The 144,179-nt window shown below is 35.8% G+C and overlaps 2 protein-coding genes across 2 annotated transcripts; both read left to right on the plus strand.

Annotated features, from left to right (window-relative positions):
- The first annotated feature begins 13,093 nt into the window (after positions 1-13,093).
- On the plus strand, positions 13,094-100,460 carry LOC112917499 (NKG2-A/NKG2-B type II integral membrane protein-like). Its single transcript, XM_072718798.1, has 5 exons — positions 13,094-13,280; positions 13,665-13,751; positions 14,275-14,319; positions 33,102-33,253; positions 100,323-100,460. Exons 1-5 carry the CDS (start codon positions 13,094-13,096, stop codon positions 100,458-100,460), a joined length of 609 nt encoding a protein of 202 aa, XP_072574899.1.
- A 15,453-nt stretch (positions 100,461-115,913) lies between these two features.
- Positions 115,914-132,281, plus strand: LOC112917500 (NKG2-A/NKG2-B type II integral membrane protein-like). The gene is made up of 5 exons (XM_025995553.2): positions 115,914-116,100; positions 116,484-116,579; positions 117,649-117,800; positions 129,058-129,157; positions 132,136-132,281. Exons 1-5 carry the CDS (start codon positions 115,914-115,916, stop codon positions 132,279-132,281), a joined length of 681 nt encoding a protein of 226 aa, XP_025851338.2.
- The last annotated feature ends 11,898 nt before the right edge of the window (positions 132,282-144,179 follow it).

Raw genomic sequence — 144,179 nt, forward strand, 5'->3', positions numbered from 1 at the left:
CTGCTGTAAATATTACGGTGCATGTGCCGCTTCAGAGAATATTCTTGTATCCTCTGGGTAAATACTTAATAGTGCCGTTGCTAGATCACACATAGGGTAGTTTTATTTTTAACTTCTTGAGGAACCTCTATACTGTTTTCAAGAGTGGCTGCACCAGTTTGATTTCCCCAAAAGTATAAGAGGGTTCCCCTTCCTCTGTAACCTTGCCAACATCTATTTTCTGTGTTGTTAATTTTAGACATTCTGACAGGTGTGAGAAGGGATTTCATCATGATTTTGGTTGTATTTCCCTGATGATGAGTGATGTTGAGGATCTTCCCATGTGCCTGTTGGCCATTTGTAGGTCTTCTTGGAGAGAATGTCTATTCTGTCATTGGCCCATTTGGATTTGGGTGTTGAGTTTGAGAAATTCTTGTAGATTTTGGATAAAAGCCCTTTATCTGATAGGTCATTTGGAAACGTCTTCTCCCATTCCATAGGTTGCTTTTTAGTTTTCTTGATTGTTTCCTTTGCTGTGCAGAGGCATTTCATCTTGATTAAGTCCCTGTAGTTCATTTGTACTTTTTGTTTCCCTTGCCTTCATGGGTGTATCTTGCAAGAAGTAGCTGTGTCCAAGTTCAAAAAGTTTGTTGCCTGTGTTCTCCTCTAGGATTTTGATGGAATCTTGTCTCACATTTAGATCTTTCATCCATTTTCAGTTTACCTTTGTGTATGGTATAAGAGAATAGTCCAGTTTCATTCTGCTGCATGTGAATGTCCAATTTTCCCAGCACCATTTATTGAAGAGGCTGTCTTGTTCCCAGTGGATAGTCTGTCCAGCTTTGTCGAATATTAGTTGACCATAAAGTTGAGGGTCCACTTCTGGATTCTCTATTCTGTTCCATTGATCTATGTGTCTGTTTTTGTGCCATTACCACCCTGTCTTGATGACCACAGCTTTGTAGTACACCCTGAAATCTGGCATTTTGATGCCCCCAGCTATGGTTTTCTTTTTTAAAATTCCCTTCGCTGTTTGGGGTCTTTTCTGATTTCACACAAATCTTAAGATGATCTGTTCCAACTCTCTGAAGAATGTCCATGATATTTTGATAGGGATTGCATTAAACATGTAAATTGCCCTGGGTGACATTGACATTTTCATAATGTTAATTCTTCCAATCCATGAGCAGGGAATATTTTTCCATCTCTTTGTGTCTTCCTCAATTTCTTTCAGAAGTGCTCTGTAGTTTTCAGGGTATAGATCTTTTACCTCTTTGGTGAGGTTTATTCCTAGGTATCTTATGCTTTTGGGTGCAATTGTAAATGGGATTGACTCCTTCATGTCTCTTTCTTCAGTCTCATTTTTAGTGTATAGAAATGCCATTGATTTCTAGGCATTGATTTTGTATCCTGCCACACTGCCAAATTGCTGTATGTTCTAGCAATCTTGGGGTGGAGTCTTTTGGGTTTTCTATGTAGAATATCATGTCATCTGCCAAGAGGGAGAGTGTGACTTCTTCTTTGCCAATATGAATGCCTTTTATTTCTTGTTGTTGCCTGATTGCTGAGGCTAAGACTTCCAGTACTATGTTGAATAGCAGTGGTGAGAGTGGACATCCCGGTCTTGTTCCTGATCTTAGGGGAAAGTCTCCCAGTGTTTCCCCATTGAGAATGATGTTTGCTGTGGGCTTTTCATAGATGGCTTTTAAGGTGCTGAGCAATGTTCCCTCTATCCCTACACTCTGAAGAGTTTTGATCAGGAATGGATCCTGTATTTTGTTAAATGCTTTCTCTGCATCTCTTGAGAGGATCATATGGTTCTTGTTTTTCCTTTTGCTGATATGATCAATCACATTGATTCCTTTTTGAGTGTTGAACCAGCCTTGTATCCCAGGGATAAATCCCACTTGGTCATGGTGATTAATCTTCTTAATGTATTGTAGGATCCTCTTGACTAGTATCTTTTTGAGAATTTTTTATCCATTTTCATCAATGATATTCATCTATAATTATCCTTTTGGGGGCGGTCTTTGTCTGGTTTTGGAATTAAGGTGATGCTGGCCAAATAGACTGAGTTTGGAAGTACTCCTTCTCTTTCTATATTTCTGAACAGATTTAGTAGAATAGGTATGGTTTCTTCATTAAACGTTTGATAGAATTCCCCTGGGAAGTCATCTGGCCCTGGACTTTTGTGTCTTGGGAGGTTTTTGATGATTGCTTCAATATCCTCCCTGGTTATTGGCCTGTTCAGGTTTTCTATTTTCTCCTGTTCCAGTTTTGGTAGTTTGTGGTTTTCCAAAGATGTGTCCATTTCTTCTAGATTGCCTAATTTATTGGTGTATAGCTGCTCATACTGTGTTTTTAAAATCGTTTGCATTTCCTTGGTGTTGGTGGTGATCTCTCCTTTCTCTTTCATTTTATTAATTTGTGTCTTTTCTCTCTTCTTTTTAATAAGGCTGGCTACTGGTTTGTCTATCTTCTTAATTCTTTCAAGAACAACTCCTGGTTTTGTTAATCTGTTCCACAGTTCTTCTGGTCTCTATTTCATTGAGTTCTGCTCAAATCTTTATTAACTCTCTTCTTCTGCTGGGTGTAGGATCCATTTGCTGTTTTTTCTCTAGCTCCTTTAGGTGCAAGGTTAGCTTTTGTATTTTAGTTTTTTCCAGTTTTTGGATGGATGCATGTATTGCGATGTATTTCCCCCTCAGGACTGCTTTTGCTGCATCCCAAAGATTTTGAACAGTTGTATCTTCATTCTCATTAGTTTCCATGAATCTTTTTAATTCTTCTCTAATTTCCTGGTTGACCCTTTCATCTTTTAGGAGGATCATCCTTAACCTACACGTGTTTGAAATCCTTCCAAGCTTCTTCTTGTGATTTAGTTTTAATTTCAAAGCATTATGGTCTGAAAATATGCAGCGGATGATCCCAATGTTTTGGTATTGGTTAAGACCTGATTTGTGACCCAGTATGTGGTCTATTCTGGAGAAAGTCTATGTGGACTTGAGAAGAATATGTATTCAGTTGCGTTTGGATGTAAAGTTCTGTAGATATCTGTGAAATCCATCTGGTCCAGTGTATCATTTAAAGCTCTCGTTTCTTTGGAGATGTTGTGCTTAGAATACCTGTTGATTGCAGAAAGCGCTGCATTCAGGTCACCAAGTATAGGTGTATTATCCAAATATGTCTTACCTTTGGTTATTAATTGATTGATATACTTGGCAGCTCCCACATTCGGGGCATAAATATTGATGATTGTTAGGTCCTCTTGTTGGATAGATCCTTTAAGTATGATATAGTGTCCCTCTTCACCTCTTACTACAGTGTTTGGGATAAACTTTAGTTTATCTGATATAAGGATGGCTACCCCTGTTTTCTTTTGAGGACCATTTGAATGGTAAATGGTTCTCCAACCTTTTATTTTCAGGCTGTGGGTGTCCTTAGGTCTAAAATGAGTCTCTTTTAGACAGCAAATAGCTGGGTCTTGCTTTTTTATCCAGCCTGAAACCCTGTGCCTTTTGATAGGGTCACTAAGCCCATTCACCTTCATAGTTACTATTAAAAGATATGAATTTAGTGTCATTATGATACCTATTCAGTCCCTGTTTTTGTGGATTGTTTCCTTGGACTCCCTCTTTCTTTTACAGGGTCCCCCTTCATATTTCTGGCAGCCAGCTTTGTAGTCACATATTCTTTCAGTTTCTGCCTATCTTGGAAGCTCTTTATCTCTCCTTCCATTGTGAATGAGAACCTTGTTGGATAGAGTTTCCTTGGCTGCATGTTCTTCTCATTTAGGGCCCTGAGTATATCCTGTCAGCCCTTTCTGGCCTGCCAGGTCTCTGTGGAGAGGTCTGCTGTTAACCAAATACTTCTCACACAGGTTAGTGATTTCTTGTCTCTTGCTGCTTTAAGGATCTTCTCTTTATCTTTGGAATTTGCAAGTTTCACTATTAAACTTTGGGGTTTTGAACAGTTTTTAATAATTTTATCGGGGGATCTCACTATCTCTTGGATCTGAATGCCTGTTTCCCTCCCCAAGTTAGGGAAGTTCTCAGCTACGATTTGTTCAAATACACTTTCTGGTTCTCTGTCTCTTTTGGTGTCCGCTGGAACCCCAATTAAATGTAGATTGTTCCTTCTGAGACTGTCATTTATTTACCTTAACCTTTCCTCATGATCCTTTGTTTTTCTCTTTTTTCCTCATTTCCTTCGTTTCCATCAACTTGTCTTCTATGTCACTCACTTGTTCTTCTACCTCATTAGCCCTCATCATTAGGACCTCCAGTTTGGATTGCATCTCATTTAATTGATTTTTAATTTTGGCCTGATTTGATCCAAATTCTGCAGTCATGAAGTCTCTTTAATCTTTTATGCTTTTTCCAGAGCCACCAATAGTTTTATAATTGTGCTTCTGAATTGGCATTCCGACATCAAACTGTAATACAAATTCTGTAGCTCTGTGAGAGAGTACTATTTCTGATTCTTCTTTGGGGTCATTTCTTCTTTGTAGTCATTTTACTCAGTGCAGAGTGGTTTAAAATAACTTGTAGCAGAAAAGGGATGGAAAAAAAAAGGAAAAAGGGGAAAACAAACAAATAAAACAGAACCAAAACCAAAACCAAAAACCAAAACAAAACAAAAAACCAAAATAAAAAACAGGGAGCGGTATCCTCTGAGCCTATATATTGTAAGTCCCTGGACTTCCCCTGGACTCCCCCTGAGTGCTGCATGGTCAGGAACTTGCTCTTCCCCTGTACTTGCAGCTGGTCTTCTGGGGGAGGGGCCTGCTGTGCTGATTCTCAGGTGTATGTACCTGGGAGCTCTTTATACGTGAGACCCCTGTTACCTGGTGGCCCCGCTCCATCCCAGGCACAAGGTGAAACAGGGAGGAACAACAAGACTGGTGGCGGCCAGTCTAGCCCTAGAGGCTGCTCCTGCAGTAACTACCACAGTCCGCATGGGCCTGGATGCTCCAGGGGCAGGGGCACTGATCTGCACAGCTCAGGGGCGCCCAACGGCTGGAGCGTCCTCGCTGTCCTGTGCCCTCCCCAACTCTGCCTGTCCCGAGGAGAGTGCAGGATCCTGGGCTGTGTCCCCTGGCGCCACTAGAATCGTGCTCCCAGGACCGCCTGGCCCCCTCTGTGTGGAGCCCCCACCTTAGCTGCTCCCGATGCCCTGCTGGCCTGGGCTCCAGCCCCTTAGGGAGCTCGGCCAGCGGTGTGTGGCAGGCACTCCCCAAGGGCCACCTCCTCTGTTAGTGACCCCAGGGAGCCTGGGGGCTCCACTGCCCCTCCTGGGGTCCTGCCCAACATACCTACCAGCGCCTTTCCATCTGGGAAGATTGGAAATTTTCCTGCTTCTCCAGGACTGGGCTTTCTTGTCCTTGAGGCTCTCTCCACCCGGCCTTAGCCCGGCTTCTCACGGTCCCCTCCCCCACTGGATTCTTTTTTATGTATTCTTTTTCCATCTTCCTACCTTGATAGAAGCACGAACTTTTCTCACTGTAGCATTCCAGCCATTCTCTCTTTAAATCTCAGGCCGAATTCGCAGATTTTCAGGATGATTGGAAAGTTATCTAGGTAAGTTGGTGGGGACAGGTGGCTTGGGGACCCTACTCCCCTGCCATCTTGCCCTGCCCAAGAAGCTCTATAGCAGTTTTTTGATGGAGTCTTCTGGGTTTTCTACGGAGCATGTCAAGTCATCTACAAATAGTCAAAGTGACCTCTTCCTTACTGACTTGGATACCTTTGATTTCTATGTATTGTTTGATTGCTGAGAGTAGGACTTCTGGTATTGTGTTAAATAATAGGGATAGGAGTGGACATTCCTGTCTTTTCTTAACCATAGAGGAAAAGTTCTCAGTTTTTCCCCATGGAGATTGATATTTGAGTTTTTCATATACGGCCCTTATAAAATTGAAGTATGTTCTCTATAAACCTACTCTGTTGAGAGTTTTTATCATGAGTGGATAGTATACTTTGTCAGATGCTTTGCCAGCATCTATCGAAAGGATCATATGATTTTTATCCTTTCTTTTATTTAATGTGGTGTATCATGTTGATTGATTTGGAAATATTGAACCATTCTTGCAGTCCATGAATAAATCCCACTAGATCATGATGAATGATTTTTTTAATGTATTGTTAGATTTATTTGCTCGACTTTTATTGAGAATCTTTGTGTCCATATTCCATCAGAGATATTGCCTGTAGTTCTCTCTTCCATAGAGTCTTTATCTGGTTTTGGTATCAGGGTAATGCTGTCCTCATAGAATGAATTTGGAGGTTTTCTTTTTGACCTTTTTGGAATGATTTGAGAAGAATAGGTATTATCTCTTGTTCAAATGTTTGGTAGAATTCACCTATGAAGCCATTTGTCCCTGGAGTTTGTATTTTGGCTGGTTTTTTTCTTTATTACTGATTCAATTTCTTTGCCGGTTATGAGTTTGGCCAAATTTTCTGTTTCTTGCTGCTTCAGTTTTGGTAGTTTATGTGTGTCTCAGAATTTGTCCATATCTCCCAAGTTGTCCAATTTGTTGGCATATAGTTAGTTGTTCATAATATTCTCTTATAATTTTATTTCTGTAAGGCTGGTTGTTGTTCTCTTCTCTCACTTGTGATTTTGTGTCCTTTTACTTTTCTTTTTGATAAGTCTGGCTAAAAGATTACCAATTTTATCAGTTGTTTCAAAGAACCAGCTCTCGTTTCATTGATCTGTTCTATCGTTTTTAGTTTCTATATCATTTATTTCTGTTCTATTGCTTATTATTTTCTACTTTCTGTTGGCTTTGGGCTTCCTTCATTGATCTTTAGAGATAATATTAGGTTCTTTACTTGAGATTTTTCTTGCTTCTTCAAGTAGGCCTGTATTGGTATATTCTTCCCTCTTAGAATCACTTTTGCTGCATTTCAAAGGTTTTCTACAGTGGTGTTCTCATTTTCATTTGTTTCCATGTATTTTTCATTTCTTCTTTGATTTCTTGGTTGACCCATTCAGTATGTAATAGCATTTTATTTGGCCTCCACATATTTGCTTTTTCCATTTTTTGCTCCTGGCTGACTGCAAATTTAATAGCACTGTTGTAAAAAAAGGTGCATGGTATGAGTTCAATCTTTTTGCATTTCTGGTTGCCTGTTTTGTGACTTGGTACGTGATCTATTCTGGAGAATGTTCATGTGCACTTGGAAAGAATGTATAATCTGCTGTTTTAGGACAAAATTTTCTGATGTATCTGTTCAGTCCATCTGATCCAGATTGTCATTTGAAGCCATTGTTTCCTTGTTTATTTTACATTTAGATGATCTGTCCATTGATGTCAGTGGACATCAAAAGTTCCCTACTATAATTGTGTTACTATCAATGAGGTTCTTCATATTTGTTACAAATTGATTTTAATATTTAAATGCTGCCATGTTGGGTGCTATAAATTTACAATGGTTAGATCTTCTTGTTGGATTGTCTTTATAATTATATAATGCCCTTCTTTGTGTCTTTTTACAGTCCAGATCCACGAGGCACAGAGAATTCCTATCAAAATCAATAAAACAAGCCAACACAAAGACATATTATAAATAGTTTTGCAAAATATGATTTTAATTCTTAAAATTAAAAAATAGAAGAATTCCTTAACTTAAACAAGAAGACCTATAAGGCTAGCAGGAGATTTCTCAACACAAACTTGGCAAGGCATAAGGGAGTGGTATGATATATTCAAATTGGTGAATTTGAAAAATCTGCAATGAAGAATACTCTATCCACAGAGGCTACCACTCAAAATGGAAGATGACATAAATAATTTTTCACATCCAAAAATTAAAGGTGTTTGTGACACCCAAAACAGCTTACAGGAAATATTAAAGGGCACAAGTGCAAAGCAGAGACCAAAAGTGACCAAGATAAGAATGGATGAGAGAAAATTTCCAGAAACAATGACAAAACAAGTAATAAAATGGTAATAAATACATATCTATCAATAATAACTTTGAATATTAATGGACTAAATGCTCCAGTCAAAAGACATAGAGTGTCAGAATGGATAAAAAAAGACAAGACCCATGTATGTGCTGTAAACAAGAGACCGGAGATTAAAGTTGAGAGGGTGGAGAAAAAAATTACCATGCAAATGGACATCGAAAGAAAACCAGAGTAAGAATACTTAGAGAAACTATACTTTAAAACCAAAGCAAACTTTAGAAAGAAGAATAAAACAGGAAATGCTCTTAGATTTCAAACTATACTACATAGTTGTAGCAATCTAAGCAGTATGGCACCACAATAGACACAGAGATCAAATGAATGGAATAGAAACCCCAGAAACAAATTTCTGTTTATATGGTCAATTCATAGATGATGAAGAAGGCAAGAACAGAAGATGGGGAAATGAGAGTCTTCACTAAATGTTGTTTAAAAAAACAAAACAAAAAATATGTGCTAAAAAATAAAACTAGACTACTTTTGCACACCATACACAAAAATAAACCTAAAATGAGTTAAAAAACCAGATGGAAGGCCAGAAATCATAAAATTCCCAAAGAATCCATTGGCATTAAGTTCTTGGAGAGAGGGCTTAACTTTATTCTTTGGATGTGTCTCCTTAAAGAAGGGCAATGAAATGAAAAAAAAATGATACGTCAAACTCAAAAAGCTTTGTGCAGCCAAAGAAACACCAACAAAATAAAAAGGCAGCCTACTGAATGTAAGATGATATTTGCAAATTATATATCCGACAAGAGGTTAGTATTCAAAATATACAAAGAACTCCTCAGCTCAACACCCAAATTAATATGAAAAAAGGATTAAAAAATGGGTCATGGACCTGAATAGATATTCTTTGAAAGGAGACATACAGATGGCCAACACATGATAAGGTATTCAACATCACTAATCATCAGGAAAATGTTAATCAAAGCCCTAATGAGATCTCACTTCACACCTGTCAGAATGGAAGACAAAAATAACAAATATTGGCATAGATATGGATTAAAGGGCATCTTGTGCACTGTTAGTGGGAACTAAAGTTGATATTGTCATGATGGGTAACTGTATGTAGGTTTTCAAAACATTATAAATGGAAATAGTGGAACATCCAGAAAATTCACCTCAGGGTATCAATTTGAAGAAAATGAAAACATTAACTTGAGGAGATGTATGCACCCTCTATTTATTGCAGTATTACTTACAATAGTCAGGATATGGAAGCAACCCATTTGTCATCAAATCTATACATGAATGAATAAGTGGATATATATATATATATATATGATGGTATATATATATGTCTATATATATATACTATATATATTATGGGATATTAATCAGATATAAATAATGAAATTTTTGTCATATTTGACACCATTGATGAACCTGCAAGTTTTATGTAAATAAAATTAGACAGAGAAAAGCAAAATCTCTATGATTAAACTGGTGATGTAGAATCTAAAAACACACAAAACAGAAGCAGACTTTATATATAAAGAGTGGTTGATTGCTATAGGGCTGAGAGGATGAGGAAGGGCTGAAATATGTGAAAGGAAATCAGTGGTACAAGCTCTCAGTTATAAAATACATAAGTCACAGTGATGTACATTACAGCATAGGGAATATTCAATAACACTATTGATTCTGTATGGAGACATATGGCAATGAGTTTTGTCATGATAATATCATAATGTGTATTAATATTTAATCACTATGTCTACACCTAAAACTACTATAGTATTGTATGTCAACTGTACATCATTAAAAATAAATACATAAAAATAAAAATAAAATTGTCACCTAATTTTGCAATAAATCCCAGAACTTTATAGACCAATAGAAATATACATGCAACTATCCTCCAAAATTATTCCCAAGTTAAATCCAACAATGTAAAAAATGGAAGAGAATTTTATTGATGCAAACTATGTAATTTAGACTTAATGCTTTATTTCTGTGGATGTTCATGTATCACCTAATTGTGTTTTAAAAGTACTTTTGCTGCCCTCACTCAATTTTTTCAGTTAAGTAAAAATTTCAAAAATTACATTAATTTTCCCAGTACTTCATTAGACCTAGGCTTATCTCATTGAAAACAAATATTACTATTATAATAGAGCCAACTTGTTGTCATTGGAAGATGACTCCATAAGTAGTAGGAGTAATTATTCAGAATTCAAACCTCCTTCATGGTGCTATTGGTCTGTATTATTCAATGTTGTGTCCTTCCCACAGGCATTTTGTTCTTTTCAGCAGAAATATAAATAACTTTTTTTTACAAGTAATGAGATTGATTACAGGTCTATTAAAAACTAAGGCCGGGGGCAGCCCCAGTGACACAGCAGTTTAACGCCACCTGCAGCCTGGGGTGTGATCCTGGGGTCCGAGATCGAGTCCCACATCAGGCTCCCTATATGGAGCCTGCTTCTCCCTCTGCAAATGACATAGCAAGCACATAAGAACAAGAACATTGCATGTAATGGAAAATTCAGCAACTTTATCTAAAAGTAAAACTTAAACATGTAAGATATTTTTCAGAAGGCCTAATTCTCATTGTTTCTGATCAGATGGAAGTCATTTAACAGCCTGAGTCGCCAAGGCTCTGATCCCAATACCTTCTGGAACACAAAAGCTTCTCAGAGATACTTGCTAATGGACAAAATAAATGACACAATACAAACTGAAAGTGTGTACATTCTGGAGGTGTGTGATGAGATAAAGTGTCTTCAAAATAGCCCAAGTGTAAGAATTTCCTGTTCAAATTTTAAGTGACACAGTGATGAGAAATCTACTTTTTCCACTATTGTGTCACTCTGAGCTCTCACAGGGCCTGCAGTCTGTAAAGACCAAAGTTAGTGTCTATTTATAAGAGTACCTGGTCTCCTACTAGAAGATGCCTTACCCTCTGGCCAACAGAAGGTATGTGTCTGCACTGCCCTGTCTCTCTTCCTAACCACCTATTTTAGTAAGAGATACAAATTCTGGATGGGATGCAACTGAGGTGCAATTAATACATAATCAAATGGCAGAGAACATTGGCATTTTTATTCCAAAACTTCAGGGTAACAGACAGGAATGAATAGGAAATACGTTGGAGAATTTCTTAAAATATTCAATTTTTTGCCCGTGGAGAAGTAATTAGGTGCATTTACACATGCATAATTATGTTTGCAAATCAATAGAATTTCAAGTGAAATCCCATAAGCATCATGACAAGGAACAGTTAATTTTGGATTTGTCATCAATATAGATAGAATTACATATATTATTTGATATTTAGCTCATATTTAAAATAGATTCTTAAAACAGATGAACATAGGTGAAGAGAAAAAAAAGAGAAGTAAGCAAACCATGAGATGTTCTTCAGTATAGAGAACAAACTGGAGGTTGATGGAGGGGAGGTGGACAGGGGTGGGCTAAAAGCATGATGAGTATTAAGAAAGACACTTGTATTGCTGAGCACTGAGCATTATGTGTAAAGGATGAATCACTAAATTCTACTCCTGAAACCAGTATTATACTATATGTTAACCAACTAAAATTTAAATAAATACTTAAGAAAAATAGATTCTTAAGATGAATCCATCAGGGACACGGGGTGGCTCAATGGTTGAGTATCTGTCTTCAGCTCAGCATGTGATTCTGGAGTCCTGGGAATAAGTCCTACTCCCCACAGGGAGCCTGATTCTCCCTCTGTATATGTCTCTGCCTCTCTGTCTCTCTCTGTCTCTCATGAATAAATAAAATCTTAAAGAAAGTGAATCACCAAATCCTAAAGGTAAAACTTAATTTCTCATACATTTGCTTTGATAAATAAAAGAAGTTTGATTTTTTCATGAAAAGCAAGATGAGGGATCTTCTGAAAATGCTAACTTAAACTAAAGTATGCAACAACCAAAAGACTTTTTAAAAAAATGATCAAAATTGGCAAAGAAAGATATTTAATACTGAAAGACATTCTTATCTAATGACTTATGTTACATGTCCAAAGCATATGAATCAGTAATGGTGATGTGAATATTGTGTTAAAAGTACTTAAAATAACTAATACAGTATTAAGAGCTTAGAAAATCCAGATGGAATAGTGTTGTATATGCATTATATTTTGTATATTTTAATTCCGATTTAGGATTAGTATAAACAAGACAGGAAGGAATATTTTAAAAGTCATACTTTGTAAATCGGAGAGTCAGGAGTAATTCCAAATTTCACTGACTGCAGAATGCATGGACTGAATTATGAAATGACATTAACTTCATTTATTAGAATTCCTTATACAACTAAAGCTACCCTTATGCTTTTGACATTGAAAGATCTTTCTGGAAGTTTGTACCAACAGTGTTCTACCCTAAATGATCTACAATTTTATTTATCATTTTATGGTTTCAGATGTTTACCATCAAATCAGCTATCAATTTCTGGTGTTAAATACTTTTAAAAAATATTGTTTGGTTTTTGTTTTCAGTATTGTTCAGATTTGAGATAAATTTATTGTGTCATAACATTTTTCAACATCCAAAATATTTCTTTTAAAATATTACGGTTTCTCAGAATTCCACAATTATTCAAAATAAATGGTCACATGATGGCACAACATTACCTTTTAGGAAAGAAATCAAAGTCCTCAACTAAAAGTCATTTACTACAGGTATTTCCTTATATGCCAAAACTAGTATTCCTAAATTTAGGGCACTCAATTTTTTAACCAATAATGCTTTTAAAAATTGTCAGAAATACTGGTGCAACATTTTCTTTCTAATACAGCATTTTAATATTAACCCAGTTATTCTAATAATGTTGACGTGTTTCTGTGGAATCTGACCTTGTCTTAAGAAGGATAATATTATTCCTGAATTCCTTTCTTCACTAATTTTCACTTTACATTACTCCAACCAATACTATTGTGTCAAACATAGAATAACATTGTAGAAACCACTTATACTATCATGAAACACTTCTTTAAAGCTCTAAGGAAATTAGCACCAGATTTTGCATTGCTCAATTGCAAATGAAATCACTCACCCCACACTCCACCCAGTGTCACTGTCCTAGCAGTCTTGTCATTACATACACTCTTCATCAAGTCCTTCAGTACAGTTCCGCTCAGGACTGCGCCTGCCACTATGCAGTTGCAGACATGCATAGCCAAGGAGGTACCTATGCAGAGCTCAATCAGGCTAAGGACTCAAAAAGACAGCAAATGAAAGCTAAGGGCACTAAGTGTTCCACTTCAGTAACTGAGCAGGAAATAACCTATGCAGAATTAAATCTTCAAAATGCTTCTCAGGATCTTCAAGGGGATGGCAAGAACTACCACTGCAAAGGTAAAACATTCACTACACACAGTGTAATTTTCTAGGATGTGTTCTTTGGGTGCTGGAGTGGAGGGTATGAATAGGAAATGATCTCCCATATTTTTCTTTTGTGAGGATCAGAGCTTGGAGCAAGAATATAATATTGTACTTGAAATTTGAGGATGAGCCTTGTTCAAGTGTTGTAATTCATGGTCTTTATCATGTCTCATGGGGTAATATATTTACTGCAAATGCAACGGTATATTCTGAGAGAAGATTACAAGAGTAGATGCAGGTTTGGGGGCCATGCATTTATATATGACTCCTTGTGCATCATTGGTTCTCTTGTACGTAAATTTCCTAAATGATTATTCCCATCCATCTTTTGTCAGTGTTTTCAATTCTCTTCCTACTATTTAGTATCATGTCCAGGGAAGCTCATTGCTGGAATCCTGGGAATCATCTGCCTTGTCTTGATGTCCACTGTGATTACAATAGCTGGTATTCTCTGTGAGTATTTGAATGACCACAAGGGATTTTTTCTCTTTGATGATCATCAGTGTCTTAAAAGATTACAGAACTTTATGGAATTGTATTAGCTCATTTTAATGCATATATGCCCTACGTGTGGAATGGTTATTCTGAATTCGAATTTGTCAAAAGTAGAAGTAAGGGAATCGCTGTAGAGAGTATCAGACATATATTCAGACTTCATAACTCAAATGCAAGTTATAGGAGAGACCTTATTGAGAAATATAAATAAATTGAGATTGGCTAAATGAAGTACTCTAAGAAATGGTGATGTTTGGTTCTTAGAGTTTTGGATTATTTCCCCATATGTTTATCATTTTCTCCCATGTGTTCATTATTTTATTAATCTTTTACTGGTAAATCAATTTTATTCCAGATTTTCTAATTTTAAACAATACACCAAATTTAAACTGAGAAACTCAAATCATTATGATTTATTTAGTTTAATATTAAGTTTGTATGAGCGTTGCTTTAATATTTCTAGCTGCTGAAGGACCAGTGCGGAATAACACTTCCCTGGAAATAACGATCCAGAAAGGTACACTATCACTTTCAAACTTCATATACTAGTAGAATTTGTATTTTATCTCCGTCTTAAGCTAGGCAAAGATTCTTTTGGGGTAAATTAAGTAGAAGATCACATAATAAATTTTCAGAAATCATGAGTATAGAACAATATTATTTCTCATGCTATAATAGGAGGAAATACTCATTTACAATGATCACACCTGGGGTTCCTGGATGGCTCTTTTAAGTGTCCAACTCTTGGTTTTGATTCAAGTCATAATCCCAGGGTCCTGAGTTTGAGCCCCATGTGGGCTCCAGGCTGAGAGCAGAGTCTGCTTGAGATTCTCTATACCTCTCCCTCTGTCCCTCCTGTTTATGCTCTCTGTCTCTCATAAATAAATGAATAAATATTAAAATAAAATAATAATCTCCATACCCACTGTTTCCAATGGCCTCAAATTTACTCCTGTTATAATACGATAAAAGATGTGTCATTAAACAATTCCAAAAAAGTGGTTTTATTCAGTGACTCAAGGGACATGTAGAGATGGACATTTTTGTGGGTTTACTTTATATGGGCATATAAATTTGGGGATGAAAGCCCAACTCTTTTGAGAGTATATATGTGCGTGTTTCATTTTATTTTTACAAGCTTATAAAGGTGCATGGATGTGTTATATACATCTGTGTATACACATACAGGTTGTACCTTTGCATGTTTTAATATTCAAAACTTTTTGGATAATATGTCATAATCTTTTTCCAGGACATTACTGTGGCCAATGTCCAAAAGGATGGTTTACTTATTTCAACAATTGCTATTACATTAGCATTGAAAGAAAACCATTGAACGAGAGTTTGACATGTTGTACTTCAAGAACTCTACCCTGGTCAACATTGATGATAAAGAGGAAATGATAATATTTCAAATGTTTTTAGGTTTAATAAAAGCTTATCAGTTGATATTATATTTGTAGAGTTCATCCATATTTTTGTACATATTTTTAGTTTATTTTAAAATCTGTTCCTATTCCACAGTTTGAGTCTACGATATTTTATTTACATTTTCATACCTTTAATGTACACTTAATAATTTCCAATTCGTGCTCTTCATAGAAAACATGCTTTCATAAAAGCTCTTTTGTCTGAAATGACTTTACTATTTAATTTACAACACATCAAGAAACTTAAAATATGATTGTGCAACTTGTTCACAAAGTAGTGGGAATCACATAATTAAAATCTGAGCAAAAAAAAGAAGTTTAAAGCCTCCATTACCCCTGCCAATTTTAATAATGTGGGACACCTTTGTTTATTTTTGTAGTGTATATCAATGGAATCATGCAGCATGCATTTTTATGTGTGTCTCCTTTCACTCTCATATGATATTTGTAATCCTTCTATGTATAGCATCTGTCTATACTTTGTGAATTTTCAACTGTGTTTTTTGAATAGGACCTTTCAAAATCTATCCTCAGAAATTTAGTTCCTTTTTAGTATGTGGGAATTACAAATAATTATTTTATGGAAGGCCTTTTCTACGTCCTTTTCCACAAATCATATTGATAATAATTTATTATATATAGCTACATAGTATATGGTTATTTATGTAATGTACATATGCATTTGTCATAATAAAACAATAATGTATTAATATAACATTGTAACTGTGTTTATAAATGATTACAAGACATTTTCCTCTAACATTAGCATGAAATTGCACAACCTTGGATATGTATATTTTTCAATATAATAAATTATCCCTATAATTATCTAGTTTTTGTGTAAACACACATTGTACAAATAGTCCCTTGAGGATAAACTCAGCAGTCTGAGAAAAATTACTACAATAAGTTCTGATGGTTCTACAGCTGTACCATTTTTCTAGGTTGTGAACCATTGGGATATTCTCTTGTGAGAATAAGTGCTCGAGTGTTTCTCTTGCTCATTTCTCCAAGATAGTGTCTTCTTTTCGCATCTTAGAAGTCCTTGTCTTATATTTTTCAAAGATTTTATTTATTTATTTGCCAGAAAAACACAGAGAGAGCTTGAACACGAACAGGGGGAGCAGCAGCAGCAGGAGTGATTAGTGCAGGCTCCTGGCTGAGCAGGGAGCCTGAGAGCTCCAGGCAGAGCTCCGTCCCAGGACCCTGCCATCATGACCTGAGCCTAAGGCAGGCCATTTAACCAAGTGAGCCACCCACACATCCCAAGCCCTTGTCATATTTTAGATATGAGTGCTTTTCCATTTACTAGTTGGAAATGGCTGTGGCTTGCATTTTATTCCCCGACTGGAGTCTTTTAATGATCAGGATTTGAATGTTGCCATGGTCCAATTAATCCCATTTGTGTGTTGGTGATTATTTTGGGCCCGTTTCAGAGGTTCACCAAAATTCATGAATATAATTTCCTGTATTACCTTCCTGGAGTCATCTTTTCATTTCTCTCTTTATTTTTTAACTTTTAATTAGGTTTTATGATCAAACTGGAATTTATTTTTTGATACTGTTTATGATGCTGTGGGATAAAAATGAAGGTTATAATATCCTACATCATGACCTAATTGATGGATTATAATTTATAGTAAAATAGATCTTTTCTTCATAAAACCTTTATACATATAAAGTTATGTATATGGTCATATATGTTCTAATTTTCTTCATATAAATAATATAGATATCAGATATCTTTATATAGATAAATATATATGCATATATCACAGTCTACACAGTCTAACACAATCCGTAGCACTTTCATTAAGATGTAGAAGGTTACCTTCATGTTCCTTTATTGTGTCCCATTTATATGTCTTAAATATTTCTCTACATACATTGAGAATCATTGAATGTCATAATTTTGCTTCAACTGAGAGTGGGTCTGGTGGTGACACATTTCTTAGTTTTCTTTTATCAGAGAATGTCTTGATTTCACCTGACATTCTAGAGTTTGATATTTTTGTTGGATTGTTGGGGCATCTCTGTTCCAAAACCTGCATAGGTGAAGCTTGCTGGGTTCTCCTGCTTCCCTTTTCTCCATGTCTTGACTCACTCTGAGGAGATTTCTCTAACTGCCAAGTGGCTCTCAACTGGAGGGTTCGGTGATGCAGACAAAATACTTACATTCCTTTTATCCTGAACTTCTGAGCTCCACAAGGTTTTTTACTGATTTTTTGTTGTCTAGAGATTTCCCTGACCCGTTCTTACTTTGAATGTTTAGTGACTCTTCTTATTGTTTTTTTTGTGGGGCCAGTGAGCATGGGACCTCCTAGCCCTCCATCTTGCCGATGCCACTCTTTACACATATATCGTTAATTGATTGCCCTCTACTTCAAATTATTTTGATTAAATTCTTATAAAATATATGAAAATAGCACTAAGGTACCTCCTTTTCTCCCCTTAACTATTATAGTTATTCCTCAACTTTTCAAACATTTTCATTCTGTCATGTCACTTTTAGAAAGACCCACGTTAGTACCTGTTTTTGCTGAATGACAGAAATCTGAAGGGGATTTTTGCTTTTAGGACAAAAAGCAGAAGCAAAAGATTGTGTTCAGTGGTAGTTTGGCTGTTACAGAGGCAGCACACACCCTAAGCCCTGAGAGTGCCCCATCAAATTCCTTCCTCAGAACCTGTACTGGGCATCTCAGTATTAAGCATAGCTTTGAATTCTCTTTTTGAGCATCTGTACTTATCTCAATTTATTTCTGTGCATCCATTAGCAAGATGAGTTACAGTCTCAGAAAAGCCCAAGAAGATAATTTTTGGGCCAACAAATTTTTCATATAAATTAATGGTTATTGTTTCTTCAATTTAACCATTTCATCTTAGGAAGGCCTTCATAGAACACTCTACTTTCTTATAGAACAGGGAACCTGTACTTCTAAGAATGTCAAACTGAAGTCGGCTAACACTGCTTTCTGAACACCAATTATGCATGTCTTTTCCTAGACTGTATTCATGAGTTCACATTGGTGACCTGAAATGCAGCATTCATGGTGATAGCATATCACAAAAATTAACAAATGCTAACAAAACCATCCAGTGTTATAATGATGGCTTTTTAAAAATGATTTTTATTCATTTGATGAGAGGGAGAACATAAGCAGAGGGGAAGACAGAGGGAGAGAGAGAAGCAGACTCACCACTGAGCAGGGTGTTTGTCAGGGGGAGAAGGATAGGTTAATCCCAGGATCCAGAGATCATGACCTGAGCCCAAGGCAGATGTTTAACCATTTGAGTCACTGAGGTGCCCCATAAAGATGGTTTTAAATAATCTTATCAGCTGTTTTGCTGAATTTATAATTCTTGTTTGACAGTCTTTTTGAATTATTTTATTTTGTTCTGTTTTTTTTTTTTTTTTTTTTTTTTTGTCGCAGAAGAGTTGGTTTCTTTCTCATTTTTTTAGTACATTCAGCTCTGAATTTGACCTTCCTTTTTTTTTTTTCTTTTTTGCTTCTGGCAAGAAGCATATAATTATTTTCCTAAATGTAATGAGTAGTTTTTTCTTGCTGTTTTCAATATCAAATCTTCTTTTTGTTTGTTTGCCTTTTATTTTTAAGTTTTGGCAAATGAATAACAAAATATAAGGCATTTGCCTTGTGAAAAAGAAGTTTTAATTTCTTAAAGCAGTTTTAGGTTCATAGAAAAACTCAAAGCACAGAAATTTCCTGTATTCCCCTATTGTTTATGTATTTATGTAGGAGTAGCACACAAACTCCTTTTCAGTATCCCTCAGTGAAGTGACTCACATGCTATAATTAATAAACCTATATTAACATGACTTTATCACCTAAAGACTATTGTTTATAGTAAGGTTTCCTCTTGAAGTTGTGCATTTTGTGAGCTTGGAGAATTCTGTAATGACATGTGTCAATCATCATGGAGTTATACGGAAAGGTTTCACTGCTGAAAAAATCATCTATGCTCTTCCTAATCATCTTTTCTTCCCCACCAAACCCTGTCAACCACTGATCTTTTCACTGTCTTCAGAATTTTGTTTTTTCCAGCCTGCTATATAGTGGGAATCATACACTATCTCATATCTTACATTAATTTTAACTGTATCATACATCCTTCCCCCCCCCCCCCCCAGTTTTTATTTAAACTCTAGTTGTTTAACATATAGTGTAACATTGGTTTTAGGAGTAAAACTTAGTGGTTCACCACTTACATATAACACCCAGTGCTCAACACAACAGGTCCCTTCCTTTATACTCATCACCCTTTTACTCCACCCCCCACCCACATCCCGCCATCAACCCCCAGTTTGTTCTCTAAACTTAAGAATCTCTCATGGTTCATTTCTCTCTCTTTTTTTCCCATCCCGTATGTTCATCAGTTTTGTTTCTTAAATTCCACATATGAGTGAAAACATATGATATTTGTCTTTCACTGACTGACTTTTTTCACTTAGCAAAAGATACTCTTGCTCCATCCATGTTGTTACAAATGGCAAGATTTCATTCTTTTTGATGGGTGAGTGATATTCCATTGTGCATGTATATCACATCTTCGTCCCTTCATCATTTGATGGATATTTTGTTTTTTTCCATAATTTGGTTTTCATTAACTATATCATACATCTTAACCAATTTCAAGCATCAGTTATGGAGTGCTAAATACATTCACATTGTTGCCCAAAAGATCACTATAACTTTCATCTTATAAACTCAAATCCCATACTCATTGAAGAATTACTCCATTTATCTACTATCCTCTCAACCTTTAACAATCACCATTCTACTTTCTGTTTCTATCCATTTGACTACATTAGATGCTTTACTTAAGTGGCATCATAAACAGTTTTCTTCCCCATGTGTATGTGACTGGCTGATTTCAAGAAGTATAATAACCTGTGTTTTCATCCATGTTGTAGCATGAGATAGGAGTTCCTTTTTAAAGATGAATAATATATTGTCATGTATATTCTATGCTTTCTTGATCCATTCATCCATCAATGGATAGTTGAATTGCTTCTACCACCTGACTGTTGTAAATAATTCTACAGTGAGCACACAAATAATGATATCTCTTTGAGCTCTTTTTTTCAGTTCTTTTAGATATTTTCCTACCTGTGAGATTGCTGATTCATAAGGTAATTCTATTTTTATTTCCATTTTGTATAATGCCTGACCAATTTACATTCCCAACACAGTGTACAAGAATCCTCTTTTTTCCATCTCCTCACCAACACTTTTTGTTTAACTAGTGTCATTCTTAATTTTATGAAGTCATATCTCATTGAGGTTTTGATTTGCATTTCTCTGATAATTGCTGATATAGAGCATCTTTTCATATGCTTTTTGATCATTTAAATATTTTCTTTGGAAAAATGGCTATCCAATTCCTTTGCCCATTTTTAAATTGGGTTGTTTGGGTTTGTTTTTGTTGCTGACTTATAGGAATCTTCATATATTTAAGATAAGAATTCCTTTTCTGAAATATGATTTGCAATTGTTTTCCCACTCTATCTTTTCATTCTGTTGATCACATCATTTAATGCACAGATGTTTTGTTTGGTGTAGCCTCCTTGTCTACAATGGATTTTTCCTTTGTGGTCTGTGCTTTCGGTGGCTTTCCCAAGGAATCATTGCCACACATAATGTTGTCTACACTTCCCTCATATTCTCTTCAAGGAATGTTATAGTTTTACACCTTGTGTTTAGGTCTTTGGTCCATTTTGAGTTAGCTTGAGTATATTGTTTAAATGTTCACATCCAGCTTCATTCTTTTGCACGTGGATAGTCTGTTTCCCAACACTGTTTGTGGAAGATACTATCCTTTCCCTATTGAATGATCTTGACATCTTCATCAAGAGGGATTAGACTGACTATACTTCTGTTTATGTTTGGATACATTTTTAAGTTATTTTTTCCCTGGAGGATTTAGGACCAGGGACTTCCTATTCCTTCGTCTTGCTGTCTGTGCCCTTCAATGTGAACTACTTTCCCGTGGGCAGATATGAATTCTGTTATAGGCATGTGGTCTAAGGCTACTGGAGGTGGAAGATTTATCACCCATCCCATGATTTTCACACTGACTTCATTCACCTTATAACCTACCTGGTTCCATCAGGAGTGTTATTTTGCTTTTGCATGTGTTCTTCAGTCATTTCATCATTTTGACTTGTGTATTTCTATTTCTATGTGTTCTATTTTTAGTTTCCTGAGCCTGTAAAGTCTATAAATATTTTAATATATTTAAGAAGTTGTTTATTAACTGTGACTTATGATTGTTTTTCTGGTTTTTGTTTTTGTTTTTAATTCCTGCTTCTCCTTTCCTTCACAGATTATATTTAAAGTATGCTGGTTCCTCTTTGGAAGATTTCAGAACTCTCTTAATTTTTCTCTCCTTTTTCTCTCACATTCTATGGGATGAATAAATGTTGTTACCCCTTCCTCAATTTCATATATTTTTTCTATTGCTTCTCAAATATTCTAGAGAGCTTATTTAATACATTTTCAGTTAGCTTTGTATTTATAATGCAGAATTTCCCTATAGCTTATTCATATAGCTTATTTCTCAATTGATATTTCCTACTCACTATATTGCTGCCATCATATGTTCATTAAATTATCTGAACTAAGTTTGCTTAGAATTTACATATATTTGTAAATATTATCTTAAAATACATTTCTAATAAATGTAACATTTATACCAGTAGAAGTTTATATTGACCTATGGTTCCCCTTAAGTTAGAAGACATTTTTCAGTTTCCATGTTTTATAAAAAAAATTTAGTTAGACACTTTTGAAACTATAGTTTAGTAGTTATGCATTCTATTTCATATTCTTAGATTTATTATTTTTGGTAGGTTTATATAAACTTTACTGTACTATTGCTTTTTTCTGAAGCTGATCTATATTTTTAAACATTTAGTTTCCTTATTTTACTGAGAGTGCACAAGGTGGAGAAGAGGAGAAGCAGACTCCCCACTGAGCACAGATCCCAACACGGAACTCCAGCCAGGACCCTGAAATCATGACCTGGGCCTAAGGCAGACATTTAACCAACTTAGCCACCCAGTTGTCCCAGCCTACTGATATTTTTGTTCATTTTCCCAAATTCTCATTGTTTACCTTAATTTTTTAGCATACATACTGGGGGTTGCCCTTGTGATTTTGTAGCTTAGATGTCACTCACAATTATTTAAGAAGACTGTGGCCAAACACTACAAATCAGCTGGGTTTCCACCTTCTGCCATATGTGTGTATGTTAGTGTGAATATGGAAGAGGAATGCTCACAACTTTAATATCAGTTCTCAAGGCTCCTTTGGCTTATTGTCTATTGGGTTCATTTTGAGTTCCTCTCCTTGTGCCCATATTTTTTCCATCAGCCAAAAGTGTATAGAGATCTCATATCAACCCTCCCAGTATACTCTTGCTTACAGTATCTTACCATTATATTTATACGAACCATAGTGCTTGACACAAAGATCACAATCTCTGACTAGTAAATATAGGGGTTTTCCTCATTCATTACCAAGCAAAATCAGCACTTTGAGCTGAAAAATCAATGGGCTATTTCACCCCTTCCACACTGCTAATCAGCTCTCCCTTGTGGTACCAGCACCATTGCTTTTGGCAGGTTCCCCAATTTGTGGAACTACATAATTTCCGATCCCTGAGCTAGGGGTGGGCAGGTAGGATGCATGGAAGCAAAGCTAGTCAAGAAGATAACAGATGTTCTTACTTGAGTTTCTAGGAGTTTTTCAAAGTTAGATGTTTCACAGATTATTATTAACCTTTGATCAATTATCAGAACCCTAAAAGTGTTACCTTTGTCACGTTTATTTTCTTCACTTACTCCTACTAAGATATTTTATAACATTTCCAGTGTATAACATTATATTAAAATTTGAAAGATTCTGTAAAGTAAGAAATAATTAACTTTGTATGTTACTACAAAATTCAAATGAGTATATGAGCTTTTATTTGACTTCTAAAAAATGTTTTTTCTCATAGTGTTTGTTCTGCCACCTTATTGGTTCTTCTTGGATGAGATCCTACAAAGGAATCAGTTTAAGATCATCTGTGTGCCCAAAAGTCTTGACTTTCTCTTCGAAAGCATAAGTTACTTAGACCACTTCCGTATTTTATGCCTTACAAGGATTAATCTTACAAAGAATAAGTACAATATGTGAACAATTACATAAACATAATTGTTGAAGTGTTTCCATTGGAAAATGATATGGAAAATATTCAGATTTATATATTTAACTATTAGAATGAATTATTTAGTCTTAAAAATAGTCTTAAAATAGTCTAAAAAATATTGTGTTATATATTTTTAAGAGTTATGAGATATAATTCTCTGTATTGCAGGTTGTCAATATCTTCAGAGAATGACAGGAATTGTCCCTATTTCAACTTTGACTCAAAGACCAGTTATTCTGAATCCTGCTTAGATCTAAAAACATATGTTTGTAAACACCAGGCAATATAGTTCCCTAATTTTGGTATAATGCTATCTCACCATAAAGAACATATTTCTCATGTCTTCAAAAGCCATACAGTTATTCTCCCAGAATATTTTTCAGATACTATTTTTTGGAATGATTTTAGAATCACAATAATATTTAAGAGGAAGGTACAGACTATCCTACCTTGTCCTTGTAAACATACATGTATGGCCTGTCCCATTATCAGCATCATTCACTAGAATGATTCATTTGTTACCAAGGATGTCCCATTATCAGCATCATTCACTAGAATGATTCATTTGTTACCAAGGATGAACCCAGTGATGCATCATAATCTCTCAAGGTCCAAAGTATTCTTGAGGTTTCACTATGGTGTTGTAGAACTTTTTTTTTTTCTGAAGAACTTTTTAAAAAGATTTTATTATATTAATGAAAACTATGTGTACTCACATGCTATGCACTTGTTAAGCTTAACTATTTAAATTATATATAAATCATACATCATACAAGCACTGTTAGTTTAAAGTCATCAATAAGGCAATCAACCCATGCCTATATCTAAATTACTTGATTTGTCTTAGCCCTTAAAGGGGCTGTGGATAAGAGTTGAACAACACAGGATGGTAATGTGATCAGTCAGCATGATAACCAGTCAGGAGACAGAAACCAGGGGAAGTTTGATGTAAACAAGTGTCTATTTATAAGGGAAAACAGACTGAGAGGAAAGGCTGCTAAAATAAAGAACATCATAAAGAATTTCTTAGGTTGAAGGAGAGTACCCAAAGGAGAAATCATCAGGAAGCCAGGTTTACTTTCTGAAGGTAGGATTTAGATGTCATTGAAGACAATGTGCCTACACAGCTTCATGGCAGACAAGCTCACAGGATTGGCCTGGGACAGAGAAGCTCCACAGTCCACAGGCTGCAGTTGGTGAAAGAAAATGGATCTCAGGCTATGACTAAGAAGCAGGAAGAACTCCTGCCAGACTGTTAGGGGTGTACAGAACAGAGGGCAGGAAGCTTTCACTGGGACTGGCCACCAAAACTTTCTGGAGACTGAATACACAGGACTTCCTGCTTGCATGCAGCTGGCAACCAAGCTATATTAGCCAAACACCCTGAAAACACCATGAAATCAGAAAGAAGTCCTTCCCCTGCAGTGTCTCTCTATTGCCTTTTATTAACACAACTCAACCACATGGGAGCTGACAAGGGAGAGTAGTTTATCTCACCTAGCTCCATTATCAGAGAACAGGGCCCTGAGGGATCAGTTTGGAGCTGAGAGCACTCAATTGTTAACAGGCATTCAGGGTAACCAGGCATCCACCACAGGGTTCGAATTTGAGCCATTTACATCTGCACCACTTCCTCAGAGAAGGGAACAAACAGGTATTTTCTGAATCACTTTTAGTAAACCTGTATCAAAATTAGGTTTGTTTTATGGTACAGATTGGTTTTTCCTCAATCAATAATAATCAATGTCCATTGATGCTTTTACTTGTGTGTTGTTTTCCTTACCTGGATTTCAGATATTTTAAAAGACATCTGGTTTTATTAAATTCTCTAGGGCCCCCCCCTTCTGTGATTCATTACTCATGCTAGAAAATACTTTGTTGTAAAAAATAAAATGCTAAATAAGAAAATAAGAATGATGTATAAAGATTTTGTGTGGGTCAAACAGCTAGTTATTGCCAGAAAATTATTTTAGCACAAAATAACTCTGTTGTGCCCAAGATTGGGAATCTGAGAAACCACTGTGGAGCCGACGTCAATGCAAGTACATGAGGGTTTATTTACAAGCTCGAGCTTGGGTCCAAGTATACCCGACACAGCGGAGCAGGGACTTGGACCCCGAGGTGGGTTTCAGCTTAGTTTTAAGGGCTGGTCTAGGGGACCTCCAGAAGGGGTGGAGGAATTTCTCAAGTTCTGTTTACATTCTGATATGGGGTTTTCAAGGGCATTGAGTTCTGTTCTTATTCTAATAGAGGCTTCTTGCCCTTGGCTTGGGCTCTGTTCTTATTCTAATATGGTGCTTTCTAGGACATTAAGTTGTAAGCTGTTTAATTCCTGTAACTGAAGTAAGGTAAAGTTCAGCTCTTATTCACAGGGGCCTGGGATCGCTGTACTTGTGCTAACGCTGAACTTAAAGTGGAATGGCCTTAATTTTCTCGGCCTCTACACTCAAGATTGTATTGACATTGAAAAAATAAGCATTTCTTTCTCATTCACCATTTTGTGATTTGATTGGGCTTTAGTTGATCAAGCTTCGCATGTATGGGCTTGGCTCAAGACTACAGAATCAGCTGTGACTTTATTTATTTATTTTATTCTTAGAAGAGTGGGCAACATGGTATATGACACTTTATAGTAGAAATTAGGCCTTAGAGTAATATGATTCTTATTGCTTAGACTAACTCATAAGCTATCACATTCCCACTCACGTTATATTGTAAAAACAAGTCACATGGCTGAACTTAGCATTGATTTTCTGCAATGTGTACTCCTTTCAAAGTGGTCAGATGTGAAAATGTAGTTTTATCGAACAATAATCTAATCTATCACAATAGCCTTAGGGATATGGTTCTCAGATTTCATGAAATAGAGATGTTTGCAAAAGACAAATATTGGGAAATAGATGGACAATTTAGTACTTTCTTCACTTCTCATCTAGTTTTTGCCCCTTCTGTGCAAAATTATTGTAGTTTCAGATTGTAATAAACATCCTCATGTAGATGCTCACACCAGAGTCATTGATCAATTTACAAATGGGAATAAGCAGTAAAGGATAAAATTTAAGGACATTGGAAGTGAAACTAGGCCTCTTCAATGTAATTTCTAAATGCACACTTTAGGCCTATGAGTCAGTTGCATAACTGTTCTGGCTCACTTTCCTATCCTGGGAAATATGATAGATATAGATCTTATTCATAGAGTTACTTGAAGATTATTTGAACACCACCTCTTGGCACACAAGTATTCTCTAGATCAGCCATTTTGACTTAGGGACTTGATGCTTCATTGCCATCTCTTGTGACATGATGACCATAATTGTAGCTACCCCATACGGCTGAACTGAGGAATCAATAGTATAATATCTAAAGATCCTGAATATACAGCCTAACTCGATGATATTCTTACTACATGTGATACCTTCCTATTTTGTTTTCCCAAATATTTAACAAAGACTGATTTCCAAGAGAACCCAAGCTCTGACACTGTCTTCTTCCCCTCATTCATCCAAATATTTATTGTTACAATATATTAGTTTCACTGGACATCAGATATATTATCTGACTTAACCACTTCCACCATACACAACAAAGATGTTTGCATTTTAAGACATGGCTTTAAAAATTCAATATATGTCACTTACGGACAGTAAACAAGAGTAAGTTTTTCTGGACATGCATTTTCATATTTGCAATTAAGTTGCAATTCCTGTTCTTTCACTCATTGGTGAAGAAGGCCAGTCTCCTCACCCAGTGAGTTACTTTTAACAGTTGTCTCTTTTGAAATGAAGAAATTTGAAAATAATTGGCAATATTTGGCAAGATAGCTTGTTTATTTCTTAGTTGAGGGACCTTCCAGGGCCTGGGAGAAGAAGACACGGAAATGTCCTTTTTCATCCAGTTGCAAGTATCCCATCCACACATATATATTTCTTACTACTGATAATGGAGAAAAGAGCAAATTTGCTTAATATTAACATTATGATGTAAAACACATCCCAATTTCTCCCAAAGTATTTTTTTTTATATTTTATTTATTTATTCATGACAGACAGACAGAGAGAGAGGCAGAGACACAGGCAGAGGGAGAGAGAGAGAAGCAGGCTCCGTGCAGGGGCCTGATGCAGGACTCAATCCTGGGTCTCCAGGATCACACCCCGGGCCAAAGGTGGCGCCGAACTGCTGGGCCAATGGGGCTGCCATTCCCAAAGTTTTTTAATGTATCTACATACTTCTGAAAAAGGTGCTTAATATCATACATGTACCCATAAGAAGCCATTGGAAACCTCTGGTAAAGTGAACTTAAGTCAGACAATCTACCAAAAGCACTGGAGATACATAAATATGAAACAATATTTTCAGAGGGTTAATCTAGTATGAAGTCAGAGTAAAAAGAGCCACGGAGGGGTGTCTGGATGTCACAGTCAGCTACGTGTCTGACTCTTGATTTTCACTCATGTCATGACCTCTGAGTCATGAGATTGAGCCCCCCACCTTGGGCTCTGAGATCGATGCAGAGTCAGCTGAAGATTCTTTCCCACCTCTCTGCCCCTCTGCACCCCTTCAAATAGATAAACAAATCTTAAAACAAAAGACCATACTATCTTGATGAATATAGCTTTGTAATATAGATTGAAGTCTTTTTTTTAAAGATTTTATTTATTCATTCATTAGAGACACAGAGAGAGAGAGAGAGGCAGACACACAGGCAAAGGGAGAAGCAGGCTTCATGCAGGGAGCCCAATGTGAGACTCACTCCCGGGACTTCAGGATCACTCCCTGTGCTGAAGGCGGCGCTAACCCACTGAGCCACTAGGGCTGCCCTATCCCTAGGTATCTTACGGTTATTAATAATTGTAAAGTTTTAGACAAAATATGACTTTAGGATTTAAAACGTGTTGCTCTGTCCTTAATTATAGCCAGTGTTTCTTTGTGGCTCCTCCTAAGGCAATATGGAAATATTTAGCTTTTGTCCCCCTCAGATGCTCTGGATTGGAGAAGAATAATAATGCAATCTGAGAGAAGGTCAAAAATAATTTTTACAAGAGAGATGAACGTGATAATATCAGAAGTTATGACACATATAATTAGTATCATACAAGGAGAAGGAAATGATTAGTACAAGATTATTTGAAGAAATAATGGCTGAAGCTATTTCAAATTTGTTGAAAAACACCAAGTTAATTTCAAGAATCCCAGCAAACCACTCCCCACCAAAGACAAAACAAAACACCTACATCACAAGTAGGCAGACTATAGTCATACTTTTGAAACAGATAAGCAAATATTGAAAGCAATGGGAGAATAACATTTTCTATGCCTAGACACTCATTACAAATAATGAAATTTAGGACACAATAGAATATCCATCTCACACAAAAAACCGTGCCAACTCAGAATTCCATGTCGTTAATAGTCTACCTGAATGACAGTAAATTGAGACATTTTCAAACAACTACTCAGAACACCCATCACCAGCAGGCCTGCAGTGCAAGAAGTGCTAAAGGAAGGAAATTTGTCAAGTTCACATGTAATAGTTTCATTAGAAAACTCGGTCTTTGGGAAGGCTTGAGGCCATGTAAAGTTATAAATATTGGGATAAATATGGAAGACAATCTTCTGTTAATTTTTTTGTAGTGTGCTTGACCACTCAAAGCAAAGTTTGCAAGTTTTCTCCAGTGTTTACCACGTATGTAAGATATAATACATATGACAACTATATACCATGATGAGTAGAAGAGGTGATCAATCAACTTGTTCTGTACAAGATTTCTTAAGCTGTGTAATTAATTCTATCTAGAATGTGAAAAGTTAAGAATATGTACTGGAATCTTAGAACAACCATAAAAATATAATGTAAACAGCGATAGTCAAGAAGCCAATATACTAATTGAAATGGAGTTCTTTTTTTTTTAAAAAAAAGAAGATTTTATTTGTTCATGAAAGACACACAGAGAGTGAGGCAAAGATATAGGCAGAAGGAGAAGCAGGGTTCCCACAAGGAGCCCAATGTGGAATTCCATCCTAAGACCCGAGGATCACAGCTTGAGCCAAAGATTGATACTCAGCCACTGAGCCATCCAGGCATATATGGAGTTCTAAATATATTCAAGTAATCCAAGAGAAAGCAGATGCAGAGTGCACAAGGACAAAATAAATTATAAATCCAGAGGATCTAATTTTGAAATTAACAATTCTATAATATGACTATTACCTATATGATGACATAAATAAGAATTATATCTCAACTTCTACTCTATTTATTCTTCACCATTAGTATGTGTTGTCTAGATTAAATTAGTATTGATTTGGCAGATTCAGTTTAGGCTTGTTTCCCTTAAAATGGATATAGTATTTTCCAGACTACAAAAAAAAAAAAAAAAAAAAAAAAAAAGAGTTTAAAATATCTTATGTTTCTCATTTTTAAATTTCCAAATATATACTAGCACATAAAAAATAAAGATCCAGTGTTTCATCCACAGTCATTGCCATTATCTTCTTCATAGGAAAAAAAATCCCTGTATGTACAGTTTATCATAGCCAAATTATTTCCCAGACTTTAGCAATCATTGTTGCGGAATAAAAACTTTTGCAGTTATTCTCAACCCAGGGCATATAGGATTTGGAAGCTATGATCAAGATTGAAAATCATGCCAAAAAAAAAAAAAAAAAAACAGAAAAGAAAAAGAAAAAAAAAAAAAACCCCAAATGATGGAATTCTTGAGTACAGATTATAAAGTACAAATATTTAGAATGAATATTTAGAATGAATCAAAATTTAAGGGATAAGATGGACCACCAAAAAAGAAGTTAGTGTCTGAGGGTTGGGTGATGGGGAAAAAAACAAAGAAATTTGAAAAGGTCAAAAAGAAGAATTCTAGAAATGAAAAGAAAAAACACATTTAAATGAATAATCAAGAGACTGATTTAAAAACAGGTTAGAAAGAATTAGAGTGAAAGTAAGTGAATTGAAAGAATAACTGAAGACAAGAGAAAAGGAGGTAGAAACCCTAAAAGCTACTCAAGTGTTAAGGAAAACATTTGCAGAGTGGATCAAAATGATAGGGAAAATTCATTGGAATTTTTAGAAGAGAGCAAAATTATAGTGATTGTAGTCAGGATTGGTAGAGTTAGTCCTATTCAAGAACCATAGTTCATCACTATTGGAAAAGATACCTTTAAAAAACCCCTGGCTGCATGTTAGTAAAACTAGTTCTAATTCCTATCCTTCCATTTTATTTTAAAGCTAGCACAAATTGGATTGTTGTCCCAACAGCCCACTGGAACCATTCCCTATTTCGTACATCCAATTATACAAGTTCAACTTATTTGATTAGCAGCAGAATTACACAGAGTGGATCATTCGTATCTCCTGGAAACACTTTTCTTCACTTGGCACCCAGGGCAATACACTTTCTTGCGTTTGATACCAATCCCATCATTATTCTTTCAGTTTTGTTTGCTAACTTCCCCTCTTCCCCTCTACCTCTTTACATTAGAGAGTCACAGAGTCCCATCCTAGGACTTCCTCTTGTTTATATCCACTTAAGTTTCTGAGTCATATTATCAGTTAGTTTTAATCACCGCATGTAAGCTGAAAAGTCCAATTGTATGCTTTCTTGACCAAATCTCATTATTTACTTCAGAACTTTGATATCTGAGTCCCTATTCATCTGCTCCACATATGTGTTTTATGAATAATTCACAGTTTATGCATCCAATCCCAATGCAGACCTCTGATTACTCTATCCCACACCTCCTTCATGTATAATTTTTACCAGTTCATTGAATGGAAATGCAATCAAACTGTTTTCAGAGATTCAAGGTAAAACACATGTTTTATCCTTGATTCCTTTCCTTCTTTCTCAGGTCACATTCTCACATTAGAGTCCTATTCACACTGACTTCAAAGTATTCCAGAGTCCAATCTCTTATCTCCATTGCCATTCTCTGCCTTGGTCCAAGCCACCACATCTCTTGCCTGAATTATTTTGAGTTTTACTCTTAATTTTTGTATTTCATTTTAGTGGCCCAAATCGAGACTAGTAAAATATAGTCAGAGCATGCTGCTCATCTGTTCATACTTCTTGAAAAGAAGGTACAGTCTTACTCACAAAAACCTGGGTGATCTGAGTCCTCTTCCATTGTGCATACAACCCTATAATACAGCATTTTTAAATCTTTTCTTACCTTCCCCAATCTCAATCCACCAAGGAGTCTTTACAGACACATTATCCCCATGGAAATTCAGGATCAAAAATATGTTATATCTCTCTTTTTGTACTGTGTGTGTATCTGTGCTTTTTACATATCTCTCTTTTTGTACTGTGTGTGTATCTGTGCTTTTTGATAAAAATCTGAGCGATTTTTTCACTACCAACACCACAGAAATGCAATTATAAGAGAATATTATTTAACACCATGGACCAATAAACAGAACAATCTGGAAAAAATGAACAAAATCCTACAAACACAAACTACCATAACCAAAAGAGGAAGAAATGGAAAACCCAAGCAGATGAATAACCAGCAAAGAAATTGAATCAGTCATCAAAAATCTCCCAACAAACAAAAGTGCAGGGCCAGATAGCTCCCAAAGAGACTTCTGCCAAACAATTAACGAAGAATTAAGGTATATTCTTCCCAAAAAAACTCCAAAAAGAATATATATGGAAGGAAAACTTCCAAATTCATTCTATTAGGCCAGCATTCCCCTGATAACAAAACAGACAAAAATTTCACTATAGAAGAGGACTATAGGCTAATAGTCCCCATGAACATGGTTGCAAATATTCTCAATAAAATGCTAGTAAATCAAATCCAACAATAATTAGAAGAATCATTCACCACAATAAGGTAGGATTTATTTCTAGGACCCAAGAGTGGTTCAATATTCACAATTAATCAATGTAATACAGTACAATTATTTTAAAAAAGATAAGAACTATATGATTCTTCCAATAGATGCAGAAAAAGTATTTGATAATATATAACACCCATTCATGATAAAAACTCTCAATAATCAGGGATGAGGAAAGATAACTCCACATAATAAGAACACATGGGAAACAAGCACAGCTAACATCATCCTCAATGGGGAAAAACTGAGAACTTTGATTTCCATAATTGTGATATTAACATAGTTTATATTTTGTCTCCTTCTAGGCTGTACAAAATCATAATAGAGTTTGAGGGGAGACATAAATTATAAAATACAGATAATGTATATTAATAAGTAATGATTATAAAGAGTATTCCTTCTTATGCAACAGTATGAAGAAATTCTATTTTAAAATCACCATTCTAAAAAAAAGAAAAAGAAAAAGAAAATCACCATCCCCATTGCTACCCATTGCCTCAAATTTCTTCCTGCTATAATATGATAAAAACTAACACACTGAACAATTCCAAAAACTTGGCGTTGTTCAGTGACTCAAAGGACGTGTAGAAATGGACAGTTTTGTGTGTTGCTTCATATGGACACATAAATTAGGGAATCAAAGCCTGACTCTTCTGGGAGTATGTTTGCATTTTGTTTTATTTTTACCAGCTTGTGAGGGTACATGAACATGTTATATACACATTTCTATACATATGCAAGTTGTAAATTTGCATGTTTTAATATTCAAAGCTTTTATGATAATATCTCATAATCTTTCTTTAGCTTATCACTGTGGTCATTGTCCAAAAGATTGTTTTACATACTCCAACAATTGCTATTACATTAGCACTGAAAGAAAACCATGGAATGAGAGTTTCTTGTCCTGTGCTTCTAAGAACTCTGCTCTGCTCTACATAGATGAGAAAGAGGAAATCGTAAGATTTCAAATGTTTCCTGCATTTTATAAAAGCTTATCAGTTAATATTATATTTGTAGAATATATCCATATTTTTGTACATATTTCTAGTTTATTATAGAATCTTTTAGTATTCCATAGTTTAATCCTATCATATTTTATTCATATTTTTGTACCTTTAATGTACATTTGATAATTTCTAGTTCTTCCTTTTCATAGAAAATCATACTTCAATAAATGCTCTTTTGAATGAAATACCTACATCTACTATTTAATTTTATCACACATCAAGGCAACCAAACATATGATTGTGTAGCTTGATTACAAAGTAGTGGGAACCACATAATTGTAAATCAGAGCATGAAAGAGAAGTTTGGAGCCTTCATCGGCCCTGCAAATTTTAATATTATGAAATATATTTGCTATTTTTGAAATTTATATCAATGGATTAATGCAGCATATATTTTTATGTGTATTTCCTTTCACTCATATAATATTTGTAATCCATCTATATTATCACATTTGTCTATATTTTGTGAATTTTCACTGCTATCTTATAAGAATATGACAGTTTTAAATATATTCCCAGAAATGTATTCCTTTTTCGTATATGGGTATTATGATAAATATTTTATGAAAAGCCTTTTCTATGTCTTTTTAAAAATATATTTGTTTATTTTACAGGGAGAGCACAGGGGGAGGGGCAGATGGAGAAGGAGAGATAGAGAATCTCAAGCTGACTCTGTGCTGAGCATGGAGCCAATGCAGGGGTGGATCTCATAACTCTGAGCTCATGACCTTTGCTGAAAACAAGCGTCAGGTGCTTAAACAACTGAGCCTACCCAGTGTCTTTATATGTCTTTTTCTGCAAGTCCTATTTATAATAATTTATTATACATAACCACATAGAATATAGTACAGTATATTTATGGAATATAATTATTGTATTTGTCATAATAAAATACTAAAATATAAATACAGTATAATTGCATTTATATATTATTATAATACATTTTCCTATAAGCATTAGTATGAAATTACATGGTCATAGATATGTGTCTATCTTTCAATATATTAAATTATCCCTATACTTTTCTAGATGATGTATACAGGTTTGGAAATTCCCCAAATTTCTTTCTGTCATTGCTTCTAATTTATTCCTTTGTCTTCAGAGACTATTGTACAAAATAATCTCTCTATCCAAAACTCAGTAGTCTCAGAAAAATTAATACAATAAGTTCTTGTGGTTAAATAGCAATATCATTGTTTTCTGGACTGTAAAACATTAAGATATTCTCCTCTGTGAGAATGAGAAGTGCTGGAGTGGGTCTTTTGTTCATTTCTCCTAGATGGTTTTGTCTTTTCTTAGTCTTTGTCATATTTTAGATATGAGAACTTTTTTGTTTATGAAATGGAGATAGTTATGACGTGCTTTTTTACTCCCCTACTGGAGTCTTTTAATGATCAGAATTTTATTTTCTTTATTTTAATTTTTTTAATGATCAGAATTTTAATGTTATCATGGTCCAGTTCCTCATTTTGGGTGTTACTGGTTATTTTGGACCTGTTTCAGAAGTTAGTGAAAGTTCATAAATATAATTTTCTGTATTACCTTCCTGGGTCTACATTTTTCTTCATTTCTTTATTTTTTAACTTTTAATTATGGTTTATGATCCAATTGGAATTTATTTTTTATAATGCCGCGTGTATGATGCTGTGAGGTAAAAGTGAAGGTCATACTTTTCTACATCATGGCCACATTAATGGAGCATAATTTACAGTCATGTAGGTCTTTTCTTCAGAAATAATTTTATAAATAGAAAGTTATATATATGTCCATATATGTTTTAATCTGCTTCATATAAGCAACATGGATATTTGATATCTTTATATATATAGTTATATATACAATATATAGTTATATATATATAGTTATATATATAGTTATATATACAATATATATACTATATATATATATATATATATCACAGTCTACACAGTCTATCACAACCCACAGCATTTTCAGTAAAATATAGAGCCTTACCTTATTATGTCTGCTTAATATGCTCCATTTATAGTGTAATTGTCTTAAATATATCTCTACATATGTTGAAAAGAACCACATGGATGTTATAGGTTTGCTTCAACTGATAATTTTGCTTCAAATATTAAACAATTTAGAAAACACAAGAGGTGAAGGAAAGAAAGTCCATTAGAACTAATGATAGTTCTATTCTTTCTTTTATTGTCTCTTTCTTTCTGATCATCCAAGAGTCCTTCTGTTATCATTTAATTCCTGTTTAGATCATTCCCTTTAGCAGTTCTTTCAGAGTGGGTCTGGGTGGTGACACATTTTCTTAGTTTTCCTTTAGTAGAGTATGTCTTGATTTCCCCCTGAATTTCTGAGTGATAGTTTTGCCAGACAGTCAATGGTTTTTAGTTGGAATAATGCATATAGTGTCTAAAAATTTTCTTTCCTTCTAGCATGACTATTCTCCATTATTTTGATTGGGATCAAAAAACATTTTTGGATCTCTTATCTGTTCCCATTGGTGTATATGCATTTCCAGGGTCTCTGGCACCAGTCTGGGATATGTAAAGTAAAGAGAAATTTCAGGGTGCTCACCCTCATGTCTTTCCTCAGGTCTAGAGTGCTCTGTCAGCTTTCTCTTCATCTGTCTGAATCTTCCTATGTTGTCTTGTATATACTGTCTTGCACAGCAAGATGCCCCCATTCCTGTTTTTATGTGCATTTTAAAAACACATAAATGGAATCAAACAGTATGTATTTTTTCTTTCTTGGCTCTTTCAGAGGAATCTAAACTTGTGGGATATATCCACAAAGTTACATAAAGTTATAAATTGTCCAAACTCATTTCTGTTCCATTGCCTGATTCTACTACAATGTATTCATTCATACTATTGCTGATGCTCTTGGATGTTTGGGCATTGATCCACTGGGGGCTTCCATGAGTTGTTCTATTATACATATTACACAATCAGCTCTCAGCTAAATATATGTTTATCATTTCTTCCTTCTTAACTTTAGGTGGCTCTTCTCCATACAGCTTCTTGAGAAGGCAGCTACACAGGTCTTAATTTATAACAGTATTCCTTTTTAAATTTTTTTATTTTTAAAAATATTTTATTTATTGATTCATGAGAGACACAGAGAGAAAGAGAGAGGCAGAGACACAGGCAGAGAGAGAAGCAGGCTCTGTGCAGGGAACCTGACGTGGGACTCGATCCTGGGTCTCCAGGATTACACCTTGGGGTGAAGGCAGCGCCAAAACGCTGAGCCACCCCAGCTGCCCACAGTCTTCCTTTTGAGTATGTGATGAAGCTATGAATTGTCTCTAAACACTACTTAGCTTCCTCCTAAAAGTTTTTATATATTCTCAGTTTATTATTATCCAGTACAAGGTAATTTCTTTTTTTTTTTTAATTTTATTTATTTATTTATTATTTTTTTTAATTAATTTTTATTGGTGTTCAATTTACCAACATACAGAAAAACACCCAGTGCTCATCCCGTCAAGTGTCCACCTCAGTGCCCGTCACCCATTCCCCTCCAACACCCGCCCTCCTCCCCTTCCACCACCCCTAGTTCGTTTCCCCGAGTTAGGAGTCTTTATGTTCTGTCTCCCTTCCTGATATTTCCCAACATTTCTTTTCCCTTCCTTTATATTCCCTTTCACTATTATTCATATTCCCCAAATGAATGAGAACATACATTGTTTGTCCTTCTCCGATTGACTTATTTCACTCAGCATAATACCCTCCAGTTCCATCCACGTTGAAGCAAATGGTGGGTATTTGTCGTTTCTAATTGCTGAGTAATATTCCATTGTATACATAAACCACATCTTCTTTATCCATTCATCTTTCGATGGACACCGAGGCTCCTTCCACAGTTTGGCTATTGTGGCCATTGCTGATAGAAACATCGGGGTGCAGGTGTCCCGACGTTTCATTGCATCTGAATCTTTGGGGTAAATCCCCAACAGTGCAATTGCTGGGTCGTAGGGCAGGTCTATTTTTAACTCTTTGAGGAACCTCCACACAGTTTTCCAGAGTGGCTGCACCAGTTCACATTCCCACCAACAGTGTAAGAGGGTTCCCTTTTCTCCGCATCCTCTCCAACATTTGTGGTTTCCTGCCTTGTTAATTTTCCCCATTCTCACTGGTGTGAGGTGGTATCTCATTGTGGTTTTGATTTGTATTTCCCTGATGGCAAGTGATGCAGAGCATTTTCTCATGTGCATGTTGGCCATGTCCATGTCTTCCTCTGTGAGATTTCTCTTCATGTCTTTTGCCCATTTCATGATTGGATTGTTTGTTTCTTTGGTGTTGAGTTTAATAAGTTCTTTATAGATTTTGGAAACTAGACCTTTATCTGATATGTCGTTTGCAAATATCTTCTCCCATTCTGTAGGTTGTCTTTTAGTTTTGTTGACTGTATCCTTTGCTGTGCAAAAGCTTCTTATCTTGATGAAGTCCCAATAGTTCATTTTTGCTTTTGTTTATTTTGCCTTTGTGGATGTATCTTGCAAGAAGTTACTGTGGCCAAGTTCAAAAAGGGTGTTGCCTCTGTTCTCCTCTAGGATTTTGATGGAATCTTGTCTCACATTTAGATCTCTCATCCATTTTGAGTTTATCTTTGTGTATGGTGAAAGAGAGTGGTCCAGTTTCATTCTTCTGCATGTGGATGTCCAATTTTCCCAGCACCATTTATTGAAGAGACTGTCTTTCTTCCAATGGATAGTCTTTCCTCCTTTATCGAATATTAGATGACCATACATTTCAGGGTCCACTTCTGGGTTCTCTATTCTGTTCCATTGATCTATGTGTCTGTTTTTGTGCCAGTACCACACTGTCTTGATGACCACAGCTTTGTAGTACAACCTGAAATCTGGCATTGTGATGCCCCCAGATATGGTTTTCTTTTTTAAGATTCCCCTGGCTATTCGGGGTCTTTTCTGATTCCACACAAATCTTAAAATAATTTGTTCTAACTCTCTGCAGAAAGTCCATGGTATTTTGATAGGGATTGCATTAAACGTATAAATTGCCCTGGGTAACATTGACATTTTCACAATATTAATTCTGCCAATCCATGAGTATGGAATATTTTTCCATCTCTTTGTGTCTTCCTCAATTTCTTTCAGAAGTGTTCTATAGTTTTTAGGGTATAGATCTTTTACTTCTTTGGTTAGGTTTATTCCTAGGTATCTTATGCTTTTGGGTGCAATTGTAAATGGGATTGACTCCTTAATTTCTCTTTCTTCAGTCTCATTGTTAGTGTATAGAAATGCCATTGATTTCTGGGCATTGATTTTGTATCCTGCCACGCTGCCAAATTGCTGTATGAGTTCTAGCAATCTTGGGGTGGACGCTTTTGGGTTTTCTATGTAGAGTATCATGTCATCAGCGAAGAGGGAGAGTTTGACTTCTTCTTTGCCAATTTGAATGCCTTTAATGTCTTTTTGTTGTCTGATTGCTGAGGCGAGGACTTCCAGAACGATGTTGAACAGCAGTGGTGAGAGTGGACATCCCTGTCTTGTTCCTGATCTTAGGGGAAAGGCTCCCAGTGCTTCCCCATTGAGAATGATATTTGCTGTGGGCTTTTCATAAATGGCTTTTAAGATGTCGAGGAAAGTTCCCTCTATCCCAACACTCTGAAGGGTTTTGATCAGGAATGGATGCTGTATTTTGTCAAATGCTTTCTCTGCATCTAATGAGAGTATCATATGGTTCTTGATTTTTCTCTTGCTGATATGATGAATCACATTGATGGTTTTACGAGTGTTGAACCAGCCTTGTGTCCCAGGGATAAATCCTACTTGGTCATGGTGAATAATTTTCTTAACGTGTTGTTGGATCCTATTGGCTAGTATATTGTTGAGAATTTTTGCATCCATGTTCATCAGGGATATTGGTCTGTAATTCTCCTTTTTGGTGGGGTCTTTGTCTGGTTTCGGAATTAAGGTGATGCTGGCCTCATAGAACGAATTTGGAAGTACTCCATCTCTTTCTATCTTTCCAAACAGCTTTAGTAGAATAGGTATGATTTCTTCTTTAAACGTTTGATAGAATTCCCCTGGGAAGCCATCTGGCCCTGGACTCTTGTGTCTTGGGAGGTTTTTGATGACTGCTTCAATTTCCTCCCTGGTTATTGGCCAGTTCAGGTTTTCTATTTCTTCCTGCTCCAGTTTTGGTAGTTTGTGGCTTTCCAGGAATGCGTCCATTTCTTCTAGATTGCCTAATTTATTGGCGTACAGCAGTTCATAATATGTTTTTAAAATCGTTTGTATTTCCTTGTTGTTGGTAGTGATCTCTCCTTTCTCATTCATGATTTTATTAATTTGAGTCTTCTCTCTCTTCTTTTTAATAAGGTTGGCTAATGGTTTATCTATCTTATTAATTCTTTCAAAGAACCAACTCCTGGTTCTGTTGATCTGTTCCACAGTTCTTTTGGTCTCGATATCATTGAGTTCTGCTCGAATTTTAATTAACTGTCTTCTTCTGCTGGGGGTGGGGTCTATTTGTTGCTTTTTCTCTAGTTCCTTTATGTGTAAGGTGAGCTTTTGAATTTGAGATCTTTCCAGTTTTTGAATGGATGCTTGTATTGCGATGTATTTCCCCCTCAGGACTGCTTTTGCTGCATCCCAAAGATTTTGAACGGTTGTATCTTCATTCTCATTAGTTTCCATGAATCTTTTTAATTCTTCCTTAATTTCCTCGTTGACCTTTTCATCTTTTAGCAGGATGGTCCTTAACCTCCACGTGTTTGTGGTCCTTCCATACTTCTTGTTGTGATTAAGTTCTAATTTCAAGGCATTATGGTCTGATAATATACAGGGGACTATCCCGATCTTTTGGTATCGGTTCAGACCCGATTTGTGACCCAGTATGTGGTCTATTCTGGAGAAAGTTCCATGTGCACTTGAGAAGAATGTGTATTCAGTTGAGTTTGGATGTAAAGTTCTGTAGATATCTGTGAAATCCATCTGGTCCAGTGTATCATTTAAAGCTCTCGTTTCTTTGGAGATGTTGTGCTTAGAAGACCTATCCAGGGTAGAAAGAGCTAGATTGAAGTCACCAAGTATAAGTGTATTATTATCAAGGTATTTCTTGAGTTTGGTTATTAATTGGTTTAAATATTTGGCAGCTCCCACATTCGGGGCATATATATTGAGGATTGCTAAGTCCTCTTGTTGGATAGATCCTCTGAGTATGAGATAGTGTCCCTCTTCATCTCTCACTATAGTCTTTGGGGTAAATTTTAATTTATCTGATATGAGGATGGCTACCCCTGCTTTCTTTTGAGGACCATTTGAATGGTAAATGGTTCTCCAACCTTTTATTTTCAGGTTGTAGGTGTCCTTCTGTCTAAAATGAGTCTCTTGTAGACAGCAAATAGATGGGTCCTGCTTTTTTATCCAGTCTGAAACACTGCGCCTTTTGATGGGGTCATTAAGCCCGTTCACGTTCAGAGTTACTATTGAGAGATATGAGTTTAGTGTCATCATATCTATTCAGTCCTTGTTTTTGTGGATTGTTCCACTGAACTTCTTCTTAAAGGGGAATTTTAAGAGTCCCCCTTAAAATTTCTTGCAGAGCTGGTTTGGAGGTTACATATTCTTTCAGTTCCTGCCTGTCTTGGAAGCTCTTTATCTCTCCTTCCATTTTGAATGAAAGCCTTGCTGGATAAAGTATTCTTGGTTGCATGTTCTTTTCATTTAGGACCCTGAATATATCCTGCCAGCCCTTTCTGGCCTGCCAGGTCTCTGTGGAGAGGTCTGCTGTTACCCTAATATTCCTCCCCATAAAAGTCAGGGACTTTTTTTCTCTTGCTGCTTTAAGGATCTTCTCCTTATCTTTGGAATTTGCAAGCTTCACTATTAAATGTCGAGGTGTTGAACGGTTTTTGTTGATTTAAGGGGGAATCTCTCTATTTCCTGGATCTGAATGCCTGTTTCCCTTCCCAGATTAGGAAAGTTTTCAGCTAGGATTGGTTCAAATATATATTCTGGCCCTCTGGCCCTTTCGGCGCCCTCAGGAACCCCAATTAAACGTAGGTTTTTCTTCCTCAGGCTGTCATTTATTTTCCTTAATCTATCCTCATGATCTTTTAATTGCTTGTCTCTTTTTTCCTCAGTTTCCCTCTTTGCCATCAACTTGTCTTCTATGTCACTCACTCGTTCTTCCACCTCGTTAACCCTCGTCGTTAGGACTTCTAGCTTGGATTGCATCTCATTTAATTGATTTTTAATTTCTGTCTGATTGGATCTAAATTCTGCAGTCATGAAGTCTCTTGAGTCCTTAATGGCTTTTTCTAGAGCCACCAGTAGCTGTAAAATAGTGCTTCTGAATTGGCTTTCTGACATTGAATTGTAATCCAGATTTTGTAACTCTGTGGGAGAGAGGGCTGTTTCTGATTCTTTTTTTTGAGGTGAGGTTTTCCTTCCAGTCATTTTGCTCAGTGCAGAGTGGCCAAAAACAAGTTGTATTGGGAAAAGGAGAAAAAGAGAGAGAAGGAAAAAAAAGAGAAAAATAAAAAAGAGAAAGAAGAAAAAAAGGGGGGAAAAGAGAAGAAAAAGAAAGAGAGGAGAAAAAAGAAAAAAAAGGGTGGGGTGGGGTGGGGGAAGCAATCAGAAATCAAGAAGAAAGAAAGAAAAAAAAAAAGCACAAAACAAAAGAAAAAAACAAAAAAAACAAAAACAAAAACAAAAAACACGGGGAGTATCTTCTGATTCTGTGTACTTTAAGTCCCTTGACTTCCCCTGGAACTGGTCCGTAGCTGGTCTTCTGGGGGAGGGGCCTGCTGTGCTGATTTTCAGGTGTTAGCACTTGGGGGAGCTGCTCTGCCCCTGCCTGGTGCAGGGCTCGGTGGGGGTTGTTCACCCCGTGAGGCCCCGGGAGGAAGCCCCAGTGGCGGGGGCAGCTCTGGGACCCTGGAGTCAGCTCCCGCAGTAGCTCCGGGGCTCTCCGTCTGCAGGGCCTGGGGGCTCCGGGGTGGGGCCGCTGATCTGCTCAGCTCCAGGCAGGAGCGTCCTCGCTGTCCTGGGCCCTCCCGGCCTCTGCCTGTCCCGGGGGAGGCCGGATCCTGGGCTGTGTCCCGCGCCCTGTGCTCCGGGGCCTGCGCTGTTGGATTCGCGCTCCCGGCGGTGCAGCCTCCTCCGCGGAGCCGCCGCCCGAGCCCCTCCGAGCTGCTCCGGGTCCCGCCGATCGCTGCAGCCCTTAGGGAGCTCGGCGCATCTCCCGGGGCGCGGTTCCTCTGTTACTGTCCCCGGGAGCCCGAGGGCGTCCCCGCCTTTCTGGGGATCCTGCTCCAATTCCCCGGGAGGCCTTTCCCCCGGGAAGGTTGGTGCAGCTCCTGCTCCTCCGGGACGGGGCTCTCCTGTCCTGGGGACACTCGCCCCGGCCTCAGCCCGGCTCCTCGCGGGGCCCCTCCCCCTTGGAGGCCTTTTGTTCCTTTATTTCTTTTTCTGCGTCTTCCTACCTTGATAGAAGCGCGAACTCTTCTCACTGCAGCGTTCCAGCTGGTCTCTCTTTAAATCTCAGGCTGAATTCGTAGATTTTCAGGATGATTGGATGGTTTTCTAGGTAATTTATTGAGGACAGGTGACCTGGGGACCCTACTCCTCCGCCATCTTGCCCCTCCCCCCCTACAAGGTAATTTCTATCATTTGGTACAATGTATTTTCAAAGCTTTTATCTTTGAACTGTAAATTTTTCAGAAATATGTCACTTTCCACATGTTTAGTAATTCCTTAAATTTCTTTCTGTTGTTGTTTCTAATTTATTCCCGTGTCTTCAGAGAATATACTTACAAAATTTCCATCCTTTGAATGTTAGATTCCTATTTATGACCTGGAGGAATACTTTTTACATATGTCAGTTGTGTCAAGCTGGTGCTTTGAGAGACTTCCATAGGCTTCCTGATTCTGTGACTAGTTGCTATCATTTACTGATGAAAAAACTTTTAAATCCCCAACTATACTCATTGAATTGTTTATTTAAACTTCTAAATATATCATTGCCTATTTCATGTATTTGAGGGTTCTGAATTAGGTGAATAATATATGTTTATAACTGCTTTATCTTTCTCTTATAGCTATATTCTTTTTTAAAAAATATTTTATTTATTTATTCATGAAAGACACAGGTAGAGAGAGAGGCAGAGACACAGGCAGAGTGAGAAGCAGGCTCCATATAGCTATATTCTTAAGTCATTTTCTTAGTAGGAGCTGTAAGTATTACAAATATATCCTTTGCTGTTTGTTATTGAGATATAATTGACATGTAACTTTATATAAATTTAAGGCATACTGTGTGTCATTTAATACATTTATGTCTCTTTTTCTGACCTGAAATAATTTTATTTAGCATTTTTATAGGGCATGTCTAAGTTAAAATTTCTTCTGACACATGGCCTATCAGACCACCAGTGGAGTCATTGGTGGTCTTTTCTCACTTCCATTTGGGGAAATACTTGGAACTCTGACACACCATCCCCTGGGATGCTGAGAAAGCCTCTCTCCTTCATTTCTGAATGACAACTTTGCTGAGTGAGATATTCTTGGTTGACAGGTCATTTTCCCTTTGATCACATTAAAAATATCATCCCACTCTCTTCTGTCTTGTCCATAAATTGGTATGCCACGCTGACCTTGGATCACCCTCAAAGCAGTATTGGAGCTGTCATTCAGGAGCTGTCATCCAGGATTAGGCATAGATGGACCCACACATAGTGTGTATTGGTGCACAGATTCACTTGTGTGGTTGTGGCACTGGTGTCTAGGGAAGAGACATGTGCACATATTCCCTAGAAATTGTATTTGGGTCTCAGGGGCTCACCATTGTGACTCTGGCTGGCTAGAGGAATGTAGCAGTAACACAGGCTCTGGGATGACAAAGTTCAGTGGGGGCTTAGGCCCCAGGTGGTAGGGTATAGTAGTGGCATCACCTGAGGCCTAAGTCAAAGTTTCAACTCTGTCCCAAGTAGCAGTCAAAAGATAGCAGCAGCATGATCCAATGGTGGCTTGTTCAAGGCATATGGCAGGACCCTGGGAGCTGGGCATAGAACTCTAGCCATTTAGCCCCCAATGACAGTTCAAGCTGTGACCTGGGAGCTGAAAGTGTATCTTGGGATATAGCAGTACAGTAACAGCAATGAGGACTCAATTCTGTTATGGAACATAGGAGGTGGGGCTCAAGGAGTGGGAGCTTGACCTTAGCAATGATGAGTCAGAGCCTTGAGCTTCCCTAGGTGGAGGAAGGGGTTCAGGCAGCAGCAGTTAGGTGTTAGCAATGGCAATTCAGAGTCCAAGCCCAGTATGGGGATTGTGATTCAGAGCAGCAGATGCACCCTTAGAAATGAAGACCCAGGGTCATGACCTGGATCCCACTCAGTGGGGCACAGGGAAATAGCGGCATGCACCACTAGAAACAACCAAAGCGTATCTTCTGACATGAGGGTGGGGTTCAGGGCAGCAGAGGTGACCCGGGTAATGATAAGACAGAGTCCCAACCTGGGAACAGGAGTGGGCAAAATAGAGGCAGCTCTAATCTTGTATATGGGGAGATGCATTGATACCTAATCCCTAAGAGCAGCAACTGGGGCCCCTGAAACTGGGGTCTCTCCATAGCAATAGCTCCAGCCTCTGGGAGTAGATGTGGGGGTAGGGGGGCACTCTGTGCTGCTCCATCACGTGGGATCACCATCAGTTGCAAAACCTGCAGATGTCCACAAAGGTGAAGCTAACCTGCTTCTCCTGTTCCTCTTCTCTCCATGTGGTGACTGCCCCTTTGGGTATTCCTCCAGATGTGAACCAGTTCTTAACTGGAGGGTTGGGTCATACCGGTAAAATATTCTCTTTACTTGCTTTGCAACAATCTTGGATTTTTGAGCTCCCCCCAGGTTTTTGATGATTCTTGGTTATCTAACACATTCCTTGAGACATTTTTAGTTTAAGATTGTTTAGTTTTATTATTGTTTTTTGTGGGGCTCATGACCATTGGAACTCCCTAGCCCTCCATCTTGCTGATGGAAATCTTCACACATATATGATTAGTAGTTCACCATCTACTTCAAATTAATTCTGACTAAATTCCGATGAAATATATTAAAATAGCACTAGTATAGCTCTTTTCCTCCCCTATTACAGGTATGCTTCAACTTTTCCAAAATTTGCATCATATCACTTTGCTTTGATGAAAGGCCTACGTTAGTACCAGTTTTTGCTGAACAACAGAAACTCGAAGGGGATTTTTGCTTTTTTGAAAAAAAGAAGAGTGAAAATTGTATTCACTGTTAGTTTTGCTGTTGTAGAGGCAGCACATGCCCCAAGCAGCGGGAGTGACCTTGTCAGATTCCTCCTCAGAAACTATACTCAGCATCTGAGTATCAGGCATAGCTTTCAACTATGTTTGAGGGTCTGTGCTTCATCTCAATTTATTTTGTGCATCCATTAGCATGATGTGTCTTAAGGGATCAGGAAAGCCCAGGAGAAGTTGTTTTTTGGATCAGGGAGTGTTCAACAACTTTTTCATATATATATTAATGGTAATTGCTTCTTCACTTTATACCTTTTCAGCTTAGGAAAAGTTTCATAGGAACATTCTACTTTCAGATAGAATGAATAATCTGTACTTCTAACGATGTTGTACTGAAGTCAGCTGGTACAGATTTCTGAAGACCAGTTATGCTTATATTTTCCTACACTGCATTCATGATTTCACTTTGGCAACATGAAATGAAGCATTCCTGGTGAATTTGCACCTGAAAAATTAACAAATACTAAAAAAATAAAATATTTTATTTCCCCTCCATGTGCCATATACCAGCACAAGTTTGCATCCACATATAGTATAAGTCCAACCATATAGCATCATATTGGTGGCTTTAAATAGTCTTATCTTTAAAAGCAATTCTGAGGGGAAAATGCACATAGATTTTAAGATTTACTGACATATTTACTATTTCTTCTATTCTTTATTCATTCTTGTAGATTTGTGTTACAGTCTAGCATCCTCTACTTTAGCTTAAAGAGTATTTTTGGAGGGGAGGTCTACTAAGGAGAAATTCTGTTAGGGTTTGTGTATGTCAAGGGGTTCTTATGCACCTTCTTTTTTGACAGACTGTTTTACCAAGTTTATAATTCTTGCTTGACAGGATATTTTGCTTGTTTTGTTTTGTTTTAGATTTGTTTTATGTGGGGAGTAGGTTTGGTTGCTTTCTTTTTCAGTACTTTCAGCTTTGAATTTGACCCTCCCAGGCTTTCATTCTTCATTGTTACTGGTGAAAATTCATCTATTACCAATATTGTTATTTTCCTAAATGTAATGATAAGTTTTTCTCTCACTGTTTTCAAGATCATCTCATTTTGTTTGTTTGCCTTTTTATTTTGTTATTTAAGTTCTGGGGACCAATCCACATAACATTACAGCAAGACTCAGACAAAGCACAGAGATTTCCTGTACTCTACTGTCTATATCTATGCATGTGTAGCACACAGATTCTCTTACTTTTAATATCCCTCAGTGGAATGTTTCATTTGATATAACTGATGTTTATTAATGTAGGTTTCTATCTTGACACATCTTTATCACACAAAGACAATAATGTACTTTAAGGTTCACTCTTGATATGTATATTTTATGAGTTTGGAGAAATATGTAGTGACATGTATCAACATTTATGGAGTTATACAGAATAGTTTCACTGCCTAAAAAATCCTCTCTGCTCCACCTATCCATCTTTCCTTCCCTACCAAACCTTGTCAACCACTGATCTTTTCACTGTCTCTATAGTTTTGTTTTCTACAGACTGTCATATGGTGGGGACCATACATTATCTCACATCTTACATTACATTTAACTATATTGTGTATATTCATAACTTCAAGAATGCAGTTTAGAGTACTAACTATATTCACATGGTTTCCCAACAGATCTCTAGAACATTTTCACTATATAAAACTGGAACTTGATGGTCATTGAACAGTAATTCCCCTACTTAACTTCCTCTCAACCTTTAGGAATCACCATTCTGCTTCTGGATCTATAAGTTTCACTATTTTAGATACTTCATACAAATGGGATCATACACTTTGTGTGTGTGTGATTGTGTGTCTTATTTCTATTAGCATAATGCCCTGGCGTTTCATCCATTTCGTAGCATGTGACAGGATTTCCTTCCTTTTCAAGGCTGAATAATATTGAATTGTTATGTATACTATGTTTTCTTGATCCATTCATCTATCAGGGGGCATTTGGGCTGCTTCTACCACTTGACTCTTGTGAATAATGCTGCAATGAGCATGAGTGTACAGTTATCTCTTTGAAATTTTGTTTTCAATTATTTTATGTATTTTCCTACATGTGGGATTGCTGATTCATAATGCTATTCTATTTTTAGTTTTTGAAGAAGCTCCATACTGTTTTTCATAATGGCAGCCAAATTTACATTTCCATTAGTAGTGTAAAGGATCCTCTTTTTCCACCTCTTCACTGACACTTTTTTTTTTCATAATATCCATCCTGAAGCATATGAAGAAATATTTCATTGAAGTTTGATTTGTATTTCTCTGATCATTGATCATAATGAGCATCTTTTCGTATGGTTTTCGATTATTTATAAATTCCCTTTGGAAAAAATGTCTAAGTCCCTTGCCCATTTTTTAAACAGGTTATTTGTTTTTTATTGTTGTTATTAACTAACTCATGGAATTCCTTATATATTTTGGATATGAATCCTTTGTCTGATATATGACTTGCAAATGTTTTTTTCCCACTTTGTCTTTTCATTCTATTGATCAATCCCTTTTATGCATAGAAATATTTTAATTTGATGTTAGCCCATTTGTCTAGAGTTGACTTTTTGTTTGTGATCTGTACTTTTGGTGTCATATCCAAGAATTCATTGCCAAATATTTTGTTTTTTTTCCTCACGTTCTTTTCAAGGAATTTCAGGTTTTACATCTTATGTTTAGATTTTCAGTCCATGTGGATTTAATCTTAGTATACGGTGTAAATGTAAGCATCCAACTTCACTTTTTGCAAGTGAATGGTCAGTTTCCCATCAACATTTGTAAAAGATACCTCTCTTTTCTCTACTGAGTGGTCTTGGCAACCTTATAAAAAATGATTAAGTGGAATATACAGGGGTTTGGGTCTGGATGTATCTTTAAATTATTGTTTCTATGGGGATTTAGAGCTTGGGGTTTTCTATTGTTATGTCTTGCTGATGTCACCTCTTCTTCAGTCTGAAATAGTGTCTAGGGCAGATGCAGATTCTGTGGTACATAACGTGTTCTAAAGCTGATGGAAGTGGAAGATGTATCACCATTCCCTGATTTTCATACTGATTTAAGTCACCTCTTAATCTACCCTGTTCCCTCAAGAATATTTCTGTGAGGACAGCCCGGGTGGCTCAGCGGTTTAGCACCGCCTTCAGCTCAGGGCTTGATCCTGGAACCTGGGATTGAGTCCCGGGTTGGGCTCCCTGGTGGAGTCTGCTTTTCCCTCTGTCTGGGTCTCTGCCTCTCTCTCTTTCTCTCTCTCTTTCTCTGTCTCTCATGAATGAATAAATAAAATCTTTAAAAAAAAAGAATATTTCTTTGTGTTCTCAAGTGATGTTCAGTCATTTCAGTATGATATCCTGAGATGTGACTTTCTATGTGCACATTCTCTTAGTTTGCTAAACCGCTGCGGTCTATAAATATTTGTATTTATTTTTTTTTTAAAGATTTTATTTAGTTATCTATAAATATTTTTAAATGATATTTAGAAGTTGTCTTGCATTGTCACTTAAGATTGATTTCCTGTTTTTGTTTTTGTTTTTTTGTCTGCTTCTCTTGTCCTTCTCATGTTGTACTTAGAACTATGCTAGCTTTACTGATATTGTTTTGAAGGTTTCTGAACTCTGTTAATTTTTCTCCCTCATCCTATGGGATGAATAATACTCTTACTCCTTTTTTTATTTCATCAGTTTTTTTCCTCTGCATCTCAAATTTTCTGTAGGTACAATTTATTGGGTTTTTAATTTCAGGTATTTATTTTACAAAGCAAGAATTTTTTCTGTGGTCTATTCATATAGTTTTATTTGTCTATTGACAAATCCTACCTGCTATACTGCTGCCATCATATTTTCATTTATTTGAACTCAGATTTTTAAAGTTTACATATATATTTGATTTCTAATAAAATTTGTTTTCTCATAGTATTTGTTGAACTTCTTTATTCATTCTACATGGATTAGAGTCTCCCAGAGAATCAGTAGTAATTCATCTGTATTGTCAAAGAGCTTAACTTCCTTTTTCTGAGTGTTAAGTTTCTTGAGAACATTTATATTTTATAACTTAAAAAAATTAATCTTACTAGGAAAAACGTTAATATGTGAACAATTAAATAAACACAAATGCTACACTGTTTTCATAGAATAATGACACGGGAATTATTTAGATTTGGTATACAACTATTAGTCCAAATAAATTATTTATTCATTTATATTCATTTATATATTACTAAGATTAATGAGATGTAATTCTCTGTATTTCAGATCACCAATATCTTTAGAGAGTGAAGACAATTGTCCATATTTCAACCTTGACATTAACAAAGTTTCTTATGACCCCTGCTTAGAATTAAAATCATATGTTTGTAAGCACCAGGTATTAATTACCTAATTTTGGTATATTGCTATCTCATCATCTAAATAACATTATCTCTCATTTCTTCAAAAGCCACACAATTTAAAACAATTGTGTTTTAAATTTAAATCAGAATATTTTAAAGATATTATTTTTAGAGCAATTTTAGGTCACATCGAAATTAAGAGGAAGGTGCAGAGATTTCCTCTATTGCCCCTGTTCACACATGTGATGTGTTATTATCATGACTCACTCGAATGGACCATTTGTTACCAAGGATGAATATGCAGTGATACATCATAATTACCCAAAGTCCAAAGTGTACTTGAGGTTTCACCCTTGGTCTTGGCATCATATTAATGTAAGAATATATACACTCAAGTACATATTATACATTTCTTAAACTTAGAAAATTTTCTATTTATTAAAGTGAATGATATTTAAATTACAAAGCATAATATCAAGCATTGTTTTTGTAAATTCCTCAATAAGATGAACAATTCTACTAATATTTCCAAATTAATTGATTTTTCCTAGGCCTTAAAGGGGCTGTAAATGAGGATTAAACAGCCCCGGGTGGCAAGGTTATTGATCAGAATTGAATCAGGAGACAGAAACCAAGGAAAGTTTGAGGTAAACAATTATTATTTATTTGTAAGGGAAAGCACATTAAGAGGAAAGGTTACTAAAATAAAATTATAAAAATACTTTAGGATGAGGGCACCTGGTGGCTCAGTCATTTAAGTGTCTGCCTTTCTCTCAGGCCATGATCTTAGGGTCCTGAGGTCCAGCCTGGCATCAGCCTCCCTGCTTAAGGGAAAGCCTGCTTCTCCCTCTCAGTCTGCTTCTCCCCCAGCTTCTGCACTTTCTCTTTGTCAAATAAATAAACTCTAAAAAGAAAGAGGAAAGAAAGAAAACAAGAAAAAAGAAAAAAGAAAGAAGAAAGAAAGAAAGAAGAAAGAAAGAAAGAAAGAAAGAAAGAAAGAAAGAAAAGAAAGAAAGAAAGAGAAAGAAAGAAAGAAGAAAGAAAAGAAAGAAAGAGAAAAAGAAGAAAAAGAAAGAAGAAAGAAAGAAAGAAGAAAGAAAGAAAGAAAAAGAAAGAAAGAAAGAAAGAAAGAAAGAAAGAAGAAAGAAAGAAAGAAAGAAAGAAAGAAAGAAAGAAAGAAAAGAAAGAAAGAAAAAGAAAGAAAGAAAGAAAAAGAAAGAAAGAAAAATACCTTAGGGTGAAAGAGGAGTACCCAAAAGACTGATCCTGGGAAGCCAGTTCTACTCTCTGAAGATGGGATTTAGATGTCATTGAAGACAGTGTGGCTACATGGTAGACATGCTCACAAGATTGGCTTGGGACAGTGTAGCTTCACAGTCCACAGGCTAAACTTGGTGAGGATGAATCTGAGGCTCTGACTGGCAAGCAGGAAGAATTCCCTGTTAGAGTTGTAGGAGCCACAGATCAGGGGGCAGAAAACTATGACAGGTGCTGGCCACAGAAACTGGCTGGAGGCTGAATAAACTGGAATTCCTGCCTGCATGCAGCTGGCAACCAAGCCATAGTTGTCAAACGCCATGAAAACACCGGAAATGGGGAAGAAGAGACCTTTGTGCTGCAGTGTCTCTCCGTTGCCTTATACTGACAACACTCAACTTCATGTGAACTGACAAGGGAGAGAAGTTTGTCTCACCGAGCTCCATTATCTGAAAACGGCACAGAGGGATTGATTGGAGCTGAGAGTACTCAATTGTTAACAGGCACTCAGGGTGACCATGCAGTCATCACAAGCTTCCTATGTAAGTGCCATTCACATCTGTTCCACTTCCTCAGAGAATGAAACCATGGACCTTCAGAATCTGTTTTAGGGCAGCACTATGAAAGGTTAGGTTCATTATCTGGTAGAGACAGGTTTTCATTGAATAAGAACCAGTGCCCTTTGATACTCTTTCTTGTGTGTTGTTTCTCTCACCTGGATTTCATATATATTGGAAGAGATCTTGTTTTATTAAATTCTCCACATCACCACCTCTGTTGTTCTTTACTACTATGCTAAAAAATACTTTGAAGTGAAAATAAATGTTTAATAGTGAAGAAAACAAGAATTAAAAGTATAAGGATATTAAGTATAATTAAAAGTATAAGGTAGAGCACATAGCTCGTTAATGCCAGAATTCAGGACAAACTTTTGTACTTTCATAATGATTCAGATATATTTTTACCCTATTCAATTACAGCAGGGAAAGAGATTAAACTCAATAATTATTTGCAAAATAATTATACATTTATCACTTTGAAGATACATTCTTTACATTGTCTGTACTTATTCCTTATGATCATATAGGGAAAGTATTTGAATATTCAAAATCAATTTCACATAACAGTTAAATGGTAGCTGTAACTAACTGTTAAAGTTGTGTCATTAACAACCCAAGATTCCATTGGCATTTAAAAATAAGCATTTGGGGATCCCTGGGTTGCTCAGCAGTTTGGTGCCTGCCTTCAGCCCAGGGTGCGATCCTGGAGACCTGGGATCGAGTCCCACATCGGGCTCCCTGCATGGAGCCTGCTTCTCCCTCTGCCTGTGTCTCTGCCTCTCTCTCTCTCTCTCTCTCTCTCTCTCTCTCTCTCTCTCTCCCTTTCTGTGTCTCTCATGAATAAATAAATAAAATCTTTTAAAAAATTGAAAAATAAAAATAAGAATTTATCTCTCATTTGCCAATCTGTGGTTTGGCTATTTTTTAGTTGATAGAAGTTGGACATGTATAGGTTTGGCTTGAGACTACAGATTCAGCTTGGATCTTTTTTACATATTTCATTCTTAGAATACTGGGCAGCCTTGTATATTCACTAGATCTCAGTCATTTTGACTTAAGAACTTCATCTTTCTGTGTCATCACCTGTGTCATCACCTGTGACATGATGTCCCTAATTATAGCTACCTTATGGGGCTGATCTGAGGAATCAATAACATAATGCCTAAGGATCCTTAAAATACAGCCTAACCACATGACATTCTGGCTATATATGATCTCTTCATATTTTGCTTTACCAAGTATTCAATAAAGGCTGTTTCCCAAGAAAAGCCATGCCTTATAACTGTGTTTTTCCTTTCACCCAATGAAATAGCCAGGTATCAGAAATATAATTTGACTCAACCACTTTGATTATACACATCAAAGATATGTGCATTTTAAAACAAGTTTTTGAGGAAGTCAATACATGTCATGTATGGACAGTAAACATGAGTAATTTTTTTTCTGGGGATGCATTTCCATTTTGGAAATCATGTCGCAATTCCTTTTCTTTCTCTCTTTTTTTCAAGAACCCAGTCTTCACTCAATAACATATTTGAATGCATGCAAGCACTGTCTCTTTGAAATTGAAGACATTGTTTTAAAAGATTTTATTTGTTTATTCATGAGAGACACAGAGAGAGGCAGAGGCATAGACAGAAGGAGAGAAAGGTAGGCTTCTCGTAGGGAGCCCGATGTGGGACTCAGTCCCGGGCTGAGGATCACGCCGTGAGCCAAAGGCAGACGCTTAACAGCTGAGCCACCCAGGCATACCGAGATTGAAGAAATTTGAAAGGAATTGTCAAGGTTTGACAAGGTAGCCTATGTGGTTCTTAGATTTGGAGAACCTCCATGGCCCTAGGAGAAGAAAACACTGAAATGCCTCTTTCCTTCCAATTTCGGAGCATCCCATCCACACATATGTATCTCTTGATATGGAAAATGGAGAAAAATGAGAGGCTACTTGCTACATTCTAATGTGGGACACCTCCTAGTTTTCTTCCAAACTATTTTTTTTACATATATAAACACATTCATAACAGATGCCTAAAGTCTTCCATGTAGAGTTACTTGATAGAATGAGCTTGATTTAGGATATCCATCAAAAGCACTAGTGATATACAAATATGGAACAATATTAAGACAGTAATAAAACCAAGAGTGAATTCAGAATACAAAGAGCCATGCAGAAGTCAGGGATATAAATATCAAAATGGCATTTTTCTCTGTGTCTAACTTTCTGAGGTTATTATACATTAGGTGTTGAACATAAAGGGCTTGTTATTCTAGATCCCAAGTTAACAGTACTCATTTCAGTACTAAATTCAGAGGAAGATGGTGCCCTTTTAAAATTTACTGTTGTTAAAACTGACCAGAAGGTGTATTCTTTGCAGGCAGCCAGTTCCAAGGAGAATGAAGGAAGGACTGAGCTGTGTTGGTCCAATCTTTTTTTTTTTTAAGATTTTATTTCATTCAATCATGAGAGACAGAGAGAGAGAGAGACAGAGACAGAGACACAGGCAGAGGGAGAAGCAAGCTCCATGCGGGGAGCCCGATGTGGGACTCAATCCTGGGACTCCAGGATCACCCCTGGGCTGAAGGTAGGTGCTAAACCGCTGAGCCACCCAAGCGTCCCAATGTTTTGGTCCAGTCTTGTGTACCAAATATACTAATGTAAAAATTTTGTTTCCTGGTAATTAATGAGTATAAACGTATGGATAAAATAACTCATTAGCATTTAAAAAAGTGTTGCTCTGCCCCACATTTATGAGGTTCTTCCCTTAATACAACCATTATTACTTTGTGGTTCCTCCTAAGGCAACATGTAAAAATTTAGCTTGTGAACCCCTAAACACTCTGGATTGGAGAAGAATAATCATCCAATCTGAGAGAGGAGCAAAAATATTTTTTAAAAGAGATCAGTATGATGACCCACGTAATTGGGATCTTACAAGGAAAAAAGGACATTTGGCAGAAAAAATATTTGAAGAAATAATGGCTGAAAAAATTTCAAATTTGTTGAAAAATGCCAAGTTAAATTCAGGAAGCTCAGCAAAACCCAAATAAGATAAACAAAATCCAATAAGATAAACAAAAGCTAAATCATATTGTCATCATGCTTCTGAAACAGATAAAAAGAAAATCTTGACAGCTTTAACTTAAACACTTCATAGCCCAGAAATTCACTACAAACAATAAAATTTAGAAGATTAAAGAATATTCATTTCAAGAAAAGAAACCTGCCAACCCAAATTCTCTGTCATTAAAAGCCTTCCAGAATAAAAGTAAATTAATACATTTTCTTTTTTTTTTTTTTTTTTTTAAATTAATACATTTTCAAACAACTACTCAGGACATCCACCACCAGCAGGCCTGCATTGCAAAAGGTGCCACAGGAAGAGAATTTCAGGCTTTTTTTTTTTAAATTTTTTTTATTTTTTATTTATGATAGTCACAGAGAGAGAGAGAGAGAGAGAGGCAGAGACACAAGCAGAGGGAGAAGCAGGCTCCATGCACTGGAGCCCGACGTGGGATTCGATCCCGGGTCTCCAGGATCGTGCCCTGGGCCAAAGGCAAGCGCCAAACCGCTGCGCCACCCAGGGATCCCAAGAATTTCAGGCTTAAAGGTAATAGAACAAGATGGAAAACTGGGTATTTGGGAAGATGAAAAGAGCATGAAAAGTTATAAATATCTGGGTAAATATGAAAAACAATCTTTTGTTAATTTCTTTACAGTATGCATGACTACTCACAGCGAAGTTTGCAACATGTCTTCCGATGTTTACAATATGTATAGGATGTAATATATACAACAACTATACCATAATGGCTAGGGGAGGTGATCAATATTTTTTAAGTGTCATTATTCACTATTGTTGCCATCTGAGCTGAGTGGAATGTTTTTGTAAGAAGGTTTATATCATGAACTCAATTTCTTTAATATGTGGTAGGTTTGCAAAAGTTTCTTTTTGTTGTATTCCATTTTGGTAATTTGCATTCTAGGAATTTTCTATTACATATAGATTTTTAAATATATTTATAATCTACCTTTACTACTTTTTATTTTTTTTAAAGATTTATTTATTTATTTATTATTTATTTATTTATTTATGATAGACACACAGAGAGAGAGAGGCAGAGACACAGGATGAGGGAGAAGCAGGCTCCACACTGGGAGCCCGCCTCGGGACTCGATCCCGGGACCCCAGGACCACACCCTGGGCCAAAGGTAGGAGCCAAACCACTGAGCCACCCAGGGATCCCCTCTTTATTACCTTTTAATGTTGTTTTAATTTAAAACAATAATGTATTCCCAAATTTAATCTGGATATAAATGTTTTCTGTCTTTATTTTTTGATAGCCTTATCTATTTTATTATGTCTTTTCAAAGAGACTATATTTGATTTTCTTGATCCTCTGTATTGCAGTTTTGCTCTTTGTAATTATTTTGTACTATCATTTTCTCTTATCTTCTTTGTTTGGATTTAATTTTACCTAATTTTGTTCTCATATTTTTAATGTTTATTTTTAATTATCTAAAAGTTTTATTTTCTAAAAAGTATGACAGTGTGTAAACTGTGACAGCATCTTTGTATTCTACTGGTAACTTCTTTTTTTTTTTTTTTTTTTTTCAAATTTTTATTAAAATTCTAGTTAGGGGGCAGTCTGAGTGGCTCAGCGGTTTAGCACCACCTTCAGCCCAGAGTGTGATCCTGGAGACTCAGGATCGAGTTCCGCATCAGGCTCCCTGCATGGAGCCTGCTTCTCCCTCTGCTTGTGTGTCTGCCTCTCCCTCTCTGTGTGTCTCTATGAATAAATAAATAAAAATAAAGTAAAATAAAATAAAATAAAATAAAATAAAATAAAATAAAAAATAAAATAAAATATAAAATTCTAGTTAGGTAACATATAGTGTAATATTGGATTCAAGAGTAGAATTTAGTGATGTATCACTTACATACAACACCCGTGCTCAACACTACAAGTGCCCTCCTCAATATCCATCACATATTTGCCCATCCCCTGCCCAATTACCCATCAACCATCAGTTTGTTCTCTATACTTAAGGATCTTTTATGGTTCTCTTCCCTCCCTCTTTTTTCTTCCCTTCTCCTATGTTCATCTCTTCTGTTTCTTAAATTCCACATATGAGTGAAATCATATCATATTTGTCTTTCTCTGACTGATATATTTTGCTTAGCATAATACTCTCTAGCTCCATCCATGTTACTTCAAATGGCAAGATTTAAATTTTTTGAGGGATGAGTAATATTCCATTATGTAAATATCATCTTTCTTTATCCATTCATCAGTCATTGGACACTTGAGTTCTTTCCATAGTTTGGCTATTGTTGATAATGCTACTATAAACATTGGCATGCATGTGCCCCTTCAAATTCGTGTTTTTGTACCCTTTGGATAAAAACCTAGTAGTAGTGCAATTGATGGTCATAGGGTACTTCTCTTTTTAACTTTTTAAGGAACTTCAGTACTGTTTTCCACAGTGGTTGCACCAATTTGCATTCCTGCCAACAGTGTAAGAGGGTTCCCCTTTCTCCACATCCATGCCAACATCTATTGTTTCCAGGTTTGTTATTTTTAGCCTTTCTGACTGGTGTGAGAAAGTATCTCATTGTAGTCTTAATGTGTATTTCTCTGATGATGAGTGATGTTGAGCATCTTTTTTATTTGTCTTTTAACCATCTGTATGTTTTCTTTGGAAAAATGTCTATTCATGTCTTCTGCCCATTTCTTAATTGGATTATTTGTCTTTTGGGGTATTGGTTAGGTAAGTTCTTTATAGATTTTGAATACTAACCTTTTATTCAATACATCATTTGACCTTCTCCCATTCTGTAGGCTGCCTTCTAGTTTTTTGATTGTATCCTTTGCTGAGCACAAGCTTTTTATTGAAGTCCCAATAGCTCATTTTTACTTTTGTTTCCCTTGCCTCTAGGGATGTGTCTTGTAAGAAATTGCTATGGCCAAGGTCAAAGAGGTTACTGCCTGTGTTCTCCTCTAGGATTTTGATGGTTTCCTATCTCATATTTAGTTCTTTCATTCACTTTGAATTTATTTTGTGTATGGTATAAGAAAGGAAGAATATTCAATGCTTTCATGTTTTTAGTTTCATGTGTATGGTCAGATTCCTGCTCTCTGTTTTGTAATAGGTGTACTTAAGGTAATTATTATTTCATAGAACAAAATTTTGCTGTTATATTTCCCGTATAATTCATGTAAAAAATGTCAACATTCACTGTAATCATATGTTTGGCTCATATGTTAATTAGAAATATATTAGTGAGTTAAAACCATACAAGGGGACCACCTGGGTGGACTCAGTTGGTTAAGAGTCTGCCTTTGGCTAAGGTCATGATTCCAGGGTCCTGAAATCAAGCCCTACATTGGGCTCCATGCTCAGTGGAGAGCCTGCTTCTCCCCCTCCCTTTCCTTCTGCCTGTTGCTCTGCCTACTTGTGCTCTCTCTCTCTATCTCTCTGTCAAATAAATAAAATCTTAAAAAAAAAATAACACCATACAAGGATTTTAAAATTGATGTTTACTGACCTCTATTTTAGGTGAACTATATTTAGAGAATTTTCTATGAAGCTGGATGTGGCCTACATTTGTGTTAACATGGCTAGTATAACTATGGAATTAATATTAAGTTTTTATTTATTTTTAATTATGAAAAGTTAATTGCAAATATTCATATACATGTTTCCAATTGCCAACTTGGCTACTGGCTAATGCAGTGACATCACAGTTCTATATGTTTTATATTAATTAATATACTTGGAAATGTGAGTATATAGTGTATTTTTGGAAGTTTTGGAAAATTTTCATATGAATTTAAAAGTATGAGTGTTTTGTAAAATGCGAAGGATTTATGTGATCTGAAGAGAAACCAGAGCCTAAAAAAAATGAGTGTTTTTTATTACTTTATAGTGTGTGTATATATGTGCATATATATATTTGTGAATTGTCTAGTTTAAGACTTTCTAGCCTTACTTATATATATCTGCTTGTTTGATAAGCAGGGAGATAGAGCTGTTTGAATCTCCATTTATGATTGTTTCCTCCTTCCCTTTATTTCACATCTATGTTCAACTCATATTATTAAGTACGTGCAGATTTTATGAAACATTGCTAATGGTTTGGATAATCAATTCATTATTATGAAATGTAAAATGTGCTTCATGACGTCCAACAATGGTTCTTGCCTTATACTGTGACAGTGCTTTAGCAAAAGTTTTCTCCTGGCTTGTATTGCATATCTTTACATCTTTATACTTTGCTTTATACTTTTGCTTCTGTTTAAGGAGTATCTCATAAAGCAGCAAACAGTTATCTAAATATAAACACTATTGGAATTGAAATAAAAATGATCCTATTTCTATTAACATAATTTGTAAGTGTATTCTCACTGATATAATTTATCTCCATGTGTAAGTACATAGATATGATTAATTGCTAACGATAAAATATTTATCATTTAATTTGGGGTAAACACTACCATTTCTTTGAATTCTACTTTTTCTTTGTTTTCTTGTCCTTCACAATAAAATTTTTCAATTTGTTCTATAAGAATGTGTTAATTTAATATGCTTTAATATCCTTTGGCTAAGCACTACATTTTGTAGCATACATTCTTTACTCTTTACTGTTACAATATAACAAATTAGCACTTCTATCCCTTCTTAAATGGTGAAAAGACCTAACAACCCTCATTTCTATTTACTGAAAATACTGTATTTACTTGCATAAATACTAAAACAAACATGTATTTATTTATTTTTAAATTGTATATTTTATTGAAGTCTAGTTAGAATACAATATTATATTAGTTTAAATGTAAAACATAGTTATTTAACATGTGTATACATTACAAAGTGATCACCATGATAACTCTAGCTACTGTCACCATATAGTTGTTACTTATTATTAACTATATTCCTTATTCAGTACAAATATGTATTTATAATTTGAAACATTACCATCAGTATTTTATCCACTCAATAACCATTTAGATACATCCACATAACTTATTTTCCTCAGGTCTTCTTTCCTCCATTTCAGTTTTCATCTGAAATAAATCTTTCAACATGAGAATATCCTTAAGTATTTTCTTTTTCTTTTTTAAGTATTTTCTTTCATTAGAGTTATAACTAAATCTCTCTACTTAAAAATAATCCTTGAAAAAAAATTCACTTTACCTTCATATTATAAATATATTTTTACCTTCTATTGACTTCCAATTTATCCATCTCTCTTAGGTCACTAGGTATCACCATTGTTAGAAATAGTTAAATATATACATACATTTATATCATAAAAAGTAAATTCAAACTATCCTTACTATTCTAGTAATTTTTACTGTGACTTTATGCTGCCTGGCATAGATTTCATTAAAGTTAAATGCCAAAAGGGTGAATTCATATTTCTACATGTAATAAATAAAATATGATACAAAAATATAATTATTTTATTGTAAACAGTAATGTGTATAACCATAGTACAATAGATATAAGTACTTTAAATTTCAAAAAAAGAACATTAGTGAATTTTACTAATTTACGGGTTAGGGCTAGTAAATGCATTAATTGTTATAATCCTATTATATGACTAATAGAGAAAATAGATTGCTAGTTTGTAAAAATATAATAAAATGTAATTCATTGAAATTCTCATATAGCTAGTCAGCTTTAACCATTGTTTAAAAGTCTCAAATATTAGTCCAAAGCTCAACTGACATAAATATGATTTTAAATTAGAAAGCTAAAGATTGCACAAAGTCGGTCTCTTAGAGACTAGAGTGAAAGTGAATATGCTTAAGAATGATACATAAATATCCCCCCTTTCTTTCATCTTTTTCAAGATGAAACTGATGAGAAGAATTCTGAGGTGAATACCAAGATGGTGCAATAGGAGGATCTTGAGCTGACCTCCTAGGCACACAGCAGATCTACAACTACATATGGGAAATTACCTAAGAATTAGAAGAACAGTTCTATGCAGCTAAAGGTATGAAGAAAAAGTCAAATCAAAAAGGTATAAAGGGAAAGACATGGCCTGATTTGACCCACAACCTCAGTATGGGGACCCACAACTGGCAGAGATCTCACAGGCACTGAGAACCTCTGTGAAAAGTGAGGGGATCAAGTTCCACATTGGGCATCCTCCTACCCTGAGGATCTGCACTGGGATGATGAGCTCCCATTGCCTCTGGCTTTTAAATTTAGCTGGATTGGGATCCCTGGGTGGCGCAGCGGTTTGGCGCCTGCCTTTGGCCCAGGGCGCGATCCTGGAGACCCGGGATCGAATCCCACATCAGGCTCCCGGTGCATGGAGCCTGCTTCTCCCTCTGTCTGTGTCTCTGCCTCTCTCTCTCTCTCTCTGTGACTATCATAAATAAATAAAAAAAATTAAAAAAAAATAAATTTAGCTGGATTAATCTCCTGGAACATTGACCTGCCTGCCTATGTATTCTGGCTGATGCCCCTAAAAGAGACTCTTGCCCTGCCATACCCCATGGGCAGTCTACCCTGGGACCAGTGACCTACAATGGGGTGTCTGCCCCACCATACCTGGAAGAAGGCCTTGAATAGGACAGGGCCACTGCCAAAGTGGCTCCCACACTTCCATACCCACCAGGCTGGGATGGCTAGTCTGGCACACATGCAAAATACCTTCTGCATCACCAGTGGACCATCTCAGCTGGAACCAATACCCTCCAAATAGCTCCCATCCTGCCACTCCTAGTGAGTGGTCTTACTACGACTAAACCATTCCAAAGCAACTTCTATGATGGTTTCCCTTGCCCACCAGTATGCCTGTAACATTTGTGGCCAAACTGCACCACCAGCCACACTGGGTACTTATCCTGTCCAACAACATGCCCTTAATATTTCTACCCAGGCTTCCCAGCTAGCTATATGAGGGGCCAGCTGTAGCTGCTGATGTGTTCACAGCAGTTGCCATAGACTATCACAGCCAGAAGGATGGGGACTAGCCTCTGTCTCCCCACCAACATACTCACAGTAGTTGTGGATAAGTCACAATAGAAGGGTGCATTTAGCCCACACAAGGGACACCCCTGAAGTATCTACCTGACGTTGATGACTAGAAGGAATTTCACTTTTGTGCCCCCCAAAACAAGGCCATTCCTTCAATACCAGGAGACTTGCTGACATACCTATACCTATACCTATACCTATACCTATACCTATACCTATACCTATTCATTCTATGAATGAAACAAGGAGAGTCAGGCAAAACGAGACAAATGAGGAGCTAGAGGATATGTTCCAAATGAAAGAATAGGATAAAATCTTATTAAAAGATAAGAGTAAAGTGAAGATAAGAAATCTACTTGATCATCAGTTTAAAGTAATGATCACAGAGATGTTTACCAAACTCAAGAAAAGGATGGGTAGACACAGTGAGAACCTCAGCAAAGAAATGGAAAATACAAAAATGAATCAATCAGACTTGAAGAGTACAGTGACTGACAATTAAAAATATATTTTAAAATACACTGAAGAAATTAATAACAGATTAGGTGATGCAGAAAGGATCAGTGATCTGGATGACAGGTTTGTGGAAATCATACATATATAACAGCAAAGACAAGTATTTTTATTTTATTTTTTAAGTTTTTATTTAAATTCTAGTCAACATACAGTGTAATATCAATTTCAGGTGTACAGTTTAGTGATTCAACACTTATATAAGACCATATGCTCATCACAGCTCTGCAGTCCCCATCACTTATTTAATGAAACCCCCCACAACTCTTCTCTGATAACCATCAGTTTATTCTCTATAGTTAACAGTCTGTTTCTTTGTTTGCTTCTCTCTATTTTTACTTTATGAATTTTTAAAAATGAGGATAGCTTAGGGGAACTCTGGACAATATTGAATGTATTAACATCTCCATTACAGGAATTCCAGGAGGAGAAAATAGAAAAGACAGAAAACTTATTTGAAGAAATAATAGCCAATAACATTTCTATCCTGGGAAAGAAAACATGCATCCACGTCCAGGAAGCACAGACAGCTCCAAGCAAGATGATCCCAAAGTGATCATACCAAGATGCATAATTAAAATGGAAAATATTAAAGATAAATAGTCTTAAAAACTGTAAGAGATAATCAACTAGTTATGTAGAAGGAGAACTGAATTTTTAGCAGAAACTTTGCAGGCTGGAAGGATGTTGTATGATATATTTAAAGTGCTGAAAGGAAAAAGCCTACAACCAAGAATATTCTAACTGGCAAAGTTATCATTCAAATTTGAAGGAGATATAAAGAGCTTCACAAACAAACAAACATTAATTCATCACCATTATACTGGCCTACAAGAAATGCTAAAAGGATTTCTTTAAGTTAAAAAAAGAAAAAAAACATAAATAAAAGTAAAATAGTTTTAAAAGAAAAATCTCACTGGCATAAAACTAACATTTATAGTGAATCAAGAATTTATAAACCTACTATGAAATTTACAAGACAAAAGTAGCAATATCAACTATAACTACATAATTAATAAAATAATATACAGAGTAAAAAGAAGTTATGCATCTTCAATAACATAAAGCATAGAGAGCATATTAGAAATGCAAAGTTTCTAGAATATATTTAAAATCAACTGTCAATTTAAAATAGATAATATATATATTTATACTTGTATATTTTATGTATGAACCTCATGAGAGGCATAAATTAAAAATTTATTAGAGACAAAATCATAAAGAATAAAAATTTAGACCACCATCCTAGGGAAGCTTATCAAATCGCAAGGGAAGAAAAACAAAGAAAGGTAAAGGAACAGAGGAAAACTACAAAGCAGCCAGAAAATAATTTCACTAAATGGCAGCATTACATACCAATTAGCAATTATTTAAAATGTAAGGGAACAAAATGTTCCATCAAAGGAATGTATAGTGGCTAAATGGATAAAAAATAAAAAATAAGACACATCTTTATCCTGCCTATAAGAAACTGACTTCAGGCCTACAGACACACTGTCTGACAGTGAAAAGATGGGAAAAGATATTCAGTAAGCATGAAAATAAAAAGAAAGCTGAGGCAACAATTCTTACATTAGACAACATAGACTTTGAAACAGACAGTAACAAGAAACAATAGGATAGGAGTAAACCCAACAAAAGGATGTAATGATGGTAAATATGCGGCAAACATAGACATGTAAAAAAATATTAACAGGCCTAAAGCAATAAATTGAGAGTAATACATTAATAGTAGGAGAATTTAACACTCACTTAAATCAATGGATATATCATCAAGACAGAATATCAACAAACAGCAGTTTGGGAAAAGATATTCAGTGAATATGGAAATAAAAAGAAAGCTGGGACAACTCTTACATTAGACAATATAGACTTTGAAACAGACAGTAACAAGAAACAATAAAGGAGTTTGAGAAAGGAGTCAACCCAACAAAAGAATGTAATGATAGTAAATATCTATGTAGCACCTAAACATGTAAAAGAAATATTAACAGTTATAAAACAATAAATTGACAGTAATACATTAATAGTAGGAGAAGTTAACACCCACTTAAGTCAATGGATAAATCTTCAAGACCGAATATCAACAAACAGCAGTACTTTGTACTGGGTGAATTTAATAGATAGTATGGAACATTACATCTAAAACCAAAAGAATATGTATTCTTTTTTAAGTCCACATAGAATGTTTTCCAGAATAGATTACATGGAAGGCCACAGAACAAATGTCATTAAATTTACGGAGATTGAAATCATAATATGCATCTTTTCTGATCACAATTGTATATTTATCTAGAAATCAATTACAAGAAAAAAAATGGATGAAAAACAAAAATATGGAGGCCAAGCTACATGCTACTAAGCAACCAATAAAGATATCTACAAGAAAATCTAAAATCCCTGGAGAAAAATGAAAAGGAGATCCCAATGTTTCAAAATCTATGGGACACAGCAAAATCATTTCAAAGAGGAAAGTGTCTAGAGATACATACAGGTTTACTCAATAAACAAGAAATATCTCAAACAATTTATCCTTATACCTAAAGGAACTAGAAAAAGAAAAAAAACACAAATATGTAAAAGGAGGAAATAATAAAGAATGGAAATAATTGAAAATGAGATTAAAAAACAATAGAAAAGATCAATGAAATGAAGAGTTACTTCCTTGAAAAAGTACAGAAAATTGATAAGATTTTAACCAGGGTTATCAGGAAAAAAGAGGACCCAAATAAATACATTCAGAAATGAAGTTAAGACATATGCCTTAGAAATACAGATGACCATAAGATACATACTGTGACCAATTATATGCCAACAAACTGGACAATCTAGGAGGAATAGACCAATTCCCAAATATACAAAATTTCAAGATTAAATCAGGAATAAACAGAAAATCCAATCAGACTAATTAATAATAAAGAAATTGAATCAGTAATCAAAATTCTTCCAACAAACATGTATCCAGGACCAAATGGCTTCATAGATGAATTCTACTGAACTTTTAAATAAGAGATAATGCCTCTTCTTAGATCAGTTCCATATTGAAGACAAAGGAAAGCTTCCAACTCCATTCTATGTGTACAGCAATACCCTGATATCAAAACAAAACAAGGATCACACACACACACACACACACACACACACACACACACAAATTAGTATAGGCCAAAATCCCTGATGATTATGAAAATATTTTCACTACAGTTTTAGCAAACTGAAGTCCACAATACAATAAAAGTTTCATACACCATGTTCAAGAGGGATTTATTCTATATATGCAAGGATGGTTCAATATCTGCAAATCAATCAACTTGACATACCACATTAACAAAAAGATCAAAATCATATGGCAATCTCAATAAATGCAGAAAAAGCACTGACAAAATTTAACACCCAATTATGATAAAAATAAAAAGTGTGCAGAGAGGGACTATACCTCCATATAATAAAAGTCATATATTGCAAACCACAAGTAACATCATTCTCAACAGTGAAAAGCCAAAATCTTTTCCTTTATGATCAGGATCAAGACAAGGGTATACACTCTTACCACTTTTATTCAAAATGGTACTGGAGGTTCTAGCACAGGAATCTGAAAATAAAAAGAAATAAAAAATATCCAAATTTATGAGGAAATTATAAAACTATCACTATTTTCTGGTGACATTATTTTCTAGTTAATTAACCTAGAGACTCCACCAGAAGAGCTATTACAACTAATAAATGAAATCAGTTAATATGAGGATGCAAAATTAATATGCAGAAATATGTTTCATTTCTATTCACTAGAAAAAAAACTAGGAGAAATAGAAATAAGAAGACAATTCCATTTATAAGAATAAATTCCATAAAAACAAATTTAACCAAAGAGGTGTGAATCCTATACTCTGAAAACTATATCTTTGATAAAAGAAATTTTAAGATGATGTAAATAAAAAAAATGAGAAGATATACCATTCTTACAGACTGGAAGAGTTCATATTGTGAAAATATCCATATTTTGCAAAATGACATAGAAATTCAATGTAATACCTATGAAAATACCAACAGCATTTTTCACAGAACTAGAATAAATTATCTTAAAGTTTGTGTGGAACTACAAAAAACTCTAAGTATTCAAAGCAATCATTAGAAAGAATAAAACTGGAAGGAACACACTTTTATATTTCAAACTACACTACAAAGCTCTAGCAATCAAAGCAATGGCACAACAATAGACACAAGATCAAAGAAATGGAAAAGAACGCCCAGAAATTACCTCTGTTTAAATGGTCAATTAATATATGACAAGAAGGCAAGAATAGAGAATGAGGAAAAGAGAGTCCTCAGTAAATGGTGTTTAAAAAACTGAAAAACTAAGTGCTAAAGCATAAAACTGAACCTCTTTTTTACACTATAAGCAAACATAAACCTAAAATGAATTAAAGATGTAGCTGTAAGAATTAAAGATGTAGGTGTAAGACCAGAAACCATAAAACTCCTACAGAAAGCATAGGCTATAAGCTCTTGGAGATAAGGGCTTGATTTTATTCTTTTGGGTCTGTTTCCTTAAGGAAGGAAAAATAATGAAAAATGAAAACATCAAACTACGAGACTTTTGCCCAACCAAGGACACCATCAACAAAACAAAAAGGCATCCAACTGAATGGGATATGATATTTGCAAATTATATATCTGACAAGGAGTTAATATCCAAAATGTAAAGAATTTCTACATCGCAACACCAGAAACAAAACAAAACAAATAAACAAGCCAGCAAACAAAACACACACACACACACACACACACAAGAGATTTAAAAATGGGCAAAAGACCTGAATAGATATTCGTTGAAAGAAGACATATAGATGGCCAACCAACATATGAAAAGATCCTAAACATCACAATTGTCTGGAAAATGCAAAGAAAGAAAGAAAGAAAGAAAGAAAGAAAGAAAGAAAGAAAGAAAGAAAGGAAGGAAGGAAGGAAGGAAGGAAGGAAGGAAGGAAGAAAGAAAGAAAGAAAGAAAGAAAGAAAGAAAGAAAGAAAGAAAGAAAAAGAAAATGCAAATCAAAACCACAATGAGCTGCAAAACACTCTCAGAATGAAACAAACAAACAAACAAAATAACAAGTATTGGTGAGGATGTGCAGAAAAGGGAATCTTGTGCATGACGATGGGAATTTAAATTGTTGTAGTCTTGATGGATAACAGTGTAGAGGTTCCTCAAAAATTTAAAAATGTATATTTTTAAATATACATAAAACCATAGGATCCAGTATATCCATTTCAGAGTATCTAGATACAATGAAAACATTAACTTGAGGAGATGTGTGCACCCTGTGTTTATTCCAGCATTACTTATAATAGCCAGGATATGGAAGCAACCCGTATAAATATATTATATATTTACTTGGCAATAAAAAAGAAATTCTGTCATTTTTAACAAAACTGATGGACTTAGAAGATTTTATGCTAAATGAAATTAGTCAGAAAAAGGAAAGTAATATGATATGTTTTAATAATGTGCAATCTAAAACAGAGTCATATATAGAGAGAACAAAACTGTTATTGCCATAAGGCAGGGGCATGGAGAGATGGAGAGATGGCTGAAATAGGTTAAAAGAAGTAAATAGAATAAAATTTCAGTTATAAAAGAAGTCACAGGACCTAAACTACAACATAGGGAACATATTCAATAACACTGTTTTAATTTTGTATAGTGATAGCAATGAGTTTTATAAATGATATATCATAATGTGTATAAATGTTGAATCACCATATCTACTCCTGAAAGTAATATAATATTTTATGTCAACTGTACATCAGTAACAATAAGTAAATAAAAATAATATTGTCAACCAATTTTGCAAAAAACCCACAAAACAACAAAACTACAGAGCAGTAGAAATATATTTTAAAAATTTTATCTTCAAAAATTATTCACAAATCAAGTCCAACAAAGTAAAAACTGGAAAAGAATTTCACTGATGCAAAGGTGGTAATTTAGATTTAGTTTTATTTTTTTTGATGTTCACATGATATTTAATTGTGTTTTAAAAGTTCCTTCTCTACCCTACCTCAATTTTTTGAATTAAGTGAAAATATTAAAAGTTACATTCATCTTCCCCTTACATAGGTGGACATATGATATTTTTCATTTGCAACAATTATTCCTATTAAAATACACACACCTGGGATCCCTGGGTGGCACAGGGGTTTGGCACCTGCCTTTGGCCCAGGGCGCGATCCTGGAGACCCGGGATCGAATCCCACATCGGGCTCCCGGTGCATGGAGCCTGCTTATCCCTCTGCCTATGTCTCTGCCTCTCTCTCTCTCTCTGTGACTATCATAAATAAAAAACAACAAAAAAAAAACAAAAAAATAATAAAAAAATAAAATACACACACCTAATTATCATTGGAGGATGAATCAATAAAATCTCTGGGATGATAGTTTTTTTTTTTTTAATTTTTTTATTATTTATTTATGAGAGTCATACAGAGAGAGAGAGAGAGAGAGAGGCAGAGACACAGGCAGAGGGAGAAGCAGGCTCCATGCACCGGGAGCCCGACGTGGGATTCGATCCCGGGTCTCCAGGATCGCGCCCTGGGCCAAAGGCAGGCGCCAAACTGCTGCGCCACCCAGGGATCCCGATAGTTTTTCAATAATATCCAATGTTTTATCCTTCCCTCAGCCATTATTTTTTTTAGAAGATACTTAACTAGCTTATTTACAAATAACAAAAATAAAATGCAGGTATATTAAAAATGACGGTAGAAAAATGAAGTTGGGATATTGATGTCTTTGTGGCAGTCATAATAAAGTTGAAAATGTAGTAAGTCTTCAGAATTAGTGCCAAATATCATCAAGTACCTGTTAACAGGACGATGATTTTAAACTGTTTTCAATATAATAGGTATGACATAGCAACATATAAGAGAGAAAAGCACATGATGTCAAGATGTGGAAACCCTGTCTTATAGTAAAACTTATGAATTAGACATTTCTCACAAGGCCCAAGTTTTCAAGTGTTTGTGAGTCAGATGGAAGTAATTTAACAACCTGGGTGGTCAAGGCTCTGAACCCAATTATCTTCTCTAACATAAAAATTTCTCACAGGTACTTGCCAAAGGACAAACAAACTAAATAATATACTGTAAGCTGAAAGTCTTTCCATTCTGGAGGTATGAGATACATTGTCTCCAAATAGCCCAAGTATAAGAATTTCCTGTTCAAATTTTAAGTGACGCATTGATGAGAAATCTACTTTTTCCTCTATTGCCTCACTCTGAGCTCTCCCAGGGCCAGCAATCTATGAAGACCACAGATATTGTCTGTTTACAAGAATAATCTGGCCTCTCACTGGAAGATGCATGACTGTCTGGCCAACAGAAGGTATGTGTCACTACTGCCCTGTCTCTCTCCTAGCCACCTCATTTAGGAGAGATTACAAATGCTGGATGGAATGAATCCAACACAGCTAATAAACAATCCAATCACAGAGAACATTGATACCTTTATGCCAACAACTTAGGGTAACAAACAGGAATAAATAGGAAATATTTTGGAGAAGTTCTTAAAATATTCAAATTCTTGATTGTGAAGAAGTAATAAAGTTTATGTACATGCACATAACTTTTTTCAAACCGATATAATTTTAAGTGAAATCCTATAAGCATCATGATAAGGAATAGATAATTTGGATTTGTCATCAATTATAGATATAATTACCTATTATTTCATATTTAGCTGAGGCTTTAAAAATAGATTCTTAAAATGAACCCATTAAATCATAATGGTCAAATGTAATTCCTCACACATTTGCTTTGATAAACTAAAGCACTTTGATTTTTATAGAGAGAGACACTCTCTATAAAATACTAATTTAAGTACAAATATTCAAAAGAAAGCTTGACAAAAAAAGATATTCAATACTGAAAGACACTCTCGCCTAAAGAATTATGTTACATGGTCTAAAGGGTATATTCAGTAATGATAATGTGACTATTTTGTTAAAAATACTTTAAATAACTAATATACTATTGAGAGCTTAGAAAGCTAGATTGAGTATTAAGTGCTTTCTATGCTTTATTTTACATATTATATTCCCATTTTAAGTTAGTAAACTAGGTAACTGGAAGGAAATAACTTTTTAAAGATCACACTTTTAAGTTTGAGAACTAGGGATAATTCCAGATATTACTGACTGCAGGGCTCATTGACTGAATGATGAAATTACATTGATTTGATTTATTGGAAATCCTTATACAACTAAAGCTACTCTCACTGTCTTTGACACATAGATTTTTCATAAAGTTTGTACCAACATTATTCTTTTATAGATGGTCTACATTTTTATTTATAATTTTAAGATTTCATTCTTTGCCATTGAATCAATTGTCCATTTCTAAACCCCTAAAATAAGGGGTTTAGAGAGGAGGCTCTAGGACTGGAGATCTGGCCACCGCCATTTTCATTTTTTTCTTTTAACCTTTCACCTGGAGATCTGGCCTTTAGGGAAACAAAAGCCTCACGGATAAACAGCTAACACTGAGCAGGACCACCTGGCAAGGGTTGGGGCATCTACGCCCAGGCACAGAACCTGAATATCAGTGTAGCAGACCCCTCCCCCCAAAGAACTGCTAGAAGAACAAAGGTAGAGCAAGTTTACTGAAAAAGCAACGCTGGAAAGTTCCAGGACTGAGGGAAAATAGTGTATAAAACTCAAAGTTTTTTTCCTTATGATTCATTTATCTTTCAGGTTAAAAATTTCCAATATTTTTTTTCCCTTTTCCTGCTTTAACTATAGTATTTTACTAACTCTTCATTTTAAAACATTTTCCTTTTTGACTTTCATATTGCTACAAATACATGTCTTAGATATAGTCCTCATTTTTTGATTCCTTTCAACATATTCAATTTAATTTTGGTAGATATATGAGTTATGGGTTTTTGTTTTCTCTGTCTTGTTTTGCTTTATAATGGTGGAAGTAGTACCTTCTAACACACAGACCAAAATACACCCAGAACCAAGAGGAATGCCATGTTGTTTCCTTCTGTGAGATTACATTCTCTCTTCCTTCCCATTCTGTCCTCCTCTTATATCTTGTTTCTGTTTTTGTGGTTGATGTTGGGTCTCTATATAAGTTTTGCTGGTTTAAATAAATTTCAAATTAGCATCTTCTAACTTACAGAACAAAATACACCCAGGACCAAGAGGATCGCCTTTTAGGTCCACTCAGTGAGACTATATTCTCTCTCCACCACCAATTCCTCCCCTCATTTGTTATTATTATTATTAGCACTATTATTTTACTATTATTATTTTTTAAATTTGTTTTTCATGTTCTTTTTGTTTTTGTTTTTGTTTTTCTTTTATTTTCTGGTCTCTGACATTTTCAGAATTGTCTAGGGTGTACTGTATAGGTCGTAGTTGATATTTTTGACTCTGCTTGTTCATACAGCGATTCTGCACTGGACAAATGACTAAAATTAAGAATTCACCACAAAAGAAAGAACAGGAAGTAATACTCTCTGCCACAGACCTGCTAAATATGGATTTAAGTATCATGTCAGAGATACAATTCAAAAGTACAATTATAAAATCACTGATGGCTTTGGGAAAAAAGCATTAAAAAACTCAAAAGATTCTCTTATTGCAGAATCAAGATTGAATCAGGCCGAAATTAAAAATACTTTAATTGAAACGCATTCTAAACTGGATGTTCTAACTACTAGGGTTAATGAGGTGGAAGAGAGAGTGAGTGACAAAGAAGAAAGTTGATGGAAAGGAACAAAGCTGAGGGAAAAAAAACAATTAAGAGCACATGAGGAAAGCCTTCAGGAAATAAAGGATAGCTTGATAAGGAATAATATTCGTCTTATTGGAATTCCAGAAGAGGGAGAGAGAGAGAGAGAGAGAGAGAGAGAGAGAGAGAGAGAGAGAGAGAAAGACCACAAAGTATATGTGAACAAATCACAGCTGAGAACATCCCTAATCTGGGGAAGGAAACAGGCATTCAGATCCAAGAGATAGAGAGGACCCCCCCCCCCGCAAACACACACACACAAATCAACAAAAACCAATCAACACCTTAACATATAATAGTGAAGCTTGCAAATTTCAAAAATAAAGAGGAAATTCTAAAAGAAGCTCAAGATAATAGATTCTTAACTTATACAGGGAGAAATATCAGATTAACAGTAGACCTCTCCACAGAGACCTGGCAGGTCAGAAAGGGCTGGCAGGATATATTCAGGGTACTAAATGATAAAGCATGAAGCCAAGAATATGTTATCCATCATGGCTGTCATTCAGAATAGAAGGAGAAATGAGGAGCTTCCAGAATAGACAGAAACTGAAAGAATATGTGACCACCAAACTGGATCTGCAAGAAATATTAAGGGGACCCTGTAAGAAAATGAGGGAGCCCAAAGAAACAAACAATCTACAGAAACAGGGACTGTATAGGTAATACCAAGAAACTAAATATATCTTTTCGTAGTTACTCTGAACATGATCCCATCAAAAGATGCAGGGTATCAGACTGAATAAAAAAGCAAGACCCATCTATATGCTATCTGCAAGAGACTCATTTTAGACCTAAGGACACCTCTAGACTGAAAATAAGGTGGTAGAGAACCATTTACCATTCAAATAGTTTTCAAAAGAAATCCTTAATATCAGATAAATTAGATTTTTTTTATTGGAGTTCAATTTGCCAACATATAGCATAACACCCAGTGCTCATCCTATCAAGTGCCCCCTTCAATGTCCATCACTCAGTCACCCCTCCCCCGCCCACCTCCCTTTCTACCACCCCTTGTTTGTTTCCCAGAGTTAGGAGTCTCTCATGTTCTGTCTCCCCCCTCTGATATGAAAAATATTTCATTTTTTCTCCTTTCCCCTCTATTCCCTTTCACTATTATTTATATTCCCCAAATGAATGAGACCATATAATGTTTGTCCTTCTCTGATTGACTTATTTCACTCAGCATAATACCCTCCAGTTCCATCCATGTCGAAGCAAATGGTGGGTATTTGTTGTTTCTAATGGCTGAGTAATATTACTAAATTAGATTTTGTATCAAAGAGTGTAGTAAGAGATGAAGAGGGATGCTATATCATACTTAAAGAGTCTATCCAACAAGAAGACCTAATAATTATGAATATTTATGCCCCTAATGTGGGAACAGTCAAGAATATTAATCAATTAATAACCAAAGTAAAGAGGGACATAGATAATAATACACTAATAGTAGGAGACTTCAATGGGGCATTCTCAGCAAAGGACAGATCTTCTAAGCAGAATATCACCAAAGAAATAAGGGCCTTGAGTGACACGCTGGACCAGATGGACTTCATGGATATATACAAAACATTCCATCCTAATGCAACTGAATACACATTCTTCTCAAGTGCACATGGAGCTTTCTCCAGAATAGACCACATACTGGGTCCCAAATCAGATCTCAACCAATACCAAAAGATTGGGATTATCACCTGCATATTCAGACCACAATGCTTTGAAACTAGAACTCAATAACAAGAAGAAATTTGGAAGAAACTCAAACACTTGGAGGTTAAAGAGCATCCTACTAAAAGATGAATGGATCAATGAGGAAATTAGAGAAGAATTAAAAAGATTCATGGAAACTAATGAAAATGAAAGTACAACTGTTCAGAATCTTTGGGATACAGCAAAGGCAGTCCTGAGAGGGAAATACATTGCAATACAAGTCTCCCTCAAAAAATTGGAAAAATCTCGAATACACAAGCTAACCTTGCACCTATAGGAACTGGAGAAAGAACAGCAAATAAAGCCTAAACCAAACAGAAGAAGAGAGATAATAAAGATTTGAGCAGAACCCAATGAAATAGAGACCAGAAGAGCCATAGAACAGATCAATAAAACCAGGATCTGGTTCTTTGAAAGAATTAATAGGATAGAAAACCCCCTAGCCACCCTTATTAAAAGGAAAAGAGAAAATATTCAAATTAATAAAAATCACAAATGAAAAAAGAGATCACAACCATTACCAAGGAAATACAGATGATTTTAAAAACGTATTATGAGCAGCTATATGCCAACAAATTAGGCAACCTGGAAGAAATGGATGCATTTCTGGAAACCTACATAATTGCCAACACTGAAACAGGAAGAAATAGAAAATTTGAACAGGCCAAAACCAGTGAGGATATTAAAACAGTCACCAAAAACCTCCCAAGACACAAAAGTCCAGGGCCAGATGGCTTCCCAGGGAGATTCTATCAAATGTTTAAATAATAATATCTATTCTACTAAAGCTGTTTCAAAGGATAGAAAGGAAGGAAATACTTGTAAACTCACTTTATGAGGCCAACAATACCTTGATTCCAAAACCAAAGACCCAACCAAGAAGGAGAATGATAGACCAATATCCCTGATGAACATGGATGCAAAAATTCTCACCAAGATACTAACCAATAGGATCCAACAGTACATTAAGAGAATTATTCACCATAACCAAGTGGGATTTATACCTGGGATGCAAGGGTGGTTCAACACTCATAAAACAATGTGATAGATCACAAGAGAAAAAAACAAGAAAGATATGATCCTCTCAATAGAAGCAAATAAAGCATTTGACAAAATACAGCATCTATTCCTTATTAAAACTATTCAAAGTGTAGTGGTAGAGGGAACATTCCTCAGCATCTTAAAAGCCATCTATGAAAAGCCCACAGCAAATATTATTCTCAACGGGGAAAAACTGAGAGCCTTTCCCCTAAGATCAGGAATAAGACAGGGATGTCCACTCTCACCACTGTTATTCAACATAGTACTGGAAGTCCTAGCCTCAGCAATCAGACAACAAAAAGAAATAAAAGACATTCAAATTGGAAAAGAAGAAGTCAAACTCTCCCTCTTTGCAGATGATATGATATTGTATGTAGAAAACCCAAAGACTCCACCTCAAGATTGCTAGAACTCATACAGCAATTCAGCAATGTGACAGGATACAAAATCACTGCACAGAAAGTGTGGTATCTCTATTCACTAACAATGAGACTGAAAAAAAAAAGAGAAATGAAGGAATCAATCCCACTGACAAATTGCACCCAAAAGCATAAGATACCTAGGAATAACCTTAACCAAAGAATTAAAGGATATATACTTTAAAAACTACAGAAAACTTATGAAAGAAATTGAGAAAGATGGAAAGAGATGGAAATACATACCATGTACATGCATTGGAAAAATGAATATTCTGAAAATGTCTATGCTACTCAAAGCAATTTACACATTCAATGCAATCTCTATCAAAATTCCATAAACTTTCTTCACAGAGCTGGAACAAATAATCTTAAGATTTGTATGGAACCAGAAAAGACCCTGAATAGCCAGAGGAATGTTGAAAAAGAAAGCCAAAGCTGGGGATATCACAATGCCTGACTTCAAGCTGTACTACAAAGTTGTGATCATCAGTATGGTACTGGCACAAAAACAGATCACATAAATCCATGGAAGAGAATAGACAACCCAGAAATGGGCACTCAACTCTATGTTCAACTCATCTTTGACAAAGTAGGAAATAATATGCCCTGGAAAAAGGACAGTCTTCTATATCATGTTGGGAAAATTGGACAGCCACATGTAAAAGAATAAAACTGGACCATTCGCTTACACCATACATAAAGACAAACTCAAAACGATTGAAAGATCTAAATAGAAGACAAAAATCCTTCAACATTCTAGAGGAAAACACAGGAAACAACTTTTCTGAACTTGGCCACAGCAACTTTATACAAGGCACATCTATGAGGACAAGGAAAACAAAAGCAAAAATGAACCAGTGGGACTTCATCAAGATAAAAATCTTTCACACAGTGAAAGATACAACCACCAAAACTAGACGACAATCTACAGAATGGGAGAAGATATGTGCAAGTGATGTGTCAGATAAAGGTCTAATATCCAAGATTCACAAAGAACTTATCAAACTCAACACCCAAGAAACCAACAATCCAGTCAAGAAATGGGCAGAAGATATGAACAAACATTTCTCCAAAAAAGACCTACACATGGCCAACAGACACATGAGAAAATCCTTCGCATCCCTTGGCATTAGGGAAATACAAATCAAAATCACAATGAGATACTACTTTACACCAGAGAAAATGGCTAAAATTAACAAGACAGGAAAAAAATATTGGCAAGGATAAAGAGAAAGAGATATTCTCTTGCACTGTTGGTGGGAATGCAAAGTGGTGTGGCCACTCTGGAAACCTGTGTCGAGGTTCCTCAAAAAGTTAAAAATAGAGCTACCCCATGACCCAGCAATTACACTATTGGGCATTTACCCCAAAGATGTAGATGTAGGGAAACAAGATACCTGCACCCTAATATTCATAGCAGCAATGTCCACAATAGCCAAACTTTGGAAGAAGCCATGATGACCTTTGACAAATGAATGGATAAAGAAGATGTGGTATATACAATGGAATATTACTCAGACATCAGAAAAGATGAATACCCAACCATTTGCTTCGATGTGGATGGAACTGGAGGGTATTATGCTGCTGAGTGAAATAAGTCCATCAGAGAAAGGCAGTCATCATATGGTCTCACGGATGTGGAATATAAGAAATAGTGAAAGGGAATATAAGGAAAAGGAGAGAAACTGGGTAAAAATTAGGAGGAAAACAAACTATTAGAGACTTCCACCTCTGGGAAGCAACAAAAGATTGTGGAAGGGGAGGTGGTTGGAGGGTGAGGTGACAGGTTGATGATCTACTAAGGAAGGCAGTTGATGGGATGAGCACTGGGTGTTGTACTATATGTTGGCAAATTGAATTTAAATTTAAAAATTTTTAAAAATTAAAATGGGTTTTTTTATTTTGTTTTCAATTTGATTCAGGTTTTGGAAAACTTTAAAATGTAATGTGACATATTTCAACATATAATTCTTTTTTAATTAATGATTTTTCAGAAATCCACAATTACTCAAAATAAATGATCACTTGATGGGGCTGCATTATATTTTAATAAAGAAATCTAATTCCTGAAATAAAAGGTATTTACTACAGGAAATTCCTATCTGTGCTAAACTAGTATTCCTCAATATTGGAACATCCAAATTTTAACCAATACTGGATATAAAAATTATCCAAAAATTGGTGCACCATTTTTCTAATTCAGCATTTTAATTTTAAACAAGTTTTTCTAATAGTGTTGAAATGTTTTGTGGTTTCTAACCTTATATTAATAAGGAATATATTATTACTGAATTCCTTTCTTCTTCATTAATTTATTGCTTTGCATTTTTCCAACCAGCACTATTCTGTCAAGCATGATAGATGTCATGGAATGCATCTGTAAAGGTCTAAGGAAATTCTTACCAGATAGTACATTGTTCAACAACAAATGGTTACTATAATTCACCCCACACTCCACCCACTGTGACTGTCCTAGCAGTCTTATCATTACATACGCTCTTTATCAAGTCCTTCAGTACAGTTCCACTCAGCACTGTGCCTGACACTACACAGCTGCAGAGATGAGTAACCAAGAAGGTACTTATGCAGAACTTAATCATGCTAAGGACTCAAAAAGACATCAAATGAAAGCTAAATGTTCCACTTTAGTAACTGAGCAGAAAATAACTTAGGCAGAATTAGATCTTCAAAATGCATATCAGGACCTTCAAGGGGATGGTAAAAACTGCCACTGCAAAGGTAAAACACACCCAGTATAACTGTTCTAGGATGTACTCTTGGAGTGCAGGGGTGTAGAGAATGACTAGGGAATGATCTCCCATATTTTTCATTTTGTGAGGTCAGAGTGTGGGGTAGGAATACAGCATTGTAATTGATATCTGATGATTAACTTTGTTCAAGGATTGTTGTGATTGTCTTTACCAACACTTCATGGGGTAATATATTACTACAACTGCAATGGTATATTCTGAGATAAAGTTACAATAATAGATACAGGTGAAGAGTGCAACTTTTATATGTGACTCCCTATGCATCTTTGGTTCTCTTGTATGTAAATTTCCTCAATGATTATTCCTATCCATCCTTTCTCAGTGTTTTCATTTCTCTTTCTACTATTTACCATCATGTCCAGGGAAGCTCATTGCCAGGATCCTGGGAATCATCTGCTTTGTCTTGATGTCCACTGTGGAATAGCTGATATTCTCTGTAAGTGTTTGAATAGTTACAAGGGAATTTTTCAGTTTAATGATCAGTGCCTCGAAATGTTTCACAATAATTATGGAATTGTATTAGTTCATTTTAATGCATGTATGCTCTAAATCGGGAATGATTCTGAATTTGTCAAAAGTAGAAACAACAGATTAACTATAGAGAGTATTACACATATATTCAGACTTCATAACTCAAATGCAAGTTATAGGAGAGACCTTACTGAGAAATTCAAATTAATTCTTGAGATTAGTTAAACCACATACTGTAAGAAATGGTGAATTTTGGTTCTTTAAGCTTTTGAATTATTTTCCCCATGTATTCATCACTTTATTAACTTTTAACTGGTAAAATCAATTTTATTACAGAGTTTTTTTCATTCTATACAATACAAATTTCAAACTAAGAAACTCAAATCATATGATTTATTAGTTGATATTAAGTTTTATGAGGATTGCTTTAAATTTTCTAGATACTAAAGGACTGGAGCAGAGCAAAACATTCTTAGAAACAAGGAGCCAGAAAGGTACAACATCATTTTCAAAATTCTGTTGTTAGTATAGTTTTTATTTTATCTCTATTAAGCTAGGAAAAGATGATAATAGATTCTTTTGGGGAAAAGGAATCAGTAAATGCCATATTAAATTTTCAGAAATAATGATTATAGGAGAGTATTACTTCTTAAGTAACAGTATGAAGAAATCTTCATTTAAAATCACCATATGCATAGTCATCAATGGCTTCAAATTTCCTCCTGCTATAACATGATAAGAGATAAATCATTATACAAATCCAAAAGAATTGGTTTTGTTCAGAGACTAAAAGGACATGTAGAGATGGACATTTTTGTGTATTTGCTTTATATGGCACATAAATTAGGAGATGAACACCTGACTCTACTCTGAATGTGTGTGTGTTGTTGTTGTTTCATTTTTATAAGCTTGTGAGGGTGCATGGGTATCTTATGTACACATATGTTTATAAATACGCAAGTTGTAAATTTGCATTTTTTAATATTTGAAACTTTTTGGATAATATTTCATAATCTTTCTCCAGCATATCACTGTGGTCACTGTCCAAAAGAGTGGTTTACATATTCCAACAATTGTTATTATGTTAGCACTGAAAGAAAACCATGGAATGAGAGTTCATTGTCTTGTGCTTCTAAGAACTCTACCCTGCTCTACATAGATGATGAAGAGGACAGGGTAAGATTTCAAATGTTCCCAGTGTTTTATTAAAAGTTTATCATTTAATATTATATTTATAGAGTTCATCCATATTTTTGTACATATTTCTTCTTTGTTTAAAGTATGTTTATTATATTTTATTTATATTTTTATAGCTTTACTGTACATTTAACAATTACCAGTTGATTTTCATAGAAAACCCTTCTTCTATAAATGCTCTTTTACCTAAAATAATGTTACTAATTTTACCACACTTCAAGGAAACTACACATATGATTGTGCAACTTGATCACAAAGTAGTTAGATCCACACTATTACAAATCTGATCATGATTTAGAGCCTCTATCAGCCCTGTCAATTTTAATAATAATGTGAAATATCTTTGCTTATTTTTGGACTTTTTATAGATGAAATCATTCAGCATACATTTTTATGTGTTTCTTTTAGCTATGATATTTGTAATCCATTTTTATTATTGCATTTGTCTATAGCTTGTGAATTTTTACTGTTATAAGAATATGACCTTTTAAAAGGTATTCTCAGAAATTTAGTTCCTTTCTAGTATGAGGGAATTATAAACAATTATTTTATGAAAAGCCTTTCCTATGTCATTTTCCATATCTTGGATATATAGTAAATTATTATATATAACTACATAATATATAGTATTGTATAATTATGCAGTAGAAATATTTTATTTGTCATAATAAAATAATAATCTAGAAATATAACATGATATCATTGAATGTAATTTTTGCCCATTTCTCCTTGATGGTGTTTCTTTTCCCCTGTTAGAAGTCTGTCATATTGTAGCTATGAGTGCTTTTTGAGTTTATGAGATGGAAGTAGCTGTGACTTGCATTTTTAATCCTCTATTGGAGTCTTTTAATGATCAGAATTTTAGTGTTACCATGGCCTAATTTATCATTTTGGGTGTCAGTGATTATTTTGGATTATTTCAGAAGTTATTCAAACTTCAAAAATATAATATCCTATATTGCTTTTCTGGATTTACCTTTTTCTTTATTTCTTTTTAACTTTTAATTATGGCTTATGATCCAATTGGAATTTATTATTTTGTGATGCTGTATTTGTGATGCTGTGAGTTAAAAGTGAAGGTTATATTTTTCTACATCATGACCTAATTTAGGAGTATAATTTATAGCATAGTAGATCCTTTCTTCATAAAAAAAGTGGTATACATATGACATTACATATATGTCCAAATATGCTCTAAACTGTTTTATATAAATAATATAGATATTAGATATCTTTATATAGATAACCTTATACATATATATCACTCTACGCAGGCTGTCACAATCTACACACTGAGCAAAATGTAAAGCCTTACTTTCCTCATGTTTCTTTACTGCCTCCCATTTATGCTATAATTGTCTTAAATATTTCTCTACTTATGTTGAGAATATCATGAATGTTGTAATTTTGCTTCAAATGATAATTTTGCTTTCAAATATCAAACAATTTAGAAAGCACAAGAGGTGAAGGAAAGTCCATTAGAACTAATGATAGTTTTATTCTTTCTTCCTGATCATCCAGGAGTCCTTCTTTTATCATTTAATTTCTAGTTAGAATATTCCCTTTAACAGTTCTTTCAGAGTGGGTCTGGCAGTGACACATTTTCTTAGTTTTCCTTTATCAGAAAATGTCTTGATTTCCCCTGCATTCCTGAGTGATATTTTTGTTGATAATCAAAAGTTTTCAATTGGAATAATGCACTTAGTGCCTAAACTTTTTCTCTTTCTAGCATGCCTTTTCACCATATTTTGACTGAAGAGAAAAAAAATTGGGGGGACTTTTGTCTGTACTCTTTGGTATCTGTGGATTGCCAGCCTATCTGGCACCTATCTGTCTGGGATATGTGAGGTAAAGAGAAATTCCAGGGCACTCGCCACCATGTCATTCCTGGGATCTGGAGTGCCCAGTTCCATAAGCTTTCTCATCATTTCTGTAAATCTTTTCATGTTGTCATATATACAATGTCCAGGGGATTTTACCGTATTCAGTGGGAGGAATGGACATGTCTGATCTACAGCTGTTTTAGTTTGAATTTTCCCAAGAGTAATAGTGTTGAGCATCTTTTCTTGTACTCTTTTGCCATCCTTATATGTTTTCTGATGGATTTATCTGCTGACATATTTTGCTTATAATTTTACTTTCTATTATTGTATTTTGAGAATTTTTTATTATCCTGGTAGCAAATATCTTATTAGATGTATGATTTGTAAATATTGCCTCTGAAAACTATGATTTATCTTTCTTTTCTCTTCATAGGGTAGAAATTATCCCGAGGAACTAAGACTTCATTAACTTGTTACTTTATGGAGCATGTTTTGGTGTTCTGTTTAAGAAATGTCTGCCAACGTTAGGTCATGCATTTTTTTTTAACACATCTTTCTGGAATTTTATTATTTACAGTTCTGTATGACCAATTTTTAGCCTTTTTATATATAGGATAAGGTCTATATTTATTAATGATATTTGATGCTCCATTGTTTCTGCAACATTTATTGAAAAGATTATCTGATCTTCACTGAATGACTTTGTATCTTTGTTGAAATCTGTATTCAATTTACATGTGGATATAATTTTTGCACGTTAAAATCTGTTTCATTAATCTCATTGTGTATTTTTATGTCAATTTAATACTTCAGAAACCATTCTTTTGTTAAACAGTGGGTTTATATTAGTACTTTTTCATAGTTATCGTATCTATTCTAGATCTTTACATGTTTCTTATCATTTCTTTCAAAAGATTCTTTTAAATTAGGATGAATATAAGTTCTATCAGTTGTCTTCTGCATCAGAGAAATCACATCATTTGACCTTTGCTATATGACAGATTAAGTTTATGGAATTTAGAGTGTAAATCCAACATTGTATTGCTTCAATAAATCTACTTATGTCATAGTCTTTTTTTTTTTTTACTTGTTGTCAGAATTGGTTTATGATTGCCAGTGACATGTAATTTCCTTTTCTTAGTATTCCCATCATAATGCACATAACACATATTTTATTACCCTCTATTTTCTATCTTACAAAAGTTTCTTTTTAGTTCTTAGTTGACATTACAGTTTCTTCATTCATAAATATCTAAATATTCTGTAGCTGAGTGTGAAAAGCTTTCTAATAAAATTGTGTTAGAAGTTGTAAGACTTCTGATATTTTAATTTTTTATTTGTGTTTTCACAAGTTGTATTTGGTAGGATTTTCTATCAATTTTATGTCTAGTTTTAAATATGTTTGCATATTTTCATAATATTCTCTAATGGTAATTTTATTGTGATATAACATACATATAGATGGATGCACATGTAATACATGCCAACAGATAGGTGAATTTTCAAGTGTCACTGACACACAGAATGAGAAAATGAATTTTATCAGTACTGCAAAATGCACAGTTAATTACTTATCTGATTTTTAAAAGACATTTATACAAATGGAATCATAGAGTATGTATATTTTACTTTTGGCATTTTCAGGGAAGCTAACTATATTCATCTATATAGTTGTAAACTGTCATACTCTTTACTGTTCCATTGTCTGATTCTACTACAATGTATTCATTCATCTATTTTATTACTAGTGCCCTTGAATATTTGGGTATTGATCCATTTGTGGCTACTGTGAGTTATTCTACTATCCATACTTCACAACCAACTTTCAGCTAAGTATATGGTTATCATTTCATTCTTCTCTAACTTTAATAGCCTCTCTCTGTACAGTTTCTTGAGAAGGCAGCTACTCAGATCTTGCATATATAACAGTCTTTTTTAGTATAAGTGACAAAGCTATGAATACTCTCTAAACACTATTTAGTTTCCCCATAAAATTTTTGATATATTGTCAGTTTTGTATATTCTAGTACAAGGTAATTCCTATCATCCAGGACAAGGTATTTTCAAAAATTTCATCTTTGAACTGTAAATTTTTCAGAAATGTGTCACTTTCCACGTTTGGAAATTCCCCAAATTTCTTTCTGTTGTTATTTCTAATTTATTCCTTTTTGTTCAGAAATATACTTTGAAAATTTCCATCCTTTAAATATTTGATCCCTATCTATGACTCAGACCCCTTTCTATATATGTTAGTTATGTCAAGCTGGTTCCTGGTGTTTTGACAGTCTTCCGTAGCCCTGATTTTTTGATTTGCTGTACAATTACTTACTGACAGAAGAGCTTTTAAATTCCCAACTATATTCATTGAACTGTTTATTTATCCTAATTCTGTCAGTTTCTATTTTATGTGTTTGAGGGTTTTGTTGTTAGGTGAATAATATATTTTTATAATTGTTTTATCTTCCTCTTGTACTGACAGCCTTAACATGTTGAAATATTCCTTTTAATTTCTAATAATACTTCTTGCTTTAACAGCTATGTTGGTTTTAGAATAGCTATTTCTGATCACTTATGGGGTTACTGTTTGTGAGGTAGATCTTTTGCTATCTTTTAATTTCACTCATTTGTGCCTTTGAGTCTAAAGTGTGTCTATTACAGAGAGCATATGGATGGTTCTCATTTTTCTTATTTGGGATGACAATTTCTAACTTGATTGGAATATTTATTTAATTCACACGAGTGTCATCATTAGGATAGTTGCATTCAGGTCTGCCATTTGCTATTTATTCTAGGTCTATGTCTTGGTTTCCTGTTCACCTTACCTGATATCTTTTGTATTAAACATATGTTATTTTAGTATTCCATTTTAATTCCTCTATTGATATATTATCTATATTCTTAAGCTATCTCTTTGATAGTAGGTGTAGGTATTGCAAACATATTTTTTGTTTCTTTTAATGAGATATAACTGACATATAGCATTGTGTAAATTTAAGGTATACAATGTATTCATTTGAAACATTGTGTATTACAGTATGGTTACTATGGTTATGTTAGATTACACCTTTCCCATGTCACATATTTATCATTTCTTTGAGTGTAGAGAAGAGCAAAGATTGAAGATTTAGTCTTAGCAACTTTGAAGTTTGTAATACAATAATGCTGACTATGATCGCTATGTTGTACATAAGACCTGCAGAACTTATTATCTACTAGTTGTAACTTTGCAGTCCTAAACATCTACTGAATTCCTCCACTCCACAGCCTCTGGTAAAGAACATTCTACTCTTTACAAGGTCAATGTTTTAGATTCTACATGTGACACCATACAGATTTGTCTCTCTCTGACTTTTGGCACTTAATATGATGCCTTCAAGGTTCATCCCTTTGTCACAAATGGCAAGATTTCCTTTTTCTCATGACTGAATAATATTTCAATGTGTATATATATCTTTGTGTGGTGGGGCATGTATCTGTATACGTTTGACATATCCTTTATATATCTAACGCCTGATACTTAGGTTCTTTTCATAAATTTGCTATTGTGAATAATGTTGCAATGAGCATGAGTGTGCAGATACCTTTGAGGTGTTAATTTAAGTTCCTCTAAATATATACATAAGAATGACATTACTGATTTATATGGTAGTTTTTACTTTTAATGTCTTAAAAGCTGCCATACTATTTCCATTGTGGCAGCACTGATTTACAGTTCTCCAAAGGATTTCATTTTCTTCAAATCCTCACCAGTATCAAGCATCTCTTGTCTTTCTGGAGAAAAAAAGCCTTTTTTTTTTTTTTTTTTTGAAAATGCCATTCTAACAGGCATGAGGTGATATTTCCTTATTTTGATTTCCATTTCCATGATAATTAGTTATTTTGAACACTTTTCATGTACCTATTGCCATTTGTATGTCTTCAGAAAAATGTCTACTCAAGTCCTTTGATCATCTTTTATAGTGGGTTATTTTTTTTCTTTATATTGCATTATATGAATTCTTTATATATTTTGGATTATAGTCCCTCATCTTATGTATAGTTTACAAATATTTTCTCCTTTTCTGTACATTATTCTTTCAACTTTTGATTCCTTCCTTTTATGGGTAGAAAATCTTCAGTTTAATGCACTCTTAATTTTTAAATTAGTTGTTGTTCCTTGTAGTTTTGGTGATTTCTACATGAAATCATTGCCTATGCCAATGTCAAGGATATTTTTTCCCTTTTGCCTCTACCAGTGATTTTATATTTTCATATATTTTTATGTTACTTATTTTTGTCTTTTTCTCTAAGCTTGAAGAATTCCCTTTAGCATTTCTGTAGAGCAGGTCTAATGGTTAAAATTTCTTCTAACACGTGGTTTAATACACCACCACTGGAGTCATTCTGCTGCTCTCCTTGACTGCCATTTGGGTTAGAGCTAGAATTTTGACACTCCATACCAGGGATGCTGGGGAAGTCTATATCTCTTCTTCATTTCTGAATGACAGCCTAGTTGAGTGAGATACTCTAAGTTGACAGATCAAGGGATATATCATCCTACTCTACCCTGTCTTTCCATGGGAAGTTCTTGCTGAGACAATCTTTTTTGGTGTCTGTTATGGCATGTTGATCTCAGAGCCCTTAAAGCAGTATTAGAATTGTCACCCAGGATCAGGCGCAGATGGAACTACCATAGTCACTGCATGTTGGTGCACAGGTTGACTTGTTGTGGCTGTGGCACTTGTGTCTAAGGTAGAGACATCTGCAGGTATTCCCTAGAAACTGTACTTGCATCTCAGGGACTCAATACTGTGACTCCAGCTGGCTAGAGGAATGTAACAGTGACATGGGCTCTGGGATGAAAAGGTTCAATGGGGGCTTAGGCCCAGGAGGAGGGTATAGTAGTAGTAGCATAGTTTGAGGATACCAAGTCAAAGTTTCAATCTGTCCCAAGTAGCAGTCACAAGATAGCAGCAGCATGATTCAGTGGGAGTTTGTTAAAGCCATGTGTCAGGACTCAGGGAGGTAGGCACAGAGGTCTACCAGCACAGCCTCCAATGACAGTTCTTCAAGCTGTGACCTGGGAGCTGAAAATATGTCTTGAGATGCAGCAGTAGTATATGAGCAATGAGGATTTAGAGCCCTGCTATGAAACCACAGATTGGGCTCAAGGCAGTGTGAGCTTGATGAGTCAGAACTTGGAGCTTCCACAGGTGTAAGAAAGGGTCCAGATAACAGTAACCTACTTTTAAAAATGACAGTAAGAATCCAGGCCTGGGATGGGGATGGGATTTAGAACAACAGGAGCACCTTTTACAATAAAAACCCAAAATTATAACATGGAACCCAGTGGCTGGGGCTCAGGGTAGCAGCAGCATGCATCACTAGTGATAGTGATATGGCTATCATAGCATATCTTAGGACTTGGGGCAAGTGTCAGGGTAGCAGAGGCTGCTCCAGTATTGGCAAGACGAAGACCATCTTGGGACTGGGGTGGGCAAAAACCATAAGCAGCTCTAGTCTTACATATGGTGAGGTACTATGGTGCCCAGTCCCTAAAAGCAGTAAATGGGGCCCCTGAAAGCAAGTCTCCCCTTAGCAGCAGCGCCAGCCTCTGGGAGTAGATGTTGGGTGGGGCATTCTGGGATGTTCCAACAAGCAGGATCAGCATTGGTGGGGCATCTCTGTGACAAAAGCTACAGATGTCCACAAAGATGAAGCTTGCTGGATTCTCCTGCTCTCCTCTGCGTGTGGTCACTCCCTCTGAAGGGATTCCTCCAAGTGTCAGGTGGCTCTCAACTGGGGGATTTTGTGATACATGCAAAATGCTTGCTTTCCTTTCAATGACACCATCCAGGACTTTTGCACTCCACCAGGTTTTGCTGCATCTTTGTTCTCTAGAGCTTTTCCTGAGCCATTTTTAGTTTGAATTTGTTTATTGATTGTTCTTACTGGGTTTCATGAGGCAAATAAGCATTGGGACCTCCTAGCCCTCCATCTTGTTGATGGCACTCCTCACACATATTAACTGATCACCATATTTTTCAATTAATTCTGTTTAAACTCTCACAAATATTTTCAGTTAGCTCTAAGAAAGCTAATTTCTTCCCCTTAATTATTACATGTTATGCCTCAACTTTTCAAAAATTTTCCTATGTCACTGCTTTTTTTTTATGTCACTGCTTTTATGAATACCTATGTTAGTACCAGTTTTTGATGAACAACAGAAATCTGAAGGGGATTGTTGCTTTTAGGACCCAAACCAAAAACAGAGATCTGTGTTCAGTGCTAGTTTTGCAGTTATAGAGGCAGTCCACACTGTAAGCAGCAAGAATGGCCTCATCAAGTTCTTCCTCAAAACTATACTTAGCATCTCAGTATCAATCATAACTATGAACAGTGTTTTTGAGGATCTGTGTTTCATTCCAATTTATTTTGCACATCCATTAGCATGATGTGTCTTAGGTATCAGAATAGCCTAAGAGAGGTTATTTCTTGGATCAGGGAATGCTCAACAATTTTTCCATATAAATTAATAGTAATCACTTCCTCAATTTACATCATTTCAGCATAGGAAAAAGTTTCATGGGAGGAGGGGCAAGACGGCGGAAGAGTAGGGTACCAAATCACCTGTCCCCACCAAATTACCTAGATAACCTTCAAATCATCCTGAAAATCTACGAATTCGGCCTGAGATTTAAAGAGAGAACAGCTGAAGTGCTACAGTGAGAAGAGTTTGGCTTATATCAAGGTAGGAAGACGGGGAAAAAGAAATAAAGAAACAAAAGGCCTCCAAGGGGGAGGGGCCCTGCGAGGAGCCGGGCTGAGGCCGGGGCGAGTGTCCCCAGGACAGGAGAGCCCCCTCCTGGAGAAACAGGAGCTGCACCAACCTTCCCGGGCGGAAAGGGGCCCGCAGGGAGTTAGAACAGGACCCAGGAGGGCGGGGATGCCCTCAGGCTCCCTGGGACACTAACAGGCACCTGCGCCCCGGGGAGAGTGCGCCGAGCTCCCTAAGGGCTGCAGCGCTCGGCGGGACCCGGAGCAGCTCGGAGGGGCTCGGGCGCCGGCTCCGCGGAGGGGGCTGCGGGGCCGGAGCGCAAATCCAACAGTGCGGAGCCGGAGCAGAGGGCGCCGGGACACAGCCCAGGATCCGGCCTCCCCCGGGACAGGCAGAGGCGGGGAGGGCCCAGGACAGCAAGGATGCTTCTGCCCCGAGCTGAGCAGATCAGCAGCCCCGCCCCGGAGACTCCAGGCCCTGCAGACAGGGAGCTCCAGAGTTACTGCAAGAGCTGACTCCAGGGCTCCAGAGCTGGCCCCGCCACTGGGGTTGTTCCTCCTGGGGCCTCACGGGGTGAACAACCCCCACTGAGCCCTGCACCAGGCAGGGGGCAGAGCAGCTCCCCCAAGTGCTAACACCTGAAAATCAGCACAGCAGGCCCCTCCCCCAGAAGACCAGCTAGACGGACCAGTTCCAGGGGAGGTCAAGGGACTTAAAGTATACAGAATCAGAAGATACTCCCACGTGGTTTTTTTTTTTTTTAATTTCTGATTGCTTCCCCCACACTTTTTTTCCCCTTTCTTTCTTTTTCTTTCTCTTTTTCTTCTCTTTCCCCCTTTTTTCTTCCTTTTTTCTTTTTTTCTTTTTCTCTTTTCTTTCCTTCTTTCCTTCCTCTCTTTTTCTCCTTTTCCCAATACAACTTGTTTTTGGCCACTCTGCAGTGAGCAAAATACTAGAAGGAAAACCTTACCTCAAAAGAAAGAATCAGAAACAGTCCTCTCTCCCACAGAGTTACAAATCTGGATTACAATTCAGTGTCAGAAAGCCAATTCAGAAGCACTATGATACAGCTACTGGTGGCACTAGAAAAAAGCATAAAGGACTCAAGAGACTTCATGACTGCAGAATTTAGATCCAATCAGGCAGAAATTAAAAATCAATTGAATGAGATGCAATCCAAACTAGAAGACTTAATGACGAGGGTTTACGAGGTGGAAGACGAGTGAGTGACATAGAAGACAAGTTGATGGCAAAGAGGGAAACTGAGGAAAAAAGAGACAGACAATTAAAAGACCATGAAGACAGATTAAGGGAAATAAACGACAGCCTGAGGAAGAAAAACCTACATTTAATTGGGGTTCCCGAGGGCGCCAAAAGGGACAGAGGGCCAGAATGATTTGAACAAATCCTAGCTTAAAACTTTCCTAATCTGGGAAGGGAAACAGGCATTCAGATCCAGGAAATAGAGAGATCCCCCGCTAAAATCAATAAAAACCGTTCAACACCTCGACCTTTAATAGTGAAGCTTGCAAATTCCAAAGATAAAGAGAAGATCATTAAAGCAGCAAGAGACAAGAAATCCCTGACTTTTATGGGGAGGAATATTAGGGTAACAGCAGACCTCTCCACAGAGACCTTGCAGGCCAGAAAGGGCTGGCAGGATATATTCAGGGTCCTAAATGATAAAAACATGCAACCAAGAATACTTTATCCAGCAAGGCTCTCATTCAAAATGGAAGGAGAGATAAAGAGCTTCCAAGACAGGCAGGAACTGAAAGAATATGTGACCTCCAAACCAGCTCCGCAAGAAATTTTAAGGGGGACTCTCAAAATTCCCCTTTAAGAAGAAGTCCAATGGAACAATCCACAAAAACAGAGACTGAATAGATATCATGATGACACTAAACTCATATCTGTCAATAGTAACTCCGAACGTAAACGGGCTTAATGACCCCATCAAAAGATGCAGGGTTTCAGACTGGATAAAAAAACAGGACCCATCTATTTGCTGTCTACAAGAGACTCATTTTAGACAGAAGGGCACCTACAGCCTGAAAATAAAAGGTTAGAGAACCATTTACCATTCAGATGGTCCTCAAAAGAAAGCAGGGGTAGCCATCCTCATATCAGATGAACTAAAATTTACCCTGAAGACTGTAGTGAGAGAAGAAGAGGAACACTGTCTCATACATAAAGGATCTATCCAACAAGAGGACTTAACAGTCCTCAATATATATGCTCCGAATGTGGGAGCTGCCAAATATTTAAACCAATTAATAACCAAAGTGGAGAAATACTTAGATGATAATACACTTATAGTTGGTGACTTCAATCTAGCTCATTCTCCCATCGATAGGTCTTCTAAGCACAACATCTCCAAAGAAATGAGAGCTTTAAATGATACACTGGACCAGATGGATTTCACAGATATCTACAGAACTTTACATCCAAACTCAACTGAATACACATTCTTCTCAAGTGCACATGGAACTTTCTCCAGAATAGACCACATACTGGGTCACAAATCGGGTCTGAACCAATACCAAAAGATTGGGATCATACCCTGCATATTCTCAGACCATAATGCCTTGAAATTAGAACTAAATCACAAGAAGTTTGGAAGGACCTCAAACACGTGGAGGTTAAGGACCATCATGCTAAAAATGAAAGGGTCAACCAGGAAATTAAGGAAGAATTAAAAAGATTCATGGAAACTAATGAGAATGAAGATACAACCATTCAAAATCTTTGGGATGCAGCAAAAGCAGTCCTAAGGGGGAAATACATCGCAATACAAACATCCATTCATAAACTGGAAAGAACTCAAATACAAAAGCTAACCTTGCACATAACGGAGCTAGAGAAAAAAACAGCAGATGGACCCTACGCCCAGCATAAGAAGAGAGTTAATAAAGATTCGAGCAAAACTCAATGAAATCGAGACCAGAAGAACTGTGGAACAGATCAACAGAACCAGGACTTGCTTCTTTGAAAGAATTAATAAGATAGATAAACCATTAGCCAGCCTTATTAAAAAGAAGAGAGAGAAGACTCAAATTAATAAAATCATGAATGAGAAAGGAGAGATCACTACCAACACCAAGGAAATAGATACAATTTTAAAAACATATTATGAACAGCTATACGCCAATAAATTAGGCAATCTAGAAGAAATGGATGTATTCCTGGAAAGCCACAAACTACCAAAACTGGAACAGGAAGAAATAGAAAACCTGAACTGGCCAATAACCAGGGAGGAAATTGAAGCAGTCATCAAAAACCTCCCAAGACACAAGAGTCCAGGGCCAGATGGCTTCCCAGGGGAATTCTATCAAACGTTTAAAGAAGAAACCATACCTATTCTACTAAAGCTGTTTGGAAAGATAGAAAGAGATGGAGTACTTCCAAATTCGTTCTATGAGGCCAGCATCACCTTAATCCCAAAACCAGACAATGACCTCACCAAAAAGGAGAATTACAGACCAATATCCCTGATGAACATGGATGCAAAAATTCTCAACAAGATACTAGCCAATAGGATCCAACAACACGTTAAGAAAATTATTCACCATGACCAAGTATGATTTTTCCCCGGGACACAAGGCTGGTTCAACACTTGTAAAACAATCAATGTGATTCATCACATCAGCAAGAGAAAAACCAAGAACGATATGATCCTCTCATTAGATGCAGAGAAAGCATTTGACAAAATACAGCATCCATTCCTGATCAAAACTCTTCAGAGTCTAGGGACAGAGGGAACATTCCTCACATCTTAAAAGCCATCTACGAAAAGCCTGCAGCAAATATCATTCTCAATGGGGAAGCACTGGGAGCCTTTCCCCTAAGATCAGGAACAAGACAGGGATGTCCACTCTCACCACTGCTATTCAACATAGTACTGTAAGGCCTAGCCTCAGCAATCTGACAACAAAAAGACATTAAAGGCATTCAAATTGGCAATGAAGAAGTCAAAGTCTCCCTCTTCGCTGATGACTTGATACTCTACACAGAAAACCAAAAAGCTCCACCCCAAGATTGCTAGAACTCATACAGCAATTTGGTAGCGTGGCAGGATACAAAATCAATGCCCAGAAATCAATGGCATTTCTATACACTAACAATGAGACTGAAGAAAGTGACATGAAGGAGTCAATCCCATTTACAATTGCACCTAAAAGCATAAGATACCTAGGAATAAACCTAACCAAAGAGTTAAAAGATCTATACTGTAAAAACTATAGAACACTTCTGGAAGAAATTGAGAAAGACACAAAGAGATGGAAAAATATTCCATGCTCATGGGTTGGCAGAATTAATACTGTGAAAATGTCAATATTACCCTGGGCAATTTACACTTTTAATGCAATCCCTATCAAAATACCATGGACTTTCTTCAGAGAGTTAGAACAAATTATTTTAAGATTCGTGTGGAATCAGAAAAGACCCCGAATAGCCAGGGGAATTTTAAAAAAGAAAACCATAGCTGGGGGCATCACAATGCCAGATTTCAGGTTGTACTACAAAGCTGTGGTCATCAAGACAGTGTGGTACTGGCACAAAAACAGACACATAGATCAATGGAACAGAATAGAGAACCCAGAAGTGGACCCTGAAATTTATGGTAACTAATATTCGATAAAGGAGGAAAGACTATCCATTGGAAGAAAGACAGTCTCTTCAATAAATCGTGCTCGGGAATTGGACATCCACATGCAGAAGAATGAAACTAGACCACTCTCTTGCACCATACACAAAGATAAACTGAAAATGGATGAAAGATCTAAATGTGAGACAAGATTCCATCAAAATCCTAGAGGAGAACACAGGTAACACCCTTTTTGAACTTGGCCACAGTAACTTCTTGCAAGATACATCCACGAAGGCAAAAGAAACAAAAGCAAAAATGAACTATTGGGACTTCATCAAGATAAGAAGGTTTTGCACAGCAAAGGATACAGTCAACAAAACTCAAAGACAACCTACAGAATGGGAGAAGATATTTGCAAATGACGTATCAGATAAAGGGCTAGTTTCCAAGATCTATAAAGAACTTATTAAAGTCAACAGCAAAGAAACAAACAATCCAATCATCAAATGGGCAAAAGACATGAAGAGAAATCTCACAGAGGAAGACATGGACATGGCCAACATGCACATGAGAAAATGCTCTGCATCACTTGCCATCAGGGAAATACAAATCAAAACCACAATGAGATCCCACCTCACACCAGTGAGAATGAGGGCAATTAACAAGGTGGGAAACCACAAATGTTGGAGAGGATGTGGAGAAAGGGGAACCCTCTTACACTGCGGGTGGGAATGTGAACTGGTGCAGCCACTCTGGAAACTGTGTGGAGGTTCCTCAAAGAGTTAAAAATAGACCTGCCCTACGACCCAGCAATTGCACTGCTGGGGATTTACCCCAAAGATTCAGATGCAATGAAACGCTGGGACACCTGCACCCCGATGTTTATAGCAGCAATGTCCACAATAGCCAAACTGTGGAAGGAGCCTCCGTGTCCATCGAAAGATGAATGGATAAAGAAGATTTGGTCTATGTATACAACGGAATATTACTCAGCCATTAGAAACGACAAATACCCACCATTTCCTTCAACGTGGATGGAACTGGAGGGTATTATGCTAAGTGAAATAAGTCAATCGGAGTAGGACAAACAGTGTATGTTCTCACTCATTTGGGGAATATAAATAATAGTGAAAGGGAATATAAGGGAAGGGAGAAGAAATGTGTGGGAAATATCAGAAAGGGAGACAGAACATAAAGACTCCTAACTCTGGGAAACAAACTAGGGGTGGTGGAAGGGGAGGCGGGCGGGGGGGGGGTGGTGATGAATGGGTGATGGGCACTGATGGGGGCACTTGACGGGATGAGCACTGGGTGTTATTCTGTAATTTGGTAAACTGAACACCAATAAAAAATTAATTTATTAAAAAAAAGAAAAAGTTTCATTGGAACCTTCTCCTTTCAGATAGATTGGGGAAACCCGCACTTCACAGTTTTGTACTGAATCCATCTAGCATTGGTTTCTGAACACCAGTTATTCATGTCTTTTCCTACACTGCATTCATGATTTCAAATCAGTGACTTGAAATGAAACATTCATTATGACTTTGCACACAAAAACTAACAGATGCTAAAAATAAGGTATAGATACAACTATATAGTGATACAGTGATGCCTTTATTATTTTTTTAAATTCTATTTATTTATTCATGAGAGACACAGAAAGAGAGAGGCAGAGGGAGAAGCAGGCTCCATGCACCAGGAGCCCGACGTGGGATTTGATCCCAGGTCTCCAGGATCGCGCCCTGGGGCAAAGACAGGCTCCAAACTGCTGCACCACCCAGGGATCCCCAGTGATGCCTTTAAATAATCTTAACTTTTAAGGAAATTATGAGTCAAAAATACAAAGATTTAAAATTTGCTAACATACTCACCATTTCTGCTGATTCATTCCTTCGTGTTTATTTGTGTTACTACCTAGCATCATTTATATTTAGCTTGAAGAACATTTTTGGAGAGAGGTCTATTAAGAAATTCTCTTAAGTTTTGTGCTCCTTATGGGGTCTTTATGTACCTTCTTTTATTTATTTTTAAGATTTTTTCACTTCTTCAAGGGTAGGGGAGTTGCAGAAAAAGAGGGAGAAAAATTCTCAAGCACACTTCCCACTGAGCACAGAGTCTAGCACTGGACTGGATCGTAGGACCCTGAGATCCTGACATGAGCCAAAATCGAGAGTAAGATACTCAACCTACTGAGCCACCCAGGGGCAACTATGCACCTTCTTTTTTGAGAGACTGTTTTGCAGGTACCTGGGTGGCTCAGTCAGTTAAGTGTCTGCCTTTGGCTCAGGCCATGATCCCAGCATCCTGGGATCCAGTCCTATGTTGGGCTCCCTGCTCAATGGAGAGCCTACTTCTTCCCTCCTTCTGCTGCTCACCCTACTTCTTCTCTCTCTTTCTATCAAATAAATAAATAAAATCTTAAAAAAAAATAAACGAAAGGCTGTTTTGCCAAATTTGTAATTATTGTTTGACAAAGGTTTTTTTTTTGGGGGGGGGGGATTTTTGTGTAGAAACAAAGCTGATCTGTTTCTTGTTGTTGTTATTGTTGTTTCAGTACTTGAATTTGACCTTCCCTGTCTCTTATTGTTCATTGTTTCTGGTAAGAATTCATGTAATAATCCTACTGTTATTTTTTCCTAAATATGATGACTAGTTTTTCACTTGCTTTTGTCAAGATCACCTTTTTGAGTTTGTTTGCCTTTTATTTTTTGAGTTGTGGCAAAAAAGTCCATATATCATAATTTACCACATTTCAGTGTTAAAAAATCAGACTTTTATTAGATCAGTTTTAGGTTCACAGGAAGACTCGACAAAGTGTAGAGATTTCCTATATTCTCCTACTGTCTCTGTGTCTATGCACACATAGTAGATAGATTCTCATTTTCAATTACTTTAAGTTTTACTCTTGATTTTTTTTAACTCGCATTTTATGAGAAATATGTAATGACATGTATCAACCTTTATGGAATTATAGAGAGTGGTTTCACTGCCTAAAAACATCCTCTGTGCTCCAACTAGCCATCCTTTCTTCCCTGCCAAATCCTATCAACCACTGATCTTTTTTGAGTCCGTAGTTTTGTTATTTCTGGACTGTAATATAGTGGGAATCGTATACATTATCTCACATCTTATATTTACAATCAGGCATCTTAACTGACTTTAAGCATACAGTTTAGGAGTGCTAACTATGTTCACATTGTTGCATAAACAGATTTCTAGAACTTTAACCGTGTAAACCTGGAACTCTATACTCATTGAATAATAATTTCCCTTCTGTACTTTCCCCTTATCCTTAGTAATCACCATTCTTCTTTCTGTTTCTGATTTTGAATACCTTACATACTTCATATAAGTGGAATCATATACTGTTTTGTGTAGGTGTGTATGTGACTGGATTATGTCACTTAGCCTAAAGTCTTGCAGTTTCATCCATATTGTAGCATGGAATAGGATTTCCTTCTTTTAAAGGCTGAATAATATTATATCCTTATGTATATTTTCTTAATCAACTGATCCCTCACTGGACATCTGTGCTGCTTCTACCACTTGGCTCTTGTGAATAATGCAGCAGTGAGCATGGATGTACAGATATCTCTTTGAAATATTACTTTCAATTCTTTTATGTATTTTCCTTTATATAGGATGGCTTATTCATGTGGTAATTCTATTTTAATTTCTTGAAGCAGCTCCATACTCTTCTTCATAATGGCTGACCAATTTATATTCCCAACAAGAGTGCACAACAGTCCTCTTTTTCTACCTCCTCACCAACACGTTTTTGATAAAATCCAACCTAAACAATATGAGGCAATATCTCTATCTCTTTGGTTTTGATTTGCATTTCTCTGATCATTAGTGATATTGGGAATCTTTTCATAAATTTCTTGACCATTTGTATATTTTCTTTGTAAAAAGTGTCTATTCAATTCTTTTACCCATTTTTAATTGGGTTATTTGGGTTTTGTTTTTATTAATGATTTATGGGATTCCTTATAAATTTTGGATATGAATCTCTTGTTTGATGTATGATTTGCAAGTGTTGTTTTTTTTTCCCCTCACTTTGCCTTTTCATTCTGTTGATTATGCCCTTTGTTGCACAGAAATGTCTTAGTTTGATGTAGCCCATTTGTCTATAATGGATTTTTTTTCCTTTGAGGTCTTTGCTTTTGGTAGCATGCTCAGGAAATCATTTCCAAATATGTTGTTACTTCTCTTCATCTTCTCTTAAAGGAATTTTATAGTTTTACATCTTATATTTAAGTCTTTAGTCCATTTTGAATTAACTTCTGTATATGGTGACAATATAAGCATCCAGCTTCATTCTTTTGCATGCAGATAGTCAGTTTCCCATCAGTTTCCCAATGGCTTTGGTACTCATATCAAAAATTGATTAGACTGAATATATATGGATTGTGTATCTGGGTGTAATTTGAAGTTATTGGTTCCACAGAAGATTTAGGGCCTGGAGCTTCCTTGCTGATTGTATTCCCCCTCCAGTCTGAACTAGCATTTAGGTCAGGTATAGATTCTGTGGTAGATACAATTGTTTAATATTGCTGAAGGTGGAAGATCTATTGCTCATTTCCTGACTTGCACACTGACTTAAGTCACCTGTTCCCTCAAAAGAATTTCTTGTCCGTGTTTATAAGTGTTTTTGGTCATTTCATTTTACATCAGTCTTCAGAGGTGGATTTGTATGTGCTTACTTATCCTATCAGTAGTTTGCTAGCCCTCTGGTGTCCATAAATATTTTTAAATGATATTTAATAAGCTTTTCCTTCATCATGACTTTAGATTGTTGTTCTGTTTTTTTATCTGCCTCTGCTGTGGGTTTGTAGTTAAACTTATGCTGGATTCCCTGAAACTGTTTCTAAGATCTCTAAAGTGTTAATTTTTCTCTCTCTTCTTTCTCATCCTATGGGATGAATAATTTGTTACTCTTTTCTCAATTTCATCAACCTTTTCTACTGCATCTCAAATTTTCTGTAAGCCAATAATTGAAGTTTTCATTTCAAGTATGAATTTATAAACTCAGAATTTTCTGTGGTTTATTCATATAGTTTTATTTCTCTATTGATAGTTCCTACTTGTTATATTGCTGCCACCATATGTTCATTTAACTATCTGAATATTGTTTTCTTTTAATTTACATATATTTATAAACGTTACTTTAAAATACTTTTTTCCCTACTAAATCTAACATCTTCTCTCAGTAGAAATTTCTATTGACCTACACTTTCTCTTAGTATGGAAGATATTTTCCAACTTTTCTTCATTTTTTCTAAATTTTTAAAAAGTTTTATTTATTTTATTTTAGAGAGAGAGAGCTTACCCACATATGTATGTGTAAATGAGGAGGGGCAGAGGAAGAGGAAGAGACAGAATGCAGGCAGACTTCATGAGTCTGAGTGTGGAGCCTGATATGGGGTTCAATCCCAGGACCCTGAAATCATGACCTGAGCCAAAATCAAGAGTTGGCTGTTTAACCAAATAAGCCACCCAAGTGCCCCATTTCTTAATTTTTTCAGTAGACATTTTTGATAATATAGTTCAGTGAACATGTATTCTCTTTCCTTTTTCCTAGATTTATTATTTTTATAGTTGCATAGACTTTACTGCAGAATATTCTCCTCTAAAGTGGGCCTCCTGATACTTTTGTTCAGTTTTTCCAAATTTGTATTGTTTATTTTTAACCTATATTCCTAAGGATTGTCCTTGTGATTTTGTAGCTTGGATCTCAACTGCTAATTTTTTAGAAGACTGTATTCAAATACTGCAAGTCAGTAAGACTTTCTCCCTCTTCCCTGTGATGTGTGTGTGTGTGTGTGTGTGTGTGTGTGCGCATGTGAGGTTGGGAAGGGAGTACTCATAACTGTAGCACTTCTCAAGTCTTCTTCAGCTTTTACTTTCTATTCAGTTCATCTCGGTCTCCTCTCCCTGTGCACATATTTTTCCATCAGCTAAGAGTATGTAGAGAGCTAATGTCATCTCTTCAGTAATACTTTTCCTACAGTACCTTCCCATTATACCTACGGGAGTCAGAGTCCTTGACACCAAACCACAACCTCTGACTAGAAAAGTATGGTTTTCCTCATTTGTACCAAGCAAAATCAGCACTTCGAGCTGAAAAATCAGTGTGCTATTTTGTCCCCTTCCCCACTGCTAATCAAGTCTGCCCTTGTGGCACCAGCACCATTCTTTTTCACACCTTCTCCAAATTGAATAAGCTACAGTTCTTGATCACTGAGCTAGGGTGAGTGGTGGGAGGTGTGAGAGTTGTCCTAGATAATAAGATGACAAATGTTCTTCTTCTCACTTGAAATATCTAAGACTGTTTCCAATATAACTATTTCATAAAATATTGTTAACCTTTGATAAATTTTCAGAATTCTGAAATTGTTGTCTTTGTAAATTTGTCATCTTCACTTACTCCTATTCATAAACTTTTAGAATGTGTCCAGTATGAAACATTGTATTATAATTTGAAAGATTCTATAGAGTAAGAATTAACTTTGTTACTAGAAAATTCAAATGAGTATAAGAACTTTTGTCTGATTTCTAATAAAATTTGTTTTCTCATAGTATTTCTTGAAGTTTTTTACTAATACTTCATGGATTAGAGTCTCCCAAAGAAGAAATAATAGTTCATCTGTGTGGCCAAAAGAATCAACATTTCTTTCCAAAGTGTAAGTTTCTTGAGAACTTTTGTATTTTGTGCCTTAAAAGAATTAATCTTACAAAGAAAAACAGCAATATGTGAACAATTATATAAACACAATTGTTGAAATGTTTTCTAAATGAATTGTATGGGAAATATTCAGATTTAGATATATTACTATTAGTTGTAATAAATTGTTACTTCATCAAAATATTATGGTATATATTGGTAGGACTAATGAGATAATTCTCTGTATTTCAGGTTTACAGCATCATCAAAGAGTGATTATACTTGTCCATCTCTCAATTTTAACTTGAAGATACATTTACCTTCATTATGCTCAATAATTAGAACATACATTTGTAAGCACCAGGCATTTTAGTTACTTAATTTTGGTATAATGTTATCTCACCATCTATAAAGAACATATTTCTAATTTCTTCAAAAGCCATACAATTATTTTTTCAGAATATTTTTCAGGTATAATTTTTCAGAGCAATTTTATGTTCACAAAAATTTAAGAGGAAGGTACAGAGTTTTCCTCAATAGCTTCTGTCTGCACACCTACCTCTCCCCTGTTATTAATGTCATCCACTAGAATGGTTCATTCATTACCAAAAATGAATCTACATCAATGCATCATGAACACCCAAAGTCCAATTTGTACATGAGGTTTCACCCTCGGTGTTCTCAAACTATTTTTCATTATTTATTAGTATCAATGTAAAAAATGTATACTGAGGTACATATTATGCATTTCTTAAACCTTTGTTATTTATTAAAATTAATTATATATGAATTAGAAATCATAAAATTATTGTAAATTTCTCAATTAAGTGAATATCTATTCATATTTCCAAATTAATTGATTTTTTTTCTAACCCTTAAAGGGTCTGCAAATGAGGGTCGAACAGCCCATGGTGGCAGGATTACCGGTCAGAATGGAGTCAGGAGACAGAAACCAGGGGAAGCTTTATTATGTATTTGTAAGAGAAAATGTACTAAGAGCAAAGTCTACTAAGATTTAAAAAAATTATAAGGATACCTTAGGGGTAAAGGAGAGTACCCAAAGGACTGATCATTGGGAAGCCAGGTTTACCCTCTGAAGATGGGATTCAGATATCATTGAAGACAACGTGACTTACATACAGCTTCAAGGCAGACATGCTCTTGGGATTGACCTGGGACAGCGCAGCTCCATAGTCCACAGGCTGAAGTTGGTGAGGATGGATCTCAGGCTGTGACTGGCAAGCAGGAAGAATGCCTGCCAGATTGTTAGGGGGGCACAGAGGAGAGCTATATAAGAGCTTTTCACATCTGCCCCATTTTCTCAGAGAATGGAACCAATGTGTACCTTCAGGATCTGTTTTACTGCAGCATTATCAAAGATTAGGTTCATTATTTGGTAGAGATTGGTCTTTCATTGAATAAAACCAGTGTCCTTTCATACTTTTTCCTGTGTCTTGTTTCCCTCTCTTGGATTTCAGATATATTGGAAGAGATTTTCTTTTTTTAGTTCTCCACATCACCATCTCTATTGTTCTTCACTACTATGCTAAAAAATACTTTGATTCAAAAAATAAAATGTTAAATAAGAAAGATAATGAAAGAATTAATAGTATAAAGATATTGGTGTAGAGCAAACAGCTAATTATTACCAGAATTCAGGACAAACTTTAGTACTTTGATAATGATTCAGAGATATATCTACCCTTATTCAATTACAAGAGGGCAAGAGATTCCTGGATTATATTTGCAAAATAAATTCATATTTTATATATATTTATCTCTTTGAATATAGACATATTCTTTATATTCTCTGTACTTATTCCTTATACTCATATTGGGAAATTATATGACTATTCAAAAATCAATTTCATATAATATGTAAATGGAGCTATAACTAATTGCTAAAGTTGTGTTTGCATTGACATTTTATTTTAATTTTTTTTTTTTAATTTTTTTTTTTATTTATTTATGATAGTCACAGAGAGAGAGAGAGAGAGAGGCAGAGACACAGGCAGAGGGAGAAGCAGGCTCCATGCACCGGGAGCCCGACGTGGGATTCGATCCCGGGTCTCCAGGATCGCGCCCTGGGCCAAAGGCAAGCGCCAAACCGCTGCGCCACCCAGGGATCCCTGCATTGACATTTTAAAATAAGCATTTCTTCCTCATTCATCTGTGGCTTGGTTGGATTTTACTTGATCAAGGCTAAGCATGTACTTGACTCCAGACTGCAGATTCAGCCCAGATATTTTTTATGTATTTTATTCCTAGAGGAGCAGTCTACCTGGTATACAATCTTTTATGGCAGAGATTAGCAGCAAGCAGAAACTTCTTTTTAATGCCTAGACTCCGAACTCACAAACTATCACGTTCCCACTTATACTATATTGTGAAAACAAGACAAGTGGCCAAACTTATTATTGACTGCCTGCAAACTATATCTTTTCAAGGTGCTCAGGTGGAAGAAATGTAGACTCACTGAAAAATAACCTAATGTATCACAATAGCTCTAGGAATATTATTCTCACTGTATTTCAAAAGATAGATTAGTCTGCAAAAGAAAAATAGTGGGAAATAGATGAAAAAAAAGAATGCTAACTTCCCACCTAGTTTTTTGTGTCTTTTGTATAGTGGTAAACATCATCTTATAGATGGTTTCACCAGAGTCTTTGATCAATTTACAAAAGGAGAATAAGCAGTATGGTATAAAGTTTAAAGGCACTGGCAATGAAACCAAGTCACTTCAACATATTTTCTAAATAATCATTTATATGTACTCCTGAGAAACCATATGAATTATTTGGTAAAATGACCTTGTGTTAGGAGATCCACCAAAAGCACTGAATATATATATATATATATATATATATATATATATATATATATATGGAACAATATTAGGAGGGTGTTAATCAAGAGTGAATCCAGAATAGAAAGATCAATGCAGAAGTCAGGGATACAAAGATCAAAATGGTAGTTTTCTCTGTGTCTAACTTTCTGAGATTATACATTAGATACTGAACATAAAGAGCTTGTTATTTTGGGTCCTCAGTACTAAATTCAGAAGGTGTTGCCCTTTTAAAATTTACTTTTGTTGCAGCAGAGCAGAAAGAGTATTCTTTGCAGGCAGCCAGTTCCAAGGAGAATGCAAGAAGAACCAGGTTGTGTCTGTCTAATCTGATGTACCAAATTTGTTACTCTGAAAATTTTGTTTCCTGGTAATAAATGAGTGTAAAGTTGGGGATAAAAACCAGAGATTAGCACTAAAAAGTGTTGCTCTACAATACATTTTATGAGGTTTTTCCCTTAAATACAATCACTGTTTTTTTGTGGGTCCTCCTAAGGCAACATGCAAAAATTTAGCTTGCATATACCCAAATGTATGGATTTGATAAGAATAATCCAGTCTAAGAGGGGAATAAAAATTTGTTCAATAGATCAATGTGATTACATCAAAGTTATGAAACAAGTGTAATTAAGATCTTACAAGAAGAGGTAAACATTTTGTAGAAAATTATTTGAACAAATAATGGCCAGAACTATTTCAAATTTGTTGAAAAACAAGTGAAATCCAGGAAGGTCTGCAAAAGCCAAATAAGATCAATATACATTAAATCACAAAGGGGTACATTGAAGTCATGCTTTTGAAAGAGGTAAGAACATTTTGAGAGCAATGAAGGAATAACAACACTTTATATGCCCAGAAATTCATTAGAAATAATGAAATTTATCATTTAATAGTACATTCACCTCAAGAAAGAAAACCTGCAGACCCAGACTTGATGTCGTTGATAGTCTTCCAGAATGAAAGTACATGAAGCCGTGTTCCAACAAGGACTTGGAACCACCATCACCAGAGGTCTGCCGTGCAACAAAAAAGTGATAAAAGAAAGTAATTTGTCAGGCTTATGGGTAACATAGTACCAGACAGAAAACTGGGTATTTGGGAAGGTGAGAAGGGCATGAAAAGTCATGAATATATGAAAAAATATGAAAGACAATCTTTTGTTAATTTCTTTGCAGTATGCAAGACCATTGAAAGCAAAATTTGTAACAGTGACTTCCAGGGTTTATAATGCCTGTAGGATGTAATACATGCAACTACATTGCCATAATGATTGGGAGATGTGATCAATATTTTTTTAGTGTTGTTATCCACTTCTGATGCTATCCCAGCTTCCGAGTAGAATGTTTCTGCAGGAAGGTTTATATCATGAACTCAATTTCTTTAACACACAGTAGGTTTACCCAGGTTTCTTTTTTGTTGTACTCCACTTTGGTAATTTTGGTAATTTTCTAAGAATTTTCTATTTCAAAGAGTTGTCAAAGTTTATTTATAATATGGCTTTCTTACCTTTTAATATCTATAAGAACAATAATATATTCCCAAGTTTAATCTAGATAAAAAAAACTTGTCTTTATTATTTTGTTGACAGTCTTATCCATTTTAGTAAGTCTTTTCAAGAATACCTTTGTCTTTTAAGATCCTCTCTACTGCACTTTTGTTCTTTGTCATGATTTTGTACTATTTATTGTTTCTTTTATCTACTTTGTTTGGAATTAATATCACCTAATTTTTGCTTTCATGGTTTTGGTGTCTTGTCATGTATGCTCAGATTTCTGCTGTTGCTCTTTTTTTGTCATATATGCATTTAAGGCAATTAATATTTCTCAATAAAAATATTATTGTTTTTTTGTAATTCATATAAAAAATTTAAACATTCATTGTGATTATATATTTGGCTCATATGTAAGTTAAAATCATACAAGATTTTCAAATTGTTGGCTACTAACTTCTATTTTAGGTGAACTGTAGTTAGAGAATTTTCTAGGAAGCTGGATATGGTTTACATTTGTGTTAAACATGGCTAATATGAACACAGTACCAATATTAAGCTTATATTTATGTTTAATTACTAGAAATTAATTGTAAATATTCATATACATGTGCTCAATTGCCAAGGTTGGCTAGTGGCTAATGCAGTGACATCACAGTTCTATATGTTTTATATTAATATACTTGAAAAATATAAGTATGGTGTATTTTTGGAGAATTTTAAAGTGAACTTAAAACTATGAGTATTCTATACTACTATATAGTGTATGTATGTCTGTGCATACATGTATTTATGAATTGTCTAGTTCAAGTTCTTCTATAGTTTACTGATATATCTACTTGTTTGATAAGCAGGGAGGTAGAGCTGTTTGAATCTCCAGTTATGATTGTTTCCTTGCTTTTATTTCAAATTTAGGTTCAACTTGAATTACTAAGTACATATGGGTTTTATGAAACATTGGATTTGGATACTCAGCCTTTTATAGCAAAATGTGCTTCATCATTTCCAACAGTGATTTTTGCCTCGTATTGTGATAGTACATTAACTAGAGAATTTTTCTCTTGGCTTGTGATGCATGATGTTTTCAATCTTTATACTTTCATTGTTCTGTTTGCTTCTGTTGAAGGAGCATCTCATTAAATCTGCAGTTATTTAAATATAAAAATTGTTGGAACTGAAATTAAAATTATACTATTTATATTAACATTTTAAATTATCATTTGTCTTACTGATATATTTTATCTCCATGTGCAAGTATATAGGTATAATTCGTTATTAAGTATAATATACTTATCCTTTAATTAGGGATAAACACTACCATGTCTTTGAACCCCGTTTTTTCTTTATTTTATCTTTTACAATACATATTTTAACTTTCCTCTGTAAGAAATTGTTAATTTAATATGCTGTAAATATCCTTTTACTGTACCCTATATTTTACAGCATATGGTCTTTACTCATTAAAGTCTAACAAATTAGTACCTTTATCTCTTCTCAGTGACAAGACCTAACCAGCCTCACTTCTGTTTACTGAATATGCTGTATTTGCTCACTTGAATATTAATACAAATACAGACTTATAATTTGAAACATTATCATCAATATTTTATCCACTTTGTAAGCATTTTGATATATTCACATAACTTATTTTCACCAACTTTTCTTTCCTTTCAGCATATGCAAGATTTCACCTAGAACACATGTTTCATCATTAGAATATCTTTAAATATTTTCTTCAGCTAGAGTCAGTTGGTCACTAAATTACTCCATTTAAAAATAGTCGTTGGAGGCACCTGAGTGGCACAGTTGTTTGACTCTTGATTTTGATTGGGGTCATGATCCAAAGCAAAGTTGTCACCGTTTGCAGATAACACAATTATCTAAATAGAAAAACCTAAAGACTCCACCAAAAAAAACCCCTACTGGAACTAATTAATAAAATCAACTAAGTTTCACAGTACAAAATGAGTATGCAGAAATCCATTATATTTCTATATACTAGGAAAAAAACGAGGAGACAACGAAATTAAGAAAATAATCCCATTTATAATTTCATTTATAGAAATAAATTACTTAATAATAAATTTAACCAAGGAGGTACAAGTCCTATACTTTGAAAACTATAAGACACTGATAAAAGAAAATCAAAGATTACAAATAGTAAATGGGAAGATATACCATGGCTGTCGACTAAAGTATTAACATTGTGAAAATATCCATATTACACAAAATGACCTATGGATTAAATGTGATCCCTATGAAAATACTAATAGCACTTTTTGCAAAACTAGAATAAATTACTTTAAGGTTGGTATGAAACTACAAAAAACTCTAAATATCCAATCTTCATTTTTTTAAGTTTTTGTTTAAATTCTAGTATCAAATATATACTGTAATATTATGTATAAGTATGCAGTGTTCTGATTCAATAATTCCACATAATACCCAGTGCTCACACAGCAAATGCACTCCTTAATCACTATCACCTATTTCACTCATTGCCCCACCCACATTTCCTCTGGAAAACATCATTTTGTTTTATATAGTTAAGAATTTATTTCTTGCGTTACCTCTCTCTTTTTTTTTTTGTTGGTTTGTTCCCCTTATTTCTTATTCTATATGAGTGAAATCATATTATGTTTGTCTTTCTCCAATTGACCTATTTTGATGAGCATAATACTCTTCTACCTCCATTCACATTGTTGCAAATTACAAGATTTCATTCATTTTTTTTTGTGGCTGAATAATATCTCTCTCTATATATATATAGATAGATAGATAGATGATAGATAGATAGATAGATAGATAGATAGAGAAGAAGATATTTCTTCTTCTCTATCTATTTCTATATACTATATATATTGCTTCTTTATCTATTTCTCAGTTGGTGCTTGTTAGAAATTTTTCTTGCATCTTGAGTTATACCTGTATTGCTCTATACTTCCCTCTTAGGACTGCTTTTGCTGCATCCCAAATGTTTTGGACCATTGTGTTTTCATTATAATTTCTTCCCACGTATTTTTTTTAAATTCTTCTTTCATTTACTGGCTGTCCCACTCATTGTTTATTACAATGTTGTTTAGCCTCCATGTATTTGTCTTTTTTCCAAAAATTTTTTGAGGTTGACTTCAAGTTTCATAGAGTTGTGTTCAGAAAAGACATCTGATATGACTAAACTTTTGTATTTTTTTTAATTTTTAAGATTTTATTTATTTATTCATGAGAGGCACAGAGAGAGAGGCAGAGACATAGGCAGATGAAGAAGCAGGCTCCCTGTGGGGAACTTGATGTGGTACTAAATCCCAGGACCCCAAGTTCAAGCCCTGAGCTGAAGGCAGATGCTCAACCACTGAGCCACCCAGGCGTCCCTCTTTTTGTATTTGTTGAGACCTATTTTGTGATCTAATATGTGATCTATTCTGGAAAATGCTCCATGGTGCCCCTGAAAGAATATATAATATGCTGTTTCATGATGGAATGTTCTGAATATATCTGTAAGTCCATCTATCCAGTGTGTTATTCAAAGCCACTGTTTCCTTGCTTTCTCTGTTTAAATAATCTATCCATTGATGTAAATGGAGTGTTAAAATCCTCTATATTATGGTGCTATTATCAATAAGTTCCTTTATGTTTGTTATTGTTTTACATATTTGGGTGTGCCCATGTTGAATACACAAATATTTACAATAGTTAGTCCTCCTAATTGGATTGTCCTCTTTATGATTATATAATGCCTTCTTTGTCTCTCTTTACACTCTAGATCCTGAGGGCACAAAGAACTCCCAGCAAAATCAACAAAAGCAGGCCAACACCACAACACGTTGTAATTAATTTTGCAAAATATGGTGATAATGAAAAAATCTTAAACACAGAAAGACAAAAGAAGTCTTTAACTTCTGATGGAAAACCCATAAGGCTAGCTGCAGATTTCTCTGCAGAAACATGGTAAGCCAGAGGGCAGTGGCAAGATGTATTCAAAGTGCTGAATAAGAAAAATCCACAGCCAAGAATACTCTATCCAGCAAGGATATCATTCAGAATGGAAAGAAAGAGGTTCTCTCAGAAAAGGTTTCTCAGAAAAACAAAAACTAAAAGTTTGTGATCACTAAACCAGTCCTACAAGAAATATTAAAGAGGACTCTTAAGTGAAAAGGAGGAAACAAATGTGACAAAGACAAGAAAGAATCAGAGAAAATCCCCAGAAACAATGACAAAACAAGTAATTAAAGGGTAATAAATCATTTCTGTCAAGAATTACTTTGAATTTCAATGGATGAAATGTTCCAAATAAAAGATATAGGGTGTCAGGATTAATTAAGAAAACAAAATCCCTGAGAAGCCTGGGTGGCTCAGTGGTTTAGCTCTGCTTTCAGCCCAGGGAGTGATCCTGGAGACCCACTTCGTAGGTCTGGATCCTCCACGTAGGATTGAGTCCCACGCCAGCCTCCCCAAATGGAGCCTGCTTCTGCTTCTCCCTGTGGCTGTGTCTCTGCCTCTCTCTTTCTCTCTCTCTGTCTCTCATGAATAAATAAATAAAATCTTTTAAAAAAGAAAAAAGAAAGAAAACAAAATCCACCTATATGTTCCCTAAAAGAGACTTTTTTTTTTTTAACCTAAAGATACCTACAGATTGATGGTGAGGGAGTTGAGAAACATTTATCATGCAAATGAAGATCAAAAGAAAGCAGGAGCAGCAATACTTATATCAGACAAACCAGATTTGAATACCAAAGCAATCTTTTGAAAGAAGAAAACTGGAAGTAACATGCTCTTAGATTTCAAACTATAGTAGGGAGGGGCAAGATGGTGGAAGAATGGGGGTCCTCAACTCACTGGGCTCCACAAATTTGCCTAGATAACTTTTAAAACATCCTGAACACCTACAATTTTGACCTGAGATTTAAAGAGAGAATAGCCAAAATGCTACAGAGAGAAAAGTTTTTACTTCTAACAAGGTAGGAAGGTGAAAAAATAAAAAAGAATAAACTAGGGGAGAAGAACTGCGACTAGCAGAGCTAAGATAGAGTGGTGAAAGCCTTCGGGGCAGGAAAGCCCTGACCTGGAGAAGTGGGAACTTTAAAAATCCACACCTGAGTTTTCCCTGACAGAAAAATGCTTAGCAGGAAAATCGGGCAGAATTGCAGGAGAGACAGTGAAGCCTCAAGATTTCTGGAGTCACTATAAGAGGAGGGGTGCTCGGGAGAAACTCACTGCAAACTAATATCAGTAAAGGGCTGGAGTGCCACAGCCCTCTGGGGGCATCTAGGAGAAGCCATTTGGTTAAGTGGGCCGCTCCAGAGCTGCCATTACCCTAGAGGCTGGCAATGGATGGAGGTGGCTGTACACCATTCCCTTTGGGAGAGGCGGTCCCTGGGACCGTGGGTCTAGTGGCAAAGGGCCTCCGAATCCCAGGACACTCAAGCGGACAAAGCCAGTGATCCTTCATTCTCTCTGGGACAGACGGAGGTGGGGAGGAAACAGGAAAGCAAGAACTCTTCCGCTGCTGGGTGCCCCACAAGCTGTGCAGATCAGTGCACCTGCACCTGCCCCAGGAGCATCTAGGCTAGTATGGACTAGGAGACTGCATTAGTTACTTGTGGGGAGCTTGACTCCAGAGTGGGAAATCTAGCTGCTGCCATTTTTGTTTTTCCTTTGTTTCACCTTGAGGAGGGGCCACTATCCTGTGAACAAAGGCCTCACAGGATAAACAGCTCACACTGAGCCCAGCAAGGGGTGGGGCATCTCTACCCAGGGACAGACACCTGAGAATCACCACAGCTGACCTCTCCCCCAGAAGAGCTGCTGGAAGAACAAGGGAAGAGCAAGTTTATTGACCAAGCAGCACTGGAAAGCTCCAGGACTGTGGGAAAATAGTCAATAGAACTAGATGGTTTTTTTCTTTCTTTTTCTATTACGACTCATTTTTATATCAGACTAAAAATGTCCAATATTTATTTTTCCCAGCTTAAATACAATATTTTACCAGCTCTTCATTTTTAAGTTTTCTTTTCCTTTTTGACTTTCATATTTCTACAATTACATGTCTTAGATATATTTTTCACTTCTGGATTCCCTTCAACATATTCAGTTTAATTTTGGGAGATATACAAGATATGGCTATTTGTTTTTTGTTTTTTCTGCCTCATTTTGTTTTACAATGGGGGGAGTTAGTGTCTTCTAAAACATGAACAAAATACACCCAGAACCAAGTGGAACACCGTGTTGGTTCATTCTATGAGATTATAATCTCCCTTCCCATTCTGTCCCCATCTTTTATTTTGTTTATGTTTTGGTGGTAAATGTTGGGTCTTTATATAAGTATTGTTGGTTTATATAAATTTGGGATTGAGCATCTTCTAACATACAAACAAAATACACTCAGAACCAAGAGGATCACCCTCTAGGACCCCTCAGGTAGACTGCATTCTCTCTTCACTACCACTTCCTCACCACCACCATCCCCCCCTTTTTTTACTTTTCTTTTTTTTTTCTTTGTTTTTGGCTTTTTATTTTTACTACTTTGTTTTAAAATTTGCTTTCACTTTAATGGTTCTATTGTTTTATTTAGTCGGGGTTTTTTTTTTCTTTTATTTTCTGATCTTTGACCTCTTCAGAATCATCTAGAGTGTATTTTACTTAGGTCATGGTTGATATTTTTGACTCAGCCCACTCATACAGCCCCTCTGCACTAGACAAAAGGATGAGAAGGAAGCATTCACCACAAAAGAAAGAACCAGAAACAATACTCTCTGCCACAGAGTTACAGAATGTGGATTTAAATATGATGTCAGAAATTCAATTCAGAAGTACAATTATAAAGTGACTGGGCTCTGGAAAAAAAAAAAACAAAGGATTCTAGAGACTTTGTTACTGCAGAATTGAGATCTAATCAGGCAGAAATTAAAAATAGATTAAATGAGATGCAATCCAAACTAAATGTTCTAACTGCTAGAGTTAATGAGGTGGAAGAGAGAACGAGTGACCTAGAAGACAAGTTGATGGAAAGGACTGAATCTGAGGACAAAAGAGAAAAACAAGTAAGAGCCCACAAGGAAAGGCTTAGGGAAGGAAATAAATGATAGCTTGAGAAGGAAGAACATATGTCTAACTGAGATTCCAGAAGAGGTCGAGAGAGAGAGAGAGAAAGGACCAAAAGTATATTTGAACAAAACACAGCTGAGAACTCCCCAAATTTGGGGAGGGAAACAGACTTTCAGATCCAGGAGATAGGACCCCCCAAAATCGATAAAAACCATTCAACACCTTGACATTTAATAGTGAAACTTGCAAATTTCAAAGATAAAGAGAAAAATTCTCAAAGCAGCTCGAGATAAGATATTCTTAACTTATATGGGGAGAAATATCAGAAAACAGCAGACCTCTCCACAGAGACCTGGCAGGCCAGAAAGGGCTGGCAGGATATACTCAAGGTACTAAATGAGAAGAACATGCAGTCAAGAATACTTTATCCAGCAAGGCTGTCATTCAGAATAGAAGGAGAGATAAAGAGCTTCCAGGATAGGCAGAAACTGAAAGAATATGTGACCACCAAACCGGATCTGCAAGAAATATTAAGGGGATCCTGTAAAAGAAAGAGGGAGCCCAAAGAAACAATCTACAAAAACAGGGATTGAATAAATAATACGATGACACTAAATTCATATCTTTCAATAGTTACTCTGAACATGAATGGGCTAAATGATCCCATCAAAAGACTCAGGGTATCGGCCTGGATAAAAAAGCAAGGCCCATCTATATATTGTCTACAATTCATTTTAGATCTAAGGACACCTCTAGACTGAAAATGAAGGGGTGGAGAGCTAATTGCCATTCAAATGGTCCTCAAAAGAAAGCTGTGGTAGCAATCCTCATATCATATAAATTAAAGTTTATACCAAAGACTGTAGTAAAATATGAAGAGAGACTCTGTGTCATACTTAAAGGGTATATCAAACAAGAAGACCTCACAATCATGAATATTTATGCTCCTAATGTGGGAACAGTCAAGAAAATCAATCAATTAATAACCAAAGTAATGATATATTTAGATAATAATACACTAATAGTAGGAGACTTCAACATGCCACTTTCAGCAAAGGACAGGCTTTCTAAGCAGAACATCACCAAAGAAACAAGGGCCTTAAATGATGCACTGGACCAAATAGATTTCACAGATATATGCAGAACTTTCCATCCAAACGCAACTGAATACACATTCTTCTCAAGTGCACATGAACTTTCTCCATAATAGACCATATATTGGATCACAAATCAGGTTTCAAACAATACCAAAAGATTGGGATTGTCCCTTGCATATTTTCAGACCACAATGCTTTGAAACTAGAACTCAATCCCAAGAAGAAATATGGAAAAAACTTAAAAACATGGAGGTTAAAGAGCATCCTACTAAAGATGAATGGGTCAACCTAGAAATTAGAGAATTAAAAAGATTCATGGAAACTAATGAAAATGAAAGTACAACTGTTCAAAATCTTTAGGATACAGCAAAAGCAGTCCTAAGAGGGAAATATATCGCAATAGAAACAACCCTCAAAAAATTGGAAAAAACTCAAGTATACAAGCTAACCTCACACCTAAAATAATTGAAGAAAGAACAGCAAGTAAAGCCTACATCGAGGAGAAGAAGAGAGATAATAAAGATTTGAGCAGAACTCAATGAAATAGAGATCAGAAGAACTGTGAAACAAATAAACAAAACCAGGAGCTAGTTCTTTGAAAGAATTAATAAGATAGATAAACACCTAGCCAGCCTTATTAAAAAGAAGAAAGACTCAAATTAATAAAATCATGAATGAAAGAGGAGAGATCACAATCAATACCAAGGAAATACAAATGGTTTTAAAAACACATTATGAGCAGCTATATGCCAACAAATTGGGCAATCTAGAAGAAATGGATGCATTTCTGGGAAAACACAAATTACCAAAACTGGAACAGGAAGAAATAGAACACCTGAATAGGCCAACAACCAGGGAGGATATTAAAGCAGTCACCAAAAATCTCCCAAGACACAAAAGTCCAGGGCCAGATGGCTTCCCAGGGGGATTCTATCAAGCGTTTAAAGAAGAAATAATATCTATTCTACTAAAGATTTTTCAAAGAATATAAAGGGAGGAAATGCTTCCAAACTCGTTTTATGAGGTCAGCATTACCTTGATTCTAAAATTAGACAAATACCCCACCAAGAAGGAGAATAATAGACCAATAATAGACCCTGATGAACATAGATGCAAAAATTCTCACCAAGCTGCTAGCCAACAGGGTCCAAGAGTACATTAAGAGAATTATTCATCATGACAAAGTGGGATTTATCCCCAGGATGCAAGGCATCCTGTGTATTGTTGTGCCATACTGCACAAATTTCTACAGCTTTGTAGTATAGTTTGAAATTTTTTAAATTTGTTTTTATTTAAGTTCAATTTACCAAAATATAGTATAACACCCAGTGCTCATTCCATCAAGTTCCCTACTCAGTGCCCCACATCACAGTTACCTCCACCCCATGACTGTGTCCCCTTCCATAACCCTTTGTTTCCCAGAGTTAAGAGTCCCTCATGGTTTGTCTTCCTCTCTAATTTTTCAGATGCCCTCCTTTCCCTTATAATCCCTTTCACTATTTCTTATATTCCCCGTATGAGTGAAACCATATGATGATTGTCCTTCTCTGATTGACTTATTTCACTCAGCATAATACCCTCCAGTTCCATCCATGTCAAAGGAAATGGTGGGTATTCATCTTTTCCGAAGGCTAAGTAAAATTCCATTCTCTCTCTATATATCACATCCTATTTATCCACTCATCTGTCAAAGGACACTGTGCCTCCTTCCACAGCTTGGCTATTGGGGACATTGCTGCTATGAAATATTGGGGGTGCAGGTGTCTTGTTTCACTATGTCTGTATCTTTGGGGTAAATCCTCAGCAGTGCAATTGCTGGGTCATAGGGTAGCTCTATTTTTAACTCTTTGAGGAACCTCCATACTCTTTTCCAAAGTGGCTGTACCGGTTTGCATTCCCACCAACAATGCAAGAGGGTTCCCCCTTCTCCACATCCTCTTCAACATTTGTTGTTTCCTGTCTTGTTGATTTTCATCACTCTCACTGGTATGAGGTGATATCTCATTGTGGTTTTGATTTATACTTCACTGATGGCAAGTGATGTGGAACATTATCTAATATGCTTTTTGGCCATGTGTATGTCTTCTTTGGTGAAATTTCTGTTCATGTCTTCTGCCCATTTCATGATTGAATTTTTTGTTTGTTGGATGTTGAGTTTAATAAGTTCTTTATAGATTTTGATACTAGCCCTTTACTGATATGTCATTTGTAAATATCTTCTCCCATTCTGTAGGTTGTCTTTAGTTTTGATGACAAATGCTGGATGGGGTGCAACTGAGGTACAATTAATATATAATTAAATCACAGAGAACATTGGTATCTTTATTCCAGCAATTCAGAGTAACAAACAAAAGTAAATTTGAAATACATTGGAGAACTTAAAATATTCAAATTCTTGCCTGAGGAGAAGTAAGTAAATGCATATACACAGGCACAAACTGTTTGCAAATCAAGTTAACTCAAATGAGATCCCATAAGCATCAAGACAAGGAACTCAATTTGGACTTCATTAGTTATAGATATAATCAGATATATTTTTTATATTTAGTTGAGCCTTTAAAAATTGATTTTTAAAGTAAATCCATCAAATCACAATCAAATGTAACTCTTCATAAATTTACTTAGATGAAGTGCTTTCATTTTTCATAAGAAACAAAATGAGGCACGTTCTATGAAATGCTAATTTGAATTTAAGTATAAACAATCAAGACTTTTTAAAAAGTTGAATAAATTTTGGTAAAAGAAGTTATTTAATACTGAAAGACACCTCTATCTAGTGAATTATGTTACATGGTTTAAAGGATATGAATGAGTACCGATAATGTGACTATTCTGCTATAAATAATCAAAATAAATGATGTATAACTGACAGCTTAGAAACCCAGGTGGAGTATTAAGTGCTTTATATATATTATTTTATACATATTTTAATTCCCATTTTAGATTAGTAAAAACTAGATAGCTAGACAGGAAGTTATTTGTTAAAGGTCATACTTTGTAAGTTTGAGAGCTATGAGGAATTCCAGATCTCCCTGACTGGAGAGTTCATTGACTGAATTATGAAAATATATTGATTTAATTTATTGGAATTCTGTATACAATTAAACTACCCTCACAGCTTTTGACATTCATAGATGTTTCTAGAAGTTTGTACCAACAGTGTTGTTCCATCTGTTCCAAAATATCTATACTTTTGTTCCAAAAGATCTGTTCCAAAAGATCTATACTTGTATTTATCATTTCATGGTTTCATGTCTTTGCTATCAAATCAATGTCAATTTCTGGTGTTAAATAAGTACTTTAAAAAATATTTATTGTTTGTTTGTTTGCAATATGGTTCAGGTTTAAGAAGTTTACGTGTTGTGACATTTTTCAAAATATAAAATCTTTCTTTTAAAATTCAATGATTTCTCATAACTCAACTATTATTCAAAGTAAAAATTCACTTGATAGCACTGAATTAGACTTTAGTAAAGAAATATAAGTCCCAAATGAAAGTCATTTGCTACAGGAAATTCCTACTTGTGCTAAAACTAGTATTCCTCAATCTTAGAGCACTCAATTTTTAACCAGTATGGATTTAAAAATTGTCCAAAAAGTTGGTATAGCATTTTTTTCTGATACAGCATTTTAATTTTAATCCAGTTGTTCTACTACCATTGAAGTGTTTCTGTGCAATCTGACCTTATATTATAAGGACAATATTATTCCTGAATTGCTTTCTTCTTGACAACTTTATTGTTTTACATTTTTCAGTCAATACTGTTGTGTCAAACATAGAATGTCATTGTAGAGATACTTATTCTATCATAAAACAGTTCTTCAAAGCTGTAAGGAAATTAGTACCAGATTTTACAATGTTCAACTGCAAATGAACTCACTCACCCTACGCTCCACCCAGTGTGACTGTCCTAGCAGTCTTGTCACTACATATACTCTTCATCAAGTCCTTCAGTTCAGTTCCACTCAGCACTGTGCCTGCCACTACTCACCTGAAGAGATGAATAACCAAGGGGTTACCTATGCAGAACTTAATATCATGAAAAACTCAAAAAGACAGCAAATGAAAGCTAAGGGCACTAAGTGTTCCACTTCAGTAACTGAGCAGGAAATAACCTATGCAGAATTAAATTTTCAAAATGCTTCTCAGGATCTTCAAGGGGATGGCAAGAACTACCACTGCAAAGGTAAAACATTCACTACACACACAGTATAACTGTTCTAGGATGTACTCTTGGGGTGCAGGGGCATAGGTGAACAAGTAGGGAATGATCTATATTTTTCATTTGTGAGGATCAGAATGTGGAGTGGGAATATGGTACTATAATTGAAACTGAGGACTAACTGTGTTCAGGAATTGTAATTTGTGGTCTTTATCACATCTCATGGGGTAATATATATACTGCAACTGCAACAGTATATTCTGAGAGAAGATTACAATGGTTGATACAGTTTGGGGGCCATGTTTTTATATGTGACTCCTTGTGCATCATTGGTTCTCTTGCATGTAAATTTCCTAAATGATTATTTCCATCCATCCTTTCTCTGTGTTTTCATTTCTCTTCCTAATATTTACCATTATGTCCAGAGAAGCTCATTGCTGGGATCCTGGGAATCATCTGCCTTGTCTTGATGTCCACTGTGGTCACAATAGCTGGTATTCTCTGTAAGTGTTTGAATGACTACAAAGGAATTTTTCACTTTAATGATCATCATCAGTACCCATTATACCTTGAAATATTGCATAACATTATTGAATTGTATTATCTCATTTTAATGCCCATATGCTAAGTGTGGAATGGTTATTTTGGATTTGTCACATTAGAAATAACAATAATGTAAAGATTATTATGAATATGTTCAGACTTCACACCTCAACAAGTTATAGAAGAGGCCTTATTGAGATACACAAATTAATTCTTGAGATTAGTTAAATCAAATACTGTAGGAAGTGGTGAGGTTTGTTCTTCAGGCTTGAAATACTTTTTCCCATGTGTTCATCATTTTATTAGCTTTTAACTGGTAAGATCAATTTTATTACAGAGTTTTCTCATCCTAAACAATACACTAAATTTCAAGCTAAGAAACTCGAATCATATGATTTATTTAGTTTAATATTAAGTTTTAAGAGGATTGCTTTAATTTTTCTAGCTACTAAAGGACTGAAGCAAAATAAGACATATCTGGAAACAAGGAACCAGAGAGGTACAACATCATTTTCAAAATTCTGTTGTTAGTATAATTTCTATTTTATCTCTATCTTAGCCTAGGAAAAGATGACAATGGATTATTTATGGAAAAATAAATTAGAAAATCATGTAATAAACTCAGAAATAATGATTATAGGAGGGTATTACTTTTAATGGAACAATCTGAATAAATACTCATTTAAATCTCCATATCCATTGTTACCTTAATTTCACTCCTGCTATAACATGGTAAGAAATGAATCGTTTTACTATTTTTAAATAGTAATTTTATTCAGTAAACTCTCAGGTCACGTAGAAATGGATATTTTTGTTTGTTTGCTTTATATGAACATATACATTAGGGAATGCTAGACTGGCCATTCTTTGCTGAGTGTATGAGCCAATTTTGTTCTATTTATAGCATCCTGTGAGCATGTATGGGTATGTTATGCACACATATGTGTATACATATGTAAGTATGTAACTTAATTTGAATTTCTTAATATTCAAACTTCTTTTGGAGGATGTTTTATAATCTTTATTTAGTTTATCACTGTGGTCATTGTCCAAAAGAGTGGTTTACATATTCCAACAATTGCTATTACATTAGCACTGAAAGAAAACCATGGACTGAGAGTCTGTTGTCCTGTGCTTCTAACAACTCTAACCTGCTCTGCATAGATGATGAAGAGGACATGGTAAGATTTCAAATGTTTCCAGATTTTATTAAAAACTTAAAAGTTAATATTATATTTAATTTAATTTAATAATTTAATTTAATTAATAATTATATGAGGATTATTTTCCTCTAAGCATTAGTATGAAATTACATGGTCACATATATGTATATATTTCAGTATATGAAATTATCCCTATATTTCTCTAGTTTATTGTGTAAATACACATTATACAAAATAGTCCCTTGTTCTAAAACTCAGTAGCCTCAAAAAAACTTAATATAATAAGTTCTGGTGATTCTATAACACCATTTTTCCGGGCTGTGAATCATTAGGATATTCTCTTTTGTGAAATGAGAAGTGCTTGAATATGTCTCTTGCCCATTTCTATGAGATGGTGTCTTCTTTTCCCTTCTTAGACGTCCTTCTTCTAGGGGCGCCTCTGTGGCTCAGTTGGTTAAGTGTTTGCCTTTCTTTGGCTCAGGTCATGATCTTAGGATCCTGGGATACAGCCCCTCATTGGGCTCCCTGCTCCACAGTGAGTCTGCTTCTCCCTCTCCTACTCCCCATACTTGTGCTCTCTCTGTGTCAAATAAATGAAACCTTAAAAAAAAGTTCCTGTAATATTTTAGATAGGAGCTCTTTTCTGAGTTTATAAGATGCAAATAGGTTTTTGACTCTGTGACTTGCATTTTTACTCTGAAATTGGGGTCTTTTAATGACAAAAATTTATTAATGTTACTCTGATCCAATTTATCATTTTGGATTTTGTAGTTACTTTGGACTGATTTCAGAAGTCAGTCAACAGACATGAATATAATTTCCTATGTTACTCTCCAGGATTTATCTATCTTTCTTTATTTCTTTATTTTTTAACTCTTAAATAGGGTTCATGACCTATTGGGAATTTATTTTTTGTGATGCTGTGAGATAAAATAAAAGGTTACACTTTTCTACATCATGACCTAATTTGTGGAGTATAATTTATAGCAAAGTAGATATTTTCTTCATAAATAACTTTACATATATATAAACCTGCATATATGTCCATATATGATCTAATCTGCTTTATATAAATAATATAGATACTAGATATCCTTAGATAATTATATATACATATATCACAGTCTATACAGTCTATCACAACCCACAGTCTTTCACAACCCACAGCATTTTGATTTAAATATAGAGCCGTACCTTCCTTTACATTCCTTTACTGTGCTCTATTTATAATTTTCCTAAATATTTCTCTACTTATATTGAGAGTCACATGGATGTTATAATTTTGCTTCAAATAGCAAACAATTTAGAAAATACAAGAGGTGAAGGAAAGAAAGTCCATTAGACCTAAGGATAGTTTTATTCTGTCTTTTGTTCCTTTTCCTGATGATCCTAGATTCCTTCCATTATCATTCAATTCCTGTTTAGATAATTCCCTTAGCAGCTCTTTCAGAGTAGGACTGGAGTGACACATTTTCTTAGTTTTCTTTTATCAGAGAATGTCTTGATTTCCCCTACATTCCTAAGTGATATTTTTGCTGAATAGTCAATTGTTTTCATTTGAAATACTGCACATAGCATCTAAAATTTTTCTGTCCTTCTAGCATGACTTTTTTCTGTTATTTTGACTGGAGACAAAAAACATTTTGGGAACTTTTTCTGTACCTACAGGTGCCTTTGGGTTGCCAGCCTCTCTGGCACCAGTCTGGAACATATGAGGTAAAGAGAAGTTCCAGGGTGCTCACCACCATGTCATTCTTTGCATCTGGAGTGCCCAGTTCTGTCAGCTTTCTCATCACTTGTCTAAATCTTCTCATGTTGTCATATATATATATGCTATCCAGGGGGTTTAGCTCTATTTGATGGAAGGAATAGTGAAAAACTTATCTTCTCTATCTTTCCAGAACAGGAAGTCTGATTTGTAGTGGTCTTAATATGAATGTTCCTAAGACTGACAGTGTTGAGTATCTGTTCCCGTACTCATTAGCCATCCATTTATGTCTTTTTGATGAAGTCAACTACTAAAATATTTTGATCATATATTTAATTTTTATTATTGTATTTTGAGAATTCTTTATGTATCCTTGCAGCAAGGCTTTTTTATTAGATGTATGATTTGTAAGTATTTTCTCTGAAGTCTATGATTTATCTTTCTTTTCTCTTCAAAGAGAAAATTATCCTGATGGACTACACTTGATCAGTTTGTTCTTTTATGGATCATGTTTTTAGTATTCTAAGAAATCTTTGTCCCTCTTTAAGTGGTGTGTTTTTTCCTAATACATCTCCTTGAAATTGCATAGTTTACATTCATGTATGAGCAATTTTTAACATTTTTATAGTATAATGTATATAAACATTAATATGATTTGATACTGAATTGTTTCAACAACCATTTGTTTTTTTTTTTCCTCTTTCAAGTTTTCATTTTAGTTACAGTTAGTTAACATACAGTACAATATTAGTTTCAGGTATAGAATTTAGTGATTCATCACTTACATATAACACCCAGTGCCCATCCACAACATTTGTTGAAAAAGATTATACTTCTTCCACTGACTGACATTGCATCTTTGTTGAAATCTCCATCCCATGTATATGCATATATAAATTTGTACTCTCCAATCTGTTTCATTAATCTTGTTATGTATTTTTATGTCAATTTCACACTTTAAAAACCATTATTTTTGTAAACAGTACGTTCATAACAGTTCTTTTTTCAGTTATTGTATCTATTTTAGAACTTTGCCTAGATGTTCCTTGTTTATTTCTATCTTTCTAAATTTTATTTTTAAATTAAGAATGGATATTAGTTTTTTCAGTTGCCTCTGCACCAGAGAAATCACATGATTTGATCTTCTTTGCTCTGTTCATGTGATGGATTAAGATTATGGAATTTCAAATGGAAATCCATCCAACATGGTATTGCTTCAATAAATCTACTTATGTCATAGTCCTTTATTTTACATATTGTCCAAGTCTATTTTTTATTGCCACTAACATGTAATTTCCTTTTTAAAAAGTATTTCCATCAAAATGCATATAACACATATTTTTTTAGCAACTTTTTTCTTCCCTACAAGGATTTCTTTTTGGTATTTGATCAGCATTACATTTTCTTCATTCATAAGCATCTAAACATTCTGTAAATGATTGTAAAAAGTATTCTGCTTTGCAGATAAAATTGTGCTAGAAGTTGTAAGACACTTCTGATATTCTTTTTTCCTTTGGTTTTGGTTTTCACAAGTTGTATTTGGTAGGATTTTTCCAATTTTATGTATAGTTTTAAATATGTTTGCATATTTTCATAATATTCTCTTATGATAGTTTTACTGTGGCATAATGTACATACAGATGGATGCATACTTAATGCATGTCAACAGATGGCTGAATTTTCAAGTCTCATCATCACACAGAATAAGAAAATTAATTTTACCAGCACTGCAAAATGCCTCTTCGTGTCCTCACCTCTGTTTACCAATCATTTATATAAATAGAATCATACAATATGCATACTTCATTTTTTACTCTTTCAAGTGAAGCTACGCTTGTGCAATTCATTAATATAGTTGCATGAAGCTGTAATTTGTCCATACTCCTTACTCTTCTACTGTCTGATTCTACTACAGTGTATTCATCCATTCTATTGCTGATGATTTTGGATATATTTGGGCATTGATTCATATGGGGCTTGCATGAGTTAACTATTGATTCTTCACAATCAGCTTTCACCTAAATATATGTTTATCATTTCTACCTTCTATATCTTTAATTGGCTCTTCTCTGTAAAGTTTCTTTTTTTTTAATTTATGATAGTCACACACAGAGAGAGAGAGAGAGGCAGAGGCACAGGCAGAGGGAGAAGCAGGCTCCATGCACCAGGAGCCCGACGTGGGACTCGAACCCGGGTCTCCAGGATCGCGCCCTGGGCCAAAGGCAGGGGCTAAACTGCTGCGCCACCCAGGGATCCCTCTGTAAAGTTTCTTAAGAAGAAAGCTACTCAGGTCATGCATACATAATATTCTTCCTTTTGAGTAACAGTGACGAAACATGAATTGTCTCTAAACACCACTTTGGTTCCATGTTAAGAATTTTAATTCTCAATTTAGTATCATCTAATACAAGGCATTTTATTCTCAATTTTATTCTCAATTTAGTATCATCTAATACAAGGCATTTTCACAGATTTCATGTTTGAACTGTAAATTTTTCAATGTTGGGTCATCTTTTACATGTTTGGAAATTCCTTAAATTTCTTTCTGTTGTTCCTTTGTCTTCAGAGAATATATTTTTATTATTTCCATCCTTTAAATATTTGATCCTTATATATAACCTTAACCACTTTCAATATATGTCAGTTATGTTGAGATGGTTCCTAGTGCTTTGACAGTCTTCCATAGGTCTCCTGATTCTGTGACTAGCTAACTATTCTCTCACTCACTGATGGAAAAGCTCTGAAGTCTCCAACTATGCTCATTGCATTGTTTATTTAACCTTCCACATCTGTCAGTTTATATTTCATGTGTTTGAGGGTTCTGTTGTTAGGTGAATAATACATGTTTATAATTACTTTATATTCCTCTTATATTGACAACCTTAATAGGTTGAAGTGTTTCTTTTAATTTCTAATACTTCTTGTTTTAACAGCTACTTTTTTATTAGAATAATCATTTCTGCTCACTTATGGAGTTAATGTTTGTAGAGTCGATCTTTTGCAATCCTTTTACTTACACCTATTTGTGCATTTGAGTCTAACGTGTGTGTGTTATAGAGAACATATAGATGAATCATAATCTTTCATTCAGGATGGCAATTTCTATCTTTGATTACAATAATTATTTAATCCATATGAATGTCATTGTTGGGGTAATTGGATTTAGGTCTACCATTTTCCTATTTATTTTTATGTCTTGGTTTCTCTTCCACCCTACCTCACATATTTTATATTAAATATATTTTAGTATTCCATTTTAATTCCACTATTATGTCTTGGCTATATTCTTAAGCTATTTCCTTAGTAGGATCTATTGGCCTTACAAATATATTCAATATATCCCTTTTTTTTAATTGAGAAGAAATTGACATATGACTTCGTATAAATTTAAAGTATACAATGTGCTCATTTGATATATTTATGTCTCTTTTTTTAAACTTAAAGAATTCACTTTAGCATTTCTGTAGGCCAGGTCTAATAGTTAAAATGTCTTCTGACACATGATTTAACAGACCAGCACTGGAGTCATACTGCTGCTCTCCTCTGGCTGCCATCTCGGATAGAGTTGACACTTTGACACATCATCCTGTGGCATGTTGAGAAAGTCTTTATCTCTTCTTCAATTCTGAATCAGATATTCTTGGTTGACAGGTCATTTTCTCTTTGATCACATTAAACGTATCATCCCACTCTCTCCTGTATTGACCTGGGAAGAAGTTCTTGCTGAGAGAATCCTTTTTGGTGTCTGGTGTGGCATGTTGACCTCAGAGCCCTTAAAGCAGTATTGGAACTGATTATCCAGGTTCAGGCACAGATGGAACTACCACAATGATTGCATGTTGGTGTACAGGTTCATTTGCTAAGGCTGTGGCACTAGTGTCTAGCATGGAGGCATGTGCAGGCATTCCGTGGAAATTGTATTTGGGTCTCAGGGGCTCACCACTGTGACTCTGGCTGGCTAGAAGAATGTAGTAATGACATGGGCTCTGTGATAAAAAGGTTCAGTGGGGGCTTAGGCCCAGGGAGCAAGGTATAGAATAAAGATGGTGTTTCAAAGTTTCAACTCTGCCCCAAGTAGCAATCACAAGAAAGCAGCAGCATGATCCAGTGGTAGTTTGTTCAAGCCATGTGTCAAGACCCAGGAGCTGGGCACAGAGCTCTAGGAGCCAACACCAAGTGACAGTTCATGCTATGACGTGGGAGCTGAAAGTATGTCTTGTGATGCAATACTATATTACCAGCAATGAGGACTCAGAGCACTGCTACGGAACCTATGAGAAGGGGTTCAAGGAGTGGCCCTAGCATTGATGGGTCAGACGCTTGAACTGTCATAGGTGGAGGAAAGATTCCAGGCAGCAACAAACTAGTGTTAGCAATGGCAGTTCAGAGTCCACGCCTGGGAGTGGGGTTCAAGCAATAGAAGCACCTTTTACAGTGAAGACCCAGAGTCAGGACAAAGAACCCAGTAGATGGGACTCAGGGCAGCAGCAGCATGCACCCCTAATGGCAACCAAGGCATGTCTTAGGATGTGGGGGCAGGGCTCAAGTCAGTAGAGACCGCCGAGTAATGTTGAGACAAAGCCCCAACCTGGGACTAGGAGTAGACAAAAATCAGAGGCAGTCCTAATCTTGTATATGGGGGTGGGGGGTGGGGTGGTTTTGCAATGGTGCCAAATCCCTAAAAGCAGCAATTGGGGCCCCTGAAGACCAGTCTCCCCATAGCAACAGCTTCCACTCTGGGAGTAGTTGCAGGGTAGAGGGGGCACTCTGTTCTGCTCCATCACGTGGAGTCACCATCAGTGGGCCAACTCTGTTGCAAAAACTACAGAGGTCCACAGGGTAAAGCTTGCTGAGTTCTCCTGTTCCACTTCTCTCCATGTGGTGACTCCCTCTGAGGAGATTCCTCAAAGTGCAAAGCAGCTCTCAATGGAGGGTTGAGTCATGCTGGTAAAATGATTTCCTTACTTGCCATTTGGCAATCCTGGATTTTTGAGCTCCAGGTTTTGATACTTCTTTGTTTTGTTTTGTTTTTTCTTTTTAAAAATTTTTCATTTAAATTCAATTTAATTAACATATAGTATTATTAGTGTCAGAGGATGAATCCAGTGATTCATTAGTTGCATATAGCACCCAGTTCTCATTATTTCATGTGCCCTCCTTTGTGCCCATCACCCAGTTACCCTATACCCCCCCACCTCCCCTCAAGCAATCCTCAATCTGTTTCCATAGTTGAGAGTCATTATGGTTTCCCTCTATCCCTGTTTTTGTCTTCTTACATTTTTCCTTCCCTTCATCTATATTCATCTGTTTTGTTTCTTAAATTCCACATTTGAGTGAAATCATATGGTATTTGTCTTTCTCTGACTGACTTATTTCACTTAGCATAATACCCTCTAGTTCCATTCATGTCATTGCAAATAGTAAGATTTCATTCTTTTTGATGGCTGTGTGATATTCTAGCCATCTGGGCTCTTTCCATTGTTTGGCTATTGTGCTATAAAGATTGCTGCTATGAATATGGAGTACATGTGCCTCTTAGAATCACTATGTTTGTAACATTTGGATAAATACCAGTTTATTGCATTGCTGGGTCATAGGGTAGCTCTATTTTTAACTTTTTGAGGAACCTCCATACTGTTTTCTGGGATGACTGTACCAGTTTGCATTTTCATTAACAGTGTAAGAAGGTTTCCCTTTCTCTGCATCTTTGCCATCATTTCTTGTTTTCTGTTGTTAATGTTAGCTATTCTGATCAGTGTGAGGTGTTCTCTCATTGTGGTTTTGATTTGCATTTCCCTAATGACAATTGATGTGGAGCTTTTGTTCATGGATCTTTTGGCCATTTGTATGTCTTCTTTGGAGAAATGTCTATTCGTGTCTTTTCCCCTTTCTTGACTGGATTTTTTTGGTTTTGGGTGTTGAGTATGATAAGTTCTTTTTAGATTTTGGATACTGATGATTCTTTGTTATCCAGAGCATTCCTTGAACCGTTTCTAGTTTGAAGTTTTTAGTTTTTCTTTTTACTATTTTTTGCTAGGTTGATGACCATTGGGACCTCCTAGCCTCCCATCTTGCTGATGGCACTCTTCACATATATACAATGAACTGGTCACCATAAAGTTCAAATGAATTCTGACTAAATTCTGTAAATAAATTATCACTAACATATCTCTTTTCCTCCCCTATTACAGATATGCCTATAGAAATTTTATAAAAATTTGCATCATATCATTTTGCTTTGATGAAAGGCCTATGCTAGTGCCAATTTTTGCTGAATGACAGAAATCTGAAGGGGATTTTTGCTTTTATGTGAAAAAAAAGGTGAAAATAGTGTTCAGTGTTAGTTTTGCTGTTATAGAGACAGTACATGTGCCAAGCAGTGGGAATGACCTTCAAGTTCCTCAGAAACTACACTTAGCATCTTGATATCAAGGGTAGGTTTCAACTGTATTTTGGAAGATCTGTGCTTCAAGATCTCAATTTATTTTGTGCATCCATTAGCGAGTACATCCATTAGCAATATGTATTTTAAGGCATCAGAAAAGTCTAGGAGAGATTCTTTTTAGGACCATGGAATGCTCAACAAATTTTCCATGGAAATTAATCATAATTGCTTCTTCAATTTACACCATTTCAGCTTAGGAAAAGTTTCATAGGAACACTATTTTCAGAAGAGTGGAAAACCTGTATTTCTATTTTTAAAGATTTTATTTATTTATTTGGCACAGAGAGATAGAGCACAGCAGGCAGATGGAGAGGCAGAAGTAGGCTCCCTGCCAAGCAAGGAGCCCAACACAGGGCTCTCAATTTCAGAACACTGGGATCATAACCTGAACTAAAGGCAGATACTTAACTAGCTGATCTACACAGGTGCCACTGAAATCTGTACTTCTTACAAAGTTGTACTGAAGCCAGATGGCACTGGTTTCTGAATACCAATTATGTATATCTTCTACATCTATGTTCATGATTTCACACTGGTGACATGAAATGAACCATTACTGGTGAAATTGCACCCCCAAAATTAACAAATGCTTTAAAAAATGTTTTCTTTCCCCTCCATGTGCCATATAACAGCACAAGATTGTATTCATATTTGGTATAGGTCCAATCATATGGTATTGTATTGGTGACTTTAAACAATCATATCTGTACAAGCAATTGCAAGAGGAAAGTATGCATACAGATTTTTAAATTCACTGACATATTTAACCATTAATGCTATTCTTTATTCATTCTTGTAGATTTGTATTATAATTTAGTGACCTATAATATTAGCTTGAAGAATATTTTTGGAGAGCAGGTCCATAAAGAAGAAATTCTCTTAGGTTTTGTGTCTGTCATGGAGTCCTTGTAGATCTTCTTTCTTGTCAGACTGTTTTACAGAGTTTATACTTCTTTGAGAGGACTTGTGTGTGTGTGTGTGTGTGTGTGTGTGTGTGGTGAACAGGTTTGTGTTTTCTTTCTTTCTTTTGTTCTTTCTTTCTTTCTTTTTTTTTTTTTTTTTTTTTTTGTATTTTCAGCTCTGACCCTCCCTATCTTTTTATTCTTCATTGTTTCTGGTGAGAGCATATATATTAATCATATTTTATTTTCCTAAATATAATGGCCAGTTTTTCTCTCCCTGCTGTCAAGATCACTTCTTTTTGTTTGCCTTTATTTTATATTTTAAGTTCTGGCAACCAAGCCACATAATATAAAATTTACCATATTCACATTACCTATGCTTAAAAAAAGGTTTTCTAGAGCACCTTTAGGTTTATAGCAAAAGTAAGACAAGACAAAGAGATTTCCTGTATTCCCCTACTGCAGATATCTATGCACCTGTAGGGCATAGACTCTTTCACTGTCAATATTCCTCAGTGGCGTGGTTCATCTGATAAACCTATATTGACGCATTTTTATCAACCAGAGTCTATAATGTACTATCAGGTTTACTCTTGATGTTGTGCATTGAATGAGTTTGGAGAAATATGTAATGACATGTATCAACCTTTAAGGAATTATGCAGAATAGTTTCAGTGCCTTGAAAATCCTCTGTGCTCCACCTATACATCCTTTCTTCCCCACTAAACTTTGTCAACCACTGATCTTTTCACTGTCTCTATAGCTTTTTCTCCAGACTGTCATACAGTGGGAATCATACTTATCTCACATCTTACATCTAACTATATCATGCATCTTCAACAACTTTAAGCACACAGTTTAGACTGCTAGCTATAGTAATACAGTAATTCCCCTCCCCCACATCCCCTCAACCCTTAAGAATCACCATTTACTTCTGGATCTATCAGTTTCACTACTGATGTGAATGTGTATTCCTAGTGTGTGTGTGTGTGTGTGTGTGTGTGTGTGTGTGTGTGTGGCTTATTTCTATAACCATATTGCTTGAGACTCTCATCCATGCTGAAGCATGTGATAGAATTTCTTTCCTTTTCAAGGCTGAGTAATATTGCATTGCTTTGTGTATACTATGTTTTCTTGATCCATTCATCTATCAGTAGACATTTGGGCTGCTTCTACCACTTGGCTGTTGTGAATAATGCTGCAGTGAGCATGGGTGTACAGATATCTCTTTGAAATCTTGTTCTCAATTATTTTATGTATTTTCCTATATGTCGGAGTGCTGATTCATAATATTATTCTATATGTGGATCCCTGGGTGGCTCAGCGGTTGAGCAACTGCCTTCGGCCCAGGGCGTGATCCTGGAGTCCCAGAATTGAGTCCCATGTTGGGCTTCCTGCAGGGAGCCTGCTTCTCCCTCTGCTTCTGTCTCTGCTTCTCTCTCTGTGTGTCTCTCATGAATGAATAAATAAAAATCTTTAAAAAAATAATATTATTATTATTTTAGTTTTAGTTTTCTGAAGAAGCTCCATAATGTTTTTCATATTGGCAGTCCAGTTTACATTCCCAACAGCAGTGTACAAGAGTCCTCTTTTTCTACCTTCTCAACGACACTTTTTTTTTTATAATATCCATCCTAAGGTATATGAAGTGATATTTCATTGAGGTTTTGACTTGTAATTCTCTGATCATTGGTGATAATTAGCATATTTTCATATGGTTTTTGATGATTTATAAATTTCCTTTGGAAAAAAAATTTTAACTTAAATTTTTAATTAACTGCCCATTTTTTAACTGGGTTATTTGGTTTTTATTGTTGTTACTGATTCATGGGATTCCTTATATATTTTGGATATGAATCCTTTGTCTGATATATGATTTGCAAGTGTTTTTCCCATTTTGTCTTTTCATTCTGTTGATTGATCCTTTTGATGCACAGAAATATTTTAGTTTGATGTTAGCTTATTTGTCTGGAGTGGACTCTTCCTTTGTGGTCTGTGCTTTTGATGTCATATCCAAGAATTCATTGCCAAATACAATGTTGTTTATTTTTCCCATGGTCTTTTCAAGGAGTTTCATAATTTTACATTGTATGTTTAGGTCTTCAGTCCATTTGGAGTTAATATTAATATATGATGTAAATATAAGCATCCAGCTTCACTTTTTGCGTGTGGATAGTTTCCCATCATAAATTGTAAAAATACTGTCCTTTCCCTATTTAGTGGTGCTATGTCTTGCTGATGTCACCTCCTCTCCGGTCTGAAATAGTGTCCATGGTAGAGGTGGATTGTGTGGTGGATACGTGGTCTAAGGCTGATGGAGGTGGAAAATTTATCACCCATTCTCTGATTTTCATACAGACTTAAGTCACCTCTTAATTCACCCTGTTCCCTCAATAGTATTTCTTTGTGTTCTTACGTGATCTTCAGTCATTTCAGTATGATGTCCTGAGATGTGGATTTCTATGTGCACATTCTCTTAGTTTGCTAAATTGCTGGGGTCTATAAATATTTTTAAAATATATTTAGAAATTATTCATACATTGTGATGTAAGATTGATTCTCTGGTTTATTTTGCCTCTCTTGTCCTTCTCAGGTTGAACTTAGAACTATGTTAGTTTTACTGATATTGTTTTGAAGGTTTCTAAACCCTATTAGTGATTCTTTCTCATCCTGTGGGATGAATACTCTTACTCCTTTTTTCAATTTCATCAATTATTTTCTCTGCCTCTCAAGTTTTCTGCAGAGTTAATTTATTGAAGTTTTCATTTTAGATATGTATTTATAAAGCAAGAATATCTCTGTGGTCTATTCATTTTTTTTCTCTATTGATAAATCCTACTTGCTAAGTTGTTGCCATCGTATTTTCATCCAATTATTTGAACTAAGTTTTTAGATTTACATATATACATAAATATAACTTCAAAGTACTTTTTTCTAATAATGTAAATCTTATCTGCATAAAAGTTCCTATTGATCTGTTTTATGCCTTCTAATATGGAAGACATTTTCCAGTTTCTTTTCATTTCTTTTGGAGATGTTCTTGATAATATTGTTTAATAAACATGTATTTTCTTTCATATTTCATAGATTTATTATTTTTTTGTAAGTTGTGTAAACTTTACTGCAGAATCTTATCCTATGAAGTTGACTTTTTGATATTTTTGTTTAGTTTTCCAAAATCTTATTATTTTATTTTTATTTTTTGCCTATTTTACTGGGTATGATCCTTGTGATCCTTGTGATCCTTGTAGCTTAGATGTCAACCATTTAATATTTTTAAAAGTCTATATTCAAATACTGCAAGTCAGTAGGGCTTCCACCATCTGCCATGTGATGTCTGTGCTTGTGTGTGTGTTTGTATGTATGTGGGAGTGTGGTAGGGAAGTGATCATAATATTACTAGCAGTTCTCAAATTTCCTTCATCTTTTACTTTCTGCTAAGTTCACCTTGGTCTCCTCCCCTGTGTGCATAATTTTTTCCATCTGCCAAGAGTGTGTAGAGGGCTCATGTCAACTCTTCTGTTGTACTTTCCCATACAGTATCTTCCCATTATATTTATGGGAATCAGAGCACTTGGAACAAAGACCACAAACTCTGACTAGTAAAAATATGGGTTTTCCTTATCATGACTGAGTAATATTAGCACTTTGGGCTGAAAAATCAACTAATTAAGTTTGTCTCTGTGGCACCAGCAGCATTGCTTTTTGCAGCCAGCTTTTCCAATTGTGAAGACTACTGTTCTTCTTGGTAACTGATCTGGGATGACAGGTAAGGAGGTATTGGAGCTGCCCTAATACACAGGAAAATTACAAGGTTCTTCTTTTTACTTGAATACCTAGGATTTTTTCCAAAGAATATTTCACAAAGGACTTTTAACCTTTTGTCACCTACCAGAGCCCAAAATTGTTGCTTTTGTCAGTTTCTCCTCTTACTTAGTCCTATGAAGACACTCGTACAATGTGTCCAGTGTGATATATTATATTATAATTAGACAGATACTATAATGTAAGAAAGAATTTATTTGTTACTACAAAATTCAAATGAATGTAAAAACTTCTATTTGATTTATCATAAAATCTGTTTTCTCATAGTATTGGTTGAGCTTCTTTACTCATTCTTCATGGATTAGAATCTCCCCGATAATCAGTAATAATTCATCTGTGTGGTCAAAAAGCTTCACTTTCTTCTCCAAAGTGTAAGTTTCCTGAGAATGTTTACATTTTATGACTTCAAAGAACTATCTTACAAGGAAAAACATTAATGTGAAAAATTATATAAACACAAATGTTGCAGTGTTTTCATAGAAAATGATAAAGGAAACATTTAGATTTTGATCTATAACTATTAGGCAATAAACAAATAAATTGTTTATTCATAAATATTATGGTGTATACTACTAAGATTAATGAGACATAATTCTCTGTATTTCAGATTGTCATTATCTTCAGAAAGTGATGGGAATTGTCCATATTTCAACTTTGACACAAACAAAACTTCTCATGAAGACTGCTTAGACTTAAAACCATATATTTGTAAACACCAGGCATTAGTTACCTAAATTTGGTATAATGCTATCTCACAATCTAAAGAACATTATCTCTCATTTCTTCAAAAGCCATACAATTGTTTTCTCAGAATTTTTTAAAGATGTTATTTTTCAGAGCAATTTTAGATTCACAACAAAATTAAGAGGAAGGTACAGAGATTAACTCTATTGCCCCTATCCACACATGTGATGACCTCTCCAATTATCATCATCCCTCACTAGAATGATCCATTTGTTACCCAGGATGAATCTGTAGTGGTGCATCATAATCACCCAACGTCAAAAGTGTACCTGAGGTTTCACCCTTGGTGTTGATGTTATACTAACATAAAAGTATATATACTCAGGTACATACTACATATTTCTTAAGCCTTTGCTATTGATTAAGATGAATTACACTTAAATTAAAATTTAAAATATCAAGTACTCTTTTTATAAATTCCTCAATAAAAAGAACCATTCTACTAAAATTTCAAATTAATTGATTTTTCCTAGCCCTTAAAGGAGATGCAAATAAGAGTTGAACAGCCCAGGGTGTCAAGGTTATCAGTCAGAGTTGAATCAGGACACAGACACCAAGAGAAGTTTGAGTAAACAATTATTTATTTGTAAGGGAAAGCCTACTAAAAGGAAAGGCTACTAAGATAAAAATGTAAGAACACCTTAGGGTTAAAAGAGAGTTCCCAAAAGACAGATTGCCAAGAAGCTAGATCTACTCTCTGAAGCCACTGGGATTTAAATGTCATTGAAGACAACGTGCCTCCACAGCTTCATGGCAGACGTGCTCACAGAATTGGCCTGGAACAGAGCAGCTCCACAGTCCACAGGGTTGAAGCTGGTGAGGATGGATTTCAGGCTGTGACTGGCAAGCAGGAAGAACCCCTGCCAGTTTGTTAAGAGGCATAGAACAAACAGCAGGAACTATGACTGGTACAGGACACAAAAATTTGCCGGAGGCTGAATACACTGCACTTCCTGCATCCATGCAGCTGGCAACCAAGCCATCATGGCCAAACACCCTGATAAAGCATGAAAGCAGAAAAAGAGCCCTCTCTGCTTCAGTGTGTCTCCATTACCTCTTACTGACAAAACCCAACTTCAGATGAGCTGACAAGAGAAAGAAAGTGTACAGCACCTAGCTCCATTTTCTGAGAATAAGGCAGTAAGGGATTGATTTGGAGCTGGGAGTACTCAATTGTTAACAAACACTCAGGGTGATCATGCAACCACCACAGGGTGGCTATATAAGGCTCTTGCTTTTCACATCTGCCCCACTTCCTCAGAGAATGGAACCAAAGTGTACCTTCAGAATCTGTTGTAGGGCAGTACTATGAAAGGTTAGGTTCATTATACCATAGAGATAGATTTTCATTGAATGAGAACCACTGTCCTTTGATACTTTTTCTTTCATGGCATTTTCCTCACCTGGATTCAGGTATATTGGAAGAGTTCTTGTTTTATTAAATTCTCCACATCGCTACCTCTGCCATTCTTTACTAGTCTGTTAAAAATACTTTGAAGTTAAAAATAAATGTAAAGTAGTGAAGAAAACAAGAATTAAAAGTTTAAGGATATTTGGATACAGCACACAGCTAGTTATTGACAGAATTCAGGACAAATGTTAGTACTTTGATAATGATTCAGAGATATTTTTACCCTAATTCAATTATAGCAGAGATAGATAAACTCAATAATTATTTGCAAAATAATTCATATTTTATATATGTTTATCTCTTTGAAGATATATTTATATTCTTTATATTCTCTGTGCTTATTCCTTATGATCATATAGGGAAGTTATGTGAATATTCAAAATTAATTTCATATACTATTTAAATGGTAGCTGTAACTAATTGCTAAAGTTGTGTCACAAACAACCCAAGATCGCATTAACATTTAAAAATAAGCATTTATTTCTCATTTGCCAGTCTGTGGTTTGGCTATGTTTTAGTTGATTGACATTGAGCATGTATGGATTTGACTCCAGACTAGATTCAATTCAGATTTTTTTTTAATACTTCATTGTTAGAAGACCGGGCTACCTGGTATATTCACCAGATATCAGTCATTTTGACTTAAGAACTTGATCCTTCTGTGCCATCACCTGTGACATGATAATAATTGTAGACACTTCATAGGGTTGATCTGAGGAATCAATAACAATGCCTAATGATCCTTAAAATACAGCCTAATCAACGATGTTCTGGCTATATGTGATCTCTTCATATTTTACCTTACCAAAACTCAATAAAAGTCATCTTCCTAGAAAACCCATGCTCCAAAACTGTATTTTTTCCTTTCACCCAGTGAAATAGCAAGGTATCAAAAATATAATCTGGCTTAACCACTTTGACCATATACATCAAAATGTTTGCATTTTCAAACAGGTTTTTGAGAAATTCAATACATGTCACATATGCACTATAAATAGGAGTAATTTTTTCTGGAGACATATTTTCTGTTTTGAAATCAAGTTTCATTTACTGTTCTTTCTGTTACTGACCAAGAAGCTCAATCTCCTCACCCAGTTTGTTATATAGACATATGTAAAGGCTCTCTCTTTTGGAATTGAAGAAATTTGAGATCAATTGTCAAGGTTTTACAAGATAGCCTGTTCAATTCCTATATTTGTAATTTTGTTTCCTGGTAATTAATGAGTGTAACTTATGGATAAAAGAAGTCTTAGGATTTAAATAGTGTTGTTTTATTCAACATTTTATGTGGCTCTTCCCTTAATTATGATTATTACTTTGTGGTTCCTCTTAAATCAACAGATAAAAATTCAGCTTGTTTACCCCTAAGTGCTCTGGATTGGATAGAGTAATAGTCCAATCTGAGATGAGGAGCAAAAATAACTTTTTAAAGATATCAATGTTATAACATCAAAAGTTATAACACATGTGTGATTGGGATCTTACAAGGAGAAGTAAACAATTGGAGTGATTTTTACTGTGACTCTTTACTGCCAGGCATAGATTTCATTGAAGTTAAATGCCAAAAGAGTGAGTATATATATATAACAAATGATATTATTTATACATATATATAACATATATAATTATTTAATTAAAAACTAAAATGTGAATAAACACAAGAATAGTAAATATAAGCACCTCAATTTCAAAAGACAACATCAGTGAATTTTACATTTTTTGGCATCATTCCTTAATGCCTTAAATGTTATAATCCTATTATGCGGCTAATCGAGAAAAATGGATTGTTAGTTTAGTTTATGGAAATATAATGAAATATAATAGATTGAATAACTTATATGGCTAGGCTGCTTTAGCCATTGTTAAAAAGATTAAAGTATTGGTCTTAATTTCAAAAACATAAATGTGGTTTTAAATTCCACTTTCTAGATTATAGAAAGGTAAAGTTTGTTTATCCAATCTCAGTCTCCTAGAGATTATGGTATAAGTGTGTATCTTTAGAAATTATAAATAAACATTTCCTCTTTCCGTGGTATGAAATGAAAACTGAGGAGAATAATTCTGAGTCAGTACTAAGATGGTGGAGTAGGAGGATTCTGAGCTGACCTCCCAATGTGGTGACCCACAACTGGCAGAAATCTCACAGGCACTGAGTCCTCTGTGAAAAGTGAGGGGATCAAGTTCCACATTGGCCATCCTTCTATCCTGAGGATCTTCACTGGGATGATGAGCCCCTATCACATCTGGCTTTGAAATTTATCTGGCTTTATCTCCAGAAGCATTGAAAATCAGTGGGGTTTAACTCTGGGAGAGCTGAAGGGTTATAGAAATATAAGATTCTATTCTTATAGGGCCCATAAAAACTCACTTATGCTGAGACTCAGCATGAGGAAGCAGTGTAAAAAGTATTTGGCCCATATGTGAAGATTTAATGACTAATTTTAGGGTGTGTCCTAGAGGCAGAAATGGAAGAGCTGGTGGGCACCATCTTTCCTACCCACCTTTTGCCTAGCTGCCCTGGTGCATTGGGTCCCAGTTTCTGACAGTCTTCATCCACCTTTCTAGCACTGTTTACCCCATCTTGGTGTTCCCCAGCAGACCCACCTGGCAATGTGTGTGTCCTGACAGATGCTCCCAAAAGGGACTGCCGCCCTGCCACACCTCAAGGGCAACTTACACTGAGACCAGTGAGCCACAAAGGGGCACCTGCCCCACCATACCTGGAAGAAAGCCTTGACCAGCATGGGCCACTGCCAATGTGACTCCCACACCTCTGCACCCGCAGGCAGTTTGACTGGATCTGGCATACCCGAGAAGTGGCTTATTTACCACCAAACCCAATGAGCCATCTTAGCTGGCACCAGTATCCCCCAAAAGATTCCCATCCTGCCAAACCCTGTGGGTAGCCTCACTAGGACTAGAACCCTCCAAAGAACTCCTGTAGTGGTTGGCCTTGCCCACCAGTATGCCTGCAACATTTATGGCCACACAACACAGTCAGCAACACTAGAGACTTGTTCTATCCAAAAGCATACCCTCAATATTTCTACTCAGGCCTCCTAGTCTGTTGTATCAGTGGTCAGCTCTGTCCAAAAGTCTGACTCAACAAATTAAAAAAAAAAGAAAAGAAAAGAAAAGAAAAACCAAGACTCATCCATATCCTGCCTATAAGAGACTCATTTTAGACTGAAAGACATAGAGTCTGGCAGTGAAAAGATGGGAAAAGATATTCAATACTTGTGGATATTAAAAAAAAAAAGTAGTAGGGGCAAGATGGTGGAAGAGTAGGGTCTCCAAATCACCTGTCCCCACCAAATTACCTAGATAACCTTCAAATCATCCTGAAAATCTACGAATTCGGCCTGAGATTTAAAGAGAGAACAGCTGGAATGCTGCAGTGAGAAGAGTTCGCACTTCTATCAAGGTAGGAAGACGGGGAAAAAGAAATAAAGAAACAAAAGGCCTCCAAGGGGGAGGGGCCCCGTGAGGAGCCGGGCTGAGGCCTGGGCGAGTGTCCCCAGGACAGGAGAGCCCCGTCCCGGAGGAGCAGGAGCTGCACCAACCTTCCCGGGTGGAAAGGTGCCCGCAGGGAGTTAGAGCAGGAACCAGGAGGGCGGGGATGCCCTCGGGCTCCCGGGGACACTAATAGACACCTGCGCCCCAGGGAGAGCGCGTCGAGCTCCCTAATGGCTGCAGTGCGCACGGCTGGACCCGGGAGGACTCGGAGGGGCTCGGGCGGCGGCTCCGCGGAGGGGGCTGCGGGGCGGGAGCGCGAATCCACCAGCGCAGGCCGCGGGGCACAGGGCACCGGGACACAGCCCTGGATCCGGCCTCCCCCCGGGACAGGAAGAGGCCGGGAGGGCCCAGGACAGCGAGGACGCTCCTGCCCCGAGCTGAGCAGATCAGCGGCCCCACCCGGAGCCTCCAGGCCCTGCAGACGGAGAGCCCCGGAGCTACTGCGGGAGCTGACTCCAGGGCTGCAGAGCTGGCCCCGCCACTGGGGTTGTTCCTCCTGGGGCCTCACAGGGTAAACAACCCCCACTGAGCCCTGCACCAGGCAGGGGGCAGAGCAGCTCCCCCAAGTGCTAACACCTGAAAATCAGCACAGCAGGCCCCTCCCCCAGAAGACCAGCTAGACGGACCAGTTCCAGGGGAAGTCAAGGGACTTAAAGTATACAGAATCAGAGGATACTGCCCCGTGTTTTGTTTTGTTTCCTTTTGTTTGTTTGTTTGTTTTGCTTTTTGATTTGTTTCCTTCCCCCAGCCTATTTTCCTTTCTTTTTCTTTCTCTTTTTCTTCTCTTTTTTCCTCTTTTTTCTTCCTTTTTTCTTTTTCTCTTTTCTTTCCTACTTTCTCTCCTCTCTTTTTCTCTTTTTCCCAATAAAACTTGCTTTTGGCCACTCTGCACTGAGCAAAATGACTAGAAGGAAAACCTCACCTCAAAAGAAAGAATCAGAAACAGTCCTCTCTCCCACAGAGTTACAGAATCTGGATTACAATTCAATGTCAGAAAGCCAATTCAGAAGCACTATTATACAGCTACTGGTGGCTCTAGAAAAAAAGCATAAAGGACTCAAGAGACTTCATGACTGCAGAATTTAGATCTAATCAGGCAGAAATTAAAAATCAACTGAATGAGATGCAATCCAAACTAGAAGTCCTAATGACGAGGGTTAATGAGGTGGAAGAACAAGTGAGTGACATAGAAGACAAGTTGATGGCAAAGAGGGAAACTGAGGAAAAAAGAGACAGACAATTAAAAGACCATGAAGGGGATCCCTGGGTGGCGCAGCGGTTTAGCGCCTGCCTTTGGCCCAGGGCGCGATCCTGGAGACCCGGGATCGAATCCCACGTCGGGCTCCCGGTGCATGGAGCCTGCTTCTCCCTCTGCCTATGTCTCTGCCTCTCTCTCTCACTGTGTTCCTATCATAAATAAATAAAAAAAAATTAAAAAAAATAAAAGACAATGAAGAGGGGATCCCTGGGTGGCGCAGCAGTTTGGCGCCTGCCTTTGGCCCACGATCCTGGAGATCCGGGATCGAGTCCCACGTCGGGCTCCCGGTGCATGGAGCCTGCTTCTCCCTCTGCCTGTGTCTCTGCCTCTCTCTCTCACTGTGTTCCTATCATAAATAAATAAAAATTAAAAAAAAAAAAAAGGATGCCAGAAAGGCTCAGGCCCAAACTTAAAAAAAAAAAAAAAAAAAAAAAAAGACCATGAAGACAGATTAAGGGAAATAAAGGACAGCCTGAGGAAGAAAATCCTACGTTTAATTGGGGTTCCCGAGGGCACCGAAGGGCCAGAGGGCCAGAATATGTATTTGAACAAATCCTAGCTGAAAACTTTCCTAATCTGGGAAGGGAAACAGGCATTCAGATCCAGGAAATAGAGAGATCCCCCCCCCCCTAAAATCAATAAACACCGTTCAACACCTCGACATTTAATAATTAAGCTTGCAAATTCCAAAGATAAAGAGAAGATCCTTAAAGCAGCAAGAGACAAGAAATCCCTGACTTTTATGGGGAGGAGTATTAGGGTAACAGCAGACCTCTCCACAGAGACCTGGCAGGCCAGAAAGGGCTGGCAGGATATATTCAGGGTCCTAAATGAGAAGAATATGCAACCAAGAATACTTTATCCAGCAAGGCTCTCATTCAAAATGGAAGGAGAGATAAAGAGCTTCCAAGACAGGCAGCAACTGAAAGAATATGTGACCTCCAAACCAGCTCTGCAAGAAATTTTAAGGGGGACTCTTAAAATTCCCCTTTAAGAAGAAGTTCAGTGGAACAATCCACAAAAACAAGGACTGAATAGATATCATGGTGACACCAAACTCATATCTGTCAATAGTAACTCTGAAGGTGAATGGGCTTAATGACCCCATCAAAAGGCACAGGGTTTCAGACTGGATAAAAAAGCAGGACCCATCTATTTGCTGTCTACAAGAAACTCATTTTAGACAGAAGTACACATACAGCCTGAAAATAAAAGGTTGGAGAACCATTTACCATCAAATGGTCCTCAAAAGAAAGCAGGGGTAGCCATCCTAATATCAGATGAACTAAAATTTACCCCGAAGACTATAGTGAGAGGTGAAAAGGGACACTATATCATACTCAAAGGATCTATCCAACAAGAGGACTTAACAGTCCTCAATATATATGCCCCGAATGTGGGAGCTGCCAAATATATAAATCAATTAATAACCAAAGTGAAGAAATACTTAGATAATAATACACTTTTACTTGGTGACTTCAATCTAGCTCGTTCTACCCTCGATAGGTCTTTTAAGCACAACATCTCCAAAGAAACGAGAGCTTTAAATGATACACTGGACCAGATGGATTTCAGATATCTACAGAACTTTACATCCAAACTCAACTGAATACACATTCTTCTCAAGTGCACATGGAACTTTCTCCAGAATAGACCACATACTGGGTCACAAATCGGGTCTGAACAGATACCAAAAGATTGTGATCGTCCCCTGAATATTCTCAGACCATAATGCCTTGAAATTAGAACTAAATCACAACAAGAAGTTTGGAAGGACCTCAAACACGTGGAGGTTAAGGACCATCCTGCTAAAAGATGGAAAACCAGGAAATTAAAGAAGAATTAAAAAGATTCATGGAAACTAATGAGAATGAAGATACAACCATTCAAAATATTTGGGATGCAGCAAAAGCAGTCCTAAGGGGGAAATACATGGTAATACAAGCATCCATTCAAAAACTGGAAAGAACTAAAATACAAAAGCTAACCTTACACCTAAAGGAACTAGAGAAAAAACAGCAAATAGATCCTACACCCTGCAGAAGAAGAGAGTTAATAAAGATTCGAGCAGAACTCAACGAAATCGAAACCAGAAGAACTGTGGAACAGATCAACAGAACCAGGAGTTGGTTCTTTGAAAGAATTAATAAGATAGATAAACCATTAGCCAGCCTTGTTAAAAAGAAGAGAGAGAAGACTCAAATTAATAAAATCATGAATGAGAAAGGAGAGATCACTACCAACACCAAGGAAATACAAATGATTTTAAAAACATATTATGAACAGCTATATGCCAATAAATTAGGCAATCTAGAAGAAATGGACACATTCCTGGAAAGCCACAAACTACCAAAACTGGAACAGGAAGAAATAGAAAACCTGAACAGGCCAATAACCAGGGAGGAAATTGAAGCAGTCATCAAAACCTCCCAACACACAAAAGTCCAGGACCACATGGCTTCTCTGGGGAATTCTATCAAACGTTTAATGTAGAAACCATACCTATTCTACTAAAGCTGTTTGGAAAGATAGAAAGAGATGGAGTACTTCCAGATTCGTTCTATGAGGCCGGCATCACCTTAATTCCAAAACCAGACAAAGACCCCACCAAAAAGGAGAATTACAGACCAATATCCCTGATGAACATGGATGCAAAAATTCTCAACAAGATACTAGCCAATAGGATCCAACAATACATTAAGAAAATTATTCACCATGACCAAGTAGGATTTATCCCCAGGACACAAGGCTGGTTCAACACTCGTAAAACAATCAATGTGATTCATCACATCAGCAAGAGAAAAACCAAGAACCATATGATCCTCTCATTAGATGCAGAGAAAGCATTTGACAAAATACAGCATCCATTCCTGATCAAAACTCTTCAGAGTGTAGGGATAGAGGGAAGATTCCTCAACATCTTAAAAGCCATCTACGAAAAGCCCACGGCAAATATCATTTTCAGTGGGGAAGCACTGGGAGCCTTTCCCCTAAGATCAGGAACAAGACAGGGATGTCCACTCTCACCACTGCTATTCAACATAGTACTGGAAGTCCTTGCCTCAGCAATCAAACAACAAAAAGACATTAAAGGCATTCAACTTGGCAAAGAAGAAGTCAAACTCTCCCTCTTCGCTGATGACATGATACTCTACATAGAAAACCCAAAAGCCTCCACCCCCAGATTGCTAGAACTCATACAGTAATTTGGTAGCGTGGCAGGATACAAAATCAATGCCCAGAAATCAATGGCATTTCTATACACTAACAATGAGACTGAAGAAAGAGAAATTAAGGAGTCAATCCCATTTACAATTGCACCCAAAAGCATAAGATACCTAGGAATAAACCTAACCAAAGAGGTAAAGGATCTATACCCTAAAAACTATAGAATACTTCTGAAAGAAATTGAGGAAGACATAAAGAGATGGAAAAATATTCCATACTCATGGATTGGCAGAATTAATATTGTGAAAATGTCAATGTTACCCAGGGCAATGTACACGTTTAATGCAATCCCTATCAAAATACCATGGACTTTCTTCAGAGAGTTAGAACAAATTATTTTAAGATTTGTGTGGAATCAGAAAAGACCCCGAATAGCCAGGGGAATTAAAAAAGAAAACCATAGCTGGGGGCATCACAATGCCAGATTTCAGGTTGTACTACAAAGCTGTGGTCATCAAGACAGTGTGGTACTGGCACAAAAACAGACACATCGATCAATGGAACAGAATAGAGAACCCAGACGTGGACCCTCAACTTTATGGTTAACTACTATTCGATAAAGGAGGAAAGACTATCCATTGGAAGAAAGACAGTCACTTCAATAAATGGTGCTGGGAAAATTGGACATCCACATGCAGAAGAATGAAACTGGACCACTCTCTTTCACCATATACAAAGACAAACTCAAAATGCATGAAAGATCTAAATGTGAGACAAGATTCCATCAAAATCCTAGAGGAGAACACAGGCAACACCCTTTTTGAACTCGGCCACAGTAACTTTTTGCAAGATACATCCAGGAAGGCAAAAGAAACAAAAGCAAAAATGAACCGTTATTGTTTCCATGGAGGATTGAGGGCCCCAGTGATTCCTATGTCTTCATCTTGCTCATATTACCCACCCCCAAATCTGAAATAATGTCCAGGGCAGATGTGGATTCTGTGGTAGATAATGTGGTCTAAGGCTGCTGAAGGTGGATGATATTATCACCAATTCCTTGATGTTCACACTGACTTAGGTCACCTTATGATCCACCTTGTTCTCTCAGAAGTAATTTTTTGTCTGTGTTTGGAAGTGTTCTTCAGTGATTTCATTACGATGTTTTTGTTGTGGATTTCTATGTGCTCTATTAGTAGTTTGCTAAGCCTCTGGGGTCTGTAAATATATTTTAAAGGAATGTTAAGAAACCATTCATTCATTCATTGTACCTTAGGATTGTTTTTCTATTTTTTGTTTGTTTGTTTGTTTGTTTTTCCCACCTCTGCTGTTCTTCTAAGTTTGTAATTAGACCTATACTGGTTTTCCTTAATACTGTTTCGAATGTCTCTGAACATTGGTAATTTTTCTCTTTTCTCTCTCATTCTATGGAATGAATAAATTCTGTAAATCCTTTGGCAATTTCATCAATTTTTCCTACTGCATCACAAGTTTTCTGTAGTACCAATAGAGTGAATTTTTCATTTGAGCTATGTAGTTATAAACTCAGAATTTCTGTGGTCTATTTGCATGATTTTATTTCTCCATTGATAATTCCTATTTGATCTATTGCTACCATAATGTTTTCATTTAATTATTTGAATGTGGTTTTCTTTACAATTTACATTGATTTTTAAGTATTACTTTAAAATATTTTTTTCAAAAAAATTTTACCACCGTAATAGTCTCTATAGGCCATATTTTCCCTTAGTATGGAAGACATTTCCATACTAAAACATTGTTCAGTTCCATTGCAATTTTTTTTAGGGTTTTGTTTAACTATTTAGAAAGTGAAAGCATGAGTGAGTGCCTGTGAGCAGGTATGGGCAGAAGTGGAGGGAGAAAGAATCTGAAGCCCAAGAGTGGCTCATTCCATAACTATAAGATCATGATCCTAGCCAAAACCAGGAATCAGGTACTGAATGGACTAAGCCACCCAGGAGTCCCTTCCAGTTCCTTTTCATGTTTTTTCTTATTATTTTTAGGTAGAATTTTTGATAATACAGTTTAGTAAGCATGAACACTATTTCATTTTTCTTTGATTTATTATTTTTGAAATTTTCATAAATTTTGCTGCAGAATATTCTAAGTCTACATGCTGATCTGTATGCCCAGTTATTCCAAAACTCTTATTGTTTATTTTTTATTTTTTGGCCTATACATTCCTATTGATTGCCCTTGTGGTTTTGTAGCTTAGATGTCAACTCCTATTTTTTTTTCAGAATATTGCATTCAAATATTGCAGTTCAGTAGAGCTTCTACCTTTTGCCTGTGATGAATATGCATGCATATCTGTGTGTGTGTGTGTGTGTGTGTGTGTGTGTGTGTGAGTGTGTGAGTGTAGGAGGGGAATGCTTATAATTTCACTAGCAGTTCTCAAGTCTCCTTCTGCTTTCACTTTCTATTGGTTTCCTCTTGGTCTCCTCTCTCTGTGCACAAGTACTTTTTTTTTTTTTCCGTCAGCCAAGAGCGTGTAGAGAACTCATGTCAATTTTTTGCTCATTCTTTCCATTACAGTATCTTCCCATTTTATTTATGAAAGTCACAGAGCTTGATACAAGCACCACAACTTCTGACTTGTCAACATAATGGTTTTTCTCATTCATTGCCAAGCAAAATCAGCAATTTGAGCTGAGTGAATGAGCTATTTCACCCTCTTCCCCACTGCTAATCACGTCTCCCTTATGGCAACAGCACCATTGTTTTTTGCAGCTTCTCCAGTTGTAAAAACTACAAGTCTTCTTGATCACTGAGCTAGGATGAATGGTGGGAGACATGGGAGTTGTCATCGCCAACAAGAGGACAAATGTGCTTCTTCTTACTTGGAATATCTAGGATTATTTCCAATGTAAATATTTCACAAATTATTTTTAACCTTTAATCAATTTTTAGAGCCCTGAAATTGTTATCTTTGTAAGTTTGTCCTCTTCACTTATGATCGCTTTGAAACTTTTATAGTAAGTATATTATTAAAGTATAATATGCCCAATGTTTAATATTACATTATAATTTAAAAGATTCTATAAAGAATAAATGTATTTGTTACTACAAAATTCAAATGAATATGAGCTTTTATTTGACTTCTAATAAAATTTGTTCACTCATAGTGTTTTTTGGACATTTTCATGGATAAGAGTCTCCCAGAGAAGCCATTATAGTTCATCTGTGCAGGTAAAATGCTCAACTTCCTTTTCCAAAGCGTAAGTTTCTTGAGAATATTTATACTTCATGCCTTAAAATAATTAATTTTACAGAGAAAAACAGCTATATATGAACAACTATATAAACACAATTTTGGAGGTGTTTCCATATTAAAATGATATGGGGAACAGTCAGATTTAGATATGTAACTGTTAGTCAAAATAAATTGTTTATACATCAAAA

The sequence above is a fragment of the Vulpes vulpes genome, chromosome 8 (assembly GCF_048418805.1).
Source record: "Vulpes vulpes isolate BD-2025 chromosome 8, VulVul3, whole genome shotgun sequence".
In the NCBI taxonomy this organism is placed as follows: Eukaryota; Metazoa; Chordata; class Mammalia; order Carnivora; family Canidae; genus Vulpes; species Vulpes vulpes.

What these genes read in the sequence shown, in the direction of transcription:
- LOC112917500 (XM_025995553.2), top strand. Translation starts at nt 115,914, where the DNA reads ATGAATAACCAAGGGGTTACCTATGCAGAACTTAATATCATGAAAAAC. An exon ending in CAAGAACTACCACTGCAAAG is followed by an intron (nt 116,101 to 116,483) that starts GTAAAACATTCA and finishes TCTCTTCCTAAT; the next exon opens with ATTTACCATTATGTCCAGAG. An exon ending in TAGATGATGAAGAGGACATG is followed by an intron (nt 117,801 to 129,057) that starts GTAAGATTTCAA and finishes TTCCCTATTTAG; the next exon opens with TGGTGCTATGTCTTGCTGAT.
- LOC112917499 (XM_072718798.1), top strand. Translation starts at nt 13,094, where the DNA reads ATGCATAGCCAAGGAGGTACCTATGCAGAGCTCAATCAGGCTAAGGAC. An exon ending in CAAGAACTACCACTGCAAAG is followed by an intron (nt 13,281 to 13,664) that starts GTAAAACATTCA and finishes TCTCTTCCTACT; the next exon opens with ATTTAGTATCATGTCCAGGG. An exon ending in CACTGTGATTACAATAGCTG is followed by an intron (nt 13,752 to 14,274) that starts GTATTCTCTGTG and finishes TAGCTGCTGAAG; the next exon opens with GACCAGTGCGGAATAACACT.